Here is a 115,544-nt window from a genome sequence, read left to right on the forward strand (position 1 = left end):
CCCATCTGGGTTCCACATCTGGGAGAGCCTCCCTGGCCCATCTGTCTGTGTCTAATGTCCCTGGTGGGGCCTGGGTCTGGAGCCATTTCCAAGCTTCTGTTATTATTCTCATGCGTTCCTCAGTGTTAAAAAGCGTGAAAAGAAGTTGCTTGCAGTCGACCCAGGTGGGCTTATGGGTCTGAAAAACTGACTCCAGAACGTCAACCATGGCTTGAAGTTTTTCAGAATAAGCAGTAATGTGATGCTTCCAATTTAAGAGATCGGTTGTAGTGAAAGGCTGGTAGTAAAAGACCAATCCCCCCTCTTGTGGGGTCACGTTTTCTCCAATTATATGAGGACCCCGCATTTTTCAGACAGGCATCTGGAAAGCTGGGAGTGTTTTGGGTTCCCGATCAGCTGAGCACGAACATCGTCCAACTGGCTCTGGAGAGTCCAGTTGTGGGGAGATGGAAGGAGCTTCCCTGGCTAGGCAAAGGGGCACTGGGTACTGCTTGTGGCACATATGGAGGTGGTAGAACTGGCAGGGCTTCCTCAGGGGATTCCTGCAAAATAGGAGGCTTATTCTCCTTCTGAGGGGCCTGTCCTTTTTCTTTATATACACAAAACTGGATCCAAAGCGGCTTAAGCTCTGCTATTTCTAGCCACTTGTCAATATAAGGGAACTGGTCGGATGACCTGGGTCTCCTGTGATCATTCCTGGTCGTAGGGACAGTATCTGGTTAAAGCTGTAGTCTTACTTCCCCACTCTGACTGACTTGGGCAGAGCTGCAGAGCCTAACCTCAGGGCCCCACCACAGCTGACTTGAGCGGAGCTGCGGGGACCCTCAGGGGCCCGCCACAGGAGGAGATATATAGGTCAGAGCCTCCCCACGAGTTTAGTTCAGGCTTTGGATCCGGAATTCCCCTGGACTAGCACATCTGTGAAATAAAGGTTAAACATTCCTCCCTCAGAGTGCTGGCTGACTGTTCTTCCGTGTATTCTGCCACAACAAGGGGGCATCAATGGAATCAAAGGGATATTAACCAATGTAATTTTTAAATATTGTATTATGAAATGTGTCAACATTTGGCAGATCTTCATAATGTTTGGGGCAAAAATAGAATATTGGGGAATAGCTATGGTTATGAAATATTAATCATGCTCTATTAACAATGATTGCCTTGTTCTGATTAAAGACATTCTAACTTGGCTGCAAGTTGTATGCCCTCAGGACCTGGGAGTCAACCTTGGAATGGGGTCCGTTCTCATTTAAGACCTGCCTATTATCATGGAAAGATTAACCACCTTGTTGCCCAAATGATGGAGTCCCACCCCAGCCTACATAGTCTACTTCCCCATGCCTGTAATCCCTACTTCCTCATGTAATCCTTGTCCTACCCAATACAAGCAGCTGGCTTATGGGGGGCTGCAGAGCAGATTTCTGTGAATGACCTGCTGCTCTCCCATACTGCCGGCAGTATTGGAATAAATGCTCATATATGATTCAACTCTGTCTCTGCTTAATGGGCTCAAGTTCTACAGGCAGCATGAATTCCTTGATTATCTGGTTACAATAACTCCAGTGAGCTAATACTTTCCAAATAACCTATGTTGGTAAAAAAAAAAAAATCAATTCAAGCCCTAGCTGGTTTGGCTCAGTGGATAGAGCATCGGCCTGTGGACTGAAGGGTCCTGGGTTTGATTCCAGTCAAGGGCACATGCCCGAGTTGCAGGCTTGATCCCCAGTAGGGGCCATGCAGCGGGCAGCCGATCAATGATTCTCTCATCATTGATGTTTCTATCTCTCTCTCCCTCTTCCTTCCTCTCAATAAAAATACATTAAAATAAAATGTTATTTTTAAAAAAATCAATTCAAAGAGCAAGATTGACAAAGTGAATTTTAATCTAACAAAGTACAAAAAGTTCATTGATATAGCTTCAGATTTGACACTACAACTATTCTTTAAGAAACAATAATTTGTTCAGTTTGGGTATAGAATCAGAAAAATATTCACAATTATCTGAAAAAGATATGAACATACTCCCCGCTTTTCAACTACATATCTGTGTGAGGCTGAATTTTTTTCATATACTTTCACCCAAGCAATAATATCACAATAGGTTGAATACAGAATCAGATAAGAGAATCTGCCACTAGAGAGACTTATAAAAAATACTAGAGGCCCAGTGCATGAAAATTCATGCACTGGAGGGGGGTTCCTCAGCCCAGCCTGCCCCCCTCACAGTCCAGGAGCCCTCAGGGGCCAGAGGCAACCCGGCGATCAGGGCAAGGTGACGCCCCATCACACCTCTGCTGGTGCCACTGCTGGCAGTGCAAGCCTCGGCCGACCCTGGTTACCTAAGCTTCAGGTAGCCCTGGGCAGCTGGGCAGCCGCCGTCCAAGGCTTGCCTGTGCCTTGGGCCAGCCCTGGGCGGCTGGGGGGCTGAGAGGACTGGGGAACTCCAGAGGCAGGCGCCCGGCCTTGCCATGTGCCTACCGCCCCAGCGGGGCTGAGGGGACTGGGCACCACCATCTAGTGGCTGTGGGCGCTGCCATCTCTGAGGGCGTGGCAGTCAATTAGCATATTCCCTCCTTATTGGCTGTGGGTGCCGCCATCTTTGAGGATGGGTCAATTAGTATATTCCCTCCTTATTGGCTGTGGGCGCCACAATCTCTGTGACAGCATGAGGGTCAATTAGCATATTCCCTCTTTATTAGATAGAATAAATGCTATTCTCACTAAAAATTTTCAAATTTGAAAAGTAGTTATTGTGCATAAAATATATTAAGTAATGTGAGGGGCTTTTCAGTTTTCATTTCAAACACACTAAATATGGACAATCTAGCCCACATAAGTAAGGGCTCTTTAAAGTCCTTAATAATTTTTAAAAGTGTAAAATTCTTATATACAAATATCAAGTCATCAAATATCACGTTGTGCATATGAAACCAATATAATGTTATGTGTTAATTATTCCTCAATAAAAAAAAAAACTAATTTTTTTTAGGTTCTTATTTGGCGTGGGGTTGGGGGGAAGAAGAGTGCAAAAGAGTTTTGAGATCAAAATGTTGGGAAACTGCTGCACTAACTTATACTGCTTCAGTCATTCTAAATTCAAAACATTCCAACCTTTAACAAAAAGGTAGTGGAGGAAAGAAATCCCTGGGGGTATAGTGCCTGGATTAATCATTAAAGGAGCTTCTCTTTGTTGGGTGTCCTAGAGGTGTTTCCACTCTGGGGGCAATGCACTTTAGTAAGCACTTTGGGGTGGGTGAGGGCATTGCCTTCTGTTTGCAAAGCAGAGAAACTATTTATTGTGCATATAAGCAAACTTCCCAGACTGTTTTAGAAAGGGTGAATGTAGAAGCTGAGGCTCTGGAAACCTATTCCTCTAAAACTATCTATGCAAGTGTACCCATGGGAAAGTCTTCATGTAACCTAGGAATAAGGTTTCCCAGGATGCTGGTCTCCAGGCCCTATTTGGAAGAGATGGGAAGGGGAAAACACAGAACCTTAGATACTGGATATCTGGTAAAGAAACCTTTTATTCATTTGGTTGCAGAGATCTCTCTGTAGCCCCAGGAACACAAAAACGTTTTGCTAATTAGCATGTGACTCAGTCCAATTCCTGCCGTTGATGATCCATCCAGCAGGGCCTTGCCCAGCTCTGTGGCTCTCAGGCTGTGTGATTGCATCTGACAGACCTGGGGCTTTCCCCCAATTATGACTGAGAAAAATCCAGCAGGATCCCTGAGTTCTCCTAGTCTCCACACCTGCAAAGTAGGGATAACATTACCTACTTGGCATTTAAAGCACGTGGCACACATTATTAGATTAATATCTACCATTTCAGCGCTTACTCTGTGCCAGAAACTGTTAAGCGCTCTTCCTTTGTAAGATTTAGTCCTGACAAAAAGCCTGAAAAATAATTGTGGTATTTCTTTATTCCTAAGGAGAATTTTTGTCTACATTCAACACATCTAAAATTGAATTTGGTCTTGCATTTGATGTGCACGTGGTTTGTCCCATTTTGTACAAAGCTAATAAATTGATGATGCATCTTGTAATAAAAAATACAGTATGGATTTCCCCATTTTATGAATAGGGAACAAGTTAAAAAATATGAAGTAACTTGTTTAAGTCCACACATTTGGAATGTGGTGGGACAAAGAGGTGAAGCGTGAACCGTCCATCTCCAAGACCTGGGGTTGTTTCATTGATTCATCACTCCTGGCTGGCGCCTCTCCTCTCCCCGCCCCTGGATGCTACTACATAGCCAGGATTCAATGGAAAAGAATCTGGTCCCACCCAGACCTTGGGTGCCTCTTCTGCCCCTTTGTTCACCGAGTGTATTTGTCAGCATATCCCAGTGAGACATCTTTTGTTCAGTTAATCCTATATATCTGAGACAGAGTTCCTCTGAGGCCTGCAGCTTAAGTTTAGTCCTCAAAGAACTAAAAGTGGACAGCTTGCATTGAGCACTTATGCACAATGCAATGTTATAAAATATTTTACATATGGGAGACACTCCTCCACCCCACCCCCACCACCACTAGGTTTCTTTCTAACAGTCCACCAACCCAGCCTGCCCCTAATCATTTTATCCTATACGTGGAATCCAATGTGGCTAATGATCCCTGTGGGTGCAAAGGAGATGAGGCTTCTACCACCGACACCCACACTATTAAGTAGATCCAGACTAGAGAGTGGGCAAAGGGGTCCTCTTTAGTCCTAAGTGGTCAGAGTACCATGCTTTGAGGTGCTTCTGTTGTCTTTACAGAGGTTCTTTCAGTATCATCTTAGGAGTATGTCGGAACCTGTAGTTGAAACCAGTGTCTTTATAGATTACCTGGGCCATCAATACATTGACTGTGAAGACCTGCTCAGACTTTGAGAAAAACTAGATCTGAACCCACTCACATTGTGTTGAAAAATGTGAGCTCAAAATGAAGTTTAGAAAACAATCTTTAGGACTTAACTCCACCAAACATTCACTGTTTCATCTTTATTGTATTGTTTAAAATATTGAAACAGTGTGTGATAAGGATTAAATAAAAGCCTTTGTCCAGGTATCTAGAAGAATCTCATGTTTTTCTTATCCCTTCAGATGGGTCTCCAGTATATATTTTAGGATAATGGGTGGTGGTGTTGGTGTCAAATTTGTTGCAAATGTTTCTTAGTATTTTTTTCCCTTTTGCTTGATTTTTGATGACTTTGAACTTAAAATATTTACATTGTGAAATCTCACTATTTCCTTTGTATATTTTTTTTAAAATTTTTTTTTATTGATTTCAGAGAGGAAGGGAGAGGGGGATAGAAACATCAATGATCCCCTATTGGGGATTGAGCCAGCAACCCACAAATGTGCCCTTGACCAGAATTGAACCCGGGACCCTTCCATCCACAGGCCGATGTTCTATCCACTGAGCCAAACCGGCTAGGGCTGTAGTTTTTTATTGCTTTTAATCTTGATCGCTGTCCATCAAAAATTTAGACATTCACCAATATTTTTTCTCCTTTGTAATAGTCTGATTTTTTTTTTTTTTTAACATATAATAGGCCTAACCCTGGCCAGGTAGCTCAGTTGGTTAGAGCGTCGTCCTGGTACACCAAGGTTGTGGGTTTAATCCCCGGTCAGGGCACATACAAGAAGCAACCAATGAATGCATAAATAAGTGGAACAACATATCGATGTTTCTCTCCTCTCTTTCAAACCAATAAAAATTTTTTAACAATCATATAGGTCAAGATAGATGGTACAATGCTATGATCTCATTAGCTTTTTCTTCCCAAATAGTTGACCAATTCTTATAGTGGTACCATTTATTAAATAATTCCAAGTTAAGATATTCTTAACCATGCTGGTGAGGAAAATGGAAAGCGAGCCCAGGGCAAAGTGAGATGAGAATCAATCTGACTGGAGACTCCGATCAGCAGCACTGGCCTGTAGGAGGGGAGTGCTTGGGGTGAGGAATGCAGGCCCAGATCAGCCCCACTGCTGTGTAAGAACTGCTGCTGTTTGAAAGGGCTGGGGAGGCAGGGGGTGGAATCTACACTAATAAAAGAGAAACATGCAAATTACCATCACTCCACTACGCTACCAGCCAATCAGAATGAGTATGCAAATTAACCTGAAAACATGGCGGCAGCCCCGCCCCCCTGACGCTCAGGGCCTGTGGGGGTTGTAGAAGTTGGGCGCCAGTGCCTGAGGCTGGCTGCAGCCTGGGAGACAAAGAAGGCGCCTGTCCCATGATCCCAGGCCACAGCCAGCCAGAGAAGTTGCCCACACTGTATCCCAGGGAAGACGGAGAAGCTGCCCGCCTGAGGTCCAGGCGCCAGCACCTGCAGCTGGCTACAGCCTGGTAGACGGAGAAGCCACCCACCCCGCAGTCCCGGGCACCAGTACCTGCGGCTGGCTGTGGCCCGGGAGACGGAGAAGCCGCCCACCCCATGGTCCCGGGTGCCAGCACTTGTGGCTGCAGCCCAGGCGAAGCCACCTACCCACCATCCCCTGCAGCTGCAGCCAGCCTGGGCACCTATGGCTGACCAGAGGGAGGGAAGACCGGATCCCGGGTGCCTGTGGTCGGCTGGAGGAGGGAATCCTGGGTCCCGGATGCGGGGCCAAGGCAGAGGTAGTTAGGGGCAATCAAGCCAGCAGGGGAGCAGTTAGGGACAATCAGGCTGGCAAGCAGAAGTAGTTAGGGGCAATCAGGCAGGCAGGCAAGCGGTTAGGAGCCAGCAGTTCTGGATTATGAGAGGAATGTCTGACTGCCGGTTATCCCCTGAGGGGTCCAGATTGGAGAGGGTGCAGGCCGGGCTGAGAGACACCATCCCCCCCCCCCCCCCCCCCCGTGCCCTTGACCAGAATCGAACCCAGGAACCTTCCCCCGTGCATGAATTTCATGCACCGGGCCACTAGTGAAGGGAATAAAAACCGATGGGCATACTGTATACTGTAATGGTGGATACATATCAGTATGCATTTGTCAAAACCCATAGAACTGTACAACACAGGGTGAACCCTAGTGTACACTATGGATTCTGATAAACAACCATGTATTGATATTGGCTCATCAACTGTAACAGGTGCACCATGTTAACGAAATCATAATGATAAAAGGCCAAGAGGCGTCATGACCAAAACAACCAAACGACCGGTCACCATGAGGTGCATGGAGCACCTCTCAGGCCCTCCCCCGCGGACAATAGGCTCTGATCACAGCAAGGCTGTCAGTCGGTGGGTGGGCGGGGCACATGCGGGTGGGCAGGGCCACGTGATATCGCACGCTGGGCCTCTAGTATGTTAATAATAGGGGAGACTTTGTACAGGGACAGAGGAGGGCACATGGGAACTCTGTACTAGCTACTCTTTCCTATAAACCTGAACTGCTGTAAGAAATCAAGTCTCTTATTGTTATTTTAAAAGTTGACACAGCTTATTGTTTCCCAAAAGCTAGCACTAGGCAATCAGTATCTGCATGTCCTGTTTTAAGGAAGCAGTGCAGAGGGAGGTCAAGAACTGAGGGGTAGAAACTTGGTGTACTGACCAAAAGTGTCAATTAAAGATTCTTCTTGCCTAGCTGGTTTGGCTCAGTGGATAGAGCATTGGCCTGTGCACTGAAGAATCCTGGGTTCAATTCTGGTCAAGGGCACATGCTTGGGTTGCGGGCTTAGTCCCCAGTGTGGGGCGTGCAGGAGGCAGCCGATCAATGATTTTCTCTCAGCATTGATGTTTCTATCTCTCTCCCTCTCCCTTCCCCTCTGAAATAAAAAAAATATATTAAAAAAAAAGAAAAAGAAAAAAGATTCTTCTTCCCCCCAAAAAAGACCGGAAGTGCACTACAGTGTATTTCAATTGGGTATTTTATTGTTCTGGCAACTGCAAAATATACAAATTTCTGAAAGGCAGCCCCTGTGTGAAAGCCGGCACAGCTTCATCCCAGGTAATTAATTCAGACAAATATACAGAATGCAGAGAAGTCTTAAGTCGCACGTAAAAGGCCCCAAACCAACCGACAAACAATAAACCCAATGTAAGAGGTTTTCTATTTTCAAGCTCCCTTATACACATTAAATAAATAAATAGCACATTTGCTATCAAAATAATAAAAAAATAAATTTCAAGTATTACAAATGAAATCATCATTGGTGTGGTTCAAACAGTTTTTCTTCTCCCCCCAAATGAAGAGTTTTGTCCATGGTCTCAGGACAGAAAAAGGAGAGGGGTACACTTACCCAAAAACAAATATGCAAAGTTAAAAAAATTGGTCCCAGATATATTTTGTGGGGGGAGAGGGGGTGAGAGGCAATAAAGTAGCAGATGCTCCATGCCTGCAGCTCCCATACACCCTCCATCCAACGCCTCCTCAGAGGTCACCTCAGCAGCATCCTGCTCCTCCAAGGCTCCCTCCCCATCCATGTTCATGCCTATGCCCCACCCAGGCCCTCACAGCCATGTTCTGTGGGAGGCAAAGCCTCATTTATGTCTGTACCTACCTCAGGCTGTCCGAGGCGAGGGGTGTGCACCTTCATGCAGCCCCACTCAAATCGGCTATTAAGAGTCAAAAACCGGAGCTAGCTCTGACAACCAGGAAGAGAATTCCAGAAAGTGGGACACAATGAAGTCTTCCTCAAGAGCAGAACCACAGGCCCCTCTGCCTAAATATACGACCACCCTACAAGCACACACTCGTGTCAACTGGACACAGGATAGCGAGAAAGAGGGAAAATAACCCATCTTCAGTGGCACAGGATGTTACATACAGATCCTCTCAGGCAGACTGCCAAGTAAGGGACAGGGGTTGAGTGACTTGGTGTGAAAACCTCAAATTTTATTGTATGGTATCTGAAGCATGTCCCACTTCTCAAGCTCCTCTCAAGTAAAAATAGCTGTTCTCTCCACTTCCCACTCCTGCTGTCTCAGCCTGCCCACCCCTACTCTCAGCTAGCTCATAGGCTAAGCGGGGTGAGGATGTCAGGCTCAAAAGCAGAGGGCAGGAAAGGAACATGACCTTTGGCACCAGCTTTTAGAAAGATCCTTAAAGGGTCATTTGGACAAAAGCTGTCTCCAAACCGTTTCTTCTGGACCTCAGGACACCCTGTACTTGGAGGCAACAAGGAGATAGAAACTACAGGTATTTAGAATCACATGTTCCCCAATTCCTGCTCCAAATGCCCCCCCAAAAAATGTCACAGGTGCCACTAAGGCAAGAGAGAACATTTCCCGAGGAACCCAACACCATGCTCAGCATACAGCTGATGCTCCATGAAAACGTGCGGGAATGAGCGGACTCCTGCGGGAGGCCATGAACATAGCCTCTTGGAGGAAGTGGCCCAGAGCGAGGCCTGGCTTGGGCCACTGTCCCCCCCTGGGAAATATGGGAAGTGATGAACATCCTGAAGGCAGGAGGCTGGATCCTTGTTCTTCTCCATGCGGTCTCCCAAGGGATGTCTTGCAATGATCTGAGCTCTTGCTCCCAGCCATTTAACAGGGTTCCTCTGCGTTCCCCATCTCATGGGAATGCCTGACTCCCCACATTCCTCCAGAGCTCTAGCCCCCAAGGGCACAAGACCCAGACATCTAAATTCCTGAAGGGAAGGTGTGATTTTCAGGTCACATGTTCTGCCAGAAAAAAATCTGAAAGCAAAGCAGCCCCAGGGAAGCCATGTCTCACTCAGGTGCCGCTGGTCCAGGCCTGAGGCAGAGGGACCATGCAGCTCCCAGGGAGGGTGAGGCCCCAGCGCCATTTCCTCTTGCCAACACCGCCAGACTGTCCAACACCTTCAGCGGCTAAGCACAGACCTGGGACGGTGTGTAGACACGGAGAGGGTCACTGCTTAGCTGATGAGCAGGTCCCGCTCAGGGACTTCTGTCTGTACCTCCAGACTGGCTCTCTGGCTGGCTCCACTCCAGCAACTCGTCTTTTCTTCACAGGTCAACATTACAGGCAAAGATGCATCAACAAGCCTGATGAACGTTTTCTACGTCCCTGAACCGTCAGCAACTGGGACCTAGGCCCCTTTAATTTTAGGACTCTGAGACCACTGTCATCTTCCCAGCTGGGAACATTTCAGGCCAAGGTCACAGACACAAAACAAAACAGCACGAGGTGCCCAACGTCCCCTCCTCAGGGCCTTCTCTCACCTCCTCCACGGCTCATCGTCCTCACCAAGTCTTGTGGAGGGTCCGTGAGGCCACAGCCTGGACAGTGGGGAGAGCATGGGATGGGGGTGGCCGCAGAAGCATGGATTCTGTGCACACACAGGAAAGGTGTGCTGGGGTCTTGGCCGCCCAGGTGCTGCTGAGAGCAGAGGTTCACTTTGACCAGCAGACCCCTCTTCTACGTCGCCCAGCCCTTTCTGGGAGAAGTCGTTGGGATGGTCGGCCTCGGGCGGAGGGAAGAGCCCTACCTAAGCTGCGGGAACGGAAATGGAATGGAACCGACAGGTCTGCCTCAGTGTGTCTGGGAGGAGTCGACGCTGGTCTGGGAGCCATTCATGTTCTGTTTTCAGGAGAAAAAGGGTGGGGAAGGGGAACTGTTATTACCGTCGACTAGGTTTCCAAAGCAAGACTAAAGCCATGCCACTGAGACGTCAACCTCCCTCCCCCCAGACAGAAACACAACCCCGCAGAGCATCAGTAACCAAACTGGTGGCAGTTGCCCAGGGAGGCCCCAGGAACATGTGGAGGTTAAGGCCAGGGTCACACGGGAGAAGGGCCTCATGGCAGAGGAAGGAGAAGAGGCACAGCAGGCCGCTCTGTAGGTCAGAGCTGTCCTGGGGAGCAATGGGGCCAGCACCCTCCTCAGCTCACAGCCCTTGAGAGCCACGGGGCTGCCTCTGTCCCGGGAAGTCTTGTTGGCCACGCCAGGCAGAATATGCTCCAGGAGGCCCTCTAAACAGTATTAGGTTTCTCCTCCCCACTCAGCTCAAGCAGGGCCGCACACCTCAGCCCCTGGGATCCAGATCCTAGAAACACCAGCTCCGCAGCTGGAGCACAAGTGCCGGGAGCGGGCGGGACATGGGCGCTGTCACTAAAGCTCTCTTCCCATTCTCATAGAAGTAATCCCAGCCAGAAGCCTCACCTGTAAGAAGCTGGCCAGTACCAAAACCCCCTAAAAATGTTTTTTTAGCCCTGACTGGTTTGGCTCTGTGGATAGAGCATCGGCCTGCGGACTCAAGGGTCCCAGGTTCAATTCCGGTTAAGGGCATGTACCTTGGTTGCGGGCACATCCCCAGTAGGGGGTGTGCAGGAGGCAGCTGATCGATGTTTCTCTCTCATCTATGTTTCCAACTCTCTATCCCTCTCCCTTCCTCTCTGTAAAAAAAATCAATAAGATATATTTTAAAAAAAAGAATGTTTTTCTATCAGCTGGGGACAGGTGATGGCTGCCACCACACAGCAGCGATCTCTATAACCTCCTTAATTTACCCACCAAAAAGGAAGACACTTTTTAAAAAGTGTCCTCTCCCATCCTGAGTGCTTACAGCAAGATTGTCTTATAGGGCAGAGGTATAGAGTGGAACCCAGAGACACAAATATGCAAGGATCACCTGGGCCCACTCCCCTCCCCTGCAGAACGGAGGGCCCTGGTGCAGGAATCCCCGCAGATGAGCAGCCCGGGCTGGGAGCACTGAAGGCCAGATCTGAGCCTGCTCTCAGCTGGACTCAGGAGCCCAGGCAACCTGACCTCCAACTACAGCACTTCAGACAGTCTCTGTGTAGTGGGTGTCTGTTGGGGAAGACTCTGTAGCCTCGAAACCAGAGAGGACCCAGTCAATTTATGGGGTCGGAGCAAGGTGCTGCCCAACTGCCTCCAACCCGCCCTCACACACATGTCAAGCCTGACTCCGAGCACCCACAGATGGTGGTGATGAGACAATGACACTGGGGGCCGCAGGCACAGGCATTGTCAAACCATTCACTCATGGTGTCCCTGGCTCTGGACACATGGAAGGAAAGGAGGAAGCGAGAGAGGGCCCTCAGGACAATAGTGCTGCTCTTAAAAAAATCATGAGTTCTCTGGCATGGGGTGTATGAGTCACACACTTCACAATGGCCAGTCTTCACACAGACCAAGGCGCCCTGCCAGGCAGAGATGCCATGACTCAGAGAGATGCAGAGTGGACGGAGAGGGGCATGCACCGAGCCATTTACCTTTCCAAGGTTAATAAGGAGAAAACTTTGAGAAAATGTGACAGACAGTTCGTCTTTCAAGCATAGTGGGGGCAAAGGAAGAAACATGTTGGAAAAGAAAAAACAAAACACAACATCTTTAGTAGCATTTTGTTGTTAGTGTGCATTTGAAATTTCAAAGTCAAGGATGCACGGTGAATGGTTGGCCCCAAGCACAGGGAACAGCCCCCAGGACTACACTGGAGGACACCACATGGGCTGGGCCATCATGCTCGCTTTATTGGGAAACCACACTCACTGGCATCCTCCAGCCACAGCCCTTAAGATCCCAAGGGTTCCCCCACTCCCCAGTCTCTTGGTGCTCCTGCTGCTCATGAGAGGAAATGCCACTGGCCTGTGCAGAGGGAACAGGGGGCATCAAAACGCAGAGTGGAGTGCAAGCCAGAGCGCTGGACGTCCCCACCAAGGCACAGGACACCATCTCTCCCACCATTATAACTACCGGCCACAGGGCACTGGCTACGTGCCAGAGATTCTGTAAGTGCTACATTATCCAAACACCTCGTAATGTTCCTATCGCCATTTCACAGACGAGGAGGCTGGAGTCCTAGAATGGCACCACCTTGCCCAGAGTTCCCAAGAGAGAGATAGTAGAGCCAAGATCAAACCCGGCTCAGTGTGACTAACAATACATTTTGGGAACTGCAGCCCCAGACAAGGGCTCGTGCTCCCAGGCTGGGCTGAGCGCCGAAATCCCAGAGTAAACGCAGATGTGAAGGGTCCAGAGAACACTTGTTTGCTGAACTGGAGGGAGTCTAGCCAAAGGGACTGTTAGCCTTAGAGATGGGCACGTTCAGGCTTAGTAGGCAGGGCAAGTGTCCAAATGGCCCCCTCCAGCTGAGAGATTTCTTTCCTGGCAGCTCCAGGCCATGAGTCAAAAGAAACAGGAAATGCACAGATACATGGGGAGACTCCTAAAGCCTGAATTTCATGGACACGCCCACATTAAGTAAACACACCTCAGCCATGGGAAACAGCTGCATGGGAGAGGCCGCAAGAGCTAAAAAGATCAAACAGCTCCAGGCAGTGCCCCACCTGTGGTAAACATCTGGTTCCCAAGGCAGGGGCAGGGGAACAGTATGGTGACTGTTCCCAGAAACCAGCCCAGAGAAAGCAGCCAGCCTCAGGACAGGGAGGCCTGGTCAAGTCCTGGTCCTGCCACTCACTGGCTGACCGGGGCCCTCGTCTGGTAAACGGGATAGTAACTGCCCTCAGACGTCCCGGGGTTATTTTAAGGATCAAAGACAGGAGGTATGTGCAAGCACTACAGGTGGTGCCACCTAATCTAAGCGCCAAACAGCTCCTGTTTTCCCAGAGCAAGCCGAGCTCTTAAGCTTATCAGGCTGACCTCCTAAAGGCCTTTGGCTTCGGCATGAATTGGGGGAGGTGCCCTAATCAGCAAAAGGGATCACGGTTAGGTGTGATCTGAGGGGTTGGAGAGGGTGATATTTCGTGGTGGCTGTTCTGAAACTGTAATATAAAGGCCTCGGTTCCTTCTGTAGCTGGGGACCACCGGAGCACTGGAAACACTCGAGCTGACACTTAACCAGGACTTTCTGCAGAGAGCTCTGGCTGCAGGAAAGGGGAAACCAAATGGGTCTGACTCGAAAGCTGCCCCAATCCTGAACAGGACTATTAAGGCTGTGCAGGTTCCCATACAGGACAACCTGATCCAAAACAACAGTTTCCAATCAGACCTCTCCAAAGTGTGGGGGTCCTGGAGCCCAGGGGGTGAGGGGGAGGGGAGGGAGTCCCTGCCAGGACAAGAGGGAGAGGCTGCAGTGTCTCCTTCTCTGTTTTGCAGATTAGGCTCTGGGTAAACGTTCCCCTAGGAATGAAAGGGCTCTCCTAGGGGAGACACAGAATTTCAAATAATAGTAGCAGGCAGAAGACTTAGCTCACCACCAAAATCTGATGCCAAGGGGAATAAATGAGAGTTAGCACTAACAGTAACACAGGGCGCCAAGAGGGAGTGAGGAGCCAGCTGTGGCAGTGACAGGAAAACAGCTAGGCCGTAATTACTTTTGTGTCTTGTGCTCTATATTCATGAATCCCACCTCTCCCTCTTCCAGTGGCCATCTTGCCTCCTTCATATTTCACAAAAACTGTCATTAACCTCAACATTTCAGCAGACAGAAGGCCAAACTGGCAAGCAAGGAGAAAGAGGTGCTAGCAGCAAAACCATACAGAGAAAAATACTTACAAACAGGCTTTCCCTAGCAAAGGCTGCAGAGAGAAAAGGTTGAGAGAGAGGTCAGTAGACGGACAGGGTACAAGGCCCAGGTTGTGTGAAATCAGGATTCCTCTGCTGGGACTCCCAGCCTGGCCCAGTTTCCAGACTCCCTGAGGATTCAGCTCAGCAGCCCTGAAGCACTGTCCTGCCAAAGTTGGGAGAGCCCCAGCTATGCATCCTCCGTGACTGGGGATAGTGCAGCCCCACACACCCACCACCGAACCCAGCCCAGGCCAGTCCCTACAAGTGTCGGTGACAGGAGCCTCTAAACTTCCAACTATGACCCCACAGTTTACACCAAAACAACATCATAGACATGCCACGTAGAACTTCAGTTGTTTTCATAAAACAAAACAAAACAAAAAACCCTCTCATTTTAGACCTAAAAGGAGTATTAATTAGATATCTCCAAGTCCTACCCCCTCATTTGGAAAGCTAAGGAGATTGAAGGCCAGGGAGGGATGTAACCTGACAATAAAATCCTACAGTTAGTGCCAGGGGCAGACACTGTGCTCGATGCTCAGCACTTATTCCCTCATTTGATCTGCTATAGCAGTTGGCGCTACTCCATTCTACAGATGAGAAAACCGAGGCCTGAAGAAGTTCAATGACCGGCCCAAGGCTGCACAGCACTTTTCCCCACATCCCATTTCCAGACACCACAGGATTTAAATGAGCTTCAGGCAAAATGCAGGGAGGATACAGGCCTTAGTGCCAAACTCTTAGACAAATCCAATTCAAAGTTAGCCGTGACTTATTTGTAAGAAATAGGCCTGGTGGGTGGAGGTGGGGGAAGACCCTGGGTGGGACCCAAATTTGTGCCCAGAGATTTCTATGTCTCACAGATTCTTCACTGTCATTGAAGGAAAAAGTGGTTTTCTAAAAACAAATCCTAATTTGTTCGCCCAGTAGCGAAGATCTTTCAGCCTTTAATCTTCCCAGGGAATAAAGTGAAGTCTAGTTGGATTTTTGCTTTTGGCTTTTCCACTACCTGCCGAAGTAACTGCCGTGAGAACGTGGCTGTTTCCAGACCATCCAGCCCTGGAGTTGGGCTGCCCAGGTTCCCTCTGGGCCATGCGGGCTCCGGCTGAGGACATTCTCCGAGGGCCCCCTTCGACTACCGCTTTTCCACAACGGGGAGCCACGGAGAAAGGAAGGAGAAATTCTCAGCCATGGGCCTGGGACAGACAGGACGTCCTCAGGCCACGCAGAAGCCAACGGCCCAGAGCTGCATGGAGACTTCCACACTAGGGGCTGCCTTCCACTCTGCTTTCAAAACCTATCCACCAACGTGAGTAGGACACAGACACCTCCATCTCTCCGGCTCTGCCCGGCTCTGCCCAGTGAAGGGAACCTCCTCAGAAAGCAGCTATGCACGCTCACAGCCATGGTCAGGACGGACCTGACGGGACCTCCAGGATGTTATAAACTTCAGACGCTATCTCGTGTTCTTCCCCTCCCCCACCCACAGGCAGGCGTGGGTCTGAGGCTATGGTGGCACCCAGGGGCATCTCCCCATCCAGACAGGAGACACGACGGCCAGGAAGGAAAAGGGGGGTCACGCACTTGTCCAGGCAGCTGCGCGGGCACCTCCGGGGGCAGGCAGTTGGGCAGGGCAGCGGAGGCAGAGGCCACATGCTCCTCAAAGCTGTTGATGCGAGGCTTTTTGGTGGGCTCGGGGCTGGCTAGTGGGGTGACACTATTGCGTCTCATGAGTGGGTTAGGTCCCTTCTTTGCGTCCTAAGCGAGACAAAGACAAAAGAGAGAAGGCGACAGTTACACGGAGAGGGGAGGTAAATAAGCCAAAAAAAAAAAAAAAAATCAAACCCAATCAAAATACATTTCTCTGCTTCTGGAGTTTACTGACAGGACAAGACCAGCCAAAGTGAATGGCCCTGGGACCACAGGGTGCCATTCTGTCTTGCATCTCCCAATCGACAAAGGATGATCTCCACCTGAGGCCCTTTTCCAGATCATTCCAAGACACCCACCCAGATAAGCTCGACGTTCACAAAGCAGACGAGGGGAGAACAGTAGGACCAGTTCTCACAGTCATTCAGTTACAGCAGACAACGAGGTGGGAGAGAAGGGCCTTGCTGCCAGCCTCCCAGGAGAGACGTGGAGGGGAGAGAGGCCTGGGCATGAGCTCGGGGAAGGGGACAGGACGGCAGGACAGGAGGGCAGGTGGGAGGTGTCGGTGCTGTTTGCCCCCGTACTGACCGAGAGCCAGGATCTGCAAAGCAGGCATGGAACAGCTCCTGCGTCCGCACTACACCCGGCTCAGGACAGGAAAGGCGGGTTCCAAAGCCAGCCAGGAGACACAAGACCAGAGGGAGGCAGAAACAGCCAGCCAGAGCCAATCACTAGCCTTCTGACCAAGTGACAATGCGATTGGAGCGATCCCCGTGGCCTGTCACTAGAGCTCGTCACCCAGGAGGCTGAGTTGGAGTCTGTCTCCACCAAGGACTTGCCCCAGTTCTGCACAGTGTTCAGGGACCATCAGAGCCCCGTGCAGCCGAACCCTGATGCTGGGGGGGTCAGGCTGGGAGGCTGCTCGGCACAGAGCCAGAGGAAATGCAGCATCCGCCACCCACAGATGTCCAGAGAGGAGGGTCACAGAGCCAGGGGATGCTGCCCTCCTGCGTTTCAGTCAACCAGCCAGGCAACTGCCGGTGGAAGCCAGGGTTTTAATGCCAAAATCTGGTCAAGCTCCCAGGGAACAGGAAAGTCCCCTGTACAGACGGGAATGTCATACTCGGTGAACAGGAAAGTGTGGGACTGATGCTGACAAAGCAACACATTTCGACAGTTTGTACGAAGTAAATTCCAACTTTCTTCCATGACGTACACGTGGGCAGAAAGTGGCTCTGCCCTGGGGAGCCCGCCAGGCCGAACACCAAATCTCAGACCTCCCAGGGGCCGATCGGATACCACCAGGCACTGCTGTCTCCTGGAAAAGTTTCCACCCACCATCCCTCCTGTCTCTTATTTCCAAATCATAGGTTTCTCCACCCGGCCAGCATGGCTCAGTGGTTGAGTGTCAACCTATGAACCAGCAAGTCATGGTTGGATTCCCGGTCAGGGCATATGCCCAGGTTGCAGGCTCGGTCCCCAGTGTCGGGCATGCAGGAGGCAGCTGATCAGTGATTCTCGAATCATTGATGTTTCTATCTCTCTCTCCCTCTCCCTCTCTGAAATCAATAAAAAATATGTTTTAAAAAATATAAGTTTCTCCAGTCCCACTTCCCTTTTCACTATTATCCTTTCCTGGTAATTCTGCACCTACCCACAAAGCGGTGACCATTTTAACCAGTGGCCCTGGAAACTGAAAGCAGTTTTTAGCTGCCTCAAAGGAAAAGGCAACATATGTGTGCTGTGGCTACAGTTAAAGAGCAGAATGTGTCTCCCTCGTTGCTACTCACTTCTTGGTCAAGGAGAAATGGGGGAAGAAAGCATGGAAAGAGAAAAAAGAAGACGGCAAGAAGCCACAAGAAAGACAGGGCAGGAGCGCACAGATGCTGAGAAAAGGGAGGGGAGAAAGTCACCCAGGCCCTCCTGGTTCCAACAAACTATCTCCGTGAGAACAGAGACTTCCTTCAGCGTTTACAGGCAACACAATACTAGGGACTTCCCAAGAGCTCACACGTATGGGTCCCGCCCCGACAGTCCTCGGGATGGAGTACAGGAAGGGGTGCTAAAGGGTGGATGCCCGAAGCTTCCCCTCACCTCTGACCTCTCCCGGTGTGTGTTCACGGACTCCACATTCAGGTAGATGGATTCTACACGGCAGCCTGGCCGGGGGAGAGAACAGCTCATGGTTAAGGGGACAAGCCGCTTGCAGCCCCGCAGGCACCAGGAAGCCACCATCCCAGGGCGGCAGGGCTCACGCAGGTGGCGCAGCCTGCGTCACCACACTCACCATAAGCGACTGGCGTCAGCTTCAAGACGGTGTGAAGGGGGCATCTCAGGTAAGGCATTTCCTCTGAAAAGATGAGAAAGGGCCCCACGATCAGACATGAGACTTAGGGATGGATATTCCCAGGCCCCCAGTGAGAGCTCGGCCAGGTCGGACCCTCAGCGGCATCTCCCTGGCCCCACCCCTCACACAGGCCCTCCTTGAAGGTAGACAGCCCTAGAAAAGACACCTAGCCCAAAGAACAAAATCAGAACACACCCCAAACCCGCTCTCACAGAATGAGTTATAGTTTTTAAAAAAAAAAAAAGCGTGTCAGGATTCAGCTGAACCTCTGGCTGACTCAGACTTAAATTTTTCAGTTTTCTGGGCTATTTGTTCATTAGAGGGGGGCTGCAGAGACGAGCTGGCCCCTCCCACCTGGCCCAAAGCCACTGAGTGGACGAGGACTTTCAGGGGCTGTGAATGAAGCTGTTGGCCCACCATGCCTCACGTCCTGCTCTGACGGTTCCCAGGGGCTGGCCTGAGGGCCCTCAGAGGCGGGGCCCTTCCTAGCCCGCAGAAGCACAACAGCAACCTGCGCAGGTCGGGTAAAGCAGGACCAGGTCCGCTGCTACCCCAAACTCAGAGGTCATTTTCCCCTCCTCCTTTCAGGATGGCAACCAGCTCCCAGCCCCCTACCCCAGGATGCTTTGGGGATACAGCACCTGCACTCTTATCCAGGAAGTAGGCCAGCAGGCAGCGCAGGACGGCCTGGTGGCAGATGACCAGCACATTCTCCTGCCGCTCCAGCTCCATGATCACTGGCTCCAGGCGCTGGACCAGGTCCTGATAGGACTGCAAGATGGAAGGACAGAGGGACAGGCGCTGTGCTGGAGCCGTACATACAGGAAGGCAAGATCTGGGCCACCTTGGCCACCCCTCGCTATGAACTAGAGGACATACGATTGATCAGTCAACACCCAGGCGTGTCTTAGTGCTGCTGCCTATGGGTCCTGGGAACCCACCTCAGCGGGCTCCCTCGGAAAGGGAAATCGCCCGTGTGTTGCCGAGGATGTGGAAAAGCGATCCTGAGGACACTGGCCTGCACCCTCCCTCTCTCACCGCTCCTTCCCTTTCCTGACCCTCTGCAGGGGGAGTGAGGACTGAAGTCCGACACACGCTGCAGCATGGATGAACCTCGAAAATGGTACACTAAGTGACAGGAGCCAGACACCGAAGCCCACATACTGTATAATCCCATTTATATAAAACTAGTGGCCCGGTGCACGAAATTCATGCAAGGGGGGGGGGGTTCCCTCAGCTCAGCCTGCACCCTCTCCAATCGGGGACCCCTTGGGGGATGTCTGACTGCCGGTTTAGTCCTAATCCCACAGGGATCTCGCCCCCAACTGCTCTCCCCTGCCTGCTCACAGGAATTGGGCCTAAACCAGCAGTTGGACATCCCCCTCACAATCTGAGACTTCTGGCTCCTAACTGCTCACCTGCTTGCCTACCTGATCGCCCCTAACTGCCTCTGCCTGCCTGCCTACCTGCCTGCCTGTCTGATCGCCCCTAACTGCCCTCCCCTGCCGGCCTGATCTCACCTCCAAATGCTCTCCCCTGCCAGCCTGATCTCACCCCCAACTGCCTCTGCCTGCCTGATCACCCCTAACTGCCCTTCCCTTGTTGGCCTGATCTCGTCCCCAACTGCCCTCCCCTGCAAAGCCTGGTCTCACCTCCAATTGCCCTCCCCTGCCGGCCTGGTTGCCCCCAACTGCCTTCCCCTACCAGCCTGATCTCTTCCCCCAACTGCCCTCCCCTGCTGGCCTGATCTGGCCCCCAATGGCCCTCCCCTGCCGGTCTGGTCTCGCCCCCAACTGCTCTCCCCTGCCTGCCTGATTGCCCCCAACTGCCTCTGCCTGCCTGCCTGATCACCCCTAACTGTCCTCCCCTGCAGGCCTGATTTCGCCCCCAACTGCCCTCCCCTGCCGGCCAATTTGGTTCTGATTGGTCGGTTTCTATGTCAGTCAGTGTCAAAAGCTCTGCCTCCTAGGCAGCCATTGGCTCCTCACAGTTCACCCAGATTTGGTTCTGACTGGTCGGTTTCTATGTCAGTCAGCGTCTCCGGGCCTATCTCCGAGCCTGATCAGAGAGGTGGGGCTGATCAGCAGCCCCCGCGGAGGCCCGGAGAGAAACAGAGGTGTGGCTGCTGGTGAAGCCCGGAGAGAAAGAGAGAGGCAATGGCTGATCAACAGCTGCCACGGAGGCTGCAGATCAGACCCTGCCTCTCTCTTTGGGCCTCTCTCCAGGCCTGATCCGCAGCACCCTCAGCAGTCAGTGCTGGGTCGCCACAGCAATCCAGCACTGACTGCAGAACTGACTTCCGGCTGATCAAGACTTCGGTCGTTTTGGACGTTACGGACCCTGGGTTTTTATATATTAGGATACCCAGAACAGGCAACTCCACAGGAAACAGATCCGTGGCTGCCAGGAGCTGGAGGTAGGGGAATGGAGACTGACCGCTAAGAGGTTGGGGTTTCTTTTTGGAGTGATGGAATGTTCTAGACTTAGTGGTGATGGTTGCATGGTATTGTGAATATACTAAAAAATCACTGGATTACATACTTAAAAGTGGTTAAAACAGTGAGTTTTATGGTATGTAAATTTTATGTCAATAAAAATAAGTTGAAAAAGGCCTCTCTGCTGTCCTCCTTCCTTCTCTTACTAATCAGGTCCCAGGAAAGAGGGCCAGGGTGACACAAAAGGATAGCACCTAGGGCTATGGGGAAACTGAGTCGACAGGCCCCAGATGGGCAGGGCTCCCACTAGGTGTCACCTGCTGTGGACCCCCAGAGCACCACCTGCATTCCAGACTCTCTGACTAGGGCTCTAAGCAGCTGCTCACTCGGCCGAAGTGAGCTACATACGGCCTTTGGGGACTGCCCGCATCAGGGCCAATTCAGTCAGCACAGTGACTTGCGATGGCGTGTCTGCATCTCGCCTGCGGTCAAGGGGAGAACCCTCGCACCAAGGGAATAATCACCCACCACTGCTGTTCCTTCCCATACTTGTGTGTGTCATTAGAGAAACACATCTCTCACTGATGCTCATGGTACTTCCCTTGGAGCTGTCTACAGATTCAGTGTAGGAAGACCCGATTCAAAGGTGAAAATGCCAGGAACAAGCATCAGAACAGCACGTAGCTCACTGTGTGCAATCGGTTACCAGTAATGGTCCATCGGGGTGCCCAGCGGCCCTCTCTTGGCCAAGCCCGACACCGCGGACCCTGAAGGGCCGTGGTGAGCTCCACCAGGCACAGCACACAGCAGCTACACCTGACCATTGCTCGCCGAATGGACAATGATCCTAGGAGGAAGGGACAGCAGTGCCAGCACACGTACCTCCCCAGTGGGGTACCGGTAGTAGTACTTGTCCTGCTCGCGCAGAGCATACTCCTCAGGGTAGGTGTCCTTGATCTCCTCGTAGGTCATCTCCTCACAGACACCCTGGAGAAAACACCCAGTCACCTTGAGTTGGTCAATACACACATGTGGTCTGAAAGGGCTCTCAGGATCTACAGCAGATTCGGCAAGAAGAGGCTTCCTGGCCCTCTCGCTCCTGCCCCCAAACGGCCATAGCCAGACCCAGAACTCACAGCGTCGATTTCATTGAGCGCTTTCCACTGTTCATAGGGAAGCTGAAGGGCTTCTGCCGTCTGGATGGTGCTCTTCAGCTGGCTGGCCCACACCTTGAGGTCCTTCAGGTTCTGCTCCTCCACAAATTTGCTCAGGGCGTTGGCAAACTGAGGGCAGGGACAAGAGAGACACATTGGACTCCAGGCTCCTATGCCCCCTGGAGAGGCAGTGCAGGGCTTGTTCCCTGCACTGGGGACCGTCACTTGGTTGTCATTAGGATGGTGAGGAGGAGACAGAGAGCAACTGAGGAGCCACCTCCCACACACCGTCCTTACAGCCCTGGAGAACTCCCTTCCCATACACACAAACACAAGCACACACACAGGAACACACACATACATACAGAGATGCATACACATACACTCACACACACACAAATGTAGACATATACACGCAGGGGCACACAGACACACACAGAGATACACACATACACATACACATACACATACACACTCACACCCCACCCCTCAGCCCTGTACCTTTCCCCCTGTTCCCCTCCTACCTTCCTGCCCCTGACGGACAGGCCTGAGTCCCCTCCGATCTTCCCCTGGAGGTTGTGCTCGCTCTCTCCGTGCCGACACAGGTAGATGGTGCGGGGCTGCACGTGGATGTTCATCAGGTAGTACACAATTCGGCTCTGAATGTGGTCCTGAACTCTGTTCACCAAGAACCGCCGGCCCACGTCAATCACCTTGATCAAGGACAGGTCCCTGCAGAGGAAGGCAGCCAGCAGGTCAGAACCCGCTCCCCCCATCAGCGCAGCACCCAGCTGGGGCCAAGGGCAGAGACTGGCCCCAAGAGAAGCACACCGTCTGGCTGTATGTTCCCGGAGGGCACAGTCTGCATCTCTGTGATCTAACAGTGAGTTTGTAACTCACACAGCAGAGTGTGTGGTCGAGAGGCTGACGGCCTCCCGGAAGAGGGGGAGAGAAAAGCAAAAGAAGGGAAAGAAAATAGAGGCAGTACCAAAAGGACCCAGCCACTGGCTGAATATTCACCTCCCGCACTGCTACATAGTTAGTATCTGAAACAGTTACACTGGACATGCAGTGAAGAATTTTTTTCAAATATTTTAAGAGAGTTCTTGAAAGTATCCAGGAACAACTGCACTGTGGGAACTTAAAAGCTTCAAAGTAGGTGATTCAGAGAGGATCCCCTCCGAAGAACTACCTGTCACATTTGTCAGGGTCGAGGGGCTGATAGCTGGCTTCATAGCAGTTAATTCTCTTCATGAAGTCCTCCATGGCCTCTGCTGAGTTGCAGTCTTTGTAATCCGGGCTGGAGATTTTCACTTCCTGTAACACCACAAAGAGGCAGCTCATGAATCATGCTGGAGACTTTCTGCTAAACTGAAGCAGGATTTGGGGCAGGCAATCAGGGAAAGCACAGACAGCCTTGGAATAATGATGATCCGAACCAGTGTTTAAGGGAAAAAGAAAATACACTAGTGCTGAGTCATAACCCGACAATTACGCGGGGAGGGCACCACGGTAGACAAAGGATCGCTGACTGGAGGGACAGAGACGGGGGACCCACAAGGAGTCCAATGAACACCTCTGAATGGGCCACGATTCGGGATCAACCCAGTAGGCATGTCACCTTCAGCATCCCAGCCCTCAATAACTGAGCTCCGTGTAAGCACCTGTGACATTCTCCACACCAAGAACAGGCTTCCGGTTAGCAAAGCTGCCTCTGGTGCTGCTGCGCTGGGTGTCAGGCAGGACGCTTCCTCCACCGCCCATGGACAGACAGCAACCAGTCCATGATCAGCACTTTTCTAACCCAGGCCCCGTTCCTTCCAAGGTTCACTCTTATGGGAAGGAGATGGAGGAGAATCAACTCTCGAGCCTGCCATCTCCTCCTCTACGTGAACAATAGGTCTGAGCAACCTGGCAGAGTGTAGGGAACATCTCTGAATTTTTTAATGCATGTGTCCTTTTCCTCAACAACTACCACAGCCACAAAAGAGAGGCAGCTACTCTTTCAACACCCGAGTCCAGTGGGGAGTTGGTGTTTCATGGTGCAGAGTTTCAATGTGAGAAGATGAAAAAGTTCTAGAGCTCGATGGTGGTGGTTGCACAATCATGTGACTATGCTGAAGGCCATGGAACTGATCCCTTAAAAACAAATCTTTTCTCCCAGCACAGCCACCCACACAAAGAGGACAGTTAAGCTGCAAAGTCGCTTTGAGGCTTAATCAGAGAAAGAGCCTTCTGAACATGGGAGGTCGGGGCGAGTGAGTCCTGGCCACACACACGGTGACAGCTGCTCACCGGGAAGCGTGACTTTGCAGCGACTCTGTCCTTTACTACCAAGTGGGGCTGGTAGAACCAAACCAGAGAAATACAGCAAAACCCTTTGTTTAGATTACAACAACTTCTGTTTCCTCGTCCTTTGAGCCTCTTCCGCTGAAACCACTCTGGGCTGATTTTCCACAATTTGAATAGCCCTTCCTGAACTATGAACTCACTTCTTAGAAATGCGTGTAAATATTCCCACTGCCTTGGAGAACATGCCCAATACCAGAAGCTCATGAGCATTCAGCAGCCTTTTAAAGATGCACACTTATATGTAGCAATACCACGCCATGCCCTGCAGCAATACCAGACCTGTTGCTCTGTATAGCAGTGTCTTATTCTGATATTTGAGCTAGACAGAAAATTATCTAGAAGGTGACTTGTGGTAAAGTCTTCACAGTAACTGTTTGTATTTACAATATACTGTTATCAAGTGATACAATTTCAGAATTAATCAAATTAAGCTGCCAATTACCCTCAGTTTATGCGGGCAACCTTCTCTTGGCACAGGGAGAAGAGGAGGATATGCTGTAGATTCACCAGCAGGAAGAGAGTTTGACTACTTCCATGCTTGCCAAACTGGGAACTCTGCCTTTAGTCCACTGAGTCCTACGGCCGTTGTCAATCCACAACCACTTACCTGCCTGGAGGGCTGAGCTGCCCCTTGCCCTAAGCAACCCCATCACCACCCAGCCACCAAGCTACTGCCACCCCCAGAAACTGTTCCCAGACGCTGCCTTACCTCCCATGTGCCACAATGAATGCTTTCTGCAGACTGTCTGAAAGGGCCCGGGATAAAGCCAGGCCAGATCGCAGAACATGCTTCTAAGTTAAATACCACTCTGCACTTCTGGCCTCCCTGGATCCCACCTCCCAGACAATATCAACAACAAGCTGAGAGGCAGCCGTGGGCAAACTACGGCCCGCGGGCCGGATCCGGCCCGTTCGGCTGTTCTATCTGGCCCGCGGAGCCGAAAGAGTGGAGGGTTCTCTTGCTCTCCCCTCCGCTCCTTTACTTTGAATTTATATTAGTTCACACAAACACTCCATCCATGCTTTTGTTCCGGCCCTCCGGTCCAGTTTAAGAACACATTGTGGCCCTCGAGTCAAAAAGTTTGCCCACCCCTGGTAGATACTTCTCTGGGCCTGACCTGGTTCCCTGCTTTTCTCAGACTCTGCTACTAGAGTGGGGGTCCTGCGTTGTCTTACCCTAATATTGGAGGCCACAACTGTAGGGTCATCGCACACTGACTCGATAAAAAACACCTGGGAAGAAGAGAGGCAGAAACGTTAGGAAGCAATAAATGCGGTAACGCAAAGGGCCAACTTTGGTATCACTGTAATGCCATCACCATATGTGAGGAGGAATGACACTGCTCACAAATCCTCAAAACATAAAAAAGGAACCACTCACTCAATCTCAAGTCCTTCCCCAACGGAGAGATGCCTCCCTCCACCCCACCAGTCATAGTAAAACTAAGAGCCAGCGCCAGGAAGGCCCTATCTACATGTGGCAAAACCAGGGCAGCAGGAGCTGAAGGACCAAGTATAAATCAGCTGATTCCTCAGGGTTCTCCTCTCTCCTGAGCACTCCAGGGCAAGACAAGGCATTTGACTCACCTTGAAATCATTTTCTTTGGCAAAATTAAGGATCATGTGTCTCCTCTCTCTAGTGGTATTGGTGGCATCAAAAACCTGGGAGAGAGCAAGGATAGTGAAGAGAACCCAAGTCTGAGTTTTAACAGCATTTACCAAGTCACCAAGGAGATCAGGCCTGTCACTTCCAGGTAAAAGCCAAAAAATGTGGTTCCCAGAGAGACTGTGCCCTGCCCCACGGACCTCCCCTCTCTGCCCTCTCCCACAAACTCCAGCTCCAGGGAGGGCGGGGGAGGGGTGGGCACAATCCTTAAAGCAAACGAGTAACAGTAACCTGCAGGGAAGGTGCGTATGGAAGGAACACTGGCTCCGTGGCTGCGGCCACCCCAGGTATAGCCTGCCTTGGAGGGTGGTGCCGAGTGCACACAGAGGAGGGGTGAGCAGAGCACACCAGCTGGCTGTGCCCGAGTCCGCCCGCTACCACCTTCCTGGGTCCCTGTGCTACTCTAGCCATCTGCTTCCCTCAATCGCAGGACAAAGGCACTCGTCCCTATTGGAGGTGTCCCCACAATGGCTCTTGGTAATGGCTTGGCTGTGTCTACATTTCACTCTCTCCAGGGCACCATCCCACTTCAGGACTGGAGATAGAGCCAGCATACTCCCAACTTACTGAAATTTGGCCCCCTTCCTTCGTCAGGTAACTTTTGACGTCTCTCAAGGCAGCGAGGGCACACTGCCTGCAACACGAAGAAAGAGAACATGCCTCAGAGACTGCCCATCCGAGCAGTGACTGGCGATCCTAATGCTGAACTGCCCAGGCTGGCCAGGGCTGCCAGGTGCACATCCCGCAGGCCAAGAGGCTCCCCACCAGAGCTGCACAGAGGGCTGCAGTTACCGTCTGGAAGTGGTGCTCATGCTGGCTGCACACTAAAACCCCCTGGGAGCTTTTAAGAAACCTATGCCCAGGTCTGGCCCATGGATCCTCACCAAACTGGTCTGGGGTAGGCCTGGCATTGGGATCGTTCCAAGCTCCCTGGTGATTCTAAAGTGTAGCCAGGGTTGAACACCATTGCACTTGGGTTTCATGATCACCTTGGGCTTAAAAAAAATAAAATAAAACACCACCACCCGTTTCAGTATAAACAGCTGATTTTCCATGAAAACAATTCTGTTCATTCTTAATAATGAAACATTGTTGTTGAGCTGGATTAGAGCATCCGGAGCAGATAAAAGCAGCAAGCCTCAGAGCGGCCAGGAAATTCCTCTTAATACACATGGAGGTGGGGCCAGATCTGATGGTCACCTACAGAGAGCCACACTGCAGGCCAGCTTCCTCTTTCTCTTACCAAGCCTGGCGTTCAAAAGCAAAGCAAACCAAAACCCAAAGCCTCCTGCGGCAGCTCAGCAGCTCGGGCCTTACTTCCGGACTCTCATGGCCTCCTCATTGTCAGGGCGGAAGAAGTTGTAGGAGCTGTAGTGCTTCACGGCCTCCCGGCGGTACTCTCCAACGTTGAACACTGCAGAGGGAACGGAGAGGTCACTCAGCTGGCCCCCAGGAAAAAGGGGCCACTCACAGCTGGGAACACTCTCCAAAAACGGAAGCCAAGCATGCGCGCGCGCGCACACACGCCAACCTGAATAAGATCCCAGTAAGATGTGGAAACCAGAAAGTGAACTGCCTTGTCGAGTGCAGTCACTGACCTAGAAGGCAGCCCAGCTTCTCCCAGACCAAACACGGCTCAGAGCCACCTGCTTTTTCACGGGTTGTCATCTACAGTCCTGCCTCATGAGGTCAGGGGCTGGAGGCTGAGACTGTGAGAATAGGTGGCAGCCATACATCTAACGAAAACAGGCAATGATTTCTGCCGATGGCGCCCAGGAGAGAGTGGGCTTGCACACCACGGCCAGATCCAAATCAGCCACTCTTCTGCGAACAGGGCAGCCTGCACCCACAGGAAGCACTGAGAATTTACTGGGCACTTACTCTTTGAGGCGCTGTGCTGGGCCCAGCGGGGAACAGAAAATGTAAAAGTTAGTCCCTGTTCTTAAGACATTTCCCATACAGTTGAGAAACCAGGCAAAGATTCATCACAATATAGTCAACCGTATGGAGCGCTTTATGAACGTCCGTGATGAATATCACAACTAAGTGCCACGGGAATTTAAAGGAAAAAGCTCAGCATAGACTTTGGGGCCAAAGAAGGCTTCTTGGAGGCAAGGGCTGAGCTAGGCAGGATTCAGGGCAGAGGGACTAACAGAGCGTCCAGTCAGAAAAGATCTCAACACAAGGTAAGGGAGTGTAAACAGCATGGTGGGACACAGCCACAAAAAGTCCCCCCAATATAGGGAGAGATCAACCCAAGATAGTCCCTACGTGGTGAGCCCCAGCAGCTGGAGATGGGGCAGTGGGGGGCTTGGTGAGCAGGATTTGCAACACACAATGTGACTCTCAACCTTGGGACATGGCCTCACCTTTCGTGGGGACACCAATCCAGTTGAGGTAGCGAGTCAGCTTCTTGGATATGTAGGTCTTACCCCGGGCTGGGAGGCCCACCATGACAATCACTGTTGGGGAGTTGGTCAGCTTTGGCCCACAGGCTGGAAAGAGAAACAAAGAAAAGTGCCATGGATGAAGCAGTGCTCAAGGATGGACCAAGTCCTGTGCCCCACAGCAAACTTAAAAATTCCTATTTCATTCCCACCTTAAAGCCCTGGGCATTATACAATCCAGTGGGGCTAGCGCCCCCTGGTGGCCAGAGCCCTTTAGTCACACCTTGTAGTCCATCTTGTTTTCAGGTGATGAATGACAGGAATCTTAATTCCCAGCCTGATACCAGAACCCTAAAGCCAGCTGGGAAGCCGGTTACTAACCCCAGAGTAGAAGGCACTCCTGGGAGTGTAAGAAAGGCACTCCACTCCCCAACACTAATTAGCATGAAGTCAACAGGTTCCAAATGCAGTATGTAAATTGAGGTGGCAGGTAGGAGTGGGGCTTCTACAGTTGAAATACAGGGAGGCCAATCATCAATTTCCCAACCTCCACACAGTAGGTCTGGATGACCTTCCTTAAAACTGTTTTTAAAGAAGACAAGTAAGAGTTTATCAATTGAAAGTAGGTCAGGGACCCAGAATGCAGTCCCACCCCCATCAAGGGTGACAGATAAATTCCTCTGTCTTTGAGACTCTCCTGCCCTTTTCTGCCACACTGATGACAGGGCTCTGCTTAAGAAATGGCAGGTCAAGCCCTGGCCAGGTAAGTCAGTTGGTTAGATCATCATCCCCATATGCTAAGGTTTCGTGTTCGATCTCTGGTCAGGGCGCAAACTAGAATCAACAACCAATGAATGCATAAACAATGGAACAAGAAATTGATGTTTTTCTCTCTCTCTTTCTCTCTCCCCCTCTCTGAAATCAATAAATAAGAATAAAAAGGAAATGCAGGTAACAGAGTCCCAGATGCTCCAGGTCACAGAGCCTTGGCAGAGTCCCGGGAAACCCAGAAGGCCTTGCCTTGTGAATCTCCTCTTGGCTTCGCTGCTTAACTACTGTCCATGTTCCTCAGAATCTCAATAAGACAAAACACCAGGGAGAGAGGTTTTTCACTGTGTTTTAAGAAAGCAGCCAAAAAAAAGGGCAGCCCAAAGAGCCCTACTCTAAACATTTCATGCACAGTATTTCCTTGGCTGGCGTCTTGCCCCTGAGACTCTCAGGCAACTCTAGTATCCTGGTGACGAGTACACGTGAGCCAGGGGCTGCCCACTGGGAGCGAGACTGGCCATCTGCCCACTCCCAGCCCAGCAGCGCTGCCTGGAGCTCACTGGCTGCCACAGTCAGCCCAGCTCTCCTCATCAGCCATGCAGCACTGCTTCCCAGGCACCGGCTACAAGGGTGCAGGCAAAGGTATTCAGGTTGCACCCCAAATCTAGGCCATGGTCAGATTTAGACAGGGGCTCTGTTTCTAATAGGCGAGTGCCAGATGGGGGAGAGGAGAGAAAGCCACCAGGCCACTGACAAGCACAGGCTTGAAGGAAGAACGCCTCCTCTTAAGCTGGATGTGCCCCCACACAGACCCACACTGGCCTGGTGACCAAACTGAGGTCAGATGTCCAAACGCCCACTACAGGTCTAGGATCTGTGCCCTGGACCTATAGGCTAGGGGCAAGGAGGAAGCAAGCACACTACACAGGGGCTGTTTCTTTCATGGTTTTGACCATCAGTGACCTCCATGCAGAGTAAGCAGGAGGAGGAGGAGGAGGAGGAGGGCCATCAGGAGGCCAGGACACATTCGGGAGCCACAAAAGCTCGGGCCAAGATTCCTCAGGTCCCAGTGGCCATGACCAAACAAGTGCCTAGAAATTTCCCTGCCCGGTGTGAGCATATGAGTAAAGGAAAGAAGCACCAAAGGGCTTTCTTGTATCCCAAGGGACAAGCAGAGAAAGATGACAGGCTCCCCAAAACCAACGGGAACATAAGACACACCCTACCATATGCATTGTGGCAGCTGTATGTGATAATGAGTAAAGTGTTCTCACTTGTGCCCCAAAACAATACTGTACTTACTAATCCTTCCCCCAAGCCACTGGTTTTTCCCTGGTCTTATCTGATGCCCTCACAAAGCTACTGCTCTCAAGAGCATCCAAACATGCGAGACAGATGGATGGACAGACACACACACACACACACACAATCTCTGAGCTGTGCACATTTATGAAATACTTTTGTTGGACTGATGCCAAGGAAGTGGAGACAGATATTGACTGATTTATCAAATTGGGGATTAGTTCTACTATCCACTAATCATACAAATGAACTCCAAATCTCTTCTGGCAGTAGATGCTTTGGCAGGAAAGCAGCACAAAGACATGGCAGAGTAAATATCCTAAGCTAAAAAAATCAGGTTAAATCTCAAATCTAAATAAACCATCAGTCCCATGTTTGGCAAAGCAGAAATTGTTCTTCCTATTCCTTTGGCTTGTTGTATAAGATTCAAAGGAGCTGGAAGGGGGGCTGCCAAAGGTGGCCACAGCTGTCCCTGGGCCCAGGTGCTCCGGGGTCTCAAATAGAAGAGGAAAACCACAAAAACTTTTGACTAAACCTTTGGGTCTTAATCTCCATCGTCCCTCCCTACTTCTTACTTTGTAATATTTTATTTAATGCTCACCAGAGAATATGTTTTTACTGATTTTTTTTTTTTTTTTGAGAGAGAGAGACATCAATGTGTTGCCTCCATACATGCCCCAACCGGGGAGCAAACCCACAACTAGGACATATGCCCTACTCAGGTCCATATACCACAACCCTCTCATGTACGGACCCGAATAGCCAATCCTAAAAATGGTCAGCCAGAAGGACAGAGGCTGCAATCCCAATACCAGCCCTACAAACCAGGTTAATCTGATAATATACTAACATATTCTCTATTAACTTCTCTGATAATATATAACCCACTGACATAAGCAGGTACTTGACAGCTGTCCTCACCCACTATACTTATAACTACAACTCATGCTCAGAATATAAAATCATCCATTGGAAGACACTTTGCTATTCTCCCATCCCTCCTACAAGTCTTCTACCCAGAAACCCTCCAAAATGCTAACCTCAAAGATGCCCAAGTCCTTTGTGTTCGCTTCTGCAAATGGGTAAGTTATTTCAATGACAAGTCCAAGGGGAACAATTAGAAGGGGCTGTTTGCGTGTAGCCCTGACCAGCGTTGCTAAGTGGTTAGAGCATCGGCACCGAGCCCACTCCCCCCCCCCCAAAAAAAAACCTCTGCACCAAAGGGTTGTAGGTTGGATCCCAGGCACAGGTCAGGGCACATGCAGAAGGCAACCAATTGATGTGTCTGTCTCACATCTCTCCTCTCTATCTCTCTCTCTCTCTCTCTCCCTCCCCCCCCCCCCCCCCCCCCCGCTTCCCTCCTTTCCACTCTCTCTAAAAATCAATGGAAAAAATATCCTCGGGTGAGGATTAACAAAAGAAAAGACAGACACATGTAGATGGGGTCAGTCCCCAGCACTGCCTGATGGAATTTTGATCATTGTGTGTTTAAGGTAACCACTGAAACCTACTCCCACCAGGCAAGGGCACACCAAACTCTGTACAGAAAGACCTGCTGTGACCCTGCAGTTACACCATCACCTAGGAAGGGCGCTCTGGGAAAACAGCTGCATACACTTGGCCCTAGGATAATGAAATGCAGGCTCAGAAAATGATAACAAACACTTAACTATGGTCTACTAGACATAAACACTCTCTGGGATCACATTAGCTCAGAGAGTCTGCTTTAGTTGACGTTTAAAACCAACATCTAGCCCTAACTGGTTTGGCTCAGTGGATAGAGCGTCGGCCTGCGGACTAAAAGGTCCCAGGTTTGATTCCGGTCAAGGGCACGTACCCTGGTTGTGGGCACATCCCCAGTAGGGAGTGTGCAGGAGGCAGTTGATCGATGTTTCTCTCTCATCGATGTTTCTAACTCTCTATCCCTCTCCCTTCCTCTCTGTAAAAAATCAATAAAATATATTTTAAATAAATAAATAAAAACAACATCTAAGTGAGCTTGCCCCAAGGGCGTGTGCCTGAGGCTTTGGTGGGGAGGGGGTTGAATCCGGCTGAACCAACCCTTTTTCAAAAGTTATTCTGTACTATTTGATGAATACCATACTCATTATTTTGCATGCACATTTTAACACACGCCTAACTAATCTTTGTCCAATGAATGGCCCTCCCAACCCTACCTGGTCTCTGCCAAGGACACTGAGGGACAGGGCAGTTTTAGTGAATCATTTGACAACCTTGGGAGGCAATACAATAGCATAGTGGCTCAGAGGGCAGGGCCTGGAGTCAAATAGAGTTCAGAGCCAGATCCCACAGCTTCTTTGGACTTTGAACAAGTTCCTTGATCTCTCACTGTCTTAGTTTCTTTTTCTAAGTGAAATGGAGGGATGCTTCATAAAGTTTCTTGGGAGGATTAACTGCAACGTAATACATGGGAAATGCTTTCTTCAGCCGCCTATGTCAGCATCAGCCTTTATAGCTTTCATCACCCCAGATGAGGAAACGAAGACCCACAAGTGATATGGAGGGCCCACCATATAAATACTAAGAGACATGGTTGGGGCTCACTGAAGTCTCTCTCACCTGAAATTCTTTAAGTGCTCTTTCCTAAATTAGTGGTTCTCCTGTTTTTTTAAGAGGCTGAACCTACAGCACTCTTAAAAAAACAGGATGCAGCCCAGCCTGCGTGGCTCAGTGGTTGAGCATTGACCTATGAACCAGAAGATCACAGTTCAATTCCCTGTCAGGGCACATGCCCAGGTTGCAGGATCCATCCCCAGTGGGTTGTGTGCAGGGGGCAGCCAATCAATGATTCTTTCTCATCATTGATGTTTCTATCTATCTCTTCTTCTCCCTTCCTCTCTGAAATCAATAAAAATACATTAAAAACAAAACAGGATGCCCAGGCCTCCCCTGTGGCAATTCTGACTTGGTTTAAAGTATATGGATTCCGCCCCCAGCCCCCCAAATTATTCTAATGTGTAGCCAGGGCCAAGCATCAACAGTATAGGTAGGAATTTCTCTTAAACACACCCCTTACCTTCTTTAAATTAGAATGCCATCAGTGGCTTTTAGGCCCTGCTGAGATGAAAACCCTTCTATCAGTACACAGTATGCAACCTACTTTACAGATGAGAAAACTGAGGTTCTTTTTTTAAATTGATTTGAGAGAAGTGTTGATTAGTTGTTCCACTTGTTTATGCATTCATTGGTTGCTTCTTGGATGTGCCCTGACCAGAGCTCGAACCCAAAACCTTGGCATATGGGGAGGATGCTCTAACCAACTGAGCTATCTAGCCAGGGCCGAGAAAACTAAGATTCTGAGTGGGTAAATAAGCAGGGACTCCCATGCAGAGGCCCTCCACTTTTACTGATGATAAACAAAGGATAGGCAGCCCTTGCCAGTCATTTTTGACATCCTTGTCGATGAAACTGATTTACCAATTCAGTTAAGTCTCCCCAAGTTATGGTTTGCATTTGAAGGAAGCTGCAGGATTTGTAAGAAGCATTTACCACCATGTGGGTATCCTAAGAGGGCATCCAATGTATGTGCTTCAGAGGAAGAAATATCAAACTAATCACTCTGGGGTTTCCTGATGTTTCATTGCTCTTTGCACATGAATAGTAATGTTCCCCATGCCCTCAAAGGAATCTGCTGCAGACCCCCAATTACGACACCACTTAGAAAGATGTCAAGAAAAAACACCCTGTTTTCTCTATTCCGATGAAAGACAAACGTGGCTATAGGAACCAAGAAAGACACCGCTACTTGAAATAAGGGCATGTAATAACTATTTAGGCTGCAGTTATTTTTATAAGAACACATCTGAGACTACACTTCAGAACCACACGCAGAATTCCAGATGTAGGCGGGGAAAGGGAATTAATCCATCAGCTTTAGCATCCCCTGCCCCACCCCCAAGCTCTGAAAGGTTCTGACAGAGATTTTTACGCAAATCTCTCATCGGCGTGTGAGACGTGCAGACGGACAGAGTCTAATGGATGGGTCTCTGATGCCTGGAGGAAGGAAGCATCACTGCACATTTGTGTCTCTCATAATCACACGACTGGGCAAATGCAGTCAATCTGTGCCCTCTACATGGAAACTCAGGGTCATTCCTCCCAGACCTCAGCCCACCACCATGAACCTCAAGGAACTACCAAAGGTGCGTGTGTGTGCACACACACACATAAATGCATGCATTTACATACAGAGAGAGAACCAACATATATTCATATGACCAATTACAGTTTATAAAGTGCTCCACAAATACACTTTATTCCAAGTCACAAAGGGCTGAATTGAATTGTTTCTGCATCTTGCTGTAGCCGAATCTCCCTCACGATTTGAGGCACTGCATTCCTCACCACCAATAGGTTTTATAGAAATACAAGCAGACTGTGGTCAGTACAGTTTATAAACTATTTAAGAGCATATCTAGCCCTAGCTGGTTTGGCTCAGTGGATAGAACATCGGCCTAAGGACTGAGGGGTCCTGGGTTGATTCCGGTCAAGGGCACATGCCTGGGTTGTGGGCTCAACCTCCAGTAGTGCAGGAGGCAGCCAATCAATGATTCTCAACAGTGAATTCAACTTTTTTTTTTTTTTTTTTTTTTTTTTTAAGAAAAAGGAGCATATCTAGTCCTGGCCAGCGTGGCTCAGATGGTTGGGCGTCATCCCATGCACCGAAGGGATGCCAGTTCAACTCCCCGTCAAGGCACTTGCCCAGGTGTCAGGATCAATCCCTGGTGGGGGATGTACAGGAGGCTCTTACATCAATGTTTCTCTCTCCCCCTTGCTTCCTCTCCCTCTAACAGTCAATAAAGCATTCTTTAAAAAACAAAAGAGTATATCTAAAAGATGCAGACCTGCCAAACTCCCGCTACCTTGCAAATAAACCCAATTCTCCTTAAGGCTTCCGTGGCCCCAAGAACCTGCATGTCCAGCAAAGGCGACAAGCTGATGGAGGAAGGGCCCCAAGTGTCAGGAGTGCCTTACCAGGTCCCCATCACCTATATGACCAAGGAGCACCACAGGGCCAGTTCTCCCCACCTCCTGGGGCAGGTGGGCATTGGGGGTGGGGGCAATGATTCACACCAGAGCTGTCACCACAGCTGTGTGAGCTGTCATGACAGCAGAGGTCAGCAGGCCACCTCCCCTAAACAGCCACTGATGCCTAGAAGCCATCCCTAGGGTTTGCACCTGGGATCCCACGTTTCTCAGGCAATCCAACCTGGCCCGGGGCAAAACACCACCATTGGGTTCTATCCAATTCACCTGATGGGCCATGGGCAGGTTACCCGGAGGAGCAGTGTTACCTTCAAACCACTGACTACCCTTTTAAGAGATGACTGTCTCCGTAGCTAGGGATAGAACCTAAGGTAAACCTTCCAAAGCATTTCTGGCCAACGACAGACGGGGTAGGTTGGTGAACTGCCAGCAAATTCCGAGCACGGTCCAGTGCGTGCAACTGGCGCGCCCGCGCGAAACGCTGCCAACTGTACAGTCAGGGATCCACAGAGCCTCCCCCAAACCAGGGTCAATGGCTTGGTTCCAGGGCAAGCTCTCTTGTGGCCCCAGCACAGGAGCTAGAGGTGGGAGCAGAGACAGGAGACAGATATACGTACAGAGGGAAAGAGAGAGGTGAAAAGAGAGGACAAATATAAGAAAAGTAGAGAGATTACAAATATATAGAAAAAAAGAAGAGATATGGGGGATGGAAATATAAAGATGAGATAGAAATGTATGGAAAAGGGGACCGAGAGAAAGTGGAAACAAGGCAGGAAGGAGACAGAAATATAGAGGCGTTAAGAGAGGCGATGCAAATAGAGGTAAAGAACAACAACAAATAAACAAACAAAAGCAAAACAAAAAGAAATAGATGTAAAGAGAGAGGGTTAGAGAGAGGTGAGGTAGAGATGGAGACCCGAGGTGACGCTTCGCGTACGAGCGGCCTCGTCCCTTGGCCGGACTCAGCCCAGCGGGCGCACGGAAGCATGGCCGAGACGGGAACACGCGAGCGTCCCTTCTCAAAGGTCCCGAAGCAAAGGCTCACTGCAGTGCCCTGCGCTTCCCGCCCCCTGCTCTCCGGAGCTAGTACCCTGGCGCGCTCGCGGTTTCCGGCTCCCTCTGCGCTTGGGGGAACAACCCGGTGGGGCCAGCCGAGCCACGGTGCGGCACACACCCGGCAGGGGAGGTGCAGCGCCGGCGCAAGAGCCCGCGCTGTCCCCGCCCCGCGCTCTGGGGAGGAGCGGAAGGCGCCCCGCCCCAGCCAGCAGAGACTGCGGTGGAGGGAGGCACCCGGCCCCGCAAGAACGCGCTGGTGGCGAGGAGTCGGTACAAAAGCTCCGCGCCAGCTCCCGCCGCACAATGGCTTTGCTCTCCACGCGGCGCGCCTCTCCCCTGCACATATCTGTACTCACTTCTGGGCAGCGAGGGACGGTGGTCGATCGGGATCCAGATCTTCTGCACCCGGCTCTGAGTCAGCTCCAGGGGCATCTTCACAGCCTAGACTCGGCGGCCCTCCTCTTGCGAATAACTTAGACTTGGGGAAGAGATCGGCTTGTCGACTCCCAGAAACAAAGGGAAAGAGGGAGTTTGTGCGCGGGAGCGCTGCTCGGGCGCTCTCCTTAGCGATGCTTTTTTGGAAACGTGCTTTGTGCTAAATGATGAACGCTCGCACGGGGCGAGAGGCTTCACGAGCGCTTCGAAAGGGGCGGGGGTCTGGGGATACACCCGCAACTTCCGCAGGGCCTGGCTCGTCCACTCAGTAAGTCCCCCACTCAGGGATGCTCGAAGAGCAGTGACAGTCGCAGTCCCAGTGAGCCAGCTCCAGTCCTCCGCGATTTCCTCCCGCTCGCCTCCTCTCCAGCTCTGCTAGGATGCCCCGCGCTCCGCTTGGGCTTTTAAGAGTCCGGCCGGCAGCGATGCACACGTCAGCTTTGGGGCGGGAACGCATTCTTCTGGTTCCAGCCCCTCCTTCACGTGGGGAGCGGGTGGGAAGGGCGGGGAAGGGCCGTGAGCAAGCCAGGAGGCAGCCTGCTGGTGCCCCCTGCAGGCTAGCATCAGTAGTGCGATAACCAGCTGCAGATAACGCCCCCAGCCTTGGCTGAAGGTCCTAGACTCCGTGAGCCTCCTCCTACCATCCCCTAAAAACGACGGCCATGGCTTCCCAGAATAATCACCTCAACTGTGCTGGGAGGAAAGGAGCGCTACCGTCCACTGGTCTGTAGACCCGCGCAGCCGAATCTCCCAAGAATGCTGGTTAAAATGCATCCTACTGTTGGCCTCTGGGAGTGGGACCCCAATACTCAGCATTCTTTAAAAACAAATTTTTTTTTAGTTAATTCTGACCCGAGGATACTATTTCCATTGAGTTTTAGAGAAAGTGGGAGTGAGAAAAAATATATTGTGAGACACACATTGATTGGTTGCCTTCCCCCTACACACACACACACACACACACACACACACACAACGCGCGCGCCCAGGAATCGAACCCGCGACCTGTGGTGTGCTGGCCCACGCTCTAACCACTGAGCAACCTCTGCCAGGCAGTAACATGCAGTCTGAGTCAGGCACAGTCAAGCTGAAGACTCCGCTTAATGTTAAAGGTTGGAGAGAGGGAAGCCTGAGGGAAGATGCTGAGCGCGCCCGTGGGGCACAGCTCTCGGTCACTCCTTGCCAGAGATGCTCCCTGATAACACTTATGAGTCTCACCACGATCCCCGCCACACCGGACCCAAATAGACCCAAGTATCTTGGGTCTCTCAGTCAACATTCACAATATTTTCAACATGCCTTTATCTCTAGTAGAAGAGCGAATAAAACTGGATCCTTCTGCAACCGGCAGTTGATTATCTGACTAGAAGCCCCATAAGTATCGCGGGGACTGCCACCGGATAGATGGCGTTACGGGGGTGTGCGCGATGCATCAGCACAGAAGCGCTGCCTGCCTCGCATAGGTGCGTACCTCAAGCCGAGGCTGGGCTGCGATTGCAAGGAAGTGGGCGGCGCTCCCAGAAACCCCCACTGCAGCAGAATAGTCTGAGCAGAGGCTGCCGCCACACGTCGCTCACGTCCCACATGGCTCCGCTGGGACGGTGCCCGCTCTCCTGCGGCGGCCGGCACAGCTGTTCCTGCACCACCCCACTGGGGCCTCCCATCTTCCCTGCACTCCAGCCCGCCCACAGGCCGGGAGCGCTGAGCGATGCCCTTCGGGCGGGGGCCCTGGACCACCCTCCTCAATCCCCGTTCGAGTCCCGCCCTCCCCGGAATCCCTGCTCTCCCTTCAACAGCTTTGCTGTCGGGTTTCGGTGCTCGGCAACTGTTCAGAAGCACGGTGAATTGCATTGGGCCTGTTTTTCTGCAATAGGAGCAAATGCCATATTTGACACCCTATAACGCCCCAGGGAGAGTCCCACTGCACTATTGAAATAAAAGTGCGCTGATCAAAGAGAAAAGCATTCACAAGCAAAGCGCCCGCTCCTGAAGGGGCGGGGAGGGGGGGAGAGGGAGGATTGCTTCCCGGGGTTTCATAGAATCAGGAAGGGGGGCCGCTGTGCCCGTGATGGCGGCTGCACCCCTGGATGCCTGCACACTTGCTTCCCCGGGAAGAACCAGTGTACCTGCATGCCTGCTACTTTCCCACTGGATTTTTTTACACACACACTTACAAACAGGGCAAGGAGACGAGGCGGCATTCTTCCACCCTCTTAAGTTTGCAAACAACTGCGGTGGGTTTCAGCTTAGGGAGTGAGAGGTCCAAAACTTGGAGGCACGTCTTTCATCTCCTGACCCAATAACGTGTTTGTCCAGGGTCCGGCTCTGAGGGCACGAGGCAGTACACATAACTCGGAGATCCCAGCTTAAGCATTCGCACTCGCCATGCGGCCCCGCACGCACTTTCCCTGCCTGTGTATCAGTAACGCCTTAGGCGGCCATTGCTGCCCCTGCACAGACTGAGTTCTTCCTCATCACTTCCTGCACCTGATGGAGAGCAGGCAAATGAAGTTCACGTAACCCCCTCCCACTTCTGACATCTAAGTGCAAACTGGGAATGAGTGGGAGGCAAGGCTGAATTAATACTTTAAAGAGGACAGCTTGAATTGGTGCCACCCTTGCAGCCCTCAAGTAAATTAGTGTTGCACCCTATGGGAGATAAAATTACTTCACTGCAAAACCGTTTATCAACAAACCAGCCCTGGCAGGTGTGGCTCAGTTGGTAGGAGCTTAGTCCTGTGCATGGAAAGGTTGCCGGTTCCATTCCCAGCTCGGGGTACATACATAGGTGGTTCCATTCCATTCTCGGGGCGCTTACCTAGGTGATGGGCAGATACCGGTAGGGGCAGGGTACAACCAATGGTTGCCTCTCTCATACATCAGTGGTTCTCTCTCTCCCTCTCTCTCTTACCACCCCTCTCACTCCCTTACCCACTCTCTAAAATCAGTAAAACATCCTCAGATGATGATTTAAATAAAGAAATAAAAATAAACAACCCAACTGCAACTGAATGTACTGGTTCAGAGTTTATGGTTTAGACATCCATGTGACTCTTCCCCTAGTTCTGCTGATGGCCCCATCTTCACCATCTTCTAGGGCAGTGGTTCTCAACCTTTCCAATGCCACAACCCTTTAATACAGTTCCTCATGTTGTGGTGACCCCCAACCATAAAATTATTTTCGTTGCTACTTCATAACTGTAATTTTGCTACTGTTAATGAATCGTAATGTAAATATCTGTGTTTTCCGATGGTCTTAGGCTCTACGTAATGTCGCGACCCACAGATTGAGAACCGCTAGCAGGGTCGCCTAAGACCATCGGAAAACACAGATATTTACATTACGATTCATTAACAGTAGCAAAATTACAGTTATGAAGTAGCAACGAAAATAATTTTATGGTTGGGGGTCACCACAACATGAGGAACTGTATTAAAGGGTTGTGGCATTGGAAAGGTTGAGAGTCACAGCTCTAGGGCTTTTTATTAAGTTTCTGGTCCCCAAGCTGTTGGGCAGCAACTCACTCCACTCACTCCTTCAAAAAAGGCTGCAGACAGTGTAAAAATATCTTTAATACAAAAAAAAAAAACTTTTTTAAAGACAGGACAGCTCCAAGTACTAGGGGAGATTCTATAATCCATACCATTATTAAGGCTAGATAATCCAGTAATGTTTTAAAGAGAGTAGAGGAAAGTTTAGAGATTAGAGTGGTTAAGAAACTAGATCTAAGGTCAAGAAACACAGCCAGTTTGACACTGACAAGTTTCCCCGGGGGACTGGGGTGCACACTGCCTAACTCAAGGGTGCTGAGTGGAGTCCTGAAGGGGAAGACCACAATGACCCAGCCCATCTCACTCAGAACAGTTGAGCTGTTTGGCAGGAAAGCACAGAAAAAGAACTCCTTGTGCAGGAAGCAATGCCTGGTGGAGGCGTTTAGCTAGGTCTAGAGGCAGAGAATGGATGGTGGCAGTGGTTTTTCTCCATGACCTCTCTCTGCCCAGTTCACTCTACTGACCAATTCATAACCGACATTCCTGCTCTCTGTTGCTGCCATAACAACAGCAAAAAGCAGCCTCATATCCATGATTCAGTGCCAGCAAGCCAGCTTGAAACAGTTAAACCATGCTAGTACCCACCTCCTCCCCAGTGAGAGAATCAGAGAAAGAACAAGCTGTGGCAGGCTATGAGCAATCAGAGTTGCTAATTAGACACAAAGGGTCATCATTTGCTCCCATGATCCATCCTATGTCTAAGAGAATGCAGTGGGACACCAAATAAAAGACAAAAAAAAAAAAAAAAACCCTCACCTCACCACCCATCCAAAGACAGGGGAGAGGGGCAACTTTTAAAAATGTTTGTTCCTCATACAAGAACGGGAACACAGAACAGGCATCCACATAGTGCCACATCGGCAGATTGAAAACCCAATTCAAAACCTGCGCGATGAGACCAGCTAGTGGCCCCGTTGGGTGAGAGTCCTCCTGTGCACCAAAAGGCTGCCATTTTGATTCTTGGTCAGGGCACATACCTGGGTTTCGGGTTCCTCCCCCTACCTCCCTAGAAGACAACAGATCAACCAATCTCTCTCTCTCTCTCTCTCTCTCTCTCTCTCTCTCTCTCTCTCTCTCTCTCTCTCTCTCAGCATGTCCTCGAGTGAGGATTTAAAAAATAGAAAATAAAAAACCTGCACAGTGAGGTTTATAACAGCTTTATTCATAATCGCCAAAACATGAAAGCAGCTAAGATGCCCTTCAGTAGGTCAATAAATAAACTGTGGTCCATCCAGACAATGAATTATTATTCAGCACTTAAAAAAAAAAATGAGCCATCAAGCTATGAAAAGACACGGAGGAACCTTAAGTGCATGTTTACTAAGTGACGGAAGTCAATTTTAAAAGGTTCCAGCCCTGGCCAGTATGGCTCTGTGTTTTAGAGTGCTGGCCCTCACACCCAAGCATCTGGGGTCCCATACCCAGTCAAGGGCATGTACCTAGGTTGCAGGTTTGATCCCCTGGCCCTGGTCAGGGCACGTGCAGGAGGCAACCAATCGAGTGTCTCTGTCATATCTATGTTTCTCTCTCTCTCTCTCTCTCTCTCTCTCCCTCCCTCCCTCCCTCCCTCCCTCCCTCCCTCCCTCCCCACCCCCCTTCCTCCCTTCCACTCTAAAAAAATCAATGGAAAAAAATATCCTTGGGTGAGGATTAACAAAATAAACAAACAAACAAGGTTCCATGCTCTATATGATTCCAACTAAAATACATTCTACAAAAGGTGAAACCATGGAGATAGTAAAATGATTAGCGGATGCCAGGGATTAGGGATGAGAGAGGGATGAATAAGTGGAGCACAGAGTAGTTTTAGGGCAGTGAAACTACTCTGTACGATACTGTAATGGTGGATACATGTAATTATACATTTGTCCAAACCCATAGAATGTACGATGACAAGATTAACGCTAATGAAAACTATGGACTTTGGGTGATGATATGTCAGTATAGGTTCATCCTTTAAAAAAATGCATCCTTAAAAAAAAATGATGTTAATAGTAAGGAGGCTATGCATGTGTGTGGGCAGGTGGTATATAAGAACTCTATAATTTCAATTTTTCTGTGAATCTAAAAAATAGAATCTATTTCCTAAAAATTGTTATTTTTCTGTAAGTGTCATATATACTTTCCTCTAATCAAGTAGACTTACATGTTATAGGGAGTGTGAGGACAGTTTCTTTATGGCCACAGCCTGGCTCTGGATGAATAGACACAAACAGTGCAACTGAAGTCCCATTGAACCTGCAGCAAGTTTCCATTTCCCCCTGCTCAGTCCACGCTGCTCCACTTCCTGCAGGCCTTTCCTTTCCTTACGGCACACCCTGAGCTTGGGAGCATGCTCTTAAAACTGCCGGTTGGTGTTTCATATCCAGCATCACAACACACATGACTACTGCTTTCAGAGTAATTACACTCCTTGTCAACCTCCTCACCCAATATCAAGACATAATATTTGTGTTTAAAAGTATTGTTTTATGACTTCAAAATATTTGTGCTTTAAAAAAAAAACAGATCTCCTGCAATCTAGTTGACAGTACTGTACCAATGTCAATTTCCTGTTTTGAAATTTTACTCCAGTCATTTAAGACATCAACCTTTAGAGAAAGCTAGGTTGTGAGTTTATGGGACTATATGTTCTATTTTGTAACTTCTTGTATTTCAAAATAAATAGTTGAAAAAAAATTAAAATCAGTGATAGCTCAGTTTGCTCAAATCCTGGAGAGAAAAAAAAGAAAAGCATAGACTGTGTAGATTCAGGCACTGAAGGAGAAGAGAACTGGCAGGAAGGTAGTCAAGATTTGCATGTGTTTCTAACACCTTTGCTTCTTGCAAATGACAGACATACATGTATAAACAGAATTTGCATGATCCTGCACCTGGAATCAAGCTCAAGCTATGTTTTAACTTGGGGGGGGGGTGTTCTATTTTGGGGCTTTGCATAGATCTTTGGGAGAATATCAATAAGTTTGCAATCTTTGTCACCAATTTTCATGCTTAAAACAAGATGAGAAAGAGAAATTCATACAAAGTTCAACTAAAGACACCAAGAGGTCAAGGCTGAGCCTTTTTCTTTGATGGGGAAGGAGGCACAAAGATGAATAACTACTTGAAAAGCTCTCTGTCCATCTTCCTCTGGTACCTAGCATTCTTTAGATGCTCACAAGCAGCAGCTGTGTGTCAGACATGCTACCACTGGACATTCCAAGCTACACAGGAATCTCAGTTATCTTGGGTCCAGCCGGGGCGAAGTAGGTGATCAAATAGCTGTCATCACGGTGTTCTGTGCTCAGCCTCACACTGGGTATTACAAAGAAATGGCTTCAAGGCCCAAGAGCTTATAATTTAAGGCCAGATGGGTAAATGTAAATATGTACATTTAGAATAAAATAAAAATATTAGAATAAAAGTAAGGAACTAAGAGAGAGGTGTTAGGTAAGTCAAGAATATGCCAAATGCAGGCTAAGGATAAATCCATATTGAGATAGTAAGAAAAGTCTGCCTGTAAGTGGGGGCAGATCAACTGGGAATTTCATATCCATCGCATTGTTCTTCATTAGATCTCTGCTGAATCCAAGAGAACACGTGGAACTAAAAAGGTCAAGGTCTCTCACTTCTTTCTACATCAACAAGTATTCACTGAGAGCTGGCTGTACCAGAGGCCACTATAAGTCAAGTAAGATGTGACCCGTGTCAGAATTATGAATTAACTCACTTTTGAATTTCAGAGTGTCCCTTGATATCTCTCTCTCTCTCTCTCTCTCTCTCTCTCTCTCTCTCTCTCTCTCTCTCTCTCTCATGCATGCTCCTACCTTTTCCCCTTAGAGTTAATGAAGCTGAGACACAGAAATATTAGCTTACTTGCCTGTGATCCCAGAGCTGAAAAGCCAAGGAATAAAAAACAAGATGTTCAACTGGCCTAATGTTCCTTCGAGTTTCTCCCAATTAAGCTACTTTTCAACTAGAATGCTCAGTGCCCCTCCCAATAGCAATGCCAACAACAAAATTTTGGATCCAAGCGGTTTCATTGACAATCTCTAAATTACTTAGTATTTGGTTATAATGTGGGAATAATCTTAAGAAACTATTATGAAGATTAACAACTAAAAACTTTCAAATGACCCTACAATGAGAAGCTCTACTTAATATATAAAAACAAGAGCTAGCCTCTCAAAGGTTCAGAGACCTTTATGTTTCAGCAGTCATACTGCCTTACGATGCAGAAAAGGCACATGGTCACTACTACAGTAGAGCCAACTTAAAAAGAACTAACAATTTTATGAGATGAAACTGAATTGGCCTTAAAAAAAGAAAAAAGGCCCTGGCCAGTGTGGTGCAGTTGGTTGAGCATCATCCCATGCACCAAAAGGTCACCAGTTCAATGCTGGTTTCAGGCTCAATCCCCAGTATAGAGTGTACAGGAGGCAGCCTCTCTCTCTCTCTCTCTCTCTCTCTCTCTCTCTCTCTCTCTCTCTCTCTTCAATAAAAAATATATTTTTGAAAAAAGAAAAGAAAATGTGGAGGAGATCTTGGGCTTTTTGTGTGCTTCTGAACAGTTTTAAGATGACCTAATGTATTAGTAAAGGGAAAGAAGAAAAATAAATACTCCTATATCCCCACATAGTTCAAATTATTAGATCAATCTCAAATTAATAATGTTATCATACATTTTTACAGAGTGGTAGCCTTCCCAGGTTTTCAATAGCATGCCATCTCCATGAGCTCTGGGGCGGCGAAGCCCCATAGATTATCTAGCAGTAAAAAGACACAGATGAAACGAGTATCAATGACAAGTAGAATGGATGACCGCCAGGGCAGGGAGGGACCTGATGTATCCATCCTGAGTTCGGGTTTGACCAGCTATGCTGGAGTGGGTTTGCCCAACTATAAAACGGGGACATACCTACCTATAAAATAGGGTTTTCTTGTGAGAAGCACATAGCAGAGTACCTGGCACGTAGTATGCTCAATATTTGGTAGCCAGGAGTTCTGTGCAAACCGAGACTTCAGATTTCTATAGAATTCATGTCTCTCCCTGAGCCCTAAACCAGGTGGTGCATGTAAGCTAGAAAACAGAGGGTTTCCCTGATTCCTCCTGCTTTCCCACTCTACCCAATTCTGTGAAATCAATCATATATTTGGGAGGTTCCATTCCTTCCTGTATTAGTCAGGGTTCTCCAGAGAAACATATGTATATGTATGGACGTATACGACGAGACTTATTATAGGAATTGGCTCACGCAGTTATGGAGTTTAAGAAGTCCCAAGAAACTTGCTGTTCGCAGCTGGAGACCCAAGAAAGCCAGTGGTGTGGTGCAGTCTGAGCCTAAGGCCACCTTGGGGAGGACCATCTGCTTTTCTTAGACTTTTGATACCGAATCGAACACTAACCTCTTCCAGAAATACCCTCACAGACACACCCAGGAAAAATGTTTTACCAACTATCTGGGCCTTACCTGGCCCAGTCAGATTGACACACAAAATTAACCATCACATTTTCCAATAGCCACTCTCTCAATCTTCCTTCACAGCAGAACTTCTGGTTTTATTTTATTTTATTATATTTTTGTTAATACTCACCCAAGGATATTTTTCCATTGATTTTTTAGACAGGGTGGAAGGGAGAGGGAGAGACAGAGAGAAACATCGATGTGAGAGAGACACATCGATTGGTTGCCTCCTGCACACACCCCAAGCAGGGCCGGGGAACCTGCAACCAAGGTACGTGCCCTTGACCAGAATCAAACTCGGGATCCTTCAGTCCACAGGCCAACACTCTATCCACTGAGCCAAACCGTCTTGGGCAGGACCTCAGTTTTTAGCTGCCCAGCTAAATGATATTTTTCAGGCTTTCAGGTTAGACATGGCTGAATGGCTAAAGTGCGGCTAGAAAAGAAGGTTCCTTCCATTACTAAGCAGTGCTACTAGCCAGACAGATATTTCTTACCCTGAGCCAAATGTATCCTCCTGTAATTTCCCCTGCTAGTTCTTATTCTGCTGCTAAGTACACAGTAAGCCTGTGCCCTCTTCCAGCCCTCAAACATTTGTGAGCAGCTAGCATGTTCCCATTAAAATATGCAAACTTCAGGCTAAGAAGCCCACTCCTGGACTTTAAAACAGTGTGAACACAGTCTTCACCCAGCATAGAGCAGAGCCAACCAAGAGTAAATTTGCCTCATGATGTTAGAATCAGGTTCTAGGGAAAAGGCTGTTGAGTGACAGCATTAGGCCTATGGCAAATACCAAAATGAGCCAGGTATCAAGATTACTATGACAAAAATCAATTCTAATGAATCTGTGGATAATCTAGGTTTAGATACTCAACTACTGAGAACAAACTTGTCTGAGCTCCAAAGCTTATCCCGTGGGGGTAGGGGTGGGGGTATGGGCGACACAGTATAGTGTAGGGAAGGGGCTAGGAGCTAGGAGCCTGGACCTTACAACAGACCCTGCCTATCTATACCAGGTGGAAAGACTTCCCTCTCTGGACCCCAGTTCCCTCATCTGCTGATGAAGCCAATGTTCTCTAAGCATCACTTCCTCTTCTCCAATGATTCCAACTGTTCTCAATGATATATCAGTATAAAGTTGACAGTAATTACTAAACTACAGTATAAGCAACTTTAAACAGGGACAGCTATTCATTTTTTGTATCGCCAGAGCCTACTATAGTGTCAGGCACATAGGAAGTGTTCAGTATATGCTTGTTTGATAAAGAATGATTATATTTGCAATGATCGTATTTGTATGGGTCACATTGTGGGCTGTGCTCCCATAACTGTCCCAGGAATCACAGGGCTCGTAGGGGGACAGACAGCCACTCACTGTTGCGATTAGTTGGTTCATCTGTAAAAGGAGGATAATAGCTGCCCTGCCTGCCTCATGAGGTGGTTATGAGGACCAAATCAGATATGAAGACAAGCTCTCTTGGAAACACTGAAGTACTCAACAAATATATGAAGACTAGCATTTTGAAATTATCCAGGCCCTGCCCAAGATGGGTGATTGAGATGTCTGAACAGACGTTCTCTGATCTTGACTGCTCTGTGATCTGGTCTCATCCCTTGGTTTCAACAGGTTGACTACGCCCCTCCCCCACCCCCACCCCCACCCCCAATACACACACAAAGGTGAGGGGAAGAGCTGAGGCAGAACAACTGAGGTCCCTGCCCCAAGACTTTGGTGAGGACAGAAACTGACAACCAAACCACTTTCTGCTGAGTACGAGAAGCAAAGGGAGCCCGGGGTTGAGAAAGTGGGGAATGGGCACTGTGTTGCAAGGCCTGCTTACGCGGCGTGATACGTATAAGTCTGCGGAGTGGTGCAACTCCATGATTGAGACATCAGAATTGGCATTCTTTCCCTTCTCTGTTTCCCCTCATCCTACTTCTTTCTTCCAGTGGAAAACATTCTAAAAATAGAGAAAAATATTTTGTTTTAATGCAGGTTTTGGAAAACATTGCTGACTGCTGACTTGATGTTGGAAAACCTACCACAGCTGGGCTGTATTCATGCGCAGTGTTCAAATTAGATAGTGGGGTGGTCTGCAACTGCCTGTGTTAGGACCACATGTCAGCACTGTGTTCAGTTCTGGGTGACACCTTTTAAGAGAACATTAACAAATGCATATTCCTCCACATAAAGAAAATCTGGATATTCAAGCCATCTGGAAGCCACGCTCTGTGACGAATAGCTAAAGAACCAGGTGTTAGATAGAGAAAAAGATTATGAGATAAGATAATAACCACTTACAAATACCCGAGGAGCTGACTTGCATTGTGTTGCTCGAGTGAGCTGAAACCAGATTGCTTGCTGGAAGACACAAGGGAGGCACCTTCAGCTGTCCCACAACTAACAACAATGGGATAGAAAGGTAGCAACCGCCTGCCCCACTAGGATTCCCAGCAGCAGCTACACGTCCAGTGGTCGAAAGCTTTGCAGAGGGTTCCCGCAAAAGCTGGCAACCAAACTAGTGGCCTCTGGTTTGTGAGCCCTGCAGATGGGGGATCCTCTGATTCTGTGAGGGCTTAAGCTCAAGTCAGAGCTCAGCAACTTCATAACTGAGCAGGTTACTTCTCTGCATATCAAGCCTGGAATGATACCATGATCTCAACTGCAATATTAAGTGAATCTGGGCATAAAGCTGCTGATCTAGTATTTAGTCATACAGGGGCCATGGACTGGGTGAGACATAGCTTTGACAAGCCCCTTGGAGTCAACCTGCTGGCATCACAATGAGAACTGTGCTCACACCTTGGTGCAACTGGAGATTATTATGGCACCTCACAGGAAAATCAAAGACTGGCTTAAAGCTCCACATTAGAAGTTTGACATCTACCCCAGTATTCCCTATCTAGTGTTCATTGATACCTCAGGGTGATATAGCAGTTCACATTGCAAGTAGAAACAGTTTTGTTTCAATATTTAATTTTTAAATCAATAAATTCAATCTTTAAATATTTTTCCTATGGCAGCCTTAGAGGTATGCCAGTCTGCCCTCCCTGTAAGAAAAACTTGCATATCAGCTGCCTGGAGGGCAGTTAAATGAGTCTCTGGCTGCATCACCTCGGGATCTGAGGCAGCATCTGAACAGAGGCCATGCTCTTCCTGGCAGCTCCCAGGTGATGACTGAGCACATCAGTGCACCAGGGCCTGGCCATTTCTGCCCACAATGGGGCTCCTCTACAGGGAGCTTTTCCGGGAGCTCCCATAGGGCCAGCTGCAACTTCTCAGAGCCACCCTGAAATGTGATGCTCTCCCCCCACTCCCACTTCCTTCCCTGTCCCTCGCTTTCCACAGGTATCAGACCTACAACCCTCTCCCTTTAGTTTTCACAAGCATTATCTCAATAAATCTTTTGCACGTTCAATTCCATCTTAATGTCTGCTTGCCAGAAGACCCAACCACTACATTTTTCCATTAAAATAAAATAGCCTGAAAGCATCTGAAAGTATCAAGTGTACAGAAGTTAGGGTGCAAGATGAGTGTACTCCTGACATTCGGCTGGCTCATCACTCAGATGAGTTATCACAGGCCACTGTGATAGGTTTGGTCATTAAACAGCTTCAGATGGATTTAATATCAGCCATTTAGTATTTAATTTATACCTGTAATTGATCACTGTTTAAAGATGGGAAGCATAGGAAATACTGATGTTGAAATACGAGTCATGCGCAAATGATAAGGATATGTCAAAAAAGACACAAGAGGGAAAAAAAAGAAAGAAAACCCTAGCCAGTGGTTAGAGCATCAGCCCTTGGACTAAAGGGTCTTGGGTTCAATTCCGGTCAAGGGCACAAACCTCAGTTGCAGGCTCAATTCCCAGACCTAGTCAGGGCATGCAAGGGAGGCAACCAATCAATGGGTTTCTCTCATATCAATGTTTCTCTCTGTGTGTCTCTCCCCCTCCCTTCAACTCTCTCTAAAAATAAATGGAAAAATATCCTCAGGTAAGGATTAACAACAACAAAAAAAAGGAACAGAACATAAAAGACACAAGAGCTTACTTTAAAGGGTTCCATTGGCCAAAGCTGGCACTTTCTGAGCAACAAAATAAATAATAATAGTAATAGTAATAGATTATAAACCTGAGAAAAATTAGAATCCCCAGATCCATTCAACTATAAATAAAACAAATGAATGAATGAATAAATGAATGAATGCAGGAGATGAGCTAGCTTTTCCTTAGAGCAGAATGCGGACAAATGTAGAAGGAATGATGGAATTTGTAAATCACCACTTGGTAATCACCATTGTAATAATTATTTCAGACAAGAATACTCAACTGAGTGAAAGTTTGACAAGAAACAGGATATATGCATTCTCAAAATATCTCTCCGCAAAATAGCTATTACCAAAAAAAAAAAAAAAAAAAAAAAAATAGTACTTTACAGTAGAGAAACGTAGCAGACACCAGCCTACCCAAGGGATCAAAGTTAACACCACCAGGAATGGGAGAGAGATATCATGTGTCTCCTTATACGATGCACTGAAGACGCTTCACCACTTCTCAGGTGTTCCTGCCAAATATGCAGAACTTGACTCTAATTATAAAGAAGTAACAAATGAACCCCAATTCAGGGATAGTCTAAGAAAGAAATGGTCTGGATCCCAAAGGAATATTGGCACACCCATGTTCATAAAAGCAGTATTCACAGTAGCCAAGATATAGAAGCAACACAAATGTCCATCCACAGATGAATGGATAAACAAAATCTGGATTATACACACAATGGAATATTATTCAGTCTTTAAAAAGGAAGAAAATCCTGTTATATGCTACAACGTGGATGAACCTTGAGTCCATCATGCTAAATAAAATAAGCCAGTCACAAAACAAATACTTTTATGGCTCCACTTATATGAGGTACCCCGGGTGGGTGGGAGCATAGATAGGTAGGTAGATAGGTAGGTAGGTATAACAGAGGGTGTCTTCTGAGATAGATAGATATAGATGATAGATAGATAGATAGATAGATGATAGATAGATAGATAGATAGATAGATAGATAGATAGATAATAAGTAGGCAGAGGAGAGAGGGAGAGATTGAGAGAGAGAAAATGAGAACACAAATAGGGTAAAATGTTAACATTTGCAAAATATGGGTGAAGGCTATCCTAGAATGCTTTGCGCTATTTTTGCAACTTTCTTGTAAATCTGAAATTATTTCAACACAAAAAGTTAGTGCTTGCTTCAGCAGCACATATTAAAAAAAATAAAAAGAAAGAAAAGAAAAATTTAAATGCAAGCATTTTAGTTTCATGAGGCACATAAAATGGTAAACATTCTGAACATTACCTCAAAAGGATTTCCCTCATATTTGGAAGTTTCGTGCATCTGATCAAAGTTATTTTAAAAATATATATTTTTTAAATTTTATTAACTTGAGAGGGAGGGAAGAAGAAAGAGAGAGAGGAACACAATCACCAATCAGTTAGCTCCCACATACACTCCAACTCATAACCTGGGTATGTTGCCCTGAACAGGAATTGAACCCACCACCTTTTGGTGCACTGGACGACATTCCAACCAACTAAGCCACACTGGCCAGGGCTGATCAAAGTTCTTATACAACAAATCAAAGACGTCTCTAAAATGTCAAAATCTAATGTTGAAATATAAAGTATAATGACAATTTCAACAAACCCCTTTCAAGAGATACAGAGTACTTTCTCATAAAAAAAATGTACAATGCCATTTATTTTTCTTGCAATTTCTTTGTATTGAATTTATTGAAGTGACATTGGTTAATAACACAATGCCATTCTTGAATTTATCTCTCATGCTTCCCTTCTATAATGAAATTAAATAGCACGTGTTAACTGTAAAATATAAGAAGCTGAAGATTTATTTCAGTTTATGTGGAGATAGTGTTCTTTGTGGCCCTGCAGCCATCCCCACATTTCTTCTTGGCTGACTGAACTTTGATTTGGCAGATGCCGGGAGGCAGAGATCCCCAATTTCAAGGCAAGTTGCCTCCCATACCATTCATAGGGATGAGTTGTGATTGGGCTCATCCACCCACCCACCCGCACCCTGCACCCACCGCCACTCCCCTCGCAGGTGACTTGTCTGGATGTAATCATGTGGCCAGTTCCTTACAGTAAGCAATAAACAATGTCCTTTGGTTTAACCTACTATTGGTCAGGTATTCTGTTACCCAAAAGCATTAGAGTCCAAAGCATTCCTAACTAGTAAATATATCATGAATGTCATCAAAATCTACTAATATAGGCCTGGCCAGGTGGCTCAGCTGGTGGAGCATCATCAGTACACCAAAAGGTAGAGGGTTCAGTTCCAGGTCAGGACATATACCTAAGTTGTGGGTTCGATCCCCAGTCGGGCACGTATGGGCGGCAACAGATGGATGTTTTTCCCTCACATGGATGGTTCTCTCTCTCTCCCCCCACCCTCTCTAAAATCAATAAACATATCCTCAGGTGAGGATTTTTTTTTAAATCTACTAATACAAACCAGGTCCTGTGCTAAAGTTTTACATATATTTTCTCAACAACTCAATCAGGTAAATAATAGTGTCACCATTTTTCAGATGAGGAAATCCATGCTGAGAAGTAAAAATCTTATACCAGGATACACAACAGGGATTCTAATCAAGATGTGTCAGATCGCAAAGTTGAAATGAACCATACTATTAACCACTGTGCCCCACTGGCTTCCTGAAATGAAACCCTTTTTAAGAAATATATATATGAATCTGGTTAAAGGAATCAAGAAAAGAGGGAGATCATCAGGTCTTAGGTAGAGAAGGTCTGCTAGGGAACCTTGGGAAGGGGGGCCACTGGGGACTCCCCATGTCACCTCAGAGGTATGCCCAGGCCCCAGATGTTTAAGTTCCCAGGCAGTGAGCCTGAGCTCATCAGCCCTAACCTCTCCTGCTCACTTATCTGCTGGTCCTAAAACGTTTGCCTGGTGGCAGATAGAGCCTGTCATTTCTCAGTTTGACCTCCAATGAAAATTTGAGTTAGCACTCTAACAAAAACAGTAGGATACAGTAAACATTAACAATTAGCAAGTATTACAGAGGATATTTTTTGAGTCCTTTTTTCCTTTTTTTTTTTAAATAAATCTTTATTCAGATTATTACAATTGTTTCTCCTTTTTCCCCCCATAGCTCCTCTCCACCCAGTTCCCACCCCACCTTCTGCTCTTACCTCCCCCCACACTGTCCTCATCCATAGGTTTATGATTTTTGTCAAGTCTCTTCCTGAACCCCCCTATACCCCATTCCCCCTGAGAATTATCAGTCCACTCCCTTTCTATGCCCCTGATTCTATTATATTCACCAGATTATTCTGTTCCTCAGGTTTTTAATTCACTTGATTTTTAGATTCACTTGTTGATAGATATGTATTTGTTGTTCATAATTTTTATCTTTACTTTTTTCTTCTTCCTCTTCTTTAAGAATACCTTTCAGCATTTCATATAATGCTGGTTTGGTGGTGATGAACTCCTTTAGCTTTTTGTTATCTGTGAAGCTCTTTATCTGCCCTTCAATTCTGAATGATAGCTTTGCTGGGTAGAGTAATCTTGGTTGTAGGTTCTTGCTATTCATCACATTGAAAATTTCTTGCCACTCCCGTCTGGCCTGCATAGTTTCTGTTGAGAAATCAGCTGACAGTCGTATGGGTGCTCCCTTGTAGGTAATTAACTGTTTTTCTCTTGCTGCTTTTAATATTCTCTCTTTGTCTTTTGCTCTTGGCATTTTAATTATGATGTGTCTTGGTGTGGTCCTCTTTGGATTCCTTTTGTTTGGGGTTCTGTGGGCTTCCTGGACTTGTAAGTCTATTTCTTTCACCAGGTGGGGGAAGTTTTCGGTCATTATTTCTTCAAATAGGTTTTCAGTATCTTGCTCTCTCTCTTCTTCTGGCACCCTCATAATTCTGATGTTGGTACGCTTGAAGTTGTCCCAGAGTCTTCTTACACTATCTTCAACTTTTTGGATTTTTTTTTTTTTTTTGCTTTTTGCTTTTTCGGTTGAGTGTTTTTTGCTTCTTCGTATTTCAATTCTTTGACTTGATTCTTGTGTTCCTCTAGTCTGTTTTTGGGTCTCTGTATAATATTTTTTATTTCAGTCAGTGTATGTTTAATTTCTAGTTGGTCCTTTTTCATATCTTCGAGAGTCTCGTTATATTTATCAGCCTTTTCTAGGATATTCTTGAAAAGCCTTATAACCGTGGTTTTGAATTCTATATCCAGTCGTTTGTTTTCCTCCATTTCTTTCATTTGTGATGTTTCTTTGACGCCGCATTTTCACTGCTTTCCTGAGTTGGTAGGGTAAATTTGTGTGCTAGGTTTCCTATATGGCCCAGTGGGTCGGCCTCCCCAGTTAACCTGAGGTGGACACTCTTGGTGCACCCCTTTGTGGACTGTGTGTACAGCCTTGTTGTAATTAAGTCTTGATTGTTGTTGGTATCACTGGGAGGAATTGACCTCCAGGCCAGTTGGCTGTAAGGATCAGCTGTGTCTATGCTGGGAGAAGTTCGGTGCTGGAGACAGCCTTATAGGATTAGACTTGCCAAATTGCAATAGCCTCTGTGCTCAGCTTGGATAGGGTGGAGTCTCAGGGCGGAGCAGACAGTCTTGGCTTCCCATCAGCCTTGCCCTTGCGCGCACTCGTAGACCTCTGCCTTTCCCAGCTCCCGAGTCTCTGCCCGAGAGTCCAGACTCCCCCCACAAGAGCGTGGGTCCCCAGGGGCTCGCCTGGAACTGGGGTTCAGTGCAGTCAGAACTGGGGCTCAGTGCAGTCAGGAGCCTCTGACTCCCTTCCACTAGGGAAAGCCTGTGGCAACCTCCGCAGCCTTTGTGCACACTGGCACACGTGCTCCTTCAGACCTCTGCCTTCCCCGGCTCCCGAGTCTCTGCCCGAGAGTCCAGACTCCCCCCGTAAGAGCGTGGGTCCCCAGAGGCTCACCCGGAACTGGGGTTCAGTGCAGTCAGAACTGGGGTTCAGTGCGGTCGGGGGCTTCCTTCCCCCTTCCGCCAGAGAAAGTCAGCCAGGCTCTCAGCCGCCTTTCCTCTCTGCGCGCACAAAGACCCTTTGCCGTACCTCCAATTCTCTGTGAGCTTTTCTCTTTCCTTCTAGTTGTAGAATTTTCACTCAGCCAGCTTTCCTGTGGTTCTGGATGGTGTCCGTTCTGTCTTTTAGTTGTAGTTTTGAAATTGTTGTGGGAGGCAGCAGTTTAGGTGCTTACCTATGCCACCATCTTGGTTTCTCCTTTTTTTTTTTTCTTTTTTTTTTAATGATGAGGTGGCAGTTGTGCCAGAGAACTCAGGAACCCCACATTGGAAATTGGAGGAAAAAGAAGAAATTCCTGGGTCCCAGAAGCTTGGCTTTCGTTAAGCTGGGAATAGAGCAAGGCTGTGCCTAGATAGGGGTAATTCTGTCACTTCCTGTAATGTGATCAAATGTATTGACAAATCACCTGATATTAAAAGGAGTTTTCTTCCAAAGGATTCCATAACTGTGTATTGTCTTAGAAATGAAGTACCCTTTTTGGAAGAACACATGGGTCAGTTCAGCCCTTTCCGTATGAAATAGAGAATGGAATTGCTTAGCCTCTATTACATCATGACCTCAGGGAGTACAATTTAGAGAGCTTTACCTAAAATGATGACTCAACCCTTAATAGGGTATCACATATGTATTATGTAGTAAACAGAGGCCATAGGCTTCCAACAATGTGCACCCCACAACTCGGGCCCAGGTCAGACACATTGATCACTGCACACTAAAGCATCTGTGTAAAGTGCATGAGTTGAGCCACCTGCAGAAACAGCCCACCCTGGGATGCTTTGTAAATGGGTTACAGGTTAACCCAGTAGTTGTTTCTATAAACAATGATGGATCAAATGAAGATGTATGGAAAGAACTGGAAGACCTTCTGGGCAGATAAGAGATTCACCCGGAAGCCATCTGGGACACATTCTGTTCATCTAAGTATTTTTTCCACTGCAGTCCTCATGTAAAGCGAAAACCTGGCCTCCTGGCTATTTAAATAAGCTTTTTTTTATGTTTTGCATTTCAATAAGTTGAGATTCCAACCTGGCCCTGTGGCTCCATTGATTGGAACATTGTCCCATAGACTGAAAGGGCTTGTGTTCGATTCCCGGTCAAGGCAAATACCAGTCGGGGCATGTACAAAAGGCAACTAATCAATGTTTCTCTCTCACTAATCTCATGTTTCTTTCTCTCCCTCCCTGATTCCTATCTCTAAAATCAATAAAGATCCTATCTAATAAAGAGGGAATATGCTAATTGACCATTACACCCTCACAAAGATGGAAGCGCCCATAGCCAATAAGGAGGGAATATGCTAATTAACTGTCACGCCCTCAAAGATGGCGGTGCCCTCAGCCCCACCAGGGCAGCAGGCGTGCGACACGGCCGGGCTCACCCCCAGGGGGTTCCAGCCTCTCTGCGTGCCTGCCTCCGGAGTCCCCCAGTCCCCTTAGCCCCCCAGGCACTCAGGGCCAGCCCAAGGCACAGGCAAGCCTCGGATGTCGGTTGCCCAGCTGCCCAGGGCTGGCCTGAGGCTCAGGTAACTAGGGCCGGCCAAGGCTTGTGCTGCCAGCAGTGGCAGTAGCAGAGGTATGATGGGGCATCGCCTTCCCCTGATCTCTGGGTCGCCTCCCACCCCTGAGGGCTCCCAGACTGTGAGAGGGGGCTGGCTGGGCTGAGGGACCCCCTTCCAGTGCATGAATTTTCATGCACCGGGCCTCTAGTAAATAAATAAAATTAAAATTAAATAAATTGGAGGTCCCATGCTGATATGCTAGATAATCTAGAGTGAACACCCAAATCTGAGTATTTAACCTACAACATGATATAGATTACTGACTTTCAAAAATCAGTGACACACAAGAATCATCCAGAAACTTTTAGAAAACACATTTGACTCTTGAACAACGTGGGGATTAGGAACACTGACATGGGCTATGCAGTCAAAAATCCACGCATAACTTTTTATTTTATTTTGTTTTAGAGAGAGGAAGGGAGAGAAGAAAGAAAGTATTGGTGTGAAAGGAAAACATTGCTTGGTTGCTTCTCATATATGCCCCAAGGGACCAGAACCAAAACCTAGGCAAATGTCCTGACTGGGAATCGAACCCACAACCTTTTGATATACAGGATGATGCTCCAACCAACTGAGCCACACTGGTCAGGGATCCATGTATAACTTTTGACTCCTCAAAAACTTAACTACTGAAGGAACCAAGATGGAGGGTAGGTAAAGGTGGTACTCGCATTCTCCCACAACGACATCATAATTACAACTAAAATACAGAAACACCATCATTCAGAACCACCTGAAATCTGACTGAATGGAAGTCCTACAACTAGAGAAGTAAAGAAGAAAGCACACTGAGACTGTAGGTGGGCCTTAGGCTTTGCAATTTTTTTTTAACTTCTCAAGTGATTCCAGTGTTTAGCCAATAAAGATTCCAAATGCTTGTTACCACACCTAGTCACAGCGCCAGCATGTGCTGAGCTTCAGGATGGGCCTACGGGAATACATATATATTATATCTCGTTGAGGAAACAAGAGATATATGCATGGGAAACTATTAGTAAACCAAATTGTTGAATTTGGAGGTATTTTGGAGAGATCTGTGAACAAAAAATCAAGCATCTAGAATTAGTGAGCCCCTTGGTATTTCTGCTGCGTCTGAAGTCTTTTTTTCTAGGTGGCTATAACAAGCCACTTAACAGCCTTGAATCATTTTTTGTTTGTTTGTTTTTAAGAATGACCTTCTGAAGGAAGGCTGGATAAATGTTTAGGATACTAAACTGCTTGGTAGTTTCCAGAGAACATTCTCTCCTCCTGCCATCATAGGCTGGAGAAGTCCCCTGAAACCTCATCGATCCCACCCAGTCCCTTCGCCCATGAGACTGGAAATCCCCAGCTGAGAGCAGCAGGTGTGGTGTGTAAGGGATGAGACTGGGTGCCTGTATGTGTACATGTGTGTATTCGCTCCAGTGCTCCAGATCCTGCAGGTCTCGGTCATGTCCATTTTCTGAGCCTGAGGTCAACAAGGCAGGTCCATAAGAACAGCCAGCCACTCTGGCTGACCCTACTGTGGAGCAAGCAGGGTCTGTGGAGTGTTGGTAAAGGATTGCACTGTCTGGCAGAGACTCAGCTCTCTGCCCTCCTAAGCCCTGGCCCGGGCCCCTGGACTAGATGACAAACTTCACCCACATTTGGGTATCGTCCAGCTGAGACAGTGAGAGTATGAGGCAGTTTCACCGCCCTCCTCCCCTGGCTCACACTGGCCCCAGAACCAAGGCTCCATATCTCAGCCTGGTAAGGCAGAGACTAGAGGCGGCCAAAGGTCTGGGGGGGGGGGGGTGCCAGGCAGAGGGCATGCTGCATTTCCATTCGTAGCCCCCCGATGGAAGCTTGCAGCTCTGCCAGTCCCGTTACATTTTAAAGTGAGACACAGAGCCTGGCATGGAGCGCTGGCCCATGGAGATCCTGGGTAAAGGGTCAGGCCTGTGATTTAAGCGCCTCTGCTTCTCCCGGAAGTGGCATTAGTTCTCAAGCTGCCTCACTTGTGTGCTGGACTCCCTTCTGCTGCCTTTCCTTCCCACTCCCCTCTTCTAGTTCATGAGGCACCGATTACTCTCATGCTTGCCCATCTTACCCCTTCTCACCCCCTCACGTATCTGATGAGACATTGGCAGAGTTTCTGGAGCCTTTGCCTGTCTGCACTGTGGAAGAAAAAGGGGTTCCATGGAAAGTAACCTCACGGGGAGATCTGATCATAAATTCCTAACTGGGAAGGACATGGTGGGTAGTCATGCCTCAGGTATATAATATCTTTAGTAAAGGGTTTATCTTTGCCTTAATTAAGCAAGCCCTGTCCAGTATGCTGTGCATCTAGGTTAACACACCTTTGAAATAAGCCAAAACCACCCTCACGAAAACATATCATCGTGTTAACTATCCTGTAATCCAACTCCTACCTTGCTTTTTCCCACCTCCCACGTAATCTTTGCTCCTTAATTTCAAATTCATAAAAGGAGCTGCAAAGCTGTCATTCTCAGGAGCATTTGAGATCTTGCTCCCCAGCATATGTTGTCAGCTTGGCTCAAATAAACTCTTATAAAAATTCCCTATAGGTTTGGATGTTTCTTACATTGACATAGACATGGTCTTTCATCACAGAAGGGAACAAATTGTTGGCAGATAAATGATCAGAAAGCTTTGAGCAAAACTAAGGGATTTGGACAAATAGTCCAGAATCAGCAAAGTGCCAAGCAAGTTCAAGCTTTTGCCTACTTCACTTTCATCTGCTGCTCCTCCTCCTGGGAACCAAACTGCCTGAGTTCAAGTCCAGCTTTATAACAATGGAAAGTTGTAACCCACCCACAATTCTTTTGACATTGTGTAAATGCTAACTCTGACTAATACGTAGCTTGTAGATAAAAAGCATATTTGTTTTATTTGTTAGATATGTTTCTATTGACTTTTAGAGAGGAGAAGTGGAAGGGAGAGTGGAAACATGGATGAGATAGAAACATTGACCAGCTGCCTCCTACACTCCCCCTACTGGGGATTGAGCCTGAAACTTAGGCATGTACCTGATGGGGAATCAAACTGGTGACCTCTTGGTGCATGGGTCAACACTCAACCACTGAGCCACACTGGCTGGGCAATAAACAGTACATATATACTTTTTATATATTTTTATGAGTGTTTATCCCAATAATGCTAAGAGCAGCAAGTCATCCACAAAAATTTTCTCTGCACACGACCATAAGCCAGCTGCTTATACTGGGTAGCACAAAGATTACATGGGGAAGTGGGCAAAAGGAAAAAGAATGGGTATGCAAATGGGTATTACAGTGGGGCTGGGGCAGGACTGCATTATGTGGGCAACAAGGTTGTTAAGCTTTCCATGGTAATGGGCAGAATGGACTGCATTCCAAGGTTGACTCCCAGGTCCTGGGGACATACAACTCCCAAACAGGTTAGAATGCGCTTTCCGAATATGAAAGTGTGGGTATGAGATCCAGGCCCCTGGAGTAAATAGTCTTGTTTTCATACCCAAGTTCTGACCGAGTAACCTGGGAATTTTGGCTGCATAGAGGGAACTGAGTTTGAGAGAGGAAGTGGAGACTGGCTCACACACCTGTGGCCCAACCTTGCTCACATGACTCAATAAACAGCATATTTGAGTAAGAATCCCAGGAACTAACTCCAGAAGATACAGACTCTGCCATTCAGTCACCCCAGTTCTGGATATCTGATGACCTTCAAACATAGAACCAGGGTGAAGAAGACCAGGATGACACACACTAGACTGGACCAGTTTCGAGGTCCTTATTGGAATGGACTGGACCACACACACAGATCTTGTCAACCCCCTTCCTTTGATTTCTTTGTTCTGCTTTGCCTATTCCTCCTCATAAAAACCTCTGTCTGCACTGAGACGTGGAGATGGGCTTTGTGACAAGAGGCCCCCATCTCCTCAGGTGACTGACACTTGAATAAAACCTCTTTCCTTTTTCACCAGCATCTGTCTAATGAGTCTGGTTTCTGTAGTGGCAGGCAGCCGAACGTGGGTTCTGGTTACAATTTCACCTCTTACCAGCTGTGTGGCCTTGGACCAAGAACTTAACCTCTCTGTGCCTTACTTTCTTCACTGATAAAATGAGAGATAATAGAGCCTAAGATCACTCTCTGCCATCGTGTGCTATTGACTCTTCTTCACTATGTCTTCTCACAAGACTTTCAGGATCCAGAGGTTCCTGGCCAGGAAACAAAGGCTGAATCAGCTTATTCCCCAATGAATTTGGATGAAAACTGATAATAAAATCAGGTACAACTCCAAGAGGAGACATTGAAGAAGAACCAAGCTGGGTCAGGGAATTGCACATGAGATGGCACACATACTTATGCTATATCCAGGTTGCTTGCATCTTACCACGTCACTGAAAAGGTCACTGCTATTTGGACAGTTGAGTGTGTTTTACTGGGAAATTATTGGAAGAATGATATTATGTTAATACTAGTGGTCCAGTGCATGAAATTCATGCACATTAAAAGGGAATTAATTAGAGGAAATATTTTAATATTGCTATTCGCCCTTTCTCTATATAGAAGTGTCAGAGATGAAAGAAAATCAGTAAAATGTATATGAAAATCTTCCTCCTGTCAGAGTCTGGGGCACGCCATGGGACCCAGAGTCAAGTCCCCGCCCACCCAGGTGCACCTCGAAATCACATGAGACCCAGACCTGGCCGGCCCCACTCCCATTGGGTGAGATCCAGACCTGGGTGGCCCCACCCCTGTCAAGCCCTGCCAGGCGGGGGGCAGAGGCACAGCCTCAGGTCCCCCAGCCTGGCACCAGGGCAGGGGACACGGCCCAAGGAACCCTGTCAAACCCTGTTGGGTGGGGGGCGCAGCCTCAGGTCCTCTGCCCTGGCCCAGCGCCATGCAGCCTGAGTTCCCTGCTGATCACTCATTACAGCTCGTTAGGGGAACCCTGCCTCCGCTGTGGGCGCAGCCATCTTGTGATGGTGTGACCGAGTGAGGGTCAATTTGCATATAACCTCTTTATTATATAGGATGTTTCTGCACTAGTAGATTGGATCAGTAATAAATATGTGAGACCTTTAAAAAAAATAGTCTAAAACATATTTTCCATTTTTATTCTTAGCCAATTACCCATTTTTATTCTTAGCTGATAAAGTCATAACAGCTACTGAATGTACCAGGCATTGTTAGGTACTTTAAAAAGATTATCTCTAATCTTTATAACTACCCAACCATGTGGGTATTATTGTTATTCTAGAGATAAGCAAACAATCTCAGAGAGATTAAACAACTTGCCCGAGGACACTGAGGGTGGAGGTGATGGAGATCATTCATGGAGGTTATCCAAGGTAGGCCATTTCCCAAGGTGTTTCAAAGGTAATGACTGGCAGTACTCCAGGTCCAGAGTAGGTGCACCATAACCATTTGCTGAGTGGATAAATGAAGGAAGGAACTGATGGCTGTACAAGTCAGTGTGTACCCACAATTTCACAGACAGGCCTAAAGCAACTAGACCAAAGAAACACTGGGACCTGAGTAAACACGGCTCTCCCCACAGTCTGGAAATCACTGATTTTGGCTTCCTTAAATGCCCCATTATGACCAGGGCTGACATGCAATCAGTCTGCAGCCTCAGGAGCTTCATCGGGTACCTTGGCCTTCCCATAACTGGTCTTCCCACTAGCCCCTATCACAGCATCCGCCCTCACACATCCATTTCCCAGGCACTCAAAGCTCTCAGTCTCACAGTAGTTTTCCATGCTCCCAAAACAATTCCATGCCATCCCTGCCTCTGAAACTTCCCAATGACTCCATTTTATTGCACTATATTATGTGAAGAGTGGAAAGGAGGGGGGGGGGGGCTGGGGAAGACCTAATAAGAGGAATTCATACTAAGATGTGAATGGCTGCATTTCAGTTATCAGGTAGCTTCTGAATTTTTGTTTCATCTACTAGGAGGAAAACCAATCAAATCAGTCAAGCCCTACCCTGTTATAGTTTATTGTAGAGATAAGAAATGTGTCACGTGAAAAGCCATTACAGAACAATTAAGTGCTAAAATAGCTCTGTGTAGGCTGAGGGCCTACCCCAGGGTCACAGGATCCCCAAGTTGGCCAGGCCCTGGGAGGTTGCCTCCTGGGATAGGAAGCCCATCTTCTGCAGTCTGGGTATTCCTGCCTACTTCCTGGAGCCCTGGCTGGGCAGAAGCCTGCACCTCCCATCTAGATTTCATGCCCAGTTTCATTACAATCCACTTGATCTGTTTCATAAACTTAGATTTCAGATAAGGTTTTGTTTGAAGAGAAGGTTCTCTGGCTATGATAGATCATAGATTACTTGAGGCACTCAGGAGTTAGTGGCAGCTAAGACTGGAACCCAGGTCATTTTTAAAAATAAATATATTACTGAAGTATAGTATACATACAAAAAAAATCATAGTTCATGTTCATAACAGCACAGTTTACAATAGCTAAGATCTGGAAACAGCCCAAGTGTCCATTAGGAGATGAGTGGATAAAAAAGCTATGGTATATCTATACCATGGAATACCATGCAGCAGTAAAAAAGAAGAATCTCTTACCCTTTGAGACAGCATGGAGGGAACTGGAGATTATCATGATAAGTGAAATAAGTCGATTAGAGAAAGACAAGTATCACATGATCTCACTCATATGTGGAATCTAATTAACAAAATAAACTGAAGAACAGAGTGGATCCAGAGACATGGAAGCATGGAACAGAGTGCAGAATCTCGGAGGAAAGAAAGGAGAGGGTGGGTGGGTGGGAGATAATCAACCAAAGACCTTGTATGCATGTATGCATAACCCATGGGCACAGACAATAGGGTTGTGAAGGCCTGGGGGTGAGCAGAGGGGCTGGAGGGGGTCAATGGGGGACACAACGGGACATACGTAATACTTTCAACAATAAAGATTTATCTTTTTAAAAATAACTCAATAAATGCTCAAAGTTAACACACCTGAATAATCATTGCCCAGCTCAAGAGCTACATCACTACTGGAACCCCAGAAGCCTCCTGTGCTCCTTCACCACCCTTGACCAGAATCTTGACTTTGTTTGTATGGTTTGAACTTTATGTCAGTGGAATTGCACACATGTTTTCTACTGGGTCTAGCTTTATTCACTTAACATTTTGTTCACAATATTTGTCCATGTTGCCTCTTATAGCTGTGGTTCCTTCTTTATCCTTGTTCTATAGTATTCCATTGTACTAATATACACAATGTATTTATCTATATTGATGGAATATTGAATTGTTTCCACTTTGGGGCTATCACAAGTAATGCTGTTAGGAACATTCTTGTACATATCTTAATGCTACATGCAGTCATTTTTGCAGGGTCTATGCCAAGGAGCAGAATTGTTAGATAACAGTGCATGCGTATGTTCAGTAAACATTGCCAAATAGTTTTTCGAAGTAATTATATCAATTTTCACTCTCATATGAGAGTTCCTATTACTCAAAGTCTTGCCAATACTTGGTCTTTTTCTTTCTAGCCATTCTGGCTAATTTAGTAGCATCTGACTGTGGCTTTAATTTGGATTTCCTAGATCAGTGGTCGGCAAACTGCGGCTCACGAGCCACATGCGGCTCGCAAGCCGCGGTTTGCCACTCTGTTGACTAATGAGTTTGCCAACCACTGACCTACACTCTCGATTCCAATAATTACAGGCTGTTGTTCCTTGTGATTAAGCCCCTATCCCAGTGGTCAGCAAACTCATTAGTCAACAGAGCGGCAAACCGCAGCTCGCAAGCCACATGTGGCTCATGAGCCGCAGTTTGCCGACCACTGTCCTAGATGATTAAGGAGGTAGAGAAGTTTTTCATTGCTTATTGGCAATTTGGATATTTCCTTTTATGAGCACCATAAGATGTATAACTGTGTTTTCATGTTAAGCTATTTTTGGTTTGCTAAGCTTTGTCTTTCCTTTCTTCACATTGACTTTTGTGGGTTTATACATATAAGGAACAAAACTGTCTCCTGGATAAGGTCTCTGGAGCCAAACTGCCTTGGTTATGTTCCAATTTAAGCAGGGACTAGCTGTCTTTCTGGGCTAGTCCATCCCTCTCCATGCCTCAACTATGCCATCTATAAAATGGGGTTGAGGATACTAGGACCTTACTCCATAAGCTTGAATGAGTGATGTGTGCACACATCTAGAACAATGTTTGGCACGTCATAAGTGTTCAATATGTTGGGATTTTTACTCTTATACTAGCATTCTGTACCTGAAAGCACCCAAAAACTGCCAAGAAAGAGGAGAGAGGACACGGAGCAAGACTGAGATGAAATTTCATAATTTGTTGTTAATTTATCAGCAATTACGCAACAACCTCATATTTCTCCCAACTAAAAAGAGGTATTTCCTTTGTGCTTGGGAACCAAAGAAGAGGTGAAATTGATGTTTGAGTAGAGTAGCTGGGGTCATTAATCTCAGTTGGAAACAAAAGAGAAGCTGTCCATGAGGCACATAAGGACCACACACCCAGGCATCACCCATCACCGCACAGGCTGCAGAAGAGGAACACTGCGCACACAGCCAAGGAGACCCCCACCTAACTGAACACCTTCCTCTTGCCTCATGAGAAGCTCACCACTGAGGGAGACAAAATGAGGAGGAAGTACTTCATTCTGGAAATACTCTCCCCTGTCCTGCCCAAGCTTCCCCCTTGCTCTGGTGAGCCAGGTCTCTGCAGTTCAGTGTCAGCCAGTCTGGCTTCTCAGAGTAAAAAATCCACCTGACCACTGGGCCTCGGGTCTTAGCTGCCTTGGCCAGGAGAATGCAGACAGCTCCAGGCAGCAGGCCCAGGAGGTCAGCCTGGGCCATGGAAGCACTCACTCTGCAGAACTTGAGCTGCTCGCCAGAGTGCCCTGTCTGAATGCCTTGTGATATGGGCACACCAGGTGCTGAGGGCATAGTGACTTTGCTAAGAGCCCCTATGGACTGAGAAAGTAGGTTATCTGACCAGATAGAGTGAGTTCAGGGAGGTCTCTATTTCTTCTGGTAAACAGGTCCACATCATTGAAATGATGCAAACAGCTGGTCTGTGCTATGAGACCAGAATGAGTCACAGAGATTCAAGTCCCTTATTTTACATACAAGGAAGCTAAGGCTCAGAGAGGCTAACAGACAAAATATAGGGTCTGGGTCAAGGCCCATATTACTGATTCCTCCTTTTACTCTAGCTTGCTGCTTCAAGAGTCTCCAATCCCCATAGCTAATTAGTTACCAACTCCTAAATGTCTCTCATAAATTTCGCTCTCATATAAGTAATATGTTCTTCCCATTCCTACTGTCTCCACTCAGATTTAAGCCCTAAAAACCTAACCTAGACTATAGGTCATCACTTCCCAACTCCTTCCCTCCAGCCTCTTCGATGCCAACCATCATGCAGAGCACTGACAGACTCATTTTCTAAAACAATACTTTCGTCTGTTCTTCCCCTGCTCAGAAACTATCACTGGCTCCCTACTTCCTCTAAGAGCACTATCAACCTCCTCAGTCTTCACTGTAAGTCCTCTACAGTGGGCTCTGAAGTAACCTTTCTCCCTTATTGCCCCTCCAGGCCATTTGATATGCTTTGTCCCCTCAAACTCTCCTGCCCATCTCTGCTTTTCTACAGAGCACTTCACCAGAAACCCCTTTCTTCTCCTTTTTGTTTGATCTCTACCCATCCTCCATGTCTTTTAGCATCTTTCCTTTGCTGTAGCCATAACCTTTTATTTCCCATACTAGAGGCCCAGTGCACGAAATTAATGCACTCGAGGGGGTCCCTCAGCCCGGCCTGTGCCTCTTGCAGTCCTGGAGCCCTCGAGGGATGTCCAACTAATGGCTTAGGATGTCAGTCAGACATCCTTAGCACTGTTGCGGAGGCAGGAGAGGCTCCCGCCACATCCACTTCACTCGCCAGCCGTGAGCCTGGCTTAGGACTTCTGGCTGAGCGGCACTCCCCATGGGAGTGCACTGACCTCCAGGGGGTAGCTCCTGCATTGAGCGTCTGCCCCCTGGTGGTCAGTGTGCACCATAGCAACCAGTTGTTCTGCCATTTGGTCAATTTGCATATTAACCTTTTATTATATAGGACTAGAAGCCCGATGCACGAAATTCATGCACTGGGTGGTGGTGGGGGGTGTCCCTCAGCACAGCCTGCACCCTCTCCAATCTGGGACCCCTCAGGGGATGTCCAACTGACAGACAGGGATCGGGCCTAAACCGGCAGTCGGACAACCCTTTCACAATCTGGGACTGTAGGCTCCCAACCACTAGCCTGCCTGCCTGCCTGATTGCCCCTAACCGCTTCTGCCTGCCAGCCTGATCATCCCCAAACCACTCCCCTGCCAGCCTGATCGACGCCTAACTGCTCCCCTGCTGGCCCAACTGCCCCCAACTGCCCTCCCCTGCCAGCCCGATTGCCCCTAACTGCCCTCCCCTACAAGCCTGGTTGCCCCCAACTGCCCTCCCCTGCCAGCCTAGTCACTCCTAACTGCCCTCCCCTGCCGGCCTGGTCCCCCCCAACTGCCCTTCCCTGCAGGCCTGGTCCCCTCCAACTGCCCTCTCTCCCCTGCAGGCCCGGTCACCCCCAACTGCCCTCCCCTGCAGGCCCAGTCGCCCCCAACTGCCCTCCCCTGCAGGCCTGCTCTCCCCCAACTGCCCTCCCCTGTAGGCCTGCTCTCCCCCAACTGCCCTCCCCTGCAGGCCTGCTCCCCCCCAACTGCCCTCCCCTGCAGGCCTGCTCTCCCCCAACTGCCCTCCCCTGAAGGCCTGCTCCCCCCCAACTGCCCTCCCCTGCAGGCCTGCTCCCCCCCAACTGCCCTCCCCTGCAGGCCTGCTCTCCCCCAACTGCCCTCCCCTGCAGGCCTGCTCCCCCACAACTGCCCTCCCCTGTAGGCCTGCTCTCCCCCAACTGCCCTCCCCTGAAGGCCTGCTCCCCCCCAACTGCCCTCCCCTGCAGGCCTGCTCCCCCCCAACTGCCCTCCCCTGCAGGCCTGCTCTCCCCCAACTGCCCTCCCCTGCAGGCCTGCTCCCCCACAACTGCCCTCCCCTGTAGGCCTGCTCTCCCCCAACTGCCCTCCCCTGTAGGCCTGCTCTCCCCCAACTGCCCTCCCCTGAAGGCCTGCTCCCCCTCAACTGCCCTCCCCTGCAGGCCTGCTCCCCCCCAACTGCCTTCCCCTGCTGGCCTGGTTGCCCCTAACTGCCCTCCCCTGCTAGCCTGATCACCCACAACTGCCTTCCCCTGCTGGCCTGGTTGCCCCTAACTGCCCTCCCCTGCTAGCCTGATCACCCACAACTGCCCTCCCCTGCTGGCCATCTTGTGGCAGCCATCTTGTGACCACATGGGGGCAGCCATTTTGTGCGAGGGCATGACGGTCAATTTGCATATTACCTCTTTATTATATAGGATTACATCAAAGGCTGGTGTCTTGTCTGCACCTTTTCATATCAGTGGACAAACTAGTACATTGTGTGTGGTTCCCACCCATACTGTAAGCTTCTTCAGAGCGTGAATATTCTTCTCTGTAACCGACCTAGTGCACAGCACAACCCCAATGGAATGCAGGTGCTAAAAACATATGTTGACTGACTAACACACAAGAGAAGCCAGCAATATGGACGGCCTTCCTAATAAGCTCTCCCTCGAGTGTATCACCTCCACCTTTCATGGGCTGCTGGTGACATGGACATGAACACAAGCAATGACCACAATAATACGGCTTCTGTTACAAAAGTGAGTAAGGTGGAAGTACTCAGAATAACGCTCCTATTCTGTTGAAATAAGTCAAGGAAGCTTCATGGAGAAGGTGGTGTGAGGTGAGTTTTAAAGTGATCAAGGGGGATAGGGCGTTGTGGAGGACAGGGTTGAGAGAGAAGAGGCTGTCTCAGGTAGGAGGAAGCATGTGGGCAAAGGCATGAGGGCCGCAGCAGAGATCATGTGTGAGGAGGACACTGGGAAGATCTGATAACCGTAGTGGGTGATGGCTGATGAGTGAGGCTTAATGAGTTTGAAAGGGTCGTGGAGACACATAGGATTATTATAGAGGGGCCTTTTTTCCAGGAGAGGCAGGACAGATGTGTTCCAGCATTTCAGGTAGAGGTAGAAGATCTAGTTCTGTTCCTTTTTCCTCAAGTTGTCTGGCCTTGGGCAAGCTTATAAATTGCTCTGGTCCTCAATGCCCCAGTCTTTAAGATGGATACAGGTATCCCTCACTTTCCAAAAGTTTGCCTTATGCCACTTTGTTTTTTTGGTTGAGATATATATATATATATATATATATATATATATATGTATATATATATACACACACACACACACACACACACACACACACACATATATATATATAGACACACACACACACACACACACACACACACACACACATATATATAGACACACACACACACACACACACACACACACATACTAGAGGCCCAGTGCACAAATTCGTGCACGGGTGGGGTCCCTCTGGGTGGCCTGCAGGAATCGGGCTGAAACCCGCAGTCAATGCCGCCTGCAGCTCCTACCTGCTGCTCCCGCTCATCCCGGCCCCACTGTGCCTGCCACGGGCTTGCACCCAATCAGTCCCGATCAGGAGAGGCTCATGCTGCCACAGCAGCACTCACCAGCCATGAGCCCGGTGTCTGTGGCCCTCCCAAGGGAAGTGGCCTGTAGGATAAGGCTGAAACCGGCTCTGACATCCCGGAGGGGTCCCAGATTGCGAGAGGCTGCAGGCCAGGCTGAGGGACCCTACCGGAGCACAATTGGGCTGGGGAGGGACCATGGGAGGGCTCCAGGGCGTGTCTGGCCCATCTCCCTTAGTCAGAGCATCTGCCCCCTGGTAGTCAGTGCACGTCATAGCAACTTGTCGACCAATTGACTGTCTGCCCCCTGGTGGTCAGTGCATGTCATAGCGAGCGGTTGAGCAGCCTTAGCATATCATTAGCATATTACACTTTGATTGGTTGTTCAGTCTATTTGCATATTACCCTTTTATTATATAGGAGATATATATACACACACACACACACACACACACACACATATATATGTATTTTTTTTTTTTTCCCCCAGAGAGGAAGACAGAGATAGAAACATCAATGATGAGAGAGAATCATTGTTCAGCTACCTCCTGCATACCCTCTACTGGGGATTGAGCCTGCAACCCAGGCATGTGCCCTGACAGAGAATCAAACTGTGACCTCCTGGTTCATAGGTCTACGCTTAGCCACTGAGCAACACCGGCCCAGCATGGCACTTTGTTTTTATGGAAGACCTACCTTAGTATGTTAGTGGCTTCTTTTGTAAAAGTGAAAGTGCTCTTCTATTTTCCTTCAGTTAATAAAAAACAGGTACTAATATGCTTCACTTTAAGCCATTTTGGCTTATTAAAGGTTTTGCAGGAAGGCTCTACTTTCGGGTAGTGGTGAGGCTAGTGGGAGGAAGGGAAACCTATATTTTTTCTTTTATTTTTTTCTTTGTTGTTGTTTCAATTGATATTAAAGAGAGAGAGAGAAAGGGAAAGAGAAACATCAATTTGTTGTTCTACTTATGCATTCATTGGTTGATTTTTTGTATGTGCCCTGACCAGGGATCAAACCCTCAACCTTGGTGTATTAAGATGACCCTCCAACCGACTGAGCTACCTGACCAGAGCCATTGTTTTTTAAATTTAAATTCCTTATTGTTTAAAGTGTTACATAAGTCTCCTTTTTCTCCCATTGACCTCTCCCCAGCCACCCCCACCCCCCCAGCACAGGCCCTCTCCCGCCCCCGCCCATCTGTGTCCATTAGTTATGCTCATATGTATACAAGTCCTTTGGTTGATCTCTACCCCCTCACCCCCCGCCTTCCCTCATAGATTGAACAGTCTGTTCTATGCTTCTATGACTCTGGTTCTATTTTTGTTCATCAGTTTATGTTGTTCATTATATTCCACAAATGAGTGATATCATGCGATATTTATCTTTTTCTGACTGGCTTATTTCGCCTAGCATAATGCTCTCCAGTTCCATCCATAGAGCCATTTTGGGAGGCGGGGGTACCTGTATTTTTATCTTGTTTCCCACTACCCACCAGCTTTACTTTGAAAGAGTCCATCCGTGCCTTAGGAAAACCATGTCTGAAAAAGCAATCCAACATTCTGCCAGGTTTCCCTGGTCCTCAGAACCCTGGGTCTTCAGGTCCAATTTAAGTCATTTGAAACATGCCTCTCCTGGCTCCCGAAAAGGAAGAAGCCCATTTGCATTGACCACTGGGTCTCCTTAGGGATCTGAGAACTTAGTGGTTGAACTCAAGGTCACTGAGTAGTGACAGAACACATCAACAGGGCATTGGGAAGTTTACCTGGAGGATGACCTTCCATTTGGGTGGTAAAGACAGAATGGATGTTCACCTTTCCCACCCCTTCTGCTACAGGATGTCCAAACCCAGCCTGGCCATTACATTTTAGGCTTGAGGTAAAGGGTTAGAAATTCTGTTTTCAAAGCGATTTTTCTGGAGCTGTGTCAGGGCTGTTCACCACCTCCCAGACCACAAGATCTCCATTGAGTTAGTGTAACTTCCATCAGTACACTGTACACTGATCAGCAATTCATCATCATCAGGTGTCATTGTGAGGCCAGTGGGCTTTTCAGGCAAGAAAGAGATGAGAGGGGAAAGGTTGGAGGCCCTAAATGACGGGAAGTGGGTATGAGTGTGGGGAAAGGGTTCCTAAGCTGACTCCTCACCGGCAGTTCTCACACCAGCCCTCCAAACTGAAGACCTAAGCTCCATGAGCTTCCATACCCAGGTCACTGGTTCTCAGGCCAGCTACTGAGGAAATCTTTAGAGCAAGTAGACCAAACCCAAATGCAGACTCTGGCTCAGAACAGACTAGAAGAACAACCTTAACTGCCCTCCATCTTTGTCCCATGAGGGGAATGAGAGACAGGGATCTTTTGGTTCTTGTGCTTGAAAACTGTTTATAATTACATTAAATATAAATGATCTAAGCACTAATTAAAAGACAAAAAGAAAAAGCAAGCCCAACTATAAGAAATCACTGTAAATATGAAGACATGGATAGTTAAAAGTAGAAGGATGGGAAATATTCCATGTAAACACGCATCCACAGAAAAGAGAGTAGTTATAATAGCAAAGTATATTTCAGAAAAAAGAAAACTATTAGCAGCATTCAAGAGGGACATTTCACAATGATTGAACAGGCCTATCCAGCAAGAAGACATAACATCTGATGAGCGTTAAGTCATTACTTTATTAGGCTTCAAATGTATTAATTCCCATCATTTCTGTTTTGGTGGTATTGAGGAGAAATTCTTGAGGTCTTCACACTGACTCCCCTACTGGTAGTGGCCTCCCCACCTCATTTACTCTGTGTTATTTATGCTTCAGCTCTCAGCCTAGACACCTCTGCATGTTAACCTTCTTTGCTGCCCCTTCCATGGATCTGGGGGCCCTCCCACAGTTCAGCGACACTCCCATAGCGCAGTGACCACCCCATCACGGCACTGAACAGAGTCTGACAAGTGCATCTTTGCTTCTCCATCTCGCCTCTCTATGACCAAGGACTGTGTGGTTCATATCTGAACTCGGGAACACATGAGTGAATGAGTGAGAATTGTTGTCCTCAAAAGTTCAAGCCTCTTAACTCTCACTGGCTCCCAGAATAGAAGCAGTTTGTGTGTGTGTGTGTGTGTGTGTGTGTGTGTAAAACCCAAATTTATTTCTATTTAAAAATGCTCAAGAGACTCTAAAAAGGCCCTAAGGTGTCCAGGTTTAATTTAAGATCTTCCTGAGGTAGTGTCCGTAGGTTTCTCCTTTTGTGAGGCATCAATTTGATCCTTGTTAATGAAACACCCCGATAATTCTTGTTTGATCATGGAGATTTCCTGTGACTCCCAGTATCTGTCACAAATGGCCATCAGGCTAAGAACGATGAGAAACGTAATACCAAATAATCACGAAACATCTGCAGATTCTACTTGAATATCCTTTCTGACTTATTCTTCATAACTGGACCCACTGATTATCAATTTGAGTAGCAGAGATCATGATGAGTGTCACCTGCAAAGGCTGGTATTAAATGCACCTCTTTCAGAACAGAATCCCTTCAAGATGAAATACCCAGAAGCAGTTTTTATTCAAATAGAAGAAACAATTGAGCATGCAGTCAGAAGAATTTGCCTTCCTCTATTACTTACAAGGCCATAAGTCACTTAACCATACGGGGCCTCGGTGTCCCCACTTGCTCATATATATATTGGCCTCGTGGAGGTGTCATTTTTCAATAGCAGTGTTGAAATGTGTTTGGCAAATGTCAGTTAACATTAGAAGCAGTAGCTCCTGTTACAGAATGCGGGACTGAGGCAGGAAAGATAAGTAAAATGCTGAAGTCCACCTAGCACAGACAGCAAGAGGGAGCACCCCAGCTCTAATGAGCACACCTGCTCATCTACCTCCTCTCCCACTTCAGAGGCATCAGCTTTTTGTAAAGTGGGCTACCAGAGCCTTGTGAACCAAGAAGCAAATTGACATCACATGACACATGACAATAGACACACCCCTTGTGGAATAGAAGCCTGCAACTCCTCTGATGATTCACTACATGGGGACTTCCTCACAGTGTCAGCGGTAAGGCCTGGGTATTCCCCGGAGGAAGGAGACGCCAGAGCATCTGTGCCTGACTCCCTGCTGGCTTTTGGGCTTCCCTCTCTGACTAAGACACCAAATGGAATCCTGCGGCACAAAGGGGATTAACACCATCTCGCTCCTTCTGAGTCAGCCTTCCAACTGCAAGATTTTGGGCTCCAGCCCAGACCTACTGAATAGAAATTTACATTTTACCATCTCAAATGAGTCCCAGGCAGTCAAATTTGAGAAGCACTGGCTGTTTTGCCTGCTCTGTAGCCATTTCTTTGAGCGGTGGCATCCAACTGTCTTTAGCACAAACTACTACCTCTCAATCAGATTTTTTTTTAATTAAAATTCTTTATTGTTTAAAGTATTACATATGGCCCTAGCCTGTTTGGCTCAGTGGATAGAGCGTCGGCCTGTGGACTGAAAGGTCCCAGGTTCGATTCTGGTCAAGGGCATGTACTTTGGTTGCGGGCACATCCCCAGTGGGAGGTGTGCAGCAGGCAGCTGATTGATGTTTCTCTCTCATCGATGTTTCTGACTCTCTATCCCTCTCCCTTCCTCTCTGTAAAAAATCAATAAAATATATTTTTAAAAAATAAAGTATTACATATGTCTCCTTTTCCCCCCATTGACCTCTCCCTGGCTGTTCCCACCCCCCAGCACATGCCCTCACCCTCCTACTGTCTGTGTCAATCAGATGTTTCTTCAGTTGTAACTTATATACATGTACTGCTGCACTGATATATTATGTGCAGTATAAAACTTGAACAAAAAATTAGAAAGTAAAAAGAATGTGCTAAAAACATAGATAGAAAGCAAAGTTGTAATATTTGCTTCCTGCACCTAAATTAATACTTTGGTGGCCAAGGAAGCAAACATTACAACTTTCCCAAGTGCCAGATTAAAGGGATAGTTCCGGGGTCATGGAATTAGTAATCTCCTGTGATTTTTCAGAAACCTCTCACTCCTCTGTACCCCCGCCCGTCCTTACATGGTCATCTCCTACACTGCCCCCTACCACACCCCTACTCCCACCCCTCCATTTTTTGTTCTTAATCTTCCCATTCACATCCACAATGGCCCCAGAAATTTTTGTGGCTCAAAGTTTCTAGTTCCACTTAAATTGGTGTCTTCTGTATTTCACTTGTTAGAGGAACAAAAGAAAAACAAGAAGTGGAGGGATGATAGCGAGTTTTGAAGGTAAATTTCTTTATGTCAAAGCAAATAGCATCCTTTCTCATTTCTAGATCACCAAACAATCCAAGAAGTACCTATAGATAGGTGACAGTCAAGCTACAAGGCTTTCAAATGGCTTTTAGGCACGCAGCACCCCGTTTGGGCACCAGGTTCTATTTCTGGAGCTCTGGTAGCAGGCAACCATGGTTCTCCTGCTTGAAGCAAAACCACCCATCTCCTCATTCGAGAACCAGAGGGTCAGCCCCCAAGGCACAATCCTCCAACCCCACCACTTCAAAATAACTCCAAACAGAAGTCCAGGAAATTCAACCCAAAAAAGATTCCCAAAATGTTACTAATTAAAGGTTTCTCCAAATAGGGAATAGGAAAAGTAAATTCTTTCCAGAGAGCAAGCCATACATACTTCCAATAAATATTTCAATCTCCTCAGTATATCTAGACCCAGAATCTCAAAGAAGCTGGGAAAGGTTTAAGGAAGTGCACACCCACAAAATAAAAACTTTATAAAAACATGAAATTGGGAGTCAGACAAGGGCCACTCCTGCCTTGGGTCTCTGACCCACATGGACAATTTTGTACACTGTGTTCAATGACTGGGAATTAGCCCCAGGGCACAACATTAAGAGGGTGTCGGGGGTTTTTTAGGGTTTTTAAGTTCTGCACACTTATAAGCCTCCCTCTAGACCTCAGCAACAACCTCCTTTTTCCCTGTTCCTCACCCACCTCCCCCTCCACCAGTCAGCAAGCCACACCCAAGGCAACCTCAGGACTATATGCGCAAAATTAACATAAAAAATACTAAGGGAAGATGGGTCTGCTCTGTATCTACTGATGACCCATGTCTTCTACCCCCTGCCAACAACTCCTATGACTGTGGCCCAGTTTTGAGCTGCCTTCATTCCTCCTTTTATTAGGATTCTGCTTTGTTGCCCCCACATACCCCATTACAAGCTAATAAGTAAGAGTGTAAAAATGGAGAACCTCTTCCCAGGCATGCCAACCACCTACATCTGACAAGAAGTGTAACAGGGGACTCTTAGAAAACCTGGGGAGGACAGGAAGGAGAAGTGCTTGGCTAAGGACCACTTTAAGAGGTGTGGTCTTGGCCAGGTAAATCACTGGAAACTGCCTGGTTTTGGCAGGGCAGGCCTAGAAGACCAGTTAGCACTGGGGCAGCTGCTGTACTAACCAGCCATCCTGAGTCTTCCAGCCCATTTAAGCTCATACAGAAGCATGCGGTGGCAGCAACTGCAGAGTGTCATGGCTAGACTGAGGTCTCCTTCAAGACAGAAATAAACAGCCACCACCTGTGAAACACCAAGCACTTGCCTGGCCATGTTTGGAGAGCTTTGAGCACAATCCTCACAATCACAGGTGAGGAAACAGGCAGTGAGAGACTAAGGAACTTCTCCAAGGTTACATAGCTACTAAGTGGTAGAGCTGGTGTCTGAACCCAGAAAGCATGACTCCAGAGCCCATTTGAAACATCCCACCTCTTTTGCTTGCATTCCCAGCCTCCAGTCAAGAGCCTGGGGGGCCGGGGGGGGGAAGAGCCTGGAGCTTATTAAATAAATCCCCGCCCCTTTATAAATGAAATCAAAGATGGTCAAGGTGGGTGACCAGGACCTGGCTCGGTAAGCAGGAGCAAAGTGGAGATCGCATGACTAATCTTCCAAAGCACACATTAAGTCCACCTCCAGAGCCACCCTACAGGAGTTGCACTAGGAAGAGAATGTTGGGTTGGGGAGGAGAGAAGGAAGGCTAGGAACAAAAGAGTGACGTACTTTAACTTAACCTTTGCCCCTACTCTAACCCTAAGTTTTGTATGCCCTAAAGTCAGTCACTAGGATAGGGTTTTCTTGAGTTAAAGATCTTTGAAGTCAGTTAACATGCAAATTGAGCTACTATTACTTAAAGATGATGCCAATGAAGGACCAGAGGATTTGGCAGGAGGAGAGCACAGGAGAGTACCTGAGACCTAGGAAGGAACAGAGGACGAAAGGACGCAGGCAAACAGAAACTGAGCCTTGCTTAAGTCGGTGGCAGGGGCAAGGGAGCTCCAATGACTGCATACCCTGGGAGCAGAGGAGAGAATTAAGACTTAGGAAGTTAAGGATGAATAATCAGGTGACTTACTAAAAGGAAGGAAAGTGGACCTTCAGAGACAGACAGCTTCTAGAGCTCCAAAAATTGTGTTCTGGGCAGAAAGGAGACCCAATCTGGATGCTGCCTCTGCAAATTTCTCTGGGGGAAGAGGGCTCAGTTCAGTATTTTCTGGCTGTGTTTTTGCTAAGAAATTGTAACCAGATTTGCTAGAAATCCAAGAAAAACCAGATGCTGCCTCTTTATAACCATTTCATGCCCCTCCCTTCCTCCCAGGGATGCTAAAACGGTTTTTATCTGACAACTTAATACACTAGCAGAGACAAAAATAGACTCCGAAAGTGCTCTTGTCTTTTCAGAATGTATGAAGCTATTACTTCATAAAATGAATCCAAGACCTCTGTATGGATCTTTATGCATCTTCCCTACAGACTACAAGTCTGAAATATCAGACACTGAGGATCACCAAGAGAATCAGATCAGCCCAGGTTTCCCTTCCTGACTTTTCAGGGCACTGTAGCTGGTGTTGCTGGGAAGGGGGTGGGGGGACTGTAATGCACTCAGATCAAGTTAACACTCCTCCAGTCCTGGGTTCTTACTGCGTTGGTTCCACGTCTAGCCTGGTCTAGGTAGGGGGGGTGGACAAGGGGAAGGAATGTCAGATTTTAAAAAAGGAAGGGCCAGGAGGCAGTAAGAAAAATGGATGACAGCTGGATACTGTGATCACATTTGTTAATGTCATGATTATTGTGTTCACAAGTGCAACAGCACTTATAGGGACAATGGGTCAGAGATGTGTCTGCTGGAAAGTCTGACTTGCTGGTGTGACAGGAGGCCTCTTCTATGTCCTGTAGCCCTGGTATACTCTCTGACCAGGACAATCTCCCTCTTCATTGGAGGTAGAGAACCAGTAACAGAGCCAAAACAGGGCTGAACAAATCCTCTTCTAGACCAATGCTCTCAACCAATGCAGAAACCATTCCGCACAATCTTTATTCCCAAAGTAACCAGATGTAACATGAAAAGACAAGGGCTTTGGAGTCTGGCAAATGAGAATTTGAATCTTAGCTCCACCATTTTCTTACTGATGTGTGGACAAAAAGGGGCCACATGCTAACCTGACTAACTCAGAGAAGGTCTGTGTGGCAGCCTTGCAAACTCATAGACCTGAAGTAAACACAAAGGATGCTCTGAAATTAAAACCTTTTAATTAAAATGCAGTTTATAGTGGTTAGTCATGCCCTAGGCCAGGGGTCCTCAAACTTTTTAAACAGGGGGCCAGTTCACTGTCCCTCAGACCGTTGGAGGGCCGGACTATAGTTTAAAAAAAAAAACTACAAACAAATTCCTATGCACGCTGCGGGCCCTGGACAAGTCGGCTGCTAAGCAGGACAGGCAGTGCCACCCAGCGGGCCGGATAAATGTCCTCTGCGGGCCGCATGTGGCCTGCGGGCCGTAGTTTGAGGACGCCTGCCTAGGCCATATCTTTCCTGGCAAAGATCAATTTTTGATTTTTACTGAGCCTATTGTCGTTTTGCACCAAAAATAACATACCTGTGGGAATATCAGGGTGACTTGTAACTTCCATTTTTCCAGACCCTTCAGGGCACAACAAGTGGCGGCAGGGCACAGACCACAAATTCCCTCAATGTTATTGTTAGCATGTTAATTGTTGACTGTTAACTAACCTGTACCCACCTATGTAAAAGAGGCACTTTACTTTTTATCCAATCCCAGAGGTTTACCACCCCCCCCTTTGCTTTCTCCCTCCTCCCTAATCTATCACCAATGGATTTCATGTAACCCGTTTACATCTCCTTTGATTATAATGTATAAAAATAGAGGTGAAAACCTCCATTCTCTGGATCATTGTCTCAATGTGGAGACTCTGCTTCATGGCAACTGTCAACAGTTTGGCTCAAATAAATTCACAAAAATTCTTTATAGGTTTGAATGTTTCTTATGTTTACATATGTAAATACTTAGCTGTACCTAGTTCCTGCAGAGAATGCCATAAACATTCATTCCTGTCCCCTCTCTGTAACTGACCTAAAATTCACCTCTGATAATCAATCTCTTTCTTGTCCCGCAGGCAGCCCGCACCAGTCTAATCTCTTGTTCGTAACAGTCTTTCAAATATTTGCACACAACCTTAGGTGCACTCAGTGCCTGTCTAGTCTGGGCTAAACATCCCCACTCCTCACGGTTTCCTGACCCTTTACTAGCTGAGTCACTCTCCCCAAGGTAACTCCAGGCTCTCTTAACAGAGTCTGATGCAGCAAGGATCCCAATTCATGGCCCTGGGGGTGGGGGTCCTCGGCTCCGGGTCTGGGTTTGGGTGCACAACCAGGGGCTGGAAGAGCTTACACCCAAGAGGTGGCTGTCCTTTCAGGGAACCACTGTGGCCCCCAACCCTCAGGAGGCATCTTCCCACAGCAGCTGCGGGGATGTTTACATGCTGTTACACAAAACATCGCGTACACGTTCAGCGGGTTCAGTACATCTTTCTGACAAGCAGAAAAAGCAGCATCGGGCACGTAACATTATTGACTCCCCAATCCCTACGTTCAGAACTTTTATTTAATGCTTCTTGGCGTGCACGGCTGCCCCAGCCCCACCCAGGATTCGTCTAACTGCCGACCTATTTCCTCTGGCGAATTTACAAAGCACGGCAATTCCCAAGGCTTTGGGGACAGGGGGAGGAGGAGGGGAGAGGGGGGAGAGAACCCTTGGCCAGGAAAATGGAAACCAAAACAAGCCGCAAGCGGGGGAAGCACTGGGCCTCTACCAGGGCCAGGCTGAGCCGACCCACACCGCACCCACGTGCGCAGCCCCGCGGCGCGGAGCAAGCTGGGGCGACTGCACGTGAAAGCGGCGTGCGGCGCGGCGCGGCGCGGCGGGGCGTGCGCTGATCGGCTCGTGCCCTAAGCCTCCAGCCAATCAGCACGCACGCCCGGCCGCAGGCCCCGCCCCGCCCCGCCCTGCCTTGGCGACCGGGTCGCGCGTCCCTGGCCGACCTCTCCCGGGCCAGCCAGCTCAGCTGGCTTCCACCCGACATCAGCGCGAATGCGGGAGAGGCAGGCCGGCTGTAAGGAGCCGACCCCCGGTACAGGAACCCTCCTGAAGGTTGGCGGGACCGGGCGGTGCGTGAATAGCTGGGCTGGCTCCTCCCTGTCGCCCCAGCCTAGGCAGGGAGCTGCAGAGCCCTTCCCTCTGCCCCGCATCCCTGGGTCCCTGATCATCTCTGTCCCCACAACGCCTGGCTCCCGTGGAAAGGTACCAGAATATGCCACCCCCAAATATGCCTCTTGACATAAGGATTATTTTAGGCTTACTATTTTTGAGAAACTTTTAGACACAGGAGAAGCTCTAAAAACAGAAGTTACTCTTGTGTAAGGGAAATTGGCATTAAAAAGGAATAAAGCTATTATCAATTACTAGAGACCACTGCACCTGGGAGACTTGTCTGCATGGCAGGGCAAACCTTCCTCTTCTTATTTCCTGTGAATTTTCTTCCTCCCCTTTGAAGCCCAGACCCCTATCCCTTTCCTTAGCCCAGCCTTTTGAGTCATATATTTGTGGAGTTCCTTAAACATAACTAAAAAAGTTTTTCCCACCTGTTTTTTTGTTGTTGTTGTTTTGTTTTGTTTTTACTGGGAATGGGGGATGTCTCAGCCAAGAACCTAGGATAGAGGAAAAATTATATTTTCCTGCCCTACAATATATAGAGAGCATTTACATGGTATTATATAGCATACAGCACCAAAGTGTTGACATCCAATCTATATAGGGTTTGTTTGGGGTTTTTTTTTTTTTGCCTTAAAAAGTTATATTTGTTATTTTTAAAAAGTAATATATATTCATTGTGAAATGATTGGGGAAATGGAAAGAACAAAATGTTCCTGGTTGTGTTTCCTTTGAGACTGTCTGGTATGTGCAGATTCATTTATTTACTTGTTAATCCTCACCTGAAGATATTTTTCCCATTGAATTTTTAGAGAGTGGAAGGGAGAGGGAGAGACAGAGAGAAACATCAATGTAAGGGAGACACATTGATTGGTTGCCTCCTTAAAGTGCCCCAACCAGGGCCAGGGATCAAGCCTGTAACTGAGGTACGTGCCCTTGATTGGAATTGAACCCTCAACCCTTCAGACCACAGGCTGACGCTCTAACCAATGATCCAAACCGGCTAGGCAGCCGTGGGCAAACTACGGCCCGCGGGCCAGATCCGGCTGTTCTATCCGGTTCTCTTGCTCTCCCCTCCGCTCCTTTACTTTGAATTTATATTAGTTCACACAAACACTCCATCCATGCTTTTGTTCCGGCCCTCCGGTCCAGTTTAAGAACCCATTGTGGCCCTCGAGTCAAAAAGTTTGCGCACCCCTGGCCCTAGGGCGTTTTTTTTTTTAAGCCCCATAAGATTTTATATTAGTCCTCACCTCTGCACTGAATTTACAATCTCCTCAATGTCATCGTTCATGGGGAATTAGATATTAATCATGAGGAATTTTATTTTCCTAATTAATAGTAAAGGAGAATCAAGGTGTTTTTTTTAGCCCTGACTGGTTTGGCTCAGTGGATAGAGCGTCGGCCTGTGGACTGAAGGGTCCCAGGTTCGATTCCAGTCAAGGGCATGTACCTGGGTTGCGGGCACATCCCCAGTAGGGGGCGTTCAGGAGGCAGCTGATTGATGTCTCTCTCTCATAGATGTTTCTAACTCTCTGTCCCTCTCTCTCTTCCTCTCTGTAAAAAATCAATAAAATATATTTGAAAAAAAAAAGATTTTTTTTTTAATTTGCTGGAAAATATAAAAAGCAAATGGAAGCTACAACTAGAATAGGAGAGGAAAGGAAGAACTTTCTGGTATTGGACCAGAATAAGAGCAGTAAGAATTCATGGTTTTTAAAAAATCTGTTTCCTAGTTCTGTCCATTAAAAAGGCCCTAGAACCCGGCCTGCGTGGCTCAGTGTTTGAGTATCAACCTATGAACCAGGGGGGTTACAGTTCTATTCCTGGGTTGCAGGCTTGATCCCGTGTGGGACGTGCAGGAGGCAGCTAGTGGATGATTCTTATCATTTGTGTTTCTATCTCCTTCCTTCCTCTCTGAAATCAATAAAAATATATTTTTTTTTAAAAGGCCCTAGAAACAGTGATTCCCCAGTAGCAAGAAGCACATAAGAGCCCGGAGCTTTGTTTCTATCATATTTCAGTAAAGGTAACCAGGGCTCCTTCGGGAAGTGGCTGATCCCAAGGCTGAGCCTGGATCATCTAGTTCTGGCAGAATACAAGGAAGAACTCAAAAATGATGGGGATGTGTCAAAAGGACATGGTAACCAACTTGAAAGGGCTCTCAGCGAAATTTGGGACAATTTGAGCATCAAAATGAATGGCAGGAATGGACTCTAACATGTGTGTGTGTGTGTGTGTGTGTGTGTGTGTGTGTTTTATCTTTATTGCTGAAAGTATTACATATATCCTCTTTCCCCCCATTTCCCTCTCCCACTCCCCTTCCCCACAAAGCCTTCACCATCCTATTGCCTGTGACTATAGGTTATGCATATGAGTTCATTGGTTGATCTCTTCCCCCCACCATCCACCCTCCTCTGCCTTCCATTTGTTCGTCAGTTTATGTTGTTCATTAGATTCCACATATGAGTGAGATCATGTGATACTTAATCTTTCTCTGATGGGCTTATTTCGCTTAGCATAATGCTCTCTAGGTCCATCCATGCTGTTGCAAATGGTAAGAGTTCTTTCTTTTTTACAGCACCGTAGTATTCCACAGTGTAGATATACTGTTTAAATATATTTTTTATTGATTTCAGAGAGGAAGGGTGAGAGAGAGAAATAGGAACATCAAAGATGAGAGAGAATCATTGATTGGCTACCTCCTGCATGCCCCCTACTGGGGATGGAGCCAGAAACCTGGGCATGTGCCTTAACCAGGAATCCAACCAGGAACCCCTGGTTAATAGGTTGACACTCAACCACTGAGCCACGCCCGCCGGGCTGCAGTAATAATTTTTAAAAGCCCTAAATCTATACTATTACTGTTACTAACATTAATAGTAGTAAAATTAAAACTATTTTAAAGGGTGGGGGTGAGGGGTAGGTAGGAAAGCTCTTCTTTGTATAATGCCAACTAATAAATGTTGAATGACAGAATTAATAAATTGACATTTTTTAGCCACCATAATTATATTTCAGTCAAGAATAAAAAATACACATTAAAACCATTGCATAAAAGATTATTGGGAACAGCCCTGGCCAGTGTGATTCAGTTGGTTAGAGCATCATCCCATACACTAAAACTTAGCGGGTTCAATTCCTCAGCACAACCCAGGTTATGGGTTCAATCTCCTGTCAGGGTGCGTGCAGAAGGCAACCGACCAATGTTTCTCAAATCAATGTTTGTCTGTGTGTCTCTCTCTCTCTCTCATCCTCCCTTTTTCTAAAATAAATTTTAAACAAAGATTATTGGGAACAGAATATTTTATTCACGTGTTGTGGGTGATCCTAAAAGATCCTCAATAGATATTTTTTTTATATTTTTAAATAAATCTTTATTGTTCAGATAATTACAGTTGTTCCTCTTTTTTCCCCCTATAGCTCCCCTCCACTCACTTCCCACCCCACCCTCTGCCCTTACCCGCCCCCCAACTGTCTTCATCCATAGGTGTACGATTTTTGTCCAGTCTCTTCCCGCACTCCCCATTCCCCTTCCCCCCCACAGGATTGTCAGTCCACTCCCTTTCTATGCCCCTGATTCTATTATATTCACCAGTTTATTCTGTTCATCAGATTTTTTATTCACTTGATTTTTAGATTCACTTGTTGATAGACATGTATTCGTTGTTCATAATTTTTATCTTTACCTTTTTCTTCTTCTTCCTCTTCTTAAAGAATACCTTTCAGCATTTCACATAATACTGGTTTGGCGGTGATGAACTCCTTTAGCTTATTCTTATCTGTGAAGCTCTTTATCTGCCCTTCAATTCTGAATGATAGCTTTTCTGGGTAGAGTAATCTTGGTTGTAGGTTCTTGCTATTCATCATTTTGAATATTTCTTGCCACTCCCACCTGGCCTGCATAATTTCTGTTGAGAAATCAGCTGACAGTCGTATGGGTACTCCCTTGAAGGTAACTAACTGCTTTTCTCTTGCTGCTTTTAATATTCTCTCTTTGTCTTTTGCTCTTGGCATTTTAATTATGATGTGTCTTGGTGTGGTCCTCTTTGGATTCCTTTTGTTTAGGGTTCTCTGTGCTTCCTGGACTTGTAAGTCTATTTCTTTCACCAGGTAGGGTAAGTTTTCTGTCATTATTTCTTCAAATAGGTTTTCAATATCTTGCTCTCTCTCTTCTTCTGGCACCCCCATAATTCGGATGTTGGTACATTTGAAGTTGTCCCAGAGGCTCCTTACACTATCTTCATATTTTTAGATTCTTTTTTCTTTTTGCTTTTCCAGTTGGGTGTTTTTTGCTTCTTTGTATTTCAAATCTTTGACTTGATTCTTGTGATCCTCTAGTCTGCTGTAGGATCTCTGTATATTATTTTTTATTTCAGTCAGTGTGTGCTTAATTTCTAGTTGGTCCTTTTTCATATCCTCGAGGGTCTCGCTAAATTTATCAGCGATTTCTAGAAAATTCTTGAAAAACCTTATAACCGTGGTTTTGAACTCTGTATCCAGTAGTTTGCTTTCCTCCATTTCTTTCATTTGTGACCTGTTTCTTTGTCTCCGCATTTTGGCTGCTTCCCTGAGCTGATAGAGTGGCTTTGTGTGCTAGGTGTCCTATAGGGCCCAGTGGCTCAGCCTCCCCAGTTACCTGAGGTGGACACTCTTGGTGCACCCCTTGTGGGCTGTGTGCACAGTCTTGTTGTAGTTAAGCCTTGATTGTTGTTGGTATCACTGGGAGGAATTGACCTTCAGGCCAATTGGCTGTGAGGATCAGCTGTGTCTACAATGGGAGAACTTCTGTGCTGGAGACACCCTTTTGAGGCAAGACTTGCTTCAGTGGGGCTTTGGTGCTGAGTCTGCCCCCTGAGTGTGTCCCTTATGGATCTGAGGAGTTGTAATCTGGATGGTCCCATTCTGACCACTGGGTACACTGGCTCTTGGATCTCCAAGGAGGTGCTAATTTATCCTCTGCCTGAGGCCACCCAACAGGAGCTACGGAGAGATTTGCAGATCCCTCTTCTTTGTTTGGGGTTTGGAGGTGCCCAGATGAGGCCCAGCTGTGAAGCAATGCAAGCTTCTGTGGGGCCTTGGGCCTTCTTTTGGATGTTCTAGGTCTCTCTGACTCAGCTGCAGTTTGTTAGGTAATTTTAGATTTCAAAGGACCAGGCCATTCATATGCAAAAGCCTCTGCACACAGCTTGGGTGGGGCGGGGTCTCAGGGCAGAGCAAACAGCAATGGCTGACCATTGGCCCTGCCCTAAGTCAGTGGTCGGCAAACTGCGGCTCTGTTGACTAATGAGTTTGCCAACCACTGACCTAGACTCTCGATTCCAATAATTACAGGCTGTTGTTATTCCTTGTGATTAAGCCCCTATCCCAGTGGTCGGCAAACTCATTAGTCAACAGAACGGCAAACCGCGGCTCACGAGCTGCATGTGGCTCGCGAGCCACAGTTTGCCAACCACTGCCCTAAGAGGCCCCCGGGTCTCAGTGTCCCTTGGTAATCACTGCAAGCACCTCTGAGAGAAAGCTGCCCTTGAGTTCCGCCCAATGTCTGACAGTCCAGTTTCTCCCAGTATGAGTCTGAGTCCCCAGAGTCTCGCCCGGAACTGGAGTTCAGAGCAGTCGGGAGCTTTTGTCTCCCTCCCAATTAAAAAGACAGCTGCATACTCAGTTGCCAGCCCTTTCCGCGCACGCTCCATACCTCTGCACTTTACTTCCACAGCTCCTCTGAGTCTCAGTGTGCTTTTCTCTTTCCTTCTAGTTGTAGAATTTCCACTCATCCAGCCTTCCTGTGGTTCTGGATGATATCCGTTATGTCTTTTAGTTGTAGTTTTGAAGTGGTTGTACGAGGCAGCAAATTCAGGTGTTTACCTATGCCACCATCTTGGTTTCTCTCGATATGTTTTTAATTACAAAGGGGGAAAAGTTACCTTTACAAATGACACAACGAAATATTTACATCATGATTAAAGGGACAAGCTAACACTCTAGTCCAGTGATTTTTAAACTGATGTGCCATAAGAATTTTTAATACATGCAGTACCTATTTAATCAGGGGCACTGACCTCTTTTCCCTTAGATTGTCAAATAAAAAAACAATAACAGTCAGCCAAAACCGGTTTGGCTCAGTGGATAGAGCGTCAGCCTGCGGACTGAAGGGTCCCGGGTTCGATTCCAGTCAAGGGCATGTACCTTGGTTGCGGGCACATCCCCAGTGGGGGGTGTGCAGGAAGCAGCTGATCGATGTTTCTCTCTCATCGATGTTTCTAGCTCTCTATCCCTCTCCTTTACTCTCTGTAAAATATCAATAAAATATATTTTTTAAAAAAACAACAAAAAAACCCGATAACAGTCAACACAACCATAGCTGTCTGTTGTGAATGAATCAAAATTATACGATCAGCAAAAAAGTATATTTTTTAGTGTGCCACAGAATTTTAGTAATTAGTTTATGTGTGCCATGAGATGAAAAAGGTTGAAAATCACTGCCCTAGTCTGTTGACATAATGCCAGTAAGAAGGACACACATTATCTACGCAATTTTCCTGCCAAAAATGTTTGACCTGAATCTGATAATGTACAATCAGGCAATTTGCTTTCTAGGGGTAAAAAAAAAAGTGGCCTGGATCTTCAAAAATATCAGTCATTAGAATAGGATTAAGACTAGCCCTGCCCAGCAGGCATGGTTCAGTGGTTGAGTGTCCACCTATGAATCAAGAAGTTACAGTTCAATGCCAGGTCAGGGCACATGCCTGGGTTGCAGGCTCAATCCCCAGTAGGGGGTGTACAGGAGGCAGCCAGTCAGTGATTCTCATTGATGTTTCTATCTCTCCCTTTCCCTTCCTCTCTGAAATCAATAAAAACACATTAAAAAAAAAAAAAAAAAGCCCTAGCTGGTTTTGGCTCAATGAATAGAGTGTCACCCATGGACTGAGGGGGTCCTGGGTTCAATTCTGGTCAAGGGCACGTACCTCAGTTGCAGGCTCCATCCCCGGCCCAGGCAACCAATCCATATGTCTCTCTCACATCGATGTTTTTCTCTCTCTGTGTCCCTCCCCCTCTCTTCCATTCTCTCTAAGAATCAATGGGAAAATATCCTTAGGTGAGGATTAACAACAACAAAAGAATAGTCATTAGCAATATTGAATGTAGCTGTCTATCAGAGTGTAACTCCTTCAGACTGTTGTATAATATTCCCTTTTGACTACACCAAGAATTCATTCATTCTTCTCCTGTGTGCATTTGGTTGTTTAAAAATGTTCCTGCCCTAGCTGTTTTGGCTCAGTGGTAGAAAGTCAGCCTGCTGGACTATAGGGTCCTGGGTTCAATTTTGCTCAAGGGCACATTCCCAGATTGCAGGCTGGATCCCCAGTAGGAGGCATGCAGGAGGCAGCCAATCAATGATTCTCTCTCATCATTGATGTTTCTGTCTCTCCCTTCCTCTCTGAAATCAATAAAAATATACGGGAAAAAATTAAAAGTGTTCCTATCAGTGTGCTGCTGTGAACATCACCTGGGCATGAGTTTCTCTCAGTGACACATCTCAGAATGACACACCTGGTTACAGGGTATGTGAATTTCAATTTTACAAGGTAATCCCAAACTGTTTCCAAGGCATTTGTACCAATTTACATGCCCACCACAATGTATCAGAGACCCTTCTGATACACATTCTCTCCAACCCTTAAAGCTGTCAGACTTCTTCACTTCTGCCAACCAAATGGGTAAAATTGTGTCTCCCGTTGTAGTCTTCATCTGCGTTTTCATGGATTCGTGCACCAGTGGGATCCCTCGGCGTAGCCTGCGGGGATCGGGCTGAAACCTCCAGTCCAACACTGCCTCCTGCTCCTGCTCATCCTGGCCCCGCTGCACCTCCTGCTGCCATGGCTCGGTAGGCTTGCTGCCGCTCTGCTGCCGTCTCCAGGCTGTGGCGGCCAGCTGTGAGCCCTGCGTCTGGCGCCTGTCGGTCAGCTGAGAGATACTCCCACTATGGGAGCGCACTGACCACCAGGGATCAGCTCCTGCATTGAGTGTCTGCCCCTGGTGGTCAGTGCACGTCATAACGACCAGTCGTTCGGTCATTTGGTTGCTTAGGCTTTTATATACACTGAGTGGCCAGATTATTATGATCTCTGAACGCATAATAATCCGGCCACTCAGTGTATATAGTGTGTGTGTGTGTGTGTGTGTGTGTGTGTATTAGAGGCCCAGTGCATGAATTCGTGCATGGGTGGGGTCCAGCCAGCCTGGACAGGGGGAGGGGACACAAGCGGTTGGCCGGCTTGCCTGCTGGTCGAATTCCTGGTCAAAGGGACAATTTGCATATTAGCCTTTTATTATATAGGAATACACAGAGTGGCCAGATTATTATGTGTTCAGAGATCATAATAATCTGGCCACTCAGTATATATAGATGTTATGTTATACACTGGCTGATTTTTTTGAAAAGGTTTTACCAGTTATTCTGTTATTCCCAATAAAAGCCAGCGAAAGGAACACAGCCACAGAGAAAAAAAGGACTGTCTCCTTGCTCAGTATAGTTGGTTCTTCTATAGAATGGATTATGATTTTACTGTCATGCTGTGTGTTACTTATTGATATGCATTCCAAAATGGTTTTTTTAAAGTTTTGTAAGGTTAAGAAATCAATTTCCTATAAAGCAGCAGTGACAGTCTGACCTTTCCTTCATTCAAATGGCTTTCAATGAAAAGCTTTTATCTAAACCAGGATTTGCACAAAACATGATTTCAGCTTTAAGTGGATTCCATTTTTCTCCATTTTTGTCTGGGAAATGATGTAACAACAGCAAACATGATTCATGGTAAAGTGGATGCTAACTGACTCATTTTTATTATAAAGGGATGACATTCAAGTTGTAGATGTTTCACACAGAACCAGGTCATTTGCAGATTCAGATTCCTTTACTGTTAGTTACTATGAGGCAGCACGTTGATGATAACATAATTCTTGTTTTGATTCTCTAATATGTCTGTTGACAGAATTGATTTGAAACATATCTATAGATTCAAGTCTGTAGTCCAGGGCCATAAAATTAAGGTGGATTCTTTCCTTTCATTATTCAAACATTAATGAGATTTTAAAACCCATTTCTCTAAAACGAGGTCACCTAGCTGTCATCAAGTCCATGGCTCAGGGCTTGGCTGGAGGTAGGGTGACCAACAATCCTGGATTTGCCTGGGATTGAGGAGGTTGTTGGGTCTCCTGACTCTCCATGCTAAAATGGGGAAATTCCAGGCAAACCAGGTTGAACTGGTTGCCCTGTTTGGAGGCTAAGTGGTCAGCTCAAGGCTGGGCTGAGTTTGTTCAGGAAGGCTTCCTGGAGCAGGTATTTCCCCTTCCCCCACAATGGAGCCTTTCACTGTTCATGGAAACCAAGGAACAGACAGAAATGTAAATGCTAACTAGGCAACATGGAAAACCTACCAAATGCTTCCCCACCATCTTGGAAAATATCTGCACTCAGTACCCATGTGTAAACCACATAAAAACTTCACAAATCCCTCAGGCATGGCAATAATCAGCAACCATGATTTTGAAAGCCAGTTTCTTCTTCAAAGAAGGTTCTGTCAGGCAGTTGGCCAGAGCATAATGTGTCTTTCTTTTCTTTTTTCTTAATATATTTTTTATTGATTTTTTTACAGAGAGGAAGGGGGAGGAATAGAGAGTTAGAAACATCAATGAGAGAGAAACATTGATCAGCTGCCTCCTGCACACCCCTTACTGGGGATGTGCCCGAAACCAAGGTACATGCCCTTGACTGGAATCGAACCTGGGATCCTTCAGTCCGCAGGCTGACGCTCTATCCACTGAGCCAAACCGGTTAGGGCATAATGTGTCTTTCTAGAAGGCTGTTTGCTGAGTCCCCATCCTTTTGACCCATAGACAGAAACAACCTCAGGGAAATCCCATTGCTACTGTCGTCATTACTTTACAAGATTGCAGAGCTCAAGGAACTCATAGAAAACTCAGCCGCTGCTATTGGTGCAGCTGTGAAAACAGGCAGTGCTCACCAGCATCTCTACATGCCTACTAGAATAAAGTTAGGACGCTTCCACAACTCACTCTCACCCACATCCAATCCACTGACAAATCCTGCTGTCCCTATCTCCTAAATATATTCAAAATCCAATCACAACCACCTGCCCTCCACCATCCTGACCTAAGCCAGAGTTGCCGCTGCCAGATAGATCTGGTCTCCCTGCTTCGTCCTCATCACTCTACAAGCTACTTTCAGGAGGGCAGCCACATACTGTACAAATGGGTTATAATATGCAGTTTATTCCACGCCTCCACGAAAACCCGATGAGGACTTCCCATCCCACTGTGAGTGAGAGGCCAAGGCCTTACAATGATCTCCATGATCCGCCCGTCTTTCTGACCTTTGCCCCACACTCATGCTGCTCCAGCCTCACTGACCTCCAACGTTCAGCACAAGGAGGCCCCGCCTCTGCACCTACACTGCTCCCTGCTGGAGCACTTCCCTAAGATATCACATTGGGGATAGAGGGGGAGAAAAACAAACAATATGTCACAGGGCCCACTTCTCACTCCCTTCGGTGGGTCACCTCTCAGTGACATCCTATTTCAAAGGCCCCTGCCTTGGCCCTGGCCGGGTAGTTAAGTTGGTTAGAGCATCATCACAATATGCCAAGGTTGTGGGTTCAATCCCTGGTCAGGGCACATATAAGAATCAACCAGTGGCCCAGCCAGCGTGGCTCAGTGGTTGAACTTATGAACCAGGAGGTCACGGTTCAATTCCTGGTTAGGGCACATGTCCAGGTTGTGGGCTCGATCCCCAGTGTGGGGCATACAGGAGAAAGCTGGTCCATGATTCTCTCTCATCACTGATGTTTCTCTCTCTCTCTCTCCCTCTCCCTTACTGCCTGAAATCAATATATATACTAGAGGCCCAGTGCACAAAATTCATGCACGGGTAGGGTCCCTAGGCCTGGCCAGCAATCAGGGCCGATTAGGGCCTTCTGGCTGCCAGCTGAGATCTTCCTTCATTCCACACCGCCCCCTGGTGGTCAGTGCACATCAGAGCAAGTGGTCGAGCTCCTGGTCTAACTCCTGCCCGAGGGGACAGTTTGCATATTAACCTTTTATTATATAGGATTAAAAAAAAAATCAACCAATGGATGCATAAATAAGTGGAACAACAAATTGATGTTTCTCCCTCTCTCTCTCAAAAAAAAAAAAAAAAAAAAAAAAAAAAAAAAAAAAAAAAAAAGGCCCTGACTCTGCTTTCTCTTTCTTGCTTGACTTTTCTCCTCTGCACTTGTACCCATCAGGCTCATCTGTATTTTCTCACTTCTCTGTTTATTGCCCATCTGCCCCTATTAGAATGTAAGCTCCATGAGGCAGGTGTTTTGTTCAAAGCTGCACCCTCAACACTTTATCCACACCTGGTCTAGTAGGCACTGAACAGCTGTTTGCCACAATATCGAAGGGTTTATGGAAGTGACTAAAGTAACATCACAGGCCAGGGCAGATACCAGCTGGCTTCCCATTGTGTTTCTTGCCTTTTCTACCAAATTTCCTCAGTTACCAAATCTATAACCCTCCTTTTCTTAGTGTTTCCAAAATGTTTATTTTATAAATGCCCCCAGAAAAATGTGGCACTTGCAGATGGCTGGTTGTTGTTGGGCCTCCATCTTTTATCCAGATTCACTGCTTCTTCCCACAGCTGCCTAGCTCAGTAACCCCTCACAAAGAGGTTGTCCACCTTCAGTGCCTGTCTGCAGAAGCCCAAAAACAGATCAACCACATCTTGCTGGAAACCCTAACTCACACCTGCAATCCTAGCTACTAGGAAGTCTAGGAAATGCAGCTGATAGCTTCCCAGCAACTGCAGTACAAGCTGTTGCACTAGAATGGCATTTTCAAGATTGTGCCTTTAGTCCCCATTAGTGGCCTAGAAATCAATTTATTGGAACCAGCACAGAATTTCCTTTTTTTAAATCCTTATCCAAGGATATTTTTCCATTGATTTTTAGAGCGAGTGGAAGGGAGGAAGGACGGGGAGAGAGAGAAAGAGAAACATCAATGTAAGACACATGGGTTGCCTCAGACACAACCCTGCCCCTACCGGGGCCAGGGATCGAACCTGCAACAGAGGTACCTGCCCTTGACTGGGAATCAAACCCTTGACCCTTTGGTCTACAGGCTGACACTCTAACCACTGAGCAAATTGGCCAGGGCTCTTTTCTTTTTTAAGTGAAAGTGAGTTTATTAGTGAAGCAGTGAGACACAGAATGGGCTACTCCACAGACAGAGCAGCCCAAAATTTTTTCTAGTGAAATGGAATAGATTAGAAAATGTCAGAGTGTACTGTATGTCCTAAGGATAAGTACTGTTTCATGAATATTTCTGTCTAGTCCTCAACCCAGAACTATTAAGTCAGACTTTCTCAGCACATCAGACTTTTTAAAAACTCCCCAGTGAACTCGAATGTGTGGTCAGGAATAAGAGCCACAGATGTCTGATTTTGTTCTTTTGTTCTTAGAGAATTGGTGGTTCTGTACCCGTTGTTTTAGGCCAGCATCTGGCTACCCTGAGTCAGGTCTTGGTACAGAAGGCCAGGCTTTCCCTAGATTCCATCTGCATCAAAATGCATCTTTCTCATGACCAGGGATCTTCTCTTTCTCTCTTCCTGCTTCGAAACCCACTCTTCTTGGGGGCACCTCTCAAAGCCCCTGCTTGCCACCCACTGACTGCTGAAACCTTGCTCTGCCTGTGACTGGATGGCCCACATCCCCAAGCTTCCTGGATGACTTCAGCAGCTGTGGGGAGGGCTTCCTGAATTTGATCGCTGGGGTTCAGTACGTCAAGCAGACAGGCAAAATACCAAAGCAATTCAGGCCTAAGAAAGAACATAGCTGTTTCCTCAAAAGATCGGGGACAGCTCTGCACCCTGAACGTCAAAGGAGGAAAGCCAGGGCAAGGTCCCTCGTCCAAAGACCTGCTTGTTTTCCATCTGGCCGATGACATGGGGAGGAGGAAGCCTCTCTTTCTGACAAACTGGTGGTTAGTACAGGCAGGGGAAGTGCGCTTGCTGAACTGTCATATCAGATGCCTTCCGGAGCAACATCTGGAGGAGCTGCTTGTGGATGGGGTAGGATAGCCACAAACCCGTTTCCTCCTCAGACTTCCACAGCCTGGCTTCCAACCAGGACTTGGTACACCCCTAGGGTCAGGCACCCCTTGCTCAGTCCCTGGACACAAGATGCAGCCAGGAGTCATAGGTGCTGTTTAGAGCCAATAAGAAGGGGGGCCACTCCTCCCTCCTACTGTTGTCCCCTCCACTAGCCTATTCACCATGAGGAAACAGTAGAACTAGTCTTCTGCAGGACATGAAATGATGAGCAATTTTTTTTAATACTTTCCTGCATTTTCCAGGTTGCTTACAATTGGACGTATATGGAAAACACTAGGGCTTCCAATTTGTGAAATAAATTAATTCAATCTCTTCCTGACAGTCTTTCTTGAGGTTCTGCATGGGAGGACCTGCTACTAAGGATTACTTTAGACTCTGGGAAGAGTCGCAGAGTTCTTAGCCCTGGAGTGACCTGAAGGAACCGAGGACCTATGATGATAACGGCCTGACCTCAGAGACAGAGGTCTAGACGGGCCAAGTAGGACAGAAAGGTATCGTGTGCGTCCATGGTAGATGGGCTCCAACACCAACAAATTTCAGTCCTGAAATCAAAGCCACAGAAGCAGAGACCAGAGAAGCCAGGGCCATGACTTCTTCATTTGCTACGTTGCTAAAAACTTAGCCTCTGGCCTGGAGACACTGGGAGAGAGCAGGCGGGGTCCCAGGACATTGCACAGAGGGAAGCCCTCTGTCTCCTGCAGCCAACTTAGCCTAGAGGCTTGGCACACTCTGTGTTGCAATAAGCATCCAGGCAATTGGGAAGCATCGATGTATGAGTCGAAGTGGGAGGCAATCTCAGTTCACACCCTTCTTTTACAGACAGCTGAGGCCAAGTGCTCTGAAGTGGCTTACTTGAGATCACCATCCAGTTACTGGCACAGGCAGACCTGTCACTCCCTGGACTCTGAGCTCCCAAGCTACTGTTTTGTACACATTCCATTCTTAATGAGGGCCGTGTCCTGCCACACCTCAGAGGCTCCATCCAGCTTCCTCCGTGACACTTCTACTGCATGTGGGTATCTGCCAGGGCCGCTCTCAGAACTGTCCTGGCAAAGGACTAATAAATACTTAGAGACTAACTGATCCGTAAACAGGGCCACATTCCTGCACAAGGAGTGGTCTGGTGTGCAGTCGAACTGGGAGCCACCATATTGGGGGCCCAGCTGATGTGAGAGAGGACCTGAGGTCTTGTGTCATCAGACCACAACTCCTACAGAACAGCAGGCAGGGGTCAGGGCTGGGGACACTGCTCCCTTCTCTGCCCTTCTCCTCCTTGCTCTGTCCCACTGCCTCTGCCTCTCCCACTGCCCTTTTGTGACATCTGTCCCCCTCGTTCATTTTATCCAGCTTTCAACATAAATACATAATTGGGAAGGATGGGAAGACTGGCCTTCCTTACACCCCAAGGTGCTGTTTCCCACACCTCCTGGGGATTGGCTGCAGATATGGAGGAAAGGAAAAGGCAAGGTACTAGTACAAATATGAAGACCCCAGCCCTGCCCTCAGGAAGGTCCCAGTGGCCTGGAAAGTTAGAAGAGAGAATTCACTGCAGAGGATGAAGAGTGTGATGGATGCTTGAACACTTCAAGGATCTACTGGTGTTTTTAGCTCTCTACAAGAAGAAAGCCTGCCTGCATGAGATTCCCCCTGAGCTGAATGAACCAATAAGCAGACTACACCTAGTGCTTGCAGCACCTGTTGATAGTGTTAATGTTGTTCAGGGTTCCCCAAAAGTACCAAAATGGTGACCAAAGTAAAAACCAGAAATGTGTCTGCCTTGCTTACATTTATGGCTTGGTATTGTCTTTATTTTAAATTTTTATGTGGGGAGAGGACCATAATCTTTCAGTGATTATGGTTTTGATTATCTTAATTTGGCTCTGCAACTACCCATTCCAGAGAACTGGGAGTTTTTGACAAATGACCAAGCCCAAGAATTTATGAAGCACTTGCTACCATCTGGCCCTGTAGAAGTATAATATACAGACCCTCCCCCGAATAGCTGACAGATGAACAACCAGGAAATACTTTGAGGACATGTTTGAAACGCTGGTTATAGGACAGGATATACCCACAAGAGCCCCATCTACTTAGATTAGATGGAAAGGGGCAGAGAACACTTGAATTTGAACAGGGCAGTAAGGAATGATGAGAAGCATTCACGTGTGTATATGCACAGGCACGTGCATGCCTATGTAAATGTAGCGTGAAGGATGGTAGGCATTAGGGAGGGTGTGGGTGTGAGAAAAAGCATGTCAGAGGGTAGCAAGAGGTTGCAAAAGCACAGGGTGGCCTTGGGCTAGTGGATGCTAAGGAACACACCTGACCACAGCAGATAATAGGAAAATGTTAGAAGGGTGCAGCTCAATGATGAAAGGCCTGCAAAGACATTGTCAGCTGAGAATTCACAAGATACAAGATAAACCACAGAGGGGAAACCTGGAGATGAAAGGCCCCTGACCAGACACTGAGCCAAAGCCGATGTCCCGCAGTCCCCTTCCTTGGGGAGCATGCTGCAGTCGTGTCAGGGGCAGAGGTCTGAAGTGGCCTAGGAGCCCTGTTCTCATCCAGTAAGCTGGTAGGCCCAAGGGAGGAGAGAGCACCCCAGAACATAGTCTGCCAATGCAGACACTCAGAACAGAGGGCGGTGCCTGGCACAGCAGAGGCGCACAGGAAAGGAAGGAGAGAAGCAAGGACCAGCCCAGCTCCTCCTGCACAGTGTCTTTCAGGATCTGCTCTTTGCACTCCCACTGGAGAGAGAAAAGAAGGAGAGGTCTTAGTTTGGAATCTAGAACTGTTGAACTCTGTGTGATTGAGTTCTCGTTGCAAGCAACTGACCTGCAGGAATTCCAAAGGGGTTGCTTCCCCTTTAATGGCACAACTTGTTTTTCCCTACGTTCCCTGGGCATCCCTGGAACCTTGTGACCAGAAGGGGACTGATCAGCTCACTGTGCAGGTGTGGCCTGACATCTGGCTGGTTTATCAACCCCACCACACCCGCCAGGAGCTATGTGCTCAGCACCTGACAGCTGTGTTCTGAGTGACCTCAAAAGAAGCAGAGGCCAGCCATCTTCATGTGCAGGCCCATCTGGGTCTGTCTGCATACATCTCTCAATGATCCAGATGAATCAGGCATCTATGTCTATCCCTCTACTTGATTCTCACTAGAGAAAAGTTTCTGGTTCATAATGTGACCTATCATCCTGTATGGTTTCTGCCTGACATAAATGATGTCCTATCATTGCGGTCTGTGCTGAAAAGTCAGAATTCAGACATCCAAGTCCCAGCTCTAGTTAGCACCCAGTATGATGAAGGAACTTAGAAAAGTTATGCATAACTTTCTAAGCCTTACTTCATTTTTACAATGGAAATAATAACACCAGCCACATCAGAGGGCAGTTGTGAGGATAAATGAACACATATAAGGCAGCACAGCACTTAGGACTTGGAAGGTGCTCAGTAAGTGTTAGTTTGCTATCTTATTGTTATTTAGTTAGAACCTCCACCTGCTAGTTGCCTGACCCTTCCGAAGGTGGGGGTGTGCAAGAATACTTGGGGCACGGCCATCTGAAGACATTTTTATAGGTTTCTTGTCCTGAAAAGGGACATCAAGAATTTAGTGAAGACCCCCCAATCTCTGAGCAGAGCCACTCCTAAATGACCTGAAAAATCTATCTTATTTTTAAAGCTCTCTTCTCTTAGAGGAACTGCCTTAACTTCCCTTCACAACTAGTTTCCAGCTTCTAAAAAAATACATTTTTATTAATTTCAGAGAGGAAGGAGAATGAGAGAGCGATAGAAACATCAATGATGAAAGAGAATCATTAATCATCTGCCCTCTGCACACCCCACATTGGAGATCAAGCCCACAACCCGGGCATGTGCCCTTGGTGGGTGGTGGTGAGTGGAGTTGGCCGGGTTCCAGCTATTTTTTTTTTTTTAATTAATCCTCACCGAGGATATTTTTCCATTGATTTTTGGGAGAGTGGAAGAGAGAGGGAAGGTCAGAGAGAAATATCAATGTGAGAGAAACACTTATTGACTGGTTGTCTCCTTCATGGGCCCTGACCAGGGCCGGGGCCAGGGCAGAGCCTGCAACCGAGGTACGTGACCTTGACCAAGGGACCCTTTGGTTCGCAGGCCAACTCTCCATCCATTGAGCAAACTGGCAGGGCTCCAGCTTTTTTTTTTTTTTTAAATTCTCACCTGAAGATATGTTCTTATTACGTGTTTTTTTGTTTCTTTTGTGTGTGTGTTTATTCTAGAGAGAGAGAAAGAAACATGGATGGGTTGCCTCCCATACCAGCCCCGACTGGTACCAAACTCACAACCTGGGTATGTGCCCTGACTAGGAATCAAACTTGCAACAGGATAATGCCGTAACTCCTGAGCAACACAGGCCAGGGCTAGTTTCCAGTTTTAATCACCCCCTTCATGACCTTTCTCCCAGAGTCTCATTCTTCCTGCCCCCATCTGTTCTCACAAATTTCCTTCTTGTTTCACGCAAGGACATTTCCTTCTTCTTACTCCAACCAATCTAAAAACCTACTTCTTCCAGCAGCCTGGCTGAGGATCCAACTGTGTTCCCCAACTACAACCACTATCACCCTGGAACCAGCCAAGAAGAGACATGAGCATGAGCGCAGTGCTTACATTTCATCCCACCTGCCTGCTGGGAAGGTCAGTGCCAGCTGCAGCCCGGGCCAGTCTCAGCCACCACCAGCCATTCCATTCATGCTACACAGTTTCTGCCTGACATTATCATAGCACTGTGCGCCATGTTGGAGAGGCCGAAAGGTCTAACTTCAGGGAGGGAATTGCCAAGTCTGTCTTATTGACCCAGCACCTAGTGTATGCCTGGTGCATAGCAAGGCATTCATTCTAGAGAATGAATGAATGAATGAGTCCCTCCCAAAGTCTTACTTGTCAAGACACAGAAACACAGCATGGGAAGGGAATTAACAGTTAATTAAGCTTCAAGAAGGTTAGCCAGAAGGAAGTCCTCCATCTGGCTTCCCTTCTTTTTGGGAAGGAACAGCAAAATTTTTTCATTTCTTATTTTTTTAATTACTTTTTTTCAATCCTCACCCAAGGACACGTTTTTTTTTTTGTTTTTTTTTTTTGTTGTTGTTGTTGTTTTGTTTTTTTAAATATATTTTATTGATTTTTTACAGAGAGAAAGGGATAGGGATAGAGAGTTAGAAACATCGATCAGCTGCCTCCTGCACACTCCCCACTGGGGATGTGCCCGCAACCAAGGTACATGCCCTTGACCGGAATCGAACCTGGGACCCTTCAGTCCGCAGGCCGATGCTCTATCCACTGAGCCAAACCAGCCAGGGCCCAAGGACACGTTTTTATTGATTTTAGAGAGAGAGGAAGAGAGAGAGAAAAACATCTATGTGAAAGAGAAACATCAATTGGTTGCCTCCCATACAAGCCCTGACCAGGGATCGAACCTGCAACCTGGGTATGTGCCCTGACTGGGAATGGAACCCACAACCTTGTGGTGTATGGAAGGATGTTCCAACCAACTGAGTCACTGGGCCAGGGCCTTAAATTACTTTTCTGAATAGCCAATGCATTCATATAGTTAAAAATTCAAAAAAATATATAATTTCCAACCCTTGGAAGTCATTAACCACCCGGAGCCTCAGTTTCTTCACTGGCCAAATGGGCATTTGAATAGGGATGGCTGTGGTGGGACTGGTGAGACGGTGCACAGAAAAGCAAACACTTAGCGAGGTGAGATCTGCACAGACAAGGAAGGTGGATTCTGAAGTCTCCACCATCTGACAGTTGCAGGAACAGGGTGCTACATCACCCTCACAGGCAGAACTTTCCACCTCTAGGCAGCTCCAGGTGATGTCTCATCACCATATTGAATAAGCCCGTCTCCCTGGAATTTCTACTGTGCTTGCTTCTAAATATATCAGCACCCAATGAAGTGGAGGATGGTTCTGCCTTGGACTCGAAATCCTCCAGAGTCCCCACCCTGGCTTGGCCTCCAGAAAACCCAAGGACTGTTTCTCACACCCTGGGAGATTCAGAAATCAGCATCCACAGAATGAAGGGACAGTATTTTCCTCTTCATGCAGCAAAGTTCTCTTCAGATTAAAAAAAGACAAACGAAAAAGCTTACCATGGTTGGCAGTGTGCAAATGTTTCGTCCTGTGTGATATAATAATACACTAAAATATGCCGTCATAAAGTGAAATTTTCATACATAAAAATAATCTAACAGCCTAGTTGTTTGATCCTTGCTGCATAAGGGTTCCCAGAGTGCTGGCTAAAGTAAACAGGCATCTTTGCCTTCTAGTGTTTGCCACCAGAGACCTCAAGGACACAGTGGGCAGGGGAAGGGTTCAACTCCACGGAGAAATGACCATTCATACTGCTGGTAAATGAGGTCAGGTGGGGGCTCGGAGAGAACCTCCCAAGACAAGGTGCCATGTTATATATGGAATAATGGAGACATTGAGGACAGTAACCATGGGACTAAACGTCATCAGCTGACTGAGGACCTGACAGAGCTCAACTTCACTGTCCTTAGCTGTCTCCTTCCTTCTCACCACCACCTGCCAACGGGACAGGAAGTGCCAACCATCCCCCTTCACAACCAGGAGCTCCGTAGTAATGGCACCTTAGCAACCACTGTTTAAGGGACAAAGGGCAATATGGTGCCACGGCAACTGTAGCACTAACCTGACAATCTGAATTATGAGAGAAGTGAGGAGAGGGCAAGAAAGGTGGGGTGGAGGGAGCAGGGAGCAAGCTCACAGCATGGTCCCAGGATCCAGGTCCCAGGTTCCCAGAGTCAAGGCTTCCTTTCAGTTCTCACCTCAGTTGTACTCAAGTGGGGGTAGGGAAGCTTTGGGTCTATAATGAGTCACCAGAGGCCAAGCCGCTCTCAACACAAATAGAAAAAGCAGAGGAGTCAGATAGTTCTGACTGAAAAGTAAATTTGCATCTCCCTCCCTATTCCAAGGCTCCCACCCCAGCTCTACAGTGCCTCGGGAGCAGCAGGGCCGCCATGCCCTGCCCGTAAATCGTCCAAATACCAGGGCGACCCCTATCCAGGCAGGGACCATGGGAGCATCTGGGACTTTCTGGCAGACCTTGCACACACAACCACCACCCCGTGCTGAGGAGAAAGCGCCAGTGAAACGCCTAAATGCCTCCTCATCACCTAGGCAAGGCCTGCAGGTGCGCCAGGTGGGGCGCTCCAGGCAGGGTGCCCTGCACACCGAGGAAGATCGTGCCAGAGGGCACCTTCCTACTCCAGGCCGGACTCACCTCGCTAAGTGTTTGCTTTTCTGAGCACCGTCTCACCAGTCCCCACACAGTCATCCCTATTCAAGCGCCCATTTTGCCAATGAAGAAACGGAGGCTCCAGGTGTTTGGTTACATGACTTCCCACGGATCGAAGGTGGGAAAGGGAGAAGACGGGACTCACACTCAGATTTGCATTCCGCACCAGCCGCGGCCCCAGTCCCCTAGTCCCCCTCCTAGACTCAGACGGCAATCAGCGCGCGCAGCCGGGTCGGGCGCTGCGAAGATCCCGCCACTGCAGAAGCCCCAGCTGTTCCCTCCGGAGAACCCTCTTCCACCTGCATCTCGGAACTTGAGTGGAGCGCGACTGAGGGGGACTCGCGCCCAGCTCTGCACACCGTCTCCGGCACCCGGGGTCCGCCCGCGAGCGGCCTGAGGGGCGGCGCTGGCCAGGAGGTCGATGCGGGGCTGGAGCCGGGAACGCGGAGCCAGGGCGGGGGTAGTTCGGGACCCAGAAGGGCAGTCCTGGCCCGGAGGCAACAACGCGGCGCACGGTCTTGGCATCGCCTGCGGCCGCCCCCGACCCGGGCGCGGGCTGTTCACCTGGCCCGCGTAGGTTTCCCGTCTGCTTTCGGGAGGGACCCCGCCTACCTTTTCGGAACGGCATCGCGGAGGCGCGCTCCCCGCAGGACGGGCCTGGGACACTGACGCCGGGCGACGTCCAAGTACCAGCCCCTCGACTCGGGGGCGCCTGCGGGCGTCGGGCGCAGGACAAGGGAGGGGGAAAGGGACATATTTGGGCAAAGCCCGGGCGCGTCACACACGGAGGAGGAACCCCGCGAGGCGAGGCGGGAAGCGCGGCGGCGGGGCGGGCCCTCGCGGAGACCGCTTAACCCCTGCGCTCCCTGCAGGCCGCGCCGCCAGCGGCCGCCCCCTCCTCCGGAGCTGCGACCTGCTCCTCACGAGGCCACTGAACCGAAAGCAAGCTCCTCCGATCCGGAAGACAACCAGGTCCTTGGGGCTTTTCGAGAACATTATCCCTGGAAGGATTTGGGGAACTTTATCCTGTTTTTATCCTTAGGTTCTCAGGAACATAGGACAGGTACAGAGGACTGCTGAAATGGCTGCTGGGCTCGAAGTGAAATTACATCAAGGCTGGAGGGGTACCCCAAAAGTACATCTGTGATAGTCACCCTGGCCACTCGTTCAAAATCCTTCCTTCTCCCTCTTCTCTTGCCCGGCTTTATTTTTCTCTTGTTCATTGCTCTTTCTCTCCAACGAACATAGAGCAGTACCTCACACACAGGTCAATAAATATGTTAATAATAATAATAATAATAATAATAATAGGACTTAAAGAACTCTAACCTAGAGAAATAGGAGACAGATCATCCCTCTCATTCCTACTTATTTTGCCTCTGTGAAGGCCAATACCTGAGAAAATGCTTTACCATTTGGTGGGCTCAAGTGTCTCAAAGGCAGGTCACCTTTCCAGTCAGGTAACTGTTACTTCCTTTGAAAAGCACTGTTTTATATTGCAATTTGAAAAAAATAACGTTAGGAACAACCTTCTGATCTAATATTTAAAGCACCCATGTCCATCTTTCAATGTAGTGGGGGAAAAACATCCGGGTGAGCTGAAAAGTCAGAACCAGTGGTTGGGTTTTTTTTAATCATTTCTTTAAAAAAATAATTATATATATATATATATATATATATATATATATATATATACATATATATATATATATATATATATATATATATTATTGATTTCAGAGAGAAAATGAGGAGAGATAGAAACATCAATGATGAGAGAGAATCATTTATTGGCTGCCCCCTACATGCCCCCCACTGGGATCAAGCCCACAACCCGGGCATGTGCCCTGACCCAGGAATTGAACTATGACCTTCTGGTTTGTAGCTCGATGCTCTCCCACCGAGCCACACCAGCCAGGCGGTGATGAGAGTTTTTTGTATGCTAATGAGATGACTGGGGGGCGGGGGGAGGTTAGCTAGCTTCAGGATGGGGTTGGTGGAAGACCAAGTATGATTAGAGGGTTGGAACTTTCAGCCTCTCCCCATCTCCCGGCAGGGGAGAGGGGCCAGAGATGGTCAATGATTTAGTCAATCATGACTGTGTAATAATACCTCAATGAAAAACCCTAAATGATGGAGTTGGGAAAGCTCGGGGTGTTACGCTCTATGCAACTCTACCCTCTTACCTTGCCCTACTCATCTCTTCCATTTGGCTATTCCTCTATAATAAGCTGATAATAGCAAGTAAAGCACTTTTCTAAGTTCTGTAAGCCTCTCTAGCAAATTATTGAACCCAAAAGGAGGGAGTTGTGAGAATCTCCAACTTTGTCACCAAGTTGGACAGAAGAGTGGGTAGCTTGAACACACAATCCTTGCAACTGGCATCTGAAGTTAGGGTAGTCTTTTAGAACTAAACCCTTGACCTGTATGTAGGGTCTGAGGTTACCTCTGGGCAGTTAGGGCCAGAACTGAATTGAATTGTTAGATACCCAGTTGGTGTCAGAGGGCTAGAGAACTGGTTGTTGGTGTGAAAAAACCCACACATTTGGCATCAGAAGTCTTGTAAGTGAAAACATTTCAGACTCATGTAGTCTGAAAGCTCCACATCCTGGGTAGGGAAAAGAACATGGGACTCATCACTGTCGTGTTTCTGGTCCATGTTTAGTGAGCAGCCCTCTCAGATTGTTGTTGTTTAATAACCTGGGGAATATTTATTATTTTACTACCAAATTAGCTGACAAGGATTGATGTCAACATTTAATAACTCCAGTGTTTCTGCTTGTCCCCCGCAGAAGGGAGGAAACAATGAGGCAAATTCACATAGAGATAAGAGAGTGGCAGGGAAATTAGATTTGCTGAAGTGACAGCCGTACCTGTTGGGGACATGGGCTGGAGTAGTGGGACATGGCCTTCAGGGTTTTGATGTGGAGAAAAGATATGAAGTAATTTTAAATTGAGACTATACTCCCAGGTTCTGTCAACAATATAGTATGAGGCATAGAACCAAGTAATTTTATCATTATTCACCAAACTTTCAATTGTGTCTGCTAACATTGTTCTCAGTTTAATGGACTATTGATTTAACACTGCTCCTGTCCTGGGGAGCTCTTACCATATCAAAGTGTTGTTGAAGTCTAGCCTAATTGCTAGAACCCCTCCTGAGGGCTGCCTAGCCAGGCTAGTCTTCCTCCCACTTCCTCCAGGTCCCTGTTTATCCTCATTTTAGAATGGTCACCACCAATAGCATAATCAGGTCATCTGAGGTCCTGCAAACAGAGGTGCTCAAATTTGTGGGGAGGCGAGCAAGCTGGAGGGCTGGTTAAACAGATCACTGGGCTGCAGCCCCATTTTCTGATTCAGTAAATCTGGCATGGGGCCCCAAAATTTGCATTTCTCACAAAGTTCCAGGTGATACAGAGGTAACTAGTTCTCCTAGTTGCAGAGGGCACTTGGAGAACCAAAGAGGAAAGGGGAACTCCTCTGTGAGGTGAGGGCAATGGAGGAACAAGAACAGACCTGGAGCTCCTTTGATCCAGGGCAGGAGCACCCTTCTTCCTGGGCATGGGTGCTGGCTGAGTGCTTCCTGCCCTGGCTCTTGGGGCAGGACGTGCCCAAGGCCACTGCCTCTGGTTTTCTTGCTGCAGGCAGAAAAGGGCCTTCTTCCCAGATTTATTTTCTAGTTCAGAGGCCAAAGGCTTTCATGCTTTCTCCAAAGGAAGGGTAACCCTCAAATAGGAAGATATCTGATACTCTTTACCCTCAGAAACTGGTCCTCACCACAGCCTTTCCTTAGCCAGGTATTTGGGTATTTTTTACATTTCCCAGACTTATTGGTGTCCCTCGTTCGGGCGTCATAATGCCGGGGTTCTTTTCCCAGCCTTACTAAGGGTTCAGCATTCTGGAGAAAGGGGCTGCGCGTAGATGATTAAAGAATCCGGAAATGAGAGATAATTTTGAAAGGCATTGGGGGTCAGAGGATCTTCAGCTAAAGGAGCTAAAGACTCCTACCTTGACCAAGGACCCGTGCTTTTATTCAACACAATCTGTCCTAAGGCAAGGTGAAAATAATACACTTCAAAGGGTAGGGTTACAGAAGCATTGTCAGTTTGGGGAATAGCCTACAGCTGTTCAGGTGTTTGGCCAACAGGAGGCAATAAAATGCCCTGAGCTGTCTGGCAGTTAACAATCTTACTCAGGTTTGGGGGAAGTGCTGTTTAGCCGTTTCCAACAGGTAAACTACTTTTGACTCAACCCTGTTGAGCTCCCCAAGCTTCACCAATCTTTTGGTGAAACTCTTATAATTATTACATGCTGGAATTGGTTCCCGGCACAGCCTTTCCTTTCTAATGACTGAATGTAAGGTTTTGTCTCCAATGAAGGGATTCCAGGCCAAAGAAGGGGCTGAGCGCCTTTTCATGGGGGTCAGGAACAGGTAGGAAAGAGTGTGTGAAGGAGGAAGAGAGGAGGAGGAGGGGTGGGGAGGGGGTAGCAGGGCCCATCAAGGACTTGACAGCTCCACCCCCACCTCTGCTAGACTTCCTTGTGTGGAGAGTCCAGCTGCTGTCTCCACTGCCCTGGCTCCCACTGCCTGGCCATCTCCCCACTCTATGCCCCTCCACGTGGTATGGTTCCAGTGGTTTCAAGTTCCTGCTGCCTTAACCTTCCCAGCTCCTAGGGGTTTGCCCAAAGGCAGACCTACAGCCAACCTTAGGGTAGGGTGCAGGCAAAGGGCAGGGTTGGGGAGGAGGATCTGTGCTTATTGTGCTGTGTGACATACCCCCTGGAGCCTCAATATTTTGACTATAAAATAGGGACAGCGAATCCCTGCAGGCCCTAGACCACCATACTCTGGGTCAAGGTAACCTCCGTGGTCGCTGTGGGGAGCCGGGCACAGCTAGACACGTGTGACCATGTGGCATCAGCTTGCCCGCACCAGTGTGCCTCTCCTACAGGTGCCTTTATCAGGTTCTTGGGCAGTCCCACCCACCGGTGCTGGCCTAAAGACGCTACTCTTGGTGCCAATTTTCGAGGATGTTTCCATTCCTGAAAGGCCCAAGCTTAGATTTGTTGAAAGGATTTGTGCCAAAGTGCAAAGGGAACCTAAGAACTTGCGTGACATACGGGGACCTTCAACTGAAGATATTGAGTTCACAGAAGGCAATTTTGCAGTCTTGGCACTGGGTGGTGGTTACCTCCACTGGGGCCATTTTGAAATGATGCACCTGACGACCAACCGCTCTATGGACCCCAAGAACATGTTTGCTTTATGGCGAGTACCAGCCCCTTTCAAGCCCATCACCCCCAAGGGTATGGGACAGCGTATGGGGGGCGGCAAAGGCACCATGGATCACTATGTGACTCCTGTGAAGACTGGCCACCAGCTTCATAGTAGAGATGGGCAGCTGTGAATTCAAAGAGATACAAGGTTTCCTCCACCAGGTTGCCCACAAGTTCCCCTTGCCAGCAAAGGCTATGAGCTGTGAGACCCTAGAGAAGATGCGGAAAGATCAAGAGGAACGAGAGTGTAACAATCAAAACCCCTGGACCTTTGAGTGCATGGCCACTGCCAACATGCTAGGGATGCAGAAAGTACTGAGCCCCTATGACCTGACCCAGAAGGGGCAATACTGGGGAAAATTCTACCTGCCTGAATGTGTGTAGTGAGAATATGAGAAATAAATGTACAGAGAGAAGGAATCTACATTTTTGTTCTCCTCAGTTACCCTGAAAGTCTGGGTAGCTCTGATATCATAACCAAGGAGCCGCATATGAGTGCTGTAGATGAAAGTGCATTATATTTATATTAAATAAAATTTCAGTATCACCTCTGGCTAAAAAAAAATAATAGAGACAATGCATTCTTCATGGATTGCTCTGAGGATCTGATGAAATATGTTTGCCTAGAGCACAAGTGCTCAATAAAAGGCAGCTGCTGTTATTAGTAGTATTAATATTATTAGAGCTGGAAGCAGGGAGAGGGTTCCTGGATGGTGAATGGGAAGGGTCCCAGAAGAGGAGGATTGATGGGAGCCCCTGTGAGGGCACAGGATGGGAGCACGTGGGCTGGACCAAGGAAATGTAGGGGCTGAGGTTCAGTGGGGTCAAGTGAGGCAAGAGAAATCCAGCTCCTTGACTGTCTTTTACCAAAATGTGATTCTGAGTGTGTGTGTGTGTGTGTGTGTGTGTGTGTGTGTGTGTGTGACTATGAAAGGATGAATGATCCATAGTATCAAAGAAAACTACAAACATTTAGAATAGTTGGACACAGTAACTCATAGATCCTGGTTTAGAGGAAACAGATCTTTCAGGGTTGGAGATGACCACAGGACATCTGTGGCACCAAAAAATAATCACTTTGCTGAGGTCCCAACCAATGACAGAGGCATGTCCAAAAGACACGGGCCAACCTGAAAGGGCTCCTCTGGGACAATCATGAAAGAAATGGATTGTGACCCATAAGCTAAAATAAGAGCCCATGCATCCATATTGACATAAACAAATAATTGGTAGAGGAAGGAAAGCTCTTCTCTACAAATTCTAGAATTTATAGAATTATTAGAATTCTAGCTAATAAATGTAGAAGAAAAGTCACCATTTGGCAAATGCCACAGTAATAATTATTTTATAGGAGAATCATTGTGTATGCTAAAATTAGTAAAATATGATGAGAAACAGGATATTAACAGCCTCACAGAATCTCTCACAAGGTAATTATTAATCACAAAGGGGAAAATGGTAACTTTACAGTAAAGAATCCTGGCAGCCACCTTAACCAAGTGATCAAAGTTAATGGACCAGGAATGGACCAAGTCAGCATCATGTGCCTCTTGATATAAGGCACTGAGATGGACACACGATATCTGTAATATTCTTGCCAAAAAAATGAATAACCTGACTTTAGTCATGTGAAAACATGAGACACCTAAAATAAGGGCCATTCTACAAAATAACTTAGCAAGTACTTCTTCAAAAATGTCAAAATCATGAAAGACAAAGAAAGACTAAGAGAGTGTTCCAGACTAAAGGAGACTAAAGAGGCATAATGACTAAATGGAATATGTGATTCTGGGTTGCAAACTGAACCACAAAAGGGAGTTTATAGGACAGCTGGTGAAATTTGTTTAGTATTGTACCAATATTAATTTCCAAGTTTTGATTACTGCACTGTGGTTATGTAACATTTAAGAAGTTGAGGTGAAGGGTATATGAAAATTCTTTGTACTCTTTACAACATTTTTGTAAGTCTGTAATTCAAAATGAAAAATTTAAAAAAATTAAATTGTAATTGTAGTTTTCTCACCAAATGAGAAAACTCCCAAATTGATTTGGCTGTGTAACCAGCTACTAATTACTGTTACTGATGGAAATTGCCTAATTTCCAGGCCACATAATGAGGAGCATTAACATAAATTTAGTGGCTTAAAATACCACACGTTTATGCTTGCAATTCTGTAGGTCAGAAGTCACACAGCAAGACTGAATTCTCTGTTCAGGGTTTCATGAAATCAAGGTGTTGGCTGGGCTGAGAAAAACCTGCTTCCACGCTCATTCTTATTGGCAGAATTCAGTTCCTGTGGTTGTAGTAATAAGGTCCCCATTTCCTTGCTGCTGTCAGCAGGGGCTACTATCAGCATCCAGAGGCTGCCTGCATCCCTTGCCATATGGCTCCTCCATCTTCATGTCAGCCAGGCTGAGTCCTTCTCATGCTTTGAACTCTGATTTCTTTTCAAACCAACCAGAGAAAACTCTGCCTTAAAGGACCCAGGCCACAAATTAGGAATCTTAATTACATCTGCAAATCCAGCAGTACTTAGATTAGTGTTTGACTAAATAACTGGAAAAGGTGTTATGTGCAACAGGCCCGGGAATCTTGGGGGCCATATGACAATCCTGCCTACCACAGAGAGTAATTTCTTAAACCAAATACATGGATATGAATTGACAAGCAGCTATGCGCGAGGGAGTGGGAAATGGACTGCAATGAGGACATGGGCTGCCCAATGCCCCCCGAGTCAGTCTGACCTGATTCAGCTAAAGGTTGATTCTCAGAGAGGGCCGCCTTTCTCTCCTAATAATCCTCTTATTATTTATTTATTTATTTGTTTGTTTGTTAATTCTCACCTAAGGATATTTTTCCATTGGTTTTTAGAGAGAGTGGAAGGGAGGGTGAGAGACAGAAAAAACTTCAATGTGAGAGAGACACATTGATTGGTTGCCTCCCACACATGCCCCTACTGGGCCTGGGGATCGAGCCTGCAACTGAGGTACTGTGCCTGTGACTGGAATCAAACCCTTGACTCTTTAGTCCATGGGCTGACGCACAATCCACTGAGCCAAACCAGCTAGGCTAGGGCAATCCTCCTATTTAAACTCGACTTCTGTGTGCAGCCCTGACTGTATTGGAATGTAATTATCCTCCCTTTCTGTTGAATTTTCAGAAATCAGGATTTAGTTTCCAGGAGGCAATTCTTTTTTTATATTTAATTTTTATTAATTGATATTTTTGGGGGGAAGGAGAGAGAGAGAGAGAGAGAGAGAGAGAGAGAGAGAGAGATTTGTTCCACATGCATTCATTGGTTGATTCTTGTATGTGCCCTGACTGGAGATCGAACCCACAACCTTGGCCTATCGGGACAACGCTCTAACTAACTGAACTACTCAGGCAGCCCTATAGGAAGCAATTATTTTCAAATCCTTGATTAATGCCCTTGATTCAAAGTCCATGTTCAACTGTCGTTGCAACTTTGCACATACCAAGCAGTTACAACTGGGGCACTTGGGAACATGTGCCCCGAGCCAGACCACTACTAGTCGGGGACAGTTATTCCTTTCTTCCGAAGGAAAGAGGAGCTGAGATGAGGTTACAAAGTCAGTGGTAGGCCTTTGTGAGCTGTTCACAGGGTCTAACTCAGGCCTCTGATACTCCCTGAGCCCAATGATGGGGCTGGATTGCAAACAGAGCCATTGGAAATATCAGAGCTCTAAATGACTCAAAATGTAACGGGCTTGCTCTTCTGAAGCCCATTTCCATCAATATATAATCAGGCCTTTCTTTTTCTTTTTTTAATGTTACAAAGAGCTTTATTTTATTTTATTTTTTTCATAACACCCTGACAAATTTTTGACTCAAGCAGAGGCAAACATTCACCCCATTTCCCTGAAGATGGAGCTGGCCTCAGCTAGAGGAAGTGGTTTGCCCTGGCTGCTCAGCCAAAGGCAGATCAGAGACCTAAACCCAGGCCTCCTGACCAATGCCACTATTCTCACTGTGCCGCACTGCCCTTCTCTAGGGAGCTGTGTCCTCTCCTCCTGTCTTTGTCCTCCGGGAGGGACGTCACAGTCCTCAGAGTGTTAGCTCAGCTGGGACTGAGGGCCATTCAATCCCAATATATTTAGTCTTTTTTTAAAATTGATTTTAGAGAGAAAAAGAAAAGGGGATAAAGAAGGTGGGGAGAGAAAACATCCACTTGTTCTTATTCTTAATGACCTATTTACAGTTAAGGAGCCAGGCTGCCTCTTTCCCAGAAATCAGACTAAACTTCTCAGGCCAAGTGGTAGCTTTCCAGCCCCATTTTGGTCCTAGAATTGATGCTGAAGAGGAAAACAAGGAGTCACAGAGATTTCAAATTAGTCACATAATCACTTCTGGAGATAAAGGGTGATTCTTCATTGTGGGGTTTCACTTTACCTGTAATAAAGGCCAACTAAACAGTGGGCAAGCCAGGCCGGTGGGGGAGAGGTGGGGCCATGTGACCAAGTGCAGTGCTGGCTCTTGTTCTGCCTCCTGATGCCTCCACTCTGGCCACTGATTCCTTCCTCTGCCTCTGTTTCCCCATCTGTAAAATGTAGAGAATATTAGTTGTTGACAGAATGTAAGGAGCAAATGACTGCTTAAAAAGTAAATACTGAATTTCTAACATTAGACAAACATTCTGTATATTTTTACTGTAATTTATGGTGGCATACACACACACACACACACACACACACACACACACACACACACACAAGACTGCTTGGATTTATTTTTATTTTCAATTAATATTCATTTTATTCAAATTTAAAGTGTTAGGTTTTCCTTAAGCTTTTAGATTGAACTTAAATTGCTTTAGTCTACTTATAACTTTGATAAAAAATAGTAACCTATATTACTGTTAAGGGAAACCTTGACAACTGGTGCCATTCAGAAATTTAGTTATTTAAACTGCCTTAACAATTTTAAACCACATTTATGAAGTTAACACTTTATTGTTTAGAATACTTCAGTTTGCTCACAAGCCTTCCCAAGTTCTTAACCAACTACATATGGTGAATGCTAAGTTGCCTTAAATGTTCTCATACTGCTTATAATCTTAATAGAATTGTATTGCACCTTTTAACTTAAATGACAAGTCTACATCAAGCATGTCAAACTCACTGCCTGCGGGCTGCATGTGGCCCACCACGAGTATTTTTGTGGCCCAGCCAATGTAATGGTATGTAAGAAACGTTTTAATAAAAATTTCGTAACTTAATTTTTACAATATCTTGTTATACTTAATTATTAATAACGAACTATAACGTTTGCTAATGACTGATTACTATAATCGTGTTGCATTCATTTCCCTTACGCGCCTTACGCAGGTGCACCATTTCTCTCCACTAATAGTAGCAGAAAATATTTTAGCAGCCGATTGCCACGTCATTAGTCTTGGACTGACTTGTTTGGTGTGCGCAAAAGGAAATATTTTGCCTTCGGAGAACAAGAAAAATAGGTTTATTTACATTATGCTTATTAATTCGTGCAGTTATTCAGTGTCTGATAGGTTAATATTCAAGAAAAAATATTAATTTTTATTAAAATGTTCTATTATTTTACGTTAACGATTACTCATTTCAGCCCTTTGTATTCAGCATGTCTCTATAGAAATACACCTACATTTCTATGAAGATTGAAGCTTTTGTTTTTTTGTGGCCCACATAAACATAAACCTTGTTTATTAGGCCCGTGTTAGCCTTTGAGTTTGACATACTTGGTCTACATCAATCACTCAATTACATCTTTAAAACTAGAATCACAAGGTCAGTCCATTGGGTACTCAAATTTGTCACATTCTCTTAAAATTGCAAGTTCTTAAAATACCAAATAGATACAGGTCACCTAAACTTAACCCCAAAATAGCAAAAGCCTGAGTTGAATTTGTTTCATATTCCTCTGTTTATATAAACTTTTCCAGGGTTAAAAGAAACTTACCTAATCAAGTTACAATTATGTCATTACCAGCAAGCTGGAGGTCCTGTCCTACAGCACTAAGGTTACTTACAGACCAGAAAGACCCTCATTAGGATGGCAAAAAACTAATGGTTTTCCAGGCCTTCTGAATTGTGGGTTATATTGTTTTTGCAATAAAATGTTTAAAACTAAAGAGAAAGCTAAATTATAGATCTGCCACAGGGGAGTTTCCAGATGAGAGTTGAGATGAGCTTTTAAACTATTACAGAGCATTTGTTGCTTACTTAACATTGGCTTCAAGAATTAGCCAGGGAATTAATTTCTAAATGGTGTCATATTCTGGAGGCATCAGTGATTGTGTTCAGGGCTTTGGCCTGGCCATTGTGCAATTTCCTCAGGCACAGGCTGCACAGATGGAAGGACAGCTAGTGACTGGAGAGGGACAGGCCTGTGGAGGATTAAAGAAAAAGCAAGAGTCTGAATCAGTCCATGAAGTAAGGGCACTTCACTAGAGCCTAAGAGATAATCAGAACTCAGGGCTCTCAAGGGCAGATATCTAGCTCAAAAAACTTAGGCAAAAGGGCAATTTTCTGAAAGAATACTGATTACTTTGGATGAAAGACAGAACATCCTAACCAAAGGATAAGACAACACTGCTGTGGGGCCACAGGCACCATCACGGAGGTACCAGGGAATGAGGCTGCTCCCACGGGATCTGTGAGTTCCGAGCTGGGAGAGTGGTTCTGAGGAAGGGTGTGGGCTGTTCAGAAGGGTAGTCGTGGTTCAGAAGAGCAGTTTGTTCCCTGGGCTTCATCAAGGCAGAACTGGTGCATTCTATCAAAAGCGTCAGGTAGAGACCTGGATCTTGTGCCGACTCCTATCACCAACACACTTGCTCATCTTGGGCAAGCCCCTTCCCTTCTCTGGCCTCAGTAATCTCTACTTCACACTGACTTGGAGTCCTTGAAGGGGACGTCCCAGGCCTGACATTACAGTTCTCTGAATAAGGGACAGAAAGGCAGATTCGGAAGCAAAGGAGAGGAAATAAAGGCACTGGGAAGACTGACAAGAGACAAATACCCTAAGAAAATAGGGATTTAAACAGAAAAACACCACCTCCAGGGAAAGTGCTTAGACAGACACAAAATAAGAGGGAGAGGCTGGTGGCCCAAGTTGCACTGGAGTGTCTGGTCACCCCACAGGGAGAGAGCCTGGTCATTCTTGCTGGCAGACCCTCTGAAGTGCCTTAGGCCAGGTCCCACACTCATTTTATTCTCCCTAAATCCAACTTCAGGCACCTGTGATACTATTCAAAAGCAGAGTGACTGTGCATAATCCTTTTTATGGAATGTTTCCTCTCAAGACATGTGCTCTGAGCCCGCTGGATACATAGTAGATAAACGAACATTTACCAGGTAGATGAACGATGGATGTTTGGAAGACTGTGCTCCTCAAAGCTTAGAGCCATGACATTCATCTTTATATCTTCAGCTCCAAGAGCCTGGTTCACTATAGATGCCTAACTCTTAAATGAATGAGTCAGTCGATCACAAAGCTACCTTTGCTGCTGAATATGGATTCATATTTCTGTGTGGCTTGAATACGTCTCGTCCCTCTTTGTGTCACTGGTTCTGCCAATTCTCAGAAAATACTCAGTAAACATTTGTTTAAAATCAGGTCTTCTCTATTTCCTGTTCTGTGACTCAGTGTCTGATACACTTACTTAAGAAGGGCATGCCTCTGAGAGCTAATGAACTGTCAAGGTTCACCTTCAATGAGGGATGCTCTAAGTGTGAGTGTTTGGCACTCTGCCCACCTGTATCAGAGAGGGAAGTTGCTGGAAGAAACAGCTGGCAGATTTCAGTGGCTTTGCGTAGTGTATCATGCTCACAGCAAGGCGTCAGTGTTGGTGGATGGGGTGGGGTGGAGACTCTGCATTTAGACTTACACACGTATCTTCTTGCCAGTCCTGGTGTCTTTTATTGGATCCTCTGCTGGCAGTCAGACTCAATCCTGAGCTCCAGTGCTGAGGCAGCAGCTTGAAAGGCACCAGAGACAAATGGGGAGGAACTGAATTGTCCAGCATTGGGCCATGAGCTGGTGCGGGGGGGGGGGGGGGGGGGGGCGGTGCCGAGGGAGGACACGACAGCTGATTTCAGAGAGGAAGTGCTGGCAGAGACCACTGTTCCTTTTCTGAATCTGCCCCCACCCCCACCCCCACCCCCCTGAGCTGGCCAGCAGACACCATATTTGAGACTGTACTAAACATCTGTTAAAATACAATTAAACAATTCTTCCTAAGTCCTGTATTAAATTTAAAAATGATCCTGGAAGTCACTAATTTTTAGATACCAAATTCTGTATCAGTTAGGGATGTCTGTCCATAAGTAACAGAAACCCAAATCTACTTAAACAAGAAAGGGCTTCTTTCTGGTGTAGGAAGTCCAGAGGTAAGCAGTCCAGGGCTGGTGCAGTGAATCTGTAGTGCTCTGTCCCACCAATCATGGTACGTGGCCTTCTTGCCCACAGTCTGACCACTGCTGCATCTCCAGGCATCAGGGCCACATCACTCAAAGTTGAACTGGGACAAAGCAGCAGCACTAGGTCATCTTTCCCTTTTACCAGGAAAGTAAAAGCTTTCCCTGAAAGACCTCAGATATTTCTAATTCTATCTCATTACACAGAATTATAACTTGGGTGCTGGGAAGCAGAAAATGTGTTTCCTAGGGGCAGTTGGGACAAAAAGGAGTGGGTCATGGCATGTTACCCCAGTGATCTTATACAGAGAGGGTGGTTTTAAAGACTTTTCAGTCCTCTTCATAATGACCAAATGTTGCCCGGGCAGTGTGGCTCAGTGTTTGAGCATCGACTTACGAACCAGGAGATCACAATTGGATTCCTGGTCCAGGCATATGCACAGGTTGCAAGATCAATCTCCAATGTGGGATGTGCAGGAGGCAGCCAATCAATGATTCTCTCTCATCATTGATGTTTCTGTCTCTCTCTCCCTCTTCCTTCCTCTCTGAAATCAATAAAAATATATTAAAAAACAAAACAAAACAAAAAAAAGATCAAATGTTGGTTGGGAGAAGCATTCTTTCTGGTATATTTAAGGTTCTTCATTTCCCAGTCCTTAAACTTTTTCAAAGTAAATGCTTTAGACAAACACCAATCTTGGACTAAGGATTTTAAAGCATTTTACTAAAATGAACGGTTTCAGATTCCCAAGATGAATCTGAAGTTCATAGTCAGCACCCTGTCTTCAAGGTAAGTCTGATGTTACGGCTTTGCCATCAGACTGAGGATGCTCAGTGGCCTGTCTCTGGCTGACTGGACTAACTGAACACTGATGAGGACTTAGAACCAAAAGTTTTGTCCACCCCTGACTGGGTACGATGAGCCTATTTTCCTCTCAAGGAAAATTGTATGAGTCAGTCAAACACCTGAAGTTTTGGTATAGATGAGAGTGGCTTTAGTAAAGGACTCACACTTTGAAATTTTTTGTTTTAACATGGCTTTAAGAGCCATAAAAAGAGAAAAATATATATATTCTATAAGCTCTGAATATGTTTATCAGGCCAATTATACCTTTATCTGCTTACTAGCATTATCACTGACATATTTTAGAACCATATTTGTGTCCATATTTTCAACATGTTATATATTTTTACTTAATCATAGAGCCTAGCAGAATGGTAAGCATTTTTTAAAAATATTTTTTTATTGATTTTGAAAGAGAGGGGAAGAAAGAGGGAGAAAGATCGATGAGAAAGATCAATGAGAGAGAAACATCGATTGGCTGCCTCCTGCATGCCCCACACTGGGCATGAGCCTGCAACCCAGGCATGTATCCTGACCGGGAACCAAACCAGCAATCTCTTGGTGCATGGGTTGACGCTCAACCATTGAGCCACATTGGCTGGGCAGAAAGGTAAGCATTTAATCTATAATTCTTTGGTAGCTAACTGGTATAAAAATATATAACTTCCCTGAATATTTTAAGCCTTACCCAGTCAACAAACATCACATAATTTGACTTAAATTATTAATCTATTAAGATAAGCTGAGAGATGGCATCTTTTAACACTGGAAAAGTCAACTTATATCACTTCTCCCCTCTCTCCCATTATTTCCAAATTGACTTGTT

At 47.2% G+C, this 115,544-nt stretch overlaps 1 protein-coding gene and 1 pseudogene across 6 annotated transcripts; one reads left to right on the forward strand and one right to left on the reverse strand.

The window, feature by feature from the left end:
• Positions 1-7,827: 7,827 nt before the first annotated feature.
• On the reverse strand, positions 7,828-100,942 carry PFKFB3 (6-phosphofructo-2-kinase/fructose-2,6-biphosphatase 3). Of its 5 annotated transcripts, none has more exons than XM_080669549.1 (17): positions 100,798-100,939; positions 28,367-28,492; positions 27,315-27,411; positions 26,565-26,631; positions 25,919-25,993; positions 25,508-25,564; positions 23,172-23,296; positions 22,504-22,711; positions 21,962-22,108; positions 21,708-21,812; positions 19,032-19,161; positions 18,331-18,393; positions 18,138-18,202; positions 15,978-16,151; positions 14,382-14,404; positions 12,140-12,192; positions 7,828-10,484 (listed from the first exon to the last, which is right to left on the reverse strand). In XM_080669549.1, exons 1-16 carry the CDS (start codon positions 100,811-100,813, stop codon positions 12,150-12,152), a joined length of 1,521 nt encoding a protein of 506 aa, XP_080525675.1. In that variant the 5' UTR covers positions 100,814-100,939; the 3' UTR covers positions 7,828-10,484; positions 12,140-12,149. The 5 variants fall into 5 exon arrangements, with proteins under 5 accessions (XP_080525675.1, XP_080525672.1, XP_080525676.1 ...); XM_080669546.1 differs by lacking the exon at positions 100,798-100,939 and adding an exon at positions 36,874-37,334; XM_080669550.1 differs by lacking the exon at positions 12,140-12,192 and having other exon boundaries at positions 100,798-100,942.
• Positions 100,943-105,095: 4,153 nt separating this feature from the next.
• LOC308251065 (large ribosomal subunit protein uL16m-like) lies at positions 105,096-105,846 on the forward strand (annotated as a pseudogene). Its single transcript has one exon. The product of its transcript is annotated as a large ribosomal subunit protein uL16m-like (transcript).
• The last annotated feature ends 9,698 nt before the right edge of the window (positions 105,847-115,544 follow it).

Source organism: Plecotus auritus (assembly GCF_963455305.1).
Source record: "Plecotus auritus genome assembly, chromosome: 1".
NCBI lineage: Eukaryota > Metazoa > Chordata > Mammalia > Chiroptera > Vespertilionidae > Plecotus > Plecotus auritus.

Coding starts and splice junctions, on each gene's coding strand:
- PFKFB3 (XM_080669546.1), bottom strand. CDS start 36,949: ATGCCCCTGGAGCTGACTCAGAGCCGGGTGCAGAAGATCTGGATCCCG. Junction 28,493..36,873: donor CCGTCCCTCGCTGCCCAGAA/GTGAGTACAGAT, acceptor TTCTCTTTCCAG/CCTGTGGGCCAAAGCTGACC. Junction 18,394..19,031: donor CTTCCTGGATAAGAGTGCAG/GTGCTGTATCCC, acceptor TCATCTTTTCAG/AGGAAATGCCTTACCTGAGA.